The sequence below is a fragment of the Papio anubis genome, chromosome 2, assembly GCF_008728515.1.
Source record: "Papio anubis isolate 15944 chromosome 2, Panubis1.0, whole genome shotgun sequence".
Lineage (NCBI taxonomy): Eukaryota > Metazoa > Chordata > Mammalia > Primates > Cercopithecidae > Papio > Papio anubis.
In genome coordinates, this window is record NC_044977.1 from 109,963,426 (window position 1) to 110,107,604 (window position 144,179).

Below are 144,179 nucleotides of genomic sequence, written 5' to 3' on the forward strand. Positions count from 1 at the left end.
TATTAACGGATGGGTAAGGTATGGATACACAGGACAGAAGGATGAATCACTCCAGGGTGGGACAGAACAGAACAGCTTGGTAGTTCATGCATACAAAATGGCGTGCAATTTAAAACATATTATTTCTGGAATTGTCTATTTAATATTTTTGGATGGTGATTAACTGTGGGTAACTGAAACCACAGGAAGTGAAACTGTAGATAAAGAAGGACTACTGTAATTGCTTCATAAATTCCTTAGGTGGTTGTACATATTTAAAACAAATACTTCCAAGTGTCTTGGGTCTACAATCAGTGTCACCTTCCACTAGTACAATTTTTATTATTTCTCACACCCTGGTAAACCAAGTGGCAAATACTATTTTCAAGTCAACACTATGAAAAGTAGGAAAGTGAAGTTGAAACAAATCAGGAGGAAAGCTCATATTAAGATAATGCTTCCCAACCTACAGCGCAAAGCTCCACAGGGGCTGAGATTTTTGTCTTATCCATTGATGTTTTCTGGAAGCCTAGAATGGTGTCTTGCATATAATAAATGCTCAATGAATGCAATATTTAATAAATGATACTATTCTATCTCTAATTAGCAGTTGCATTAATGGTAACCAAGGCCTTGCTAAGGGGTCCATGGTAAGGGCCTCCTGACCTCAGGTGATCTACCACCTCGGCCTCCCAAAGATAGAAGATCTACCTAGCTCTCATAAAAGTAAGAGCTTAGAAGAGTCAGAAATAAATTATATTCTTTCTGGAAAACACCATAAGTGTTTTCCAGAAATGAATAAATATTCATTTTACAAATATCCTTTGAGTACTTTCTATGTTTAGGCACTATAACAGGTGTGGTAAGGAGTAATAAGAAGTATATGTGACCCAGCTGGCAAGATGGCGAATAAGAACAGCTCTGGTCTGCAGCTCCCAGTGAGATCAACACAGAAGGCAGGTGATTTCTGCATTTCCAACTGAGGTACCCAACCCATCTCACTGGGACTAGTTAGACAGTGGGTACAGCTCAAGAAGGGCAAAGTGAAGCAAGGCGGGGCATTGCCTCATCTGGGAAGTGCAAGGGGTCGGGAAACTCCCTCCCCTAGTCAAGGGAAACCATGAGGGACTGGGCCGTGAGGAATGGTTTACTCTGGCCCAGATACTATGCTTTTCCCATGGTCTTCACAACCGCAGATCAGGAGATTCCTTCAGGTGCCTATGCCACTAGGGCCCTGAGTTTCAAGCACAAAACTGAGTGGCCACTGGGGCAGACACCGAGCTAGCTGCAGGAGTTTTTTCATACCCCAGTGGCATCCGGAATGCCAGCAAGACAGAACCATTCACTCCCCTGGAAAGGGGGCTGAAACCAGGGAGCCAAGTGGTCTAGCTCAGTGGATCCCACCCCCAACGGGCTAAGATCCAATGGCTTGAAATTCTCACTGCCAGCACAGCAGTCTGAAGTCAACCTGGGACACTCAAGCTTGGTGGGGGGAGGGGTGTCTGTCATTACTGAGGTTTGAGTAGGCGGTTTTCCCCTCACAGTGAAAACAAAGCTGCCCAGAATTTTGAACAGGGCAGAGCCCACTACAGCTCTGCAAAGCCCCTGTAGCCAGACTGCCTCTCTAGATTCCTCTTCTCTGGGCAGGACATCTCTGAAAGAAAGGCAGCAGTCCCAATCAGGGACTTATAGATAAAACTCCCATCTCCCTGGGACTGAGCACTGGGGGAAGGGGCAGCTGTGGATGCAGGTTCAGCAGACTTAAACATTCCTGCCTGCCAGCTCTGAAGAGAGCAGTGGATCTCCCAGCACAGCAATCAAGCTCTACTAACGGACAGACTGCCTCCTCAAGTGGGTCCCTCACCCCCATGCCTCCTGACAGGAGACACCTCCCAGCAGGGGTCAACAAACACCTCATAGAGGAGAGCTCCAGCTGGCATCTGGCAGGTGCCCCTCTGGGATGAAGCTTCCAGACGAAGGTACAGACAGCAATCTTTACTGTTCTGCAGCCTCTGTTGGTGATACACAGGCAAACAGGGTCTGGAGTGCACCTCCAGCAAACTCCAGCAGACCTGCAGAAGAGGGAGCTTACTGTTAGAAGGAAAACTAACAAACAGAAAGGAAAAGCATGCACATTAACAAAAAGGACATTCACACAGACACCCCATCCAAAGGTCACCAATATCAAAGACCAAAGGTAGATAAATCCATGAAGATGAAGAAAAACCAGTGCAAAAAGGCTGCAAATTGCAAAAACCAGAACTTCCTTCTCCTCCAAAGGATCACAACTCCTTGCCAGCAAGGGAACAAAACTGGACAGAGAATGAGTTTGATGAACTGACAGAAGTAGGCTTCAGAAGGTGGGTAATAACAAACTCCTTCGAGCTAAAGGAGCATGTTCTAACCCAATGCAAGCGAGCTAAGAACCTTGAAAAAAGGCTAGAGGAATTGCTAACTAGAATAACCAGTTTAGAGAAGAAGATAAATGACCTGATGGAGCTGATAAACACAGCACAAGAACTTTGTGAAGCATACACAAATATCAATAACTGAATCGATCAAGTGGAAGAAAGGATATCAGAGATTGAAGATCAACTTAAAGAAATAAACCATGAAGACAAGATTAGATAAAAAAAAAAAAAAGAATGAAAAAGAATGAACAAAACTTCCAAGAAATATGGCACTATGTGAAAAGACCAAACCTATGTTTGATTGGTATACCTGAAAGTGATGGGGAGAATGGAACCAAGTTGGAAAACACTCCTCAGGATATTACCCAGAACTTCCCCAACCTAGCAAGACCAGCCAACATTCAAATTCAGGAAATATAGAGAAGACCACAAAGATACTCCTCAAGAAGAGCAACCCCAAGACTCATAATTGTCAGATTCACCAAGGTTGAAATGAAGGGAAAAATGTTAAGGGCAGCCAGTGAGAAAGGTCAGGTTACCCACAAAGGGAAGCCCATCAGATTAACAGCGAATCTCTCTGCAGAAACCCTACAAGCCAGAAGACAGTGGGGCCTGATATTCAACATTCTTAAAGAAAATAATTTTCAACCCAGAATTTCATATCCAGCCAAACTAAGCTTCATATGCAAAGGAGAAATAAAATCCTTTACAGAGAAGCAAACGCTGAGAGATTGTGTCACCACCAGGCCTGACTTACAAGAGCTCCTGAAGGAAGCACTAAACATGGAATGGAAAAATGTGTACCAGCCACTGGAAAAACATGCCAAATTCAAAAGACCATCAACATTATGAAGAAACTGCATCAACTAATGGCCAAAATAACCAGCTAGCATCATAATCACAGGATCAAACTCACATATAACAATATTAACCTTAAACGTAAACGGGTTAAAGTTCCCAATTAAAAGACACAGACTGGCAAATTGGATGAAGAATCAAGACCCATCGGTGTGCTGTATTCAGAAGACCCATCTCACGTGCAAAGACACATATAGGCTCAAAATAAAGGGATGGAGGAATCTTTACCAAGCAAATGGAAAGCAAAAAAAAAAAAAAAAAAAGAGGGGTTGCAATCCTGCTCTCTGATAAAACATACTTTAAACAAACAAAGATCAAAAAAGAGAAAGAAGGGATTACATAATGGTAAAGGGATCAACACAACAAGAAGAGTTAACTCTGCTAAATACATATGCACCCAATACAGGAGCACACAGATTCATAAAGCAAGTTTTTAGAGACCTACAAAGAGACTTAGACTCCCACACAATAATAGTGGGAGACTTTAACACACACAGTCAATATTAGACAGATCAAAGAGACAGAAAATTAACAACGATACTCAGGACTTGAACTCAGCTCTGGACCACGTTGACCTAATAGACATCTACAGAACTCTCCACCCCAAAAATTCTTCTCAGCACCACATCACATTTATTCTAAAATTGACCACGTAATTGGAAGTAAAACACTCCTCAGTAAATGCAAAAGGACTGAAATCAAAACAAACAGTCTCTCAGACCACAGTGCAATCAAATTAGAACTCAGGATTAAGAAACTCACTCAAAACCACACAACTACATGGAAACTGAGCAACCTGCTCCTGAATGACTACTGGGTAAATAATGAAATTAAGGCAGAAATAAAGAAGTTCTTTGAAACCAATGAGAACAAAGACACAACATACCAGAATCTCTGGGACACAGTTAAAGCAGTGTTTAGAGTGAAATTTATAGCACTAAATGCCTACAGGAGAAAGCAGGAAAGATTTAAATAGACACCCTAACATCACAATGAAAAGAACTAGAGAAGCAAAAGCAAACAAATTCAAAAGCTAGCAGAAGACAAGCAATAACTAAGATCAGAGCAGAACTGAAGGAGATAGAGACATGAAAAACCCTTCCAAAACTCAATGAATCCAGGAGCTGGTTTTTTGAAAAGATCAACATAATAAATAGACTGTTGGCCAGACTAATAAAGAAGAAAAGAGATAAGAATCAAATAGACACAATAAAAAATGATAAAAGGGATATTACCACTGATCCCACAGAAATACAAGCTACCATCAGAGAATACTATAAACACCTCTATACAAATAAACTAGAAAATCTAGAAGAAATTGATTAATTCCTGGACACATACACCTTTCCAAGACTAAACCAGGAAGAAGTCAAATCCCTAAATAGACCAATAACAAGTTCTGAAATTGAAGCAGTAATTAATAGCCTGCCAACCAATAAAGCCCAGGACCAGATGGATTCACAGCCGAATTCTACCAGAGGTACAAAGAAGAGCTGGTACCATTCCTTCTGAAACTATGCCAAACAACAGAAAAAGAGGGACACCTCTCTAACTCATTTTATGAGGCGAGTATCATCCTGATACCAAAACCTGGCAAAGGTAAGACCAAAAAAAAAAAAAATTCAGGCCCATATCCCTGATGAACATTGATGCAAAAATCCTCAATAAAATATTGGCAAACCGAATCCAGCAGCATGTCAAAAAGCTTATCCATCACGATCAAGTCAGCTTCATCCCTGGAATGCAAGGCTGGTTCAACATATGCAAATCAATAAACATAATCCATCAAATAAACATAACCAATGACAAAAAACACATGATTATGTCAATAGATGCAGAAGACCTTTGATAAAATCCAACACCCCTTCATGCTAAAAACTCTCAATAAACTAGGTACTGATAGAACTTATCTCAAAATAGTAAGAGCTATTTATGACAGACCACAGCCAATACCATATTAAATGGGCAAAAACTGGAGGCATTCCCTTTGAAAACCAGCGTAAGACAAGGATGCCCTCTCTCACCTCTCCAATTCAACATAGTATTGGAAGCTCTGCCCAGGGAATCAGGAAAGAGAAATAAATAAAGGGTATTCAAATAGGAGGAGAGGAAGTCATGTTGTGTCTGTTTGCATATGACATGATTGTATATTTAGAAAACCTCATCATCTCAGCCCAAAATCTCCTTAAGCTGATAAGCAACTTTAGCAAAGTCTCAAGATACAAAAATCAATGTGCAAAAATCACAAGCATTCCTATGCACCAATAACAGAAAGAGAGCCAAATCATGAGTGAACTCCCATTCACAATAGCTACAAAGAGAATAAAATACCTAGAAATACAACTTGCAAGGGATGTGAAGGACCTCTTTGAGGAGAACTACAAACCACTGCTCAAGGAAATAAGAGAGGACACAAACAAATGGAAAAATATTCCATGCTAATGGATAGGAAGAATCAATATCGTGAAAATGGCCATACTGCCCAAAGTAATTTATAGATTCAATGCTATTTCAATCAAGCTACCATTGACTTTCTTCACAGAATTAGAAAAAACTACTTTAAATTTCATATGGAACCAAAAAAGAGTCTGTATAGCCATGACAATCCTAAGCAAAAAGAACAAAGCTGGAGGTATCACACTATCTGACTTCAAACTATACTACAAGTCTACAGTAATCGAAACAGCATGGTACTGGTACCAAAACAGAGATATAGACCAATGGAACAGAACAGAAACCTCAGAAATAACACCACACATCTACAACCATCTAATCTTTGACAACCCTGACAAAAACAAGAAATGGGGAAAGGATTCCCTATTTAATAAGTGGTTTTGGGAAAACCCACTAGCCATATGCAGAAAACTGAAACTAGACCCCTTCTTTACACCTTATACAAAAATTAACTCATGATAAATTAGAGACTTAAATGTACAACCTAAAACCATAAAAAACCCTAGAAGAAAACCTAGCCAATACCATTCAAGACATAGACATGGGCAAAGACTTGATGACTAAAACACCAAAAGCAATGACAACAAAAGCCAAAATAGACAAATGGGATCTAATTGAACTAAAGAGCTTCTGCACAGCAAAAGAAACTATCATCAGAGTGAACAGGCAACCTACAGAATGGGAGAAAACTTTTGTAATCTATACATCTGACAAAAGGCTAATATCCAGAATTATTTAAATAATAATTTAATTGTTTATTTAATAATTAAATAATTTAATTTTAATTATTTAAACAACTTTAAATAACTTTAAAGAACTTAAACAAATTTACCAACAAAAGAATTTACAAACAAAAAGAAAAAAACAAACGACCCCATCAAAAAGTGGGCAAAGGATATAAACAGACACTTCTCAAAAGAAGACATTTATGCAACCAACAAACATACGAAAAAAAGCTCATCATCACTGGTCATTAGAGAAATGCAAACCAAAACCACAATGAGATAACATCTCATGCCAGTTAGAATGGCGATCATTAAAAAGTAAGGAAACAACAGATGCTGGAGAGGATGTGGAGAAATAGGAATGATTTTATACCATTGGTGGGAGTGTAAATCAGTTCAACCATTGTGGAAGACAGTGTGATGTTTCCTCAAGGATCTAGAACCAGAAATACCATTTGATCCGGCAATCCCATTACTGGATATATACCCAAAGGATTATAAATCATTCTACTATAAAGACACATGCACACGTATGTTTACTGCAGCACTGTTCACAATAGCAAAGACTTGGAACCAACCCAAATGCCCATCAATGATAGACTGGATAAAGAAAATGTGGCACACATACACTATGGAATACTAAGCAGCCATAAAAAAAGGATGAGTTTGTGTCCTTTGCAGGGACATGGATGAAGCTAGTAACCATCATTCTCTGCAAACTAACATGGGAACAAAAAACCAAACACCGCATATTGTCACTCATAAGTGGGAGCTGAACAATGAGAACACATGAACACAAGGAGGGGAACATCACACACCAGGGCCTGTCAGGGGGTGGGGGTGGAGGGATAGCTAGAGGAGGGATAGCATTAGGAGAAACACCTAATGTAGATGACAGGTTGATGGGTGCAGCAAACCACCATGGCACGTGTATACTTATGTAACAAACCTGCATGTCCTGCACATGTATCCCAGAACTTCAAGTATAAAAATTTTTTTTTAAAAAAAAAGAACTAAAAGCCAGGGACAGTGGCTCACGGCTATAATCCCAGCACTTTGGGAGGCAGAGGCAGGTGGATCACGAGGTCGGGAGATTGAGACCATCCTGGCTAACATGGTGAAATCCCGTCTCTACTAAAAATACAAAAACAAAATTAGCCGGGGGTGGTCGTGGGCGCCTGTAGTCCCAGCTACTCGGGAGGCTAAGGTGAGAGAATGGCGTGAACCCGGGAGGCAGAGCTTGCAGTGAGCCGAGATCGCACCACTGCCTGCACTCCAGTCTGGGAGACAGAGCGAGACTACATCTCAAAAAAAAAAAAAAAAAAAAAAAAGAACTAAAAGAAAAAGTATATGTGACATGCTTTCTTTCAAGGATCTTCAGTCTAATAGAGAAAACACTTCTATATCAATAATTTCTAGACATTATCTAGAAACTGGCAGTATTACACAAACAAAATTGTACAGGAGTTTGGAGAAAGGAGAGATCACTCTAGACCATGGTTTGGTAAACTATGCTCCATGAGCCAAATTCATCCTGTGGTCTGTTTTTGAATGATCTACAAGCTAAGGATCATTTTTATATTTTCATTTAAAAAAATAAAGAATACAGAGATTATATGCTGCCTGCACAGCTTAACATATTTACTATCTGTTCCTTTACATAAAAAGTTTGTAGACACCTGTTCCAGACTTGAGTGAACAAAGAAGGCTTTGCAGAAGGCACATTTGATCTGGACATTTAATTGAGGGACAGAGATGGGATTTGGGAAGGGCACTTGGAAAAGCAGGAGTGACTTGGCTAAAAGCCCAGGGGGCAGTGGATTTAGAGCACACTTGAAGAATAGTGGTGACAAATCCCGTTTGACAAGGCTATGAGGTTTATGAAGGGGAGAAGTGAAAGAGAAGTTTGGAAAGACTGTCTGTGGTGCCAGGCTAAAGAAGTTTGCTACGCAAATAGTAAGTGAGAGCATAATAGGTGCCAGAAAGAATTTTATGGAGTTTTTGCAGTGGCCTCTCTTCAAGCACTCTAATGATGACAGTGAAGATGATTTTTCACAGTAGAATATTATAGAAGCACAATTTTTATGACAATTAGCCAGGGATGTATCCCATGCTTTATTCTGGTCACCAAATAATGTATAATGGTGATGTATATTCTCTTAACTTCAGCCTAAGTCAAATTGAAACTCCTAAATTTGTGCTTAAAGGCATTTTGCTTTATTATCGCTCATCTCCTCAACCATCTAGCTCCCTGCAAATGCGATTTCAAATGGGATTTCAGACAGACCCTCCAGTGTAGCTATGTTTCCCATGACACTGTATTATTAATGCATGACACTATAGTATTAATAATATTCACCAACAAGTCTCAGACCCGCTATTTCATCCTCATTTAGTAGCAATCTCCAGCAATCAAATAATTGTGCTTGTCTGTCTGGCCCGGGCACAAGATGCACTTAGATAGATTGTTCTGTTGGTCAGTTCCATTCGCTGACAGCACAGCAGGGAGAGCTCAATTTATTTAACGCATAAAGCTGCTGCATATAATTGGAACCCTGGCTAAGGAAGGAGAAAAAAAGACTGGAGAAGGCAATGGGCAAAGGCATGCGAAGATGGAATGAAATGGAGGGTCAGTTGAGGAATCTCCATTTTGGAAAGGCACTTAGGCTACCCCAATTTTCAAGTTTTCTCTGAAATCCACAGTGTCTCAATTTTCTTTCCTCACTGCTTGAGAAGAGAGTAAAGCCTTTATCCTCAAATATATGTTTCCTGGATGCTGTTATTCTGATCAAACACAGTGCAGTTCTCTCACTGGTCCACCAGCCACATGCTCTAGACTTACACACACACACACACACACACACACACACACACACACACACGTCCTTGTAATTAGAAAGGAAGGTAGGAAGTCAGTCTAAAACAGATGCAGGCTGGGCATGGTGGCTCATGCCTGTAATACCAACACTTTGGAAGGCCAAGGCCCAAGGATCACTTGAGGCCAGGAGTTCCAGATCAACCTGGTCAACATAGTAAGACACCATCACTACAAAAAAAAAAAAAAAAAAATTAATTAGCTGTGTGTAGGGGCACACACCTATAGTCCCTGCTACGCAGTAGGTTGAGGCAGGAGGATTCCTGAAGCCCAGGAGTTCAAGGCTGCATTGAGCTATGATTGCACCACTGCACTCCAGCCTGGGTGACGCAAGGCTAAGTCTCAAAAAATAATACAATAAAATAAAACAGATGCAGTGAGAGAAAAATGAAGCAAATTGAGAAAAGGGGTGAGAAAATCACAGGAGAAACAGTCATAAATTATTTTATAATAGCCACAGGGCAGAGCAGGGTCACCTGACTTGGATGCAGATGAGGCCAGCTGGAAGAAAAAGTGATTGGACCCTGGGTGTTCCCTTCTGGCTTCCCAGCATCCCCTCTTCTTCCCCAGTGCCTTGGATCCTCACATCGTTCCTACTTGGGCCTGTCCTCAAACCCTCTTGCTCTAAATATCTTCTCCTTGCTTCCTTTCTTTTTTTGCACTCCAATTAAAATCTTCCTTTGACCAGTTATAATACCAAAATGATCTCTTAAAACACTTCATAGAGGAGTCTGTTGATCATATCTCAGACTGATCATTCACCAAGAACTTCACATTCAGACAGGAGACATAAGATGAATTCCCAATGGTAGTATAAACCAAAAGGTATCTGAGACAGGTCTCAATCAATTTAGAAGTTTATTTTGCTAAGGTTAAGGACATGCCTGGAAGAAATAAACACAGAATCACAGAAACAGTCTGTGGTCTACGCCGTCTTTCAAAGATAATTTTGAGGGCTTCAATATTTAAAGGGGAAACATGGGCTGGAGGGGAAAGAAGGAAAGTATGGCAATCCACACGTTGCAAGAGAAAAAGGGCAGGGAAGAGAATAGTCAATAATGCATTTGTCTTATGCTCAGTTAACCAACACTTTGCAGAAGATAAGGTGAACATAGAGGAGCTACCTATGGAGATATTTGTAGCTATCTGAGATAGCTGTAGCTATCTACTTAGCAACAAAAGGAAAGTCAGCTTTTTGCATGAGTCAGTTTTCAGCTCCATTTTTTTTCTTTTGGAGTAGTGAATTGGGATCCCATATTTTCTTTTCTTTTCACAGTAGATTATCAGGAGATGGCAGGATCATTGAAAGAAAGGAGAGAAGGAAGAGACAAAAATGGGTGGAACAAAGAAGGGAAAGGAAGGGAGTATCTACCAAGTGCCTACTGAGTTTTAGACAAAGGGCTTTTCCACATAGCATTATGTGAACAGCTGCCTACACAAGATAGATCCCCTGGGCTTAAATGGTTACTAATGAGGAATTTAGATGTCACTAATCCAGACCTCGAATAATCCCTAGAAAGAGTGGTAAGAAAATACAGGCAAAGACAATTCTAGGACCATCTCATTTTATGACCCTAACATTATACATATCTAGAAAGTGAACAGAAAGGCAAAAATTACTGGACTCTGTCAGGGATTTAGAAAAGTCAGTCAACCTATCTGAGGCCCAGTTTCCTCATAAAATAAAGCTGCTGGGGGAAATATGGTCTCTACATTTTCTTCTCATTCTTAAATTACCTAATTCAATGAATTTTTCCAAATTTTCTCCTCTATAAGATCATTCCTATTCCTATAGTAGCTAAAAATGCTTTTATTTTTAATTTTTTTATTTATTTTTTGAGACGGAGTCACTCCTCACAAGGCTGGAGTGCAATGGTGCAATCTCAGCTCACTGCAACCTCCGCCTCCCTAGTTCAAATAATTCTCCTGCCTCAGTCTCCTGAGTAGCTGGGACTACAGGTACATGCCACCACACCCAGATAATTTTTGTATTTTTAGTAGAGACAGGGTTTCACCATGTTGGCTAGGATGGTCTCGATCTCTTGACCTTGTGATCCGCCCATCTTGGCCTCCCAAAGTGCTGGGATTACATGCATGAGCCACCGTGCCTGATCACTTTTCTTACTTTTATCTTACTCCAAGCTCATTCTTGTTCGTATTTTTCAAAAAAACAAGGCTCTCCTTATATTACTTCCTCCTTTCACGCTGCCCATTTCTATAATTTCCTTTTCAGCAAAATTCCTTAAGAGAGATTTCTGTTTTTTCTTTTTTCTTTTTTCTTTTTTGAGATGGAGTCCCGCTCTGTCGCCCAGGCTGGAGTGCAGTGGCCCGATCTCGGCTCACTGCAAGCTCCGCCTCCCAGTTTCACGCCATTCTCCTTCCTCAGCCTCCCTAGTAGCTGGGACTACAGGCGCCTGCCACCACACTGGGCTAATTTTTTGTATTTTCAGTAGAGTTGGGGTTTCACCGTGTTAGCCAGGATGGTCTCAATCTCCTGACCTCGTGATCTGCCCACATCGGCTTCCCAAAGTGCTGGGATTACAGGTGTGAGCCACTGTGCCTGGCCAAAACAGATTTCTTATAATCCATATCTTCACTCTCTCTCCTCCCATCCTCTTTTGAACCCACTCCAATCAGACTTTCATTGCCATCACACCACAAAAATTCTCATGAATATGATCTCCCATAGTCAATTCTCAATTCTTTATTATTTGACTACTAACAACATTTGTTTGTCTTGCTTTTTTGTTTCCAAAGGCTCTCCCTCAGAAGAATATTAGCAGCATTTGACACAGTTAATCACTCCTTCCTCCACTGAACACTTTCTTCACTTGGCTACCAAGACACCACACTTACCTGGTTTATGCCCACCCTTTTTCAGTCTATTAAATAATTTTCTCTTTTATTCCTCATGTCCCGATTCCAAACACAGATGTATCCCAAAACACAGTTCTTATTCCTCTTCGTTCTGTCTCCACTCATGCAAAGGATGACTTTACGTGTTCCATGGCCTCGAAGCCTATCCATGGGTTGATGACTCCCAAATCTCTCTTTTGACACCAGAGTTGTATGTCCAATTGCCTATTGGACAACACTACTTTGACATCTCATTGGCATTTCAAACTTAACATGGCAAAAGCCTTCCATTTCCTGCTTGCTCTTCCTAAAGTTTTTCTAGTCCCATTCAGTTGCAAATCCATCCTTCCAGCTGCTAAAGCTTCAAGCTTTGGAGTCACTCTTGACTTCTTTCTTTATCTCATACACTATATCTTATCCATCAGCAAATTTTTTCAGCTATACCTTAAATATATAAGCAGAAGTCCAGCCACTTCACTCTACCAACACTGCTACCATCACTTCTCATTTGAATTATTACAATGGCCTCTTATTACCATCATCATCAAACTGGGTTCAGTGGCTCATGCCTATAGTCCCAGTAACTTGGGAAGCTAAGAAGGGAGGATCACTTGATGCCAGGAGTTAGAGGCTGCAGTGAGCTAGGATCATGCCACTGCACTTCAGCCTAGGGAACAGGGTAAGACTTCAACTAAAAAAAAATTAGCATAAAAATAATAGTCACTATTCATGTTGGAAACAGATGGTATACTGCCTTAGTCTGGGCTGCTATAACAAAATACCATAAACTGGCAGCTTATAAACAACAGAAATTTGTTTCTCAGCGTTCTGGAAGGCTGGGAATTTTAAGAGTAAGGTCCTGACTGATTTGGTGTCTGATGAGGGCCCATGTCTTCATAGACAGAAATCTTTTCACTCTTAAGTCCAAGACCAAGGCAGAATGTGTGTCTGGTAAGGGCCCCCTTTCTGTTTCACAGACAGTTCCTTCTCACTGTGTTCTCACAGGGTGGAAGGGACGAGAGTCTCTCTCGTGCCTCTTTTATGAAGGTGCTAATCTGATTCACAAGGAGTCTACCATTATGATCTAATCATTTCCCAAAGGCCCCATCTCCTTATACCATCACGATGGTTATTAGGTTTCAACATATTAATTTGGGGGAAGACAAACATTCAGACCACAGCCAAATGGAAAGTTTAATAAGAGGACTGTTTACAAAGATGTGGACAGGATGAAGGGAAACTGGCATAAAATGTTCAAGTGCCCTGTGCCTAGCAAGCAGGGGCCAGTAGTAAAGGCATGACTACCCTTAAATCTGAAGGAGTGAGAGGCAGGAGTAATGACCAGAACACGTGCACACAACAGGAGCAGTATTCTTCAGCAGACCAATTCAGTCAGCCTACCGCAATCACCAGAAAGTGAGAGGTAGAAATAAAAACCATGAATTCACTTTCCTCCTGCCTTCTGATCTCCTGATCACAGACCTAAATGAATCCTAAGGCAGAAAACAAGAGAGCTGCTCATGGATACAGCTCATTAAGGTCACCCTCCTAACCCTTCTGCTCCTCTGGAGCACAGAGCAGGAAAAAAACGTAGAGAGAGGATCTGGGGAAAAGCAAAATGCATCCAGCAATATAGCAATATAGTGAAGTAAATGTTACTTTCACAGGGTGAAATGAAACAATCTATGTAAAGCATTTAGTACAATGTCTGGCACAGCTTTTAGCTGGTGGGGCAACCCCCTTATTTGCCTGGCATTATAGTTCCAAATGTGGACTTTTGCGGTGGTAATTTCCAAACTTTAGGTGATGACCAATTAGTGGGTTGTGAGTTTAGTAGGTTTTCTAGCACTTATTTTTTTAAGAAACAGAAAAGACCAGTATGCATTTCATGAAGTAAGGATAAGTATTAACTAATATATATCTGTGTGCGCAAGTATGTATTTGCTCCTTGGGTCACAGTGTAATATATATTTCTTACTAAGGATGACAGCCAAAAAATATTTGAAAGCCACAGTGCAAGAACACTCTTAGCTACTGCTCTCAACTCTCACTTATTTTTTCCCAAGGAGAAGTGACTTACCTGATTTAAAAATTTGGGATGAGAAACTAAGAAGATGTGCTTGAGTCCTTTCTCATTCTTTTGTCCCTACCCCCTCTTTTGTCTTTTATTACTTTCTATAGTAAACTAAATAATGTGCCCCAAAGATATCAGGTCCTAATCCTTGGAACCTGTGAATGTTACCTTATATGGCAAAGTCTTGGAAACTATGATCAAATAAAGGATCTTGAGAAGGGGAGATTATCCTGGATTATCTGGGTGGCTGGTAAATGCAATTACATATATCCTTTAAGAGGAAACCAGAAGGAGATTTTACAAACAGAAGAGAAGGACAATGTGAAGATGGAGAAGTCGGAGCAGAGTGAGATTTCAAGATGCTGGCTTACAAGACTGCAGTGATTCAGTCACAAGTCAAGGAATGCTGGTAGTCATCAGAAGCTGGAAGAAATGAGGAATGATTATCTATTCATCAGTCAATGGACATTTAAAAAGATTACTTTTCAAGGCTATTTCTAGGATCTTGGCAGGTAGGTAAGAGGCAACCAGACTTAGATTCATGAATGCGGTGTCACGAGAATGAGGAAGGCTTCTACACTCCAATTTGTACTCTGGTTTCCCTCATAATAATAACAGCCCCACACTGAGTGACAACTATGTGCAGAACACAATATGTGCATAATCTCTACATTCACAAAAACTCAGCAAGGTAGTTATCATTACCTTCATTTTACAAATGAGGAAGAAACTCAATCAGAAATAACTTGTCCAAGTCACAGTATTAGTAAGTGACAGAGCCAGGTTACCTCCAGTTTGATCTGCCACCAAAAACAGAGCTATCTCCAGCTCAACAAAGTGTCTTGCTGTGTTACCACTCCCAATTTCCTGAGTCTGGGCTTTTGTAAAGTCTCAAAGCTAATTAGATTCTATTGCAAATCTGTTCCTCCAGAAAACTGCATTACATAGTTTGTACATACCAAAAATATGCATAATAAATTTTTCCAGATAGCATTCTAGTTTGTTGATGCCAATTTGGTCCCAAGGTCTTATGCCTCACTTGATTATTTATTTTGTAATTGCTGGATAAAAACTAGATAAAAGAGAGGCAAAAGAGGAAGTTATAAACTTAATGCTAGTGTCTTAGTGCTGGATGTCACCTTAAATCATGTATTGACAATAAATTACGTCACAAAAACCTTAGAGCTAGAAGACCTCTTGGATTATCAAATGCAAACTGTTTTTGCAGATGAGGAAAACAAAGCCAAAAATTTTGCATATTTGTTTAATAAGTAACCAAGTCATCAAAGCAGAATTGCATTGCAATGTAAACTGATACTTAATAATCTGTAAATTCTAAGAGGGAAGTAACTCCAAACTTATTTTGATCATGTAAACATTGCATTGTAAAATTCCATTATTGTTTCCATTATTTTTCTCTTCTCAAGCATTTATGTAGGGACGTATGAAACTGATGTCCACGTAAGGGCAAAATCCAGCCCTACTTTTTATTTTGGGTGAGGAGGAAAACTTTTAAGTAGCCCTTTTCAGTTGTAGGATCTTGACATTCCATGTTCAGAATATGAACACTTTAATCCCATTCTACAAAACGAAAACCCAAACATTCACAAAGTCTTGTCAAATCACATCCTTCAATGAAGTTCTTTTAAATTAAAAAATGCTACCGAGCAACCCCTGAAACACAGTGTGGTTGGTTTCATTTGTTGTTCTGGGCATCTCGTTTACTACACTGGGTAACAACGTATTTGTTTGGGTTCGTGGTGGAAATCTGTCACAGCATGTTTAACTATATTCACCACCCTTGACAATTATTAACATAAAATAAAGGCAAAACGAGGTGCTAAGATGGGGGGTGGGGGGGGAATCGTTCTGAGTAAAGCTGCCCATGCCCTTTCCTGCAAGAATTTCCAAATACCCACCGCCCAGGAGCAAAGGACAGAAAACACAGAGAAGCCCCACCTCTACACCTAGAAAGGAAAAGATCCGCCCACCCTTCAACCAACCCGAAGTCGCTTTCTCCGCTCTGTCCACTGCTTGAGCGACTTTCCTTCTCCTCCGCGTCCCCTTTTACGACAGTTTTCCGGCCTAGTTTGCGGCTGCTCCTGCCGTGTTGCGTAGGGCGCCTGTGCTGGAGTGGTTTGTGCTTGAGGTTGGGGGTTGCGTCGCTCTCTGGTAAAGGCGTGCAGGTGTTGGCCGCGCTCTCTGAGCTGGGATGAGCCGTGCTCCCGGTGGAAGCAAGGGAGCGCAGACAGAGCCATGGTGAGTGCGGCCTTCCGGTCTCCTTAGCAACCTCCGGCCCAGGCCTCAGCCTCAGCTCCCGGCCTCGGAGGTGTGGAGTTGAAGTTGTGCTCCTTAGTGCGACTCTGGGCGGGAGGTTTCGGTTTTCGGGGCGTCACACTCACCAGGACACAGCCCTGTTGGCTCGCTCCTCTTGGGTCTTTGTGTTTTTACATCGTCTTGCTGCACGGTTCTCCAGCTTCTTGTCCGCACGGGCTCTGGGCGCTAAGGCGTTGCTTGCCTGGAACTCCTGTAAGGTCAGAAGTCTATCATGGACTCGGAGATTAGTGGAAACGTATTTGATTATAGGTGCCCTTGCCCTAACACATCTTCACAGCACTGGCTCCACTTTGCTATATCCTTCTCTTTGGCTTTTGCCGACAGATGTCGTCTCCATGCGGAAATTCCTGAACATATTTGGGCCTCTGTTGTTAGGAAACAACAGGGCAGTGCCAAAGGTATATTCTCCTAGTTTAGCCCACGTTTAGCCTCGAAAATGCGTTATCAGAATTTTACAGGAGCCGTCTGTGAACAGTTTTTCCTTCTGTAGCAGAAATCTTATTTCCACTAATTTTTTTTTTTTTTTTTTTTTTTTTGAGACAGAGTCTTGCTCTGTTGCCCAGGCTGGAGTGCAGTGGCAAGATCTCGGCTCACTACAAGCTCCGCCTCCCGGGTTCGCCGTTCTCCTGCCTCAGCCTCCCAAGTAACTGGGACTACAGGCGCCAACCACCACGCCTGGCTAATTTTTTTGTGTGTTTTTAGTGAGACGGGGTTTCACAGTGTTAGCCAGTATGGTCTTGATCTCCCGACCTCGTGATCCGCCCGCCTCGACCTCCCAAAGTGCTGGGATTACAGGCGTGAGCCACCCGCCCGGCCTATTTCCACTACTTTTGATTGAACTTTAATGTAACCTAATTTGTCCGGGGATGAAAGAAGTTTTCAAACGGAGGGAATCATCTTTTTCCCTATTGTAGAGGTAAATAAGCAAGTCGAACTTGCCGTCTTTCCCATAGTAATGAATCCGGTAACTTTAATACATTCGGTATAACAGATGCAGTAGTTTAAGGATTGCTGGGCAGAATATTTCTGCCTTAAAAGTTGTTTCTCGGCCAGACATGGTGGCTTATGCCTGTAATCTTACCACTTTGGGAGGCCTAGGTGGGAGGATTGCTTGAGGCCAGGAGTTCAAGACCAGCCTAGGCAACATAGCAAGACTCCGCCTCTTAAAAAAAAAAAAAAGGAAAAAAAAATGTTGTTTTTCCTATTAAAATGCAGTTTGTAATGAGTTGGTGATGGGAGAATGGGCAAAATGAGAAAGGGTGGGAATTAGAGAAGTAAATATTTACTCTTCTCCCCCTTACCAGGCCAGTACAGTGGTAGCAGTTGGACTGACCATTGCTGCTGCAGGATTTGCAGGTTTGTTTATGGTTTGGGGATGGAAGTGAAGTCGGGGAGATTGGAGATTTACTTATTCTATTGCTTTTGGTTTTAGGCCGTTATGTTTTGCAAGCCATGAAGCATATGGAGCCTCAAGTAAAACAAGTTTTTCAAAGCCTACCAAAATCTGTAAGACTTAATGAACACTTTTGCTAATTCTTTGCTGCTTGTATTTGAAACCTAGAGCCACACTTAAGGAAGGGTAAATTTCCAAATATCCATGAAGTTCTAAGTGATTGCTTTGGACCCATTCTCCTGCTTCCCACAAGGAGAGTATAGAAGTTCTGAACTTTGTAATGGTGCTACCCTGAAACATCAGATGTTATATGTGACAGAGTTGGATGGGGTATTGATAATTCTAGTACCCCACTAGACCCAACTTTCTTGTGAAATAATCACTTTTTCACATACCATCACCTTCAGCATCATCTATACATATTCTTGTTTTCCTTTATCTGCTCTGCATCACACACACAGAGGTATATGAGATTCTAAAGTGATCCGATCTTACCATGTGGCCCTGGCACTCCCAAACGTCATACATAGGTAGCACTCTAGTTAATTAGGCTATAGGGTTTGACTTGATGTTATGGTCATACCCTATGTGGTCACAGTTAAGAATAGATTTGATTGTGATCATCTGTTGAATATTTATGTTGTGATTAAGTGTAACAGAATAGAGTGATTGTAGGCTTTACTAATATGATTTCTGACATAGCAAGGCCAGAGGAGCTGATAGTGGTATTTTCTGTATATGTATCTTAAAGTCTTGTTTCAAATACCCTTGAACCTCTTGTCTCAAAAGACTTCCAGATCCTGTTCTTGAGCCACTTCTTAATACCTCAGGAATTGCACTTAAAAGTCCTCTGGAATGTCTTAGTTTTTCTTCTGGCTCTGTGAATATTTCCAGACTTCTTTTTTAAAGCGACTTTGTTTATTGTATTAACCTTTCTTTACAAATGGCATTTCTTCTTCCAGGCCTTCAGTGGTGGCTATTATAGAGGTGGGTTTGAACCCAAAATGACAAAACGGGAAGCAGCATTAATACTAGGTGTAAGGTAAAATAATCTCTAATATTTTTAGCATTTTTCTACCACTCTAGAGCCATGAGGAAATATAAGACCTTCTCTCCTTTAATAGGAGAGGGTCATGGGGATTTTGTCCTAGGAAGATTGATATTACCAATTCTAATCAATGAAACTGTACTGTTCCTTCATGTTATTTTTAAGATGTAAACAGTCCTTCAAATGAGAAGGCACACTAGCACTTAAGCACTTTTTCTTTTTTCCTAGAGTGTTTGCTAAAACACAGGCACTTTTTCATTTATTGAGAGATAGACTCCTCAGCAGATTATCACAGTGTTCAGTGTTCTCTGTAACTGACATTTTTTTTGTGTGGTGAAATTCTGCCTTTGGCCAGGCACAGTAACTCATGTCTGTAATCCCAGCACTTTGGGAGGCCAAGGCCGGTGGATTACTTGAGGTCAGGTGTTCAAGACCAGCCTGGCAAACATGGTGAAACCCTGTCTCTACTGAAAATACAAAAATTAACCAGGCGTAGTGGCACACGCCTGTAATCCCAGCTACTTGGAAGTCTGAGGCAGGAGAATCGCTTGAACCCGCGAGGCAGAGGTTGCAGTGAGCCAAGATCAAGCCACTGCACTCCAGCCTAGGTGACAGAGTGAGACTGTCTCAAAAGAAAAAAAAAAAAATTCTGCCTTCTTCACTTTCAAATCCTTAAACATGCTTTGCTTATCAATAAAAGGACTGTTGTAATGAGTATTACAAGTTCAACACATTTTTGAGAGTGCCTTACTTTTCTAAGGAGCAGTTTAGTTCCCCAATTTAGGATACGCATTGGGTGTGTTGAGGTTTCTAAACAGCTTTTCATATCGTTGTGTTAATTTACTAGTTTCGCAATGTCTTTAATTGGCCTTTATGTACAATTGTTTGATGTGATACAGAAGTAGGTTGAAGTAAATACCTTTTCTTTTTTTTAATTAGCCCTACTGCCAATAAAGGGAAAATAAGAGATGCTCATCGACGAATTATGCTTTTAAATCATCCTGACAAAGGTAAGTAGTCATTAAATTCTTGTTGTAGATGTTGCTCGTGTGACTAGTTGTTATTAATGGGATTTTATCTCAAATTCCTGGCTATTAGAAGGGAAACACTTAAATCTGTGTGTAAGTCCTGTCTCCTAGGCTGGAGCCATATATTTTTGGTATCTTAAATTCTGAGTGAAAACTTTATTTACAGAGTGAGCAGATGTAAGTGCTACTATTACTATGTTTTGTGGGGTTTTTTGGCCTACATTTATTATAAATTAAGATGTTAAATTTCAGTAAAACTAAAACGTAATTTTTCCTTATCCATTTTAGATACCTTGAAACGGAGATTACCTAGATAGAAACTTAATGGGATTTATTTATTCGTTTCTGATACACTTCTATGCAGCCTTGGCTGTGTTGAAGGAAAGCAAGAATTTCTTTGAATACCAAAAATTAGACCACAGAATTCATATTCTAGTGTTTGTATCCTTTTACTTATACAGGAGAGGGCTTTCATTAATAAAGAGGGTTTTTCAGTTTAAACAGCGTTATAATTGTTTGATACCTGGTTTCACAGTGTCTTTTATGAAATTCAGCTTGTATTATATGGAGGGCTTCTGATTCAGTAGGTCGGCATTGGAGCCCCATAAATATGCATTTATACTAAGTTTCCTGTTATTTGTTGCTGGTCTAAGACCATACTTTGAGAATCACTCCTCCAGCAGATTTGTAGGAAAGCAGCTGTAGATTGACATTGTTAAGGGACAGTAGATAATAGAAAAAGAAAAACTGGACAGAAAAAGGATGTAAAGCAAACTGGTATCTTTCCAGTAAACAGCTCAGAAGCCTTTGAGAATATCATGGTATAATTGATGTTCATTTATGACCTGTAATCATGAATAGGCTAACACCAGTTCAAAGGCATATACATATGTATCCAGTATATGTGATAGAAATCCTATTTCTATCAGTTTAAGCTTTCTAAAAAGGTGTCATTTTTGTAGAAATCTCTCCCACGTAAATTCATTTCTCATTGGTCACATATATTACCATGTATCTGGTCATCCAGTTGCAGTGTCAGGGTTAATTTTTAAAAATTAAAAACACTGTTTCTGCTAAATCTCCCTCAGATAAGCATTGGAGTCCTTGAAACAAGAGTAGCTTTTTACCAAGCAGAAATTGAGAATCCATATTGTAACTGTTCTTTTTTCTTTCTTCCTATAGGAGGATCTCCTTATATAGCAGCCAAAATCAATGAAGCTAAAGATTTACTAGAAGGTCAAGCTAAAAAATGAAGTAAATGTATAATGAATTTTAAGTTCATATTAGTTTATGTATATGAGTACTAAGTTTTTATAATAAAATGCCTCAGAGCTACAATTTTAAAAAATGATTTAGCACAAGCTAAATCTCAAAGCCTTGGTATATTTTTCTTGTTTAAATTTGGGGATTTAAAATCAGATTAGTTTAGAATATTTGCATATTAATTATGGGCAAGCACACACCATCTGAATAGAAATAGTTCATTACTCATTTAGCAGATGATTTGGGACCTATGTCTACTTTTCAAAGCAAAGTGAAGATGACAGTCCTTGCTCTGAGGGAGCCCCCACTTTAATGGGAGACTGATAAACTGATAATTAGACTATGTGATAAATAGTATGATGGAAATTAGCTCAGGCTGTTTAAGTAGGGACTCTTACCTTATTCGGTGGAAAGGCTGTTCCAGGTATAGGCAACTGGCCCAGCAACTTGGATACTTGGAACCTTGTATTTAAAAGTGAATTTAACCACAACTTAGACCTAACAAATTGACCTAGGGGTGTGTGTGTAATTCTATGTACATACAATTTTTATTTCATGCATTAAAAATAGTATAAATATTTCAGAGTACAGGTCTGATACAATCACAAGTTCATTGCAGCCTCAACCTCCTGGGTTCAAGCAGTCCTCCCGCGTCAGCATCCCAAAGTGCTAGATTACAGGCATGAGAAGTATTTACATTGTATTCAGCTAGCCCCTCAACAGTACTGACCATTTATAAATTATTCCTTCAGTTGGCTATTTCTTGACATAATCAAACTTCTGCAATTTTTATGATAAACACTGTTAGCAAAACTGAAAACAAATGTTCTCAATATCAACATGTTTAATTTGGACTATTTAGAATTTATATACTAATTTAAATGATGTTTAAAGGCAAATTACTTACTGTTCATCTAACATAAAATATATAAGGATCTTAACCAGAGGACCTGTATAAAACATCTGATATAAATTAGTATGTATTTCCCAACAGGAATATTTCTATGTGTAGCTCTAAGATGATAAATTTTACTACCTACCATCTAAACTTCCTTAAATCATCATAAGGTTCTTAATTATTGAAGGATACAAGGACTTTTGAGGTTAAAAAAAATAGTGGAGGTAATATTTATCTGCCTTATAAAGTAAAGGTGTATCTGCTCTTTGTGTTTTCTATCCTATACCCTTGTTTAAAATCTGATGGAGTCTGTTGTGATTTAGTGTATGATGAAACACTAGCTTCTAAGGCTTTTATGCAGGATAAATTATTTTATTTCCAGGGACAAGGAGACATGAAGGTACAGTTAGTTGGTTCTTGTTTGTGGTAATTCTGTTCTTTAAGGTGGCTGTGAACACTGAATTCGCCTGTAAGGAACAAGTTCCTAAGAGAAATACAGATTCTGTGACCCTTCGGTCACAATATTGTCTGCCAGTCAGTATATAACCTTGATCTACCTGTTTCTGCTTGAAAACATTCTTTAGTATTTCATTAACTTTGAATTAACAGCCCACAGCACTATAACTCATACTTGGCACATCACAGCCTTCTTTGCATTTAAGAACACTAGGTAGCATGCTTCACTACTGCTCTTGGGAACCATCTTAAAACAGCAAAATCACCAACAAAAAGCACAAACATGAAGCTTGGCACTAAATAGACCACAAAAAGGATACTTGTTTATGGTGTGAAAGCTTAAACAAGTAGAGCATTGCCTTGTGCACATAAAGTGGTTTAAACTTTTTGTCACTCTGCAAATACTCACAGATGACCAGAAAAGGATGTTGATTTTGGAGTTACAAATAAATTTTAGTGAGTAGGAAAATTCACAAATAAGGAATTCCACTAATAATGAGGATCAACTGTATTTTGGTTTACTAACCTTTTATTTCAGTCCATTGGACAAATCAAAAAATGTTCCTCTGAACAAGATCTTTATGAAGAAATAGTTAAGACTTAAAAGCACATTTTTCAAAGACAGACAGTGATAATACGCTGACAGGCAATGAAGCATTAACTGTAAAAAGGGAAATTTAACTTAGTAGATATAAATACTTTTGGGTGTTCAGTGCAGACAGCATACCTGTTTTAAGACAGGTGTTAAAACAACAGAAACCACTTAAAAATAATACCAGGGAGCACAGCAGAGCACATTTTTTCTTGCATAGTAATCAGTTTTATTTTCTCAAGGCTTACCTTTTTTAAGTAGAAGAATCCATGTTTCATTGAAGGCTGTTAGGCAAACTGAACATTTAAATGTCATCCATGTGAGGGCTTTAAAGATCATGGTAGGTGATTGATACCAATACGATCCATAAAAAAAACTTTAATCTTTTACTGGTATTTTCTTACAAAATACTTGGTCTGTAACATTTGAGTACTTACAATGTACTAGGACTGTGCTAAGTATTCTTCCTGTATCTCTCAGTAGACTGGTTATTATGATGTACATTTTACATGTGAGGAAATGGAAGTTTAGTAAAGCACCCAAGGCGACATGCTGAGAATGGCTGATCTTTCTTACATCCCAAGTTCCATTCTCCTAACTTTTGTACTATGGCTTTACAATTCTAATAATCTAAGCATGTTTTCCTTGATGGTACTGAGATGTGAGTCTGGTACTTATCTCCACAGATCCAGTTTGGGGCCTTTGTCTTTATTCATTGGTGCTTCCAGATAAATTTTAAAGGCGGCGGCATGATTAAACACACTTAGGGAATGGGAGGTAGGTTGCAAGTTAAACTTCTGCAGAAGCCAGGTAAATCTGAGCTTTGGGGCTTCAGCTTTCTCTGTAAAAGGGAAGGATACATGACCAACTTGAAATTGTGAGGATTCCTCCACGTTTTATGGCTTGGGAAACAAAAGTCCAGAGCAAGTGGTCGTTTTCTCAGGTCCCACAGCTAGTGAAACTAGAATTAGGTCCTGGCTGTCTTCTCCAATTTGCTATGTTCATATTAGTCCTCATTAGAAGTTTGTGGGGAATTCCTATCTATAGCCTTCATATTAGACCTCAAATTCAGAGATTTCTGTGAGTCACTTAGCCTCTTCCCTTTTGGCTTTACTGGCCATCTGGGTTGACATTATTAGAAATGAGTCCTAAGGTGCTGTATACTGCTTTGTTGGTAAGAAGTGAGCTATAATGGGTTGTCCTGGAAGTTAACTCTTTCTCCAACTTTAGTTTTAAGCAAGTTATCCTGCCCTGCCATCAACTATTTTCCAAATGATGAGTACTTATGGAAACATTTAAATAGAATACCAATGAGAACTGAGAAAAATCAGGGAACTAGCTTATTGCCACACTGAAAGCTGTGTAAATTCAGTATACTGAATATATATGGGCTCCCATAAAGAAAACTTAGTATCAGAAATGTCTAAAAATAAAATTTCACTCAGGCATAATGCTTCATTTTTAAACGGGTTAGTGGTGTTTTAGGTTGGAATGAGAAGTTCTCTTTCAGTCATGAGAAATTGTATAAGGTTGACAGTGACCTTAAAAAAAAGTTGTTTTGCAGTTCAGAAGCTTGTAGTAGGTTCACATTCTGAGTGCACATGAGCCTCCAAACAGGTTAAATCTGAGGAAAATGTAGAACGTGAATCAACAATGTCAAAGAACAGACTAAGCTAAAAAGAAAAAAAAAAAAACTGTAAATTTTATGTAAACAAAGTAAAAAAAAATTACTATGTAGAATGCTCTCCTAGGTTTTTGGTTATGTAAAGTATCCTGGAATGAGTAACCTTGAGTACCAGTTAACTTGAATGACCTAAGCTCTGGTTTTAGTTTTTGGACTGCTGTACAGTGTGCTGTTTTTCAGCTTAGAGCCAACTACTGCCTTAGTAACAAGATATATATAGGAAGAGCTTCTATCCTGTGTCACCTATTATTCCTGACCCAATAATAGAACAGTCCAATGATATGGGATAATCTGTTGTGGTTAACATTTGCTGCCACCTTACTGCAGTTTCAGTTAATGAAATTTCAAATATATGTTTACATTTTTCTTCACAACCTGAAGACAGCCAAGTTAGCTGAAAAAGGAAGTCTAAAGAGGTTGAAATTTAAGCAACCAGGCAACAATTAAGTAAAAATTGTTTATCTAGAAAAACTATTGGAAAATATTTTTAATGAAAATGTTCTCTAAAACTAATAAATTAGTACGTACATTTTACAGTTAATCCAATTAAGAGGGTACAAACAGGTAAAAACTTTCCAAAAATAAAAAGAACATACCAATCACTGAAATACAAAGAAATTCAAGAAGCTAATAAGTAGCATACTTAATAGTGGGGCTGTAAGACTTGTGAAAAATTACTTTGTCCTTGTTTGGAATATCTTATAGATTGCATTCAGCATAGTTGAAAATGTCTGGGATGGATACATATGTAAAACAAACAACACTTAAGTTTGGCATACTCCTTATGAGAATACTTGGGCATTTGGTTAGGTGTTGCCCAGGGTCTGACATGTGATTAGACTCAAATTACCATTGGAAGGGCCTTAAAGATACCAACTCATCCAGCCCTCTCTGGTTGCATAAAACTGAAACCATAGAGAAAAAGTTTATAGAGCTAAAATAGTGGCTTCTAATTCTGTACTGTCACCTAAAGCATCTCTTTGAATTATCAAAAGAAGAAACAAGCAAATGGACTGGGAAATCATCTTACAAAACTAGAGTATAGTTTTTCCAGGGGAATTGTGTACCTTACCTCAGTACTGGAAATACTAGTACAGAAGATACAGATGAATCTGAAGTGATATACTGATAAACTTTTTTTAAATTTGTAATTAGATTTAAGAAATTGTTAATAGTTGATCATTTTTGACCCTTACAAAAGTGATTTCCTACTGTTCAATGTAATGGGCTTAAATCAGTTTTAAGTTAACACCACTTGCTAACAGTCTGACTTTAAGCAGATTGCAGTTCCTGCTTTATTGCAAAAGCTCCTGAAATAAAACCCCAAATACTATCAAAGATCAACATGGGTTATAAGCAACTGTAGTCCATTCAAGTACACGTTCTAATAAAGAACTGAAATTTTTAAAAAAAGGGGGGGCTAGCAAATTCACTATAGCAAACACATATTCTTATGAAAAAGCATAAGGGATCCAAATCGTGTAGCAAAGACAGGAAGACTGAGACAGTAACAGACATCCTTTTTGTTGGGATTTTTTTCCAAAACAGTAGATTCAGTTCAAATCCAAGTTCCTTGAAACCTTACAGAAGAAAATCCGGGTGTAATTTTCCTTTACTGCCATTCTTAATCACCAATCATCTGTCCCTGGACATAGCCTGTTTTCCATTTTTATCTGTCCTTAGGCAACAGCCTATGAGAACACTAGTTGGTTTGAACCTCAAAAGCATAAATCTGTGTGCAGAGGATACAAATGGTGCTATTTCCCAATCCAAGATTTAGTTAACATACCAACTTTTATAAGACCCTCCTTAGGTTACAAAACACTAGACACAGCTAACAGCAGCTACAAAAATATGTGACTTAACACAACGGCAATGGAACCCAGCAGCATCTGAGGTAAGTTTCTATGAACTCACCAGTTTGATGTGCTGCTTCTAATTCCACATTAAAATACATGATTATTTCAAAACAAAGATTTGTGCATTCCTATTACACTTTTGCCAATTATGTCTGACGTGTTACCAGAGACACCATTTTGCAGAAGTTTTAGCCCCCTTTAAGGCTTAACAAAGATCGTGATGCCTAAACTAGGAATCGTAGGCCTCCCAAAGCTTCAGGAAAAGCAGGTCATTTTTGCTACCATATAATCTCAGCTGTTACTTCGTGATTCCGTTCAGGTATCGTATGAATTCATATATATATATGCTGAAACATTGTTGGAACTGCACAAGACCTTCCAGAATACCTTTTTTCCTTCTCTTTAAAGAGGGTCTCAATGGCGCAGAACTGAGCTCAAATGATGCTCCCACCTCAGGCTCCTGAGTAGCTAGAACCAAAGGCATGAGCTACCGCGCCTGGCTCCAGAATGTATCTTTTGCTTCAGTGTCTGTTTAGTGTATACTGGCAAGTTCTTCCCATAGCAACATCTCATCTAACTAGGATAGCAGCCAAAAAGACGGACCCCTCTCAAATACATTTAGAAGACTATCTGAATTAATGGCTACCATTTGGGGAGTGGGCTCTCTTTAAAAAAACAAATGCATATTTATCACAATTCTGCAGTACCTACATTTTTTAAAGGACAAGACACTGGGTTTAGTCATTTGTAAAATAATGAACTTAATGTGGTTATTGCTAGTATGAAGAACTGGTTCAGCTATACTCTTAAGATTTTGTTTCTTCCATTCCCATTGAAACAATCTTTATGGAAAATGGATTTTAGTGTATCTGACTATTCTACATGGGAGAGAATGAAAAATCATTTTTTTTATTTACCAATTTGCCAATTTGGCATTAAAGTTCCTCTAATACCTTATAATTTTTAACCCAATTATGTAAGAGAACTGAGACTATTTAAACTGTTTCTAACTTTGATCGATTTAAAAAAAGACATTTGTGGGTAATTTTTTTTTAAATCACAACATGAAATTACTTGATACCTTTTATATATAAAGGACAAGAGTTGCACTACTCACACCTTAAAATTCTGTTACCAAGAACCAATCAGAAGGCTTCAGGAAAAAAGCACTTAATACCAGCGCACTTTAACCTTAATTATAATTAATTTGAGGGCTAGGGTTATATATACTGACCTGGCAAATTTTACATTTTAAACTGTATCCTGAATTATCCTTCAGATCATATAAAATCACATTTTTATGCACATAAAAAATTAAACTATGCACACAAAAAACACTTCGTATGCCAAATGATGCAAAGGGCTGTCATTCTTCGTTCAGTGGTCTATATAATATTGTGGAACAAAGCCTTCTAACTATTGACTTGACCTCAAAATTAGCTGTACTAATTGTTGTACCACAGTTAAACTTCATCTTTATCTTCATAAAAAGTAAGCTCTGGCTAAAACATATAAAGTTTAATAACTGATTTTTAGTCACTGGTATGAGAGCCTTCAAAATAAGTTGAGAATCAAGAAGCAAAACATTGGCCTATTATTTAAAAGTTGCTTGTCATACCTTCTATCCCCCATTGTCTTCCAAAGTTGCCTTTGATTAGAATTTTGTTAGGTTTTTTTTTCTAATTATCACATGTATTATTAATTACCTATGCATCTAACAGCCTAAACTTGTGTTAAGATTTCAGAGGATTCATTACAAAATGATTAAATGCCAGCTGACATTTTAATGCTATTTACGAGCAAGTATAACTGCTTTTTAAAAAGCAAAGTATACTATCCTAAGCCTACAAATAGCTCCAACTACTTTGCAACAATTGGTGTAAAAAGTAGAAAGTTAAAAAAATTCAGCAAATGGAAGATCAAAGTTTATTTACTACCTGCATACAAAAACATATTGCACATCAAACAACCGAAATAAAAAAAAAAAAAAGGAAAAAAAAAAGATACTCTACTGAAGACTAACATGTAGTTTATACAGAATAAACCTTCTGGAAATTGATCTTTTCAGTAGTTCAGGTTATGTCTGAATGGACATGACTAATTCAGTTTAGTGTTTTAACTAAAGCTATGTTTGATTTTTAAATACTGTACACTTTAATAAATAAACCAAACAAAGCCTCAAGGTAGAACAGTCACTGCCAAGTATCGCCCAGTGTCCCTGCAGATGAGTTTAACAAATGTATTCCAGTGGTCTGCAGATTTTCCTCTACATACAGCATTTAAAAAACACATTAAAACAGACCAGTTTCCAGACTAAACTAATGAAGAAATTACAATTCAGTGCAAAATATTTTAGACTGCATTTCATTCTAGTTTTCCTCAGGTGAAGAAGTGGTTGCATATTAAAAATGTAACAAAAGCAGCTAATGCTTTCATAAAGAATATTACGTTAGGGATCCCACCCCACCCACCACCCCCCATCTCTGCCATATTTTGAAAACAAAATAACATTTCCTATAGCCAGCAACTTTTTTTTAATGTTACATATACTATTCTCAAGGCACATCTGATGATATATTTTATAACACAGTAGGTGTCAAAGTATGTTTAACATATGATTTCTTCAGGATCCCTCCCCTTTTTGAATTCCAAATGGAGGAACTGAAAGTGCGATGTAAAGACTGGCGATCCATATTCTATCTTTGGCAAGCTTGTACAAGCACTATTGTAAATGTAATGTAAAAGAACTGTAAACTAGGAACTTCTTCAGTTTATGAAACACCATTCAGGACTGCTGCTTCTTGAGTGTTTTCTTCTTTTAAGGTATTAATCTTTTCTTCTCCTGGAGTACGCTGTAGCTTAGAAATGTCATCGCCAGAAGCACTAGTTGGGCCGTTTATTGCCTTTTCTGAAGGACCATGCTCTTCAATCACATCTTTTGCCTGCCAAAGGGAGACAACTTTTTCAACTTCTTTATCAATGAAATCTATAGCTGAGGAGGAAAACAGCTACATAAACATTAATTAGCTAATGAAAATTTTCAGTTTCATATGCCACAATGGATCAAAGTATTAAAACGTCTCTAAAATTCAAAACAAATACCAAAGTATTCCACTCTATGGGTCTTTCCAACTTTGTATCTCTAGTACCTAGCAGTGCCCAAACCACAGAAAACATATGAACTAACGAAAACTGTACCTAATTTTAAAACACTGGAAAGCTCACCATGAAAATGACATAAACAGTTAATATTAAACATTTAAATAATCACCTACTTTACTCACCTTTTGAAAAATCACATTTACATATCAAATACCGTAAAGCATTTAAAAGAACTAAAATTTAAAAGGTCTATATCCATCAATGAGAAGAGGTATATAGCCTATTGCTCCTGAATTAGGCAACAGTCTCTATGCCCAATATCTTTGGGCAGATTGAATTTTATAAATGCTATTTGGAGCTCTAACTAAAAAGCATTTCAGGCTCAAGCATGCATATCTTCAGTTATCTGGGGCCAAGAACATATTCAAGAGTCTAAGTAAAATAGTATTGTCTATTTGTGGAAACAAGTGATCACACAGTAAAAGTAGTAAAAAATAAAGCTAAACCATACCAAAAATTAAAAAAAACAACAAAAACCTACAGGTTAAATTCTCCTTACCATTTCTTTCTTGTTTTTAGCCAAAGTTTCCCTTGGGAGGTTTCTTTGTCTGCTCTGAGACTCAGCTCTAGAAATATAATCTGCAACTGTGACTGTTAAAGATGAGAAAAAAATTACAGGTGTTGAAAAAATATTTCTAAAGTTTATTTATGGATAAAGGGTAATTTCACTATTAAACTAGTGGTGGGTCACCCAGTGTCAAAATTTTCTTAAGCTGGGTATCACCTCCAACCAAAAACAAAGCTTTAAAAATCTGCCTGGGTTTTTGGTGCTGAAGAAAATTTCAAGCTTGAGATTGAGGAAATCTAGATTAAATTCCTCTTTCCCAAGAATCCAGCTATTTGCTTCTGGTTGACCCTAAGGTTGTGGAACAAAGTTGGTAGAGAAACCCACAACCAGTAAAAGGAAATACAAACGCAGTGTTCTAAGCCCAGTGTTTGCAATTGTCAGTGGGGGTAAATGGGGCAAATTTGATCCAAATCATAGTATAATATACTTAAATTTGAAAATTTCATCAGATACAAAAATATTTACTCAATTTTTTTTTTTTTTAAAGCACAATTAAGATATCCAAGTGTGGTTTATCCTATGGCTTTGTTTCAACGTTTCACACTAGAAACTATTCTGAGTGATTAAAATAAGAAACTACAAGCAAACTAAAGATGACAGACCACCACCCTAAAAATGTGGACATTGATCAGACTGGGAAAAGGTCCACAGTGTATTCAGTGACACCCCTCCCACGCCCCCTTTGTCAGTCTTGGTAGGGACTATCTTAAATGTGTATTTGCAAAGTAGCAGCAGTAGTGAATTAGGAAAAAGACTAAACGAAACTAACACCCTACCGTCAACCCAACTTCAACAAATTACCTATGTTCTACAGTATGTGGACTGACTCACTTTATACATCAACACTCAAGAACTGAAACTTAGGGCCGGGCATGGTGGCTCACAAATGTAAACCCAGCACTTTGGGAGGCAAAGTGGGCGGGTCACCTGAGGTCAGGAGTTCAACCAACATGGTGAAAACCCATCTACTAAAAATGAAAAATTAGCCAGGCGTGGTGGCACAGCCTGTAATTCCAGCTACCTAGGAGGCTGAGGCAAGAGCATTGCTTGAACCTGGGAGGTGGAGGGTGCAATGAGCTGAGATTGTGCCACTGCACTCCAGCCTGGGAAACAAGAGTGAAACTCTGTTTCAAAAAAAAAAAAAAAGAATTGAAACTTAGAATTCACTGATTTTAAGAAATATCAAAAGAACCACCCTTTTTTCTTTCAAGTAATTATTTTCTATCACAAACTGTTTTAGAAAATCCCTGATATGTAAAAGCACAATATATATTTTAAATTATGGGAGCAAGTTAATTATGTGAAGAATGAAAACTCCGGTAAATTTTAAATTATTTATTTAAAGTCACTAGATATGGGGAGAATTGGTCCATAAAGTATAAATTCTATGAAAACAACTAAATCATTCAGGTATGATAAAAAGCTGGATAGTATTTACAATTCATGTTTCTTAATTATGAATTAACATGCTAACACTGTCATAAGATCCAAGAACTTCCTAGAACTATCATGTGTATCTTTTAAAACTACAAGGGAACAACCTATTTAAGAACTTACATATATCATTTACTAGAAAACCACTAAGGATGTTTCAAATCTGAAACTACCTCTTTCCTTCCAAACTGTAAGAAACTCAGTACGCTCATCTTGAGGCTTTTTTAAATTAAATTCATTGCTAATATATTTATAACTACATTAAAAAGAGTTTACAATATTGGGAAAAGGGCTATTGTAATAATCCACTTTATTATGTCTATATACATGGCAGCAAACCTATTACAAGAACAATTCTAGCCAGTGTGGGGAACAGCATAGCCAATGCACTGTTTCCAAGTTCGGCCCTCAGTGACACCTAAACATCTAACTGGAAACCCTGCTGCTAAATTAAGTTGGTGCAAAAGTAATTGTGGTTTTCACCATTTTGGGATGGGTGCAAAAACTACACCAACCTAACACATGTTGAAACAATTCCTAGAACCTTTCATCCACTGTGTACAGAGATAGAATAATATATTTTGATACAGTTTTCAACTAAATCAGCAAGCACTTAGCTGGGGTATCCCCTACCTAAATAAAAGGAAGCCAAAAGAAACCTCTGTTAATTCAAATAAAAACCTGTTCATAGCCAGTCCTTATAATACAAAGCCCCTTAAAAATCCAATACAGATTAATAAATAACAATATCTAGAAAAAATACAGGCAATTTGTGTAATGACATGGACTCTAGAATTTCCTCTAAGGGATCCAAGTTAATCAACTGGACACCAGTGTGTCTTGTCACATTCTAAGAATGGTAAAGAATATTCACTGCTTAATTTACACGAAGAGCAGCAAGAAATTTTGAGCAGATGAGATCAAATTAAATGAGCGTTTTAAAGAGAATGTTGATGTTAACTTTAGATGGAGGCTGCCTCCTAGAACTGCTACCAGGATCAAGGGTAACAATTTTGTGCTTGTTTCACCCACCCTATCTTTTGGGAGAAGGGGCAAGCTAGGAAATGCAAGAAGTTTTAAAAGAGGGAAGTAGTAATCCCAAAGTAGTAGTAAAACAGGAACAGATGCAGTATGGAACAGAAATCATTGTCAAACTGTTGAAGCCTCCAAACTACTCAAGTTGCAATTAATACCATACAGAAATTTTTGCCTCTTCTCCAACAAACCCCACTGTTACTCCGTTTATGCCTGCTGACTTGGTAATAAACCAGCATGTATCTAGTTAATAAATGCTGTAATATATTGTTACATTCATACTGATAGCCTGAATTTTCTTGTTTACAGTAGGGCCAGAAAATGTATCACTGCTGTACCACCTTCAAAAAATGAAATAATCTCTTCATCTAAAACACTTCTTTTTTTTTTTGAGACAGGGTCACACTCTGTCACCCAGGCTAGAGTGCAGTGGCACGATCACCCTTCACTGCGGCCTCGACCTCCCAGGCTAAAGTGATTCTCCCGCCTCAGCCTCCAGAGTAGCTGGGACTACAGGTGCACACTAGCACATCCAGCTAATTTTTGTATTTTCTCTAGACGGGATCCCACTGCCCAAGCTGGTCTCAAACTCTTGGGCTCGAGCAATCCTGCCACTTGGCCTCCCAAAGTGCTGGGATTACAGGTATGAGCCACTGCGCTCAGCCCTAAAATATATTTCCAACATTAAAGGAGGGGAGGAAAGAAGGAGAAGGAAAACAAATATTTTCTGGACACTTCCAATTTTTTGACAATATTTAATTGCTCTAAAATTTTCCAACTATCTTTAAAACATGAACTTTTAGGGATGGAAACTAATTCTCTTAATCAGTTTTCCCAAATGTCTCTACAACCACTAAATTCAAAATAGTAAAGATGCCAGAATTTACATTCTTTATTTGGGGAAAACATAAAAGAACTGGTTTTGGAAAGAATGCAAAAATTGGTTAGTTTGAAAGGGGTTTATTTCTGGTGCACACAATTGCTTCATTGTGAATATACATGTGATTCTCTGTACATAGGAAATGGAATTATGTTCAAAATAATAGACACAGCAAACAACTTTCTTTGAAGTTACTAAGAATTAATGACTACATAAAATAAACATTCTAAAAGTAAGTACTATTAATTTGAATAGTTAGTGGGTGTAAGGGAAAAGGCATCACACTACAATAAACAAACAAAAACATAACATGCATTCCTCATATTAGGTTAAAGACACCTTCAAATATTTTTCTCTTTTATACTTTTTTAAATTGTGGGTATTACAACTCCCACAAAAATGAGGTGCTGAATTCAGATACAGTAAGCAGGCACCATGCAAAAGCTGCCCAGTTTTGCCAATCAACCTCAATCACAATCTACAACATAGTCCCTGGGATGGCAGGCCCCATCTCAAGTGTGAAGAAACCGGCAAGTGAACAAAATGGTCTTCTCAACAGTATTTCCATGTAAACAATTAGGACACAACATTAGTTCAATTAGACAAGTTACTAACACACTGTGAAGGAAGAATGCATTTTCTTAATAGTAGTAGTCTTATTAGTTGAATAAACAATTTATGCAATGCAAATATTGAATGTATATGCACACATGTGTACATGTAAGTATAATATATTTAGAAAGCAGACATATGACATTTTTTTCATGCTTGTAACCTGATGTTGTCAACAGGTCCACTCAAGTTACCTGGCTGTCTATCTTCTGCCTGACCCCTGAAGCGACGCCTGCGGCTACGATTGCGTCGCTGGGGTTTTTTTTCACTATCATCTGTAATTGCAAAGTTTACCATGAACTATTCTGACAAAAACAAACAAACAAACAAAAAAAAAACCTTTCCTTCAAAGATTTAAAGATTAAAAATAAACTTTTAACTAAACACCAAAAATAAAACAACAAATGTTTACTGACAGGAAATACATTTTTGTAGCTTTCAGCATTCCAAATGGATTAAAAATGGAATTATCATCTGGAAATTCAGAGGGTTTTAACTCACAGTAAAACTCTCAGACTTAAACTGCCATCATTCAGGGACACAGTTTTCCTCTCTAGTACAGTTTGGTTTATACCGAAGTTAATGACATTTTAGCCCTTGAAAATTAATGCCTACTCTTGATATATATACCTTCACCAGTGTCATTTATAATTATTTTAAAAGAGGTAAGATGAAAGCCTGATTTTAGCTTGGGGACAATAAAAGCACTAAGTACCTTGCCGTACTGATTTAATGGCATCAAAGGGCACTTTAACCCTCCAAGTTTCAAATAATTTGGCTATAAGAAATCTGAGAACTAAACATTTAAGACAGACAAAAAGCTATCTACCTTGTTCCAAGTAAACACTAAGAAAAAGTCAATTTGTGAATTGCATACTTTCTTTGAAAAAAGCTTCATATACTAACAATAGTATACAATTTATATATATATATATATATGTATTTCTTTTCCCTAAGTGCTTACATACCTAGCCCATTTTCATTAACTGAAGCTGTATCAGATTCAGTCATTCCATCCATAAGAACAGCATCTTCATCAGTCCTTCGTCTACGAGACCGCCTACGACGGTTAGTACTGTGATGAGATTCGCTGGCATCAGTGTCTGCAGTCTGATCTGATTCTGTATTATCAAGTAAGCTGTATGGATTGCTGTCTGGATCTTTGAGCACTATATTCATGTCAGAGGCAAGAAATATTCGTTTAAGAGGACTGCAATTATGAATGTTTGATCTATATTGAACTATATCAATTAATTATAAACTTCAATCTCCCCCAATAAAAATGCACTGTCTTCACATAAAATGTTTTCAATATTATTTACCTGGAAAATAACAAAGATAATTAAATATGATAAAACTTTAAGTGGTGATGAAAAATTAAAGCAGAAAGTGACCAGACATCTTGGCTTCCTAACATTTCCTGTGCCTTGTTTTTAAAATATACATTAGAAAATAGTGTATTACATGCTAATTCTGGCATTCACATTTCAAGGTTATCCTGCCCAGAGGCTAGAAAAACAAAAGTGAAAAGAAATAAATATTCGGCTGTTAAGAAATAATTATACGAAAGAGCTTTCATCCCCGTAACTGAGTTCAAAATGACTGCAGCTTTCTTGTGTTGATGTTGATAGACTATTTCCCAAATAATACTCAATACCTACATTCCATGACATAATAGAAATCTGTAACTATGAACTGAAGCAATCAAAACAAGATGAAACAAAGCAGCCAATTAAATAAGGTTGAACTTCTAACTGGTTATGAAAGGAAAATGTTGAAACGAATGCTGACTAGTACTCCATCTTTAGAAACAACGTGTGAAGGTTAGGTGAAGGTAGAAAAGGAAAAACTGTTAAGGTATAATTCATAAGAAAAATACCCGTCTTACCTATGTGCATTTATTACCTCCAACAATCAAATTTATAGCAGAAATTCACCTAATTCCGATTATTCCTAAGATTCCTTTGGTAACAGCTAGCAAGCTAACCATCTTTGCAAAAGACACTAAGCGTATCCATTAATCATAAAACACTAGGTCAAGTACATTTATTTTTCAGTTCAGTATACTGTAATTTTAATCACCTTGGTAACTGTACACAGTGTACTAAAATATAAAAGCTATTTTCCTGAAAGCCTGTAAGTTTATTAGGGCTCAAAGAATATTACTGTGGAAAGTGAGAAAATCTAAACAAACAAAGAACAAGTTCCTAATTTTTGCCCTGATTTGTTCCAGTTTTTGTAATTTGTAAGCACAGCTGGCATCTTATTTAATGTATCTACACACACTTTCTATAATATTAAAATACTACATAAGTTTTCATGGGTATAACATTAAGGAAAGTGTGGGTTTCTTAAAGTGGTATACCATAATGATATGTTAAAGTTATATCCTTAATAGTCTATGTATCCCTGGCAATTATCCCCCTAGCCTGTTATGCTAACCAAGAATATTCTGGAAACTCCTACAACTTAATGTAAAGCATAAAAAAATTTTAGAAGACAAAATTAAGTAAAATGTTTCTTACACCCTCAAATCTTTAGTCATCCAAACACTCCTTTACAGCACAATTCCTCAAACGATTAAAAAACTTAGTTAATTCCACAATTTTTCCCTGTTCCCAAAGTACTATATAGTATAGCTAAGAACGCTCTTCACTTAGTTTTCAATACTAAATATAGAAAAGTACTGACATCTCTCCGTGCATTAGAAATCTCTGGGTCTGTCTGGCAAACAAAAATACATAACCCAAAAATTCTAGGGAAAACAAAAAATTTCTAATAAGCCTCCCAAACCTGAAGAGATAAACATCTGACCCTCATAATATAAAGAAAAGCTGTCAACTAAAGTTGTGACCAGAATATTCTAAGTAAACCTTCACTGAGAAACACTCTACAAGGGCTTTTCCTGATACTCTATATGATCCACTACCTTCTCTAAGACGCGTAGAAAGAGAAACTTCCAAAAATGGATGGCCCTGGGAGATGAACTAACTTGTGTAAAATTATACTGTTTACAAAGAATGGATGCTGACAGAGTATAGAAAAGACTACCAGAACTGATGGAGGATTTGCCACCTCGTGGTCCACCACGACCTCGACCCCCTGAAACACTTCTGCCTCTCCCTCCTGGGCGTCTCCTGCTGTCACGCTGATGTCGGCTGTCTCGATCATCTTCTCCTGCCAATGACCAATCACTCAGCTCGTCTTTACGCTCAGATTCCGTTTCAGAGGGGTTAGACAGCTCAGAATTTGTACCTTGGAGAAGAAAAGAACATAAACCAATTAGATTTCTATAAAAAGAGGCTTTTAAAATGTTCAAAATTATTTCCGACAAATTGTTTAAATAAGCAATACCGTTTGGCTGCTTCAAAGAAAGATCCATGAAAGTTAAAATCAATCTGAAATGTACTAAGGAATAATCAAATATTATTATACTATTAATATAGTATAGTATCTATTACTTAATACAGATTAAAAAATAAACTGATGTGCAGAAGGCTGCTCACTTCTTCAAAACCAGCAGAAGAATCCCTCACTACAGTCTAAGATGGGCTATGTCATGTTATAGTCAAAGGTGTGACCATTCCATCAGCAAAAAAGGACAATATCCAGGAAATATAAAGTCATGGAAGTTAAAAAAAACTAATGTGCAGAAATGCAGTTAACAGAAAAATTACAGAAAATACACGTAACATTAATTCCTGGGTGTTGGCACACACACGAAAAAAAGAACAAACAGAGCATCCATCATGTATCAATATTAAAATGTACTTAATATGGATAGTCAAATGTTTCTGCTCATTTGGGTTTTAATAACCTAAATTATTCATACAATAAAAATAACTTCTATCCAATATTTGAGTAAATTAATCATATTTACAAAAATGAATAGTTTAACTGTATAGTGTATTTCACCATCATTTCACTGATTCTAGGGTATACTTTTCACATGTTAACATCTCTGAAATCAAGATATTTCTTATAATTGATGGCATCTTTATTATAAGCTTCCAGCTTATCATAGTAATTTTTCCAGTAGGTTGTATATAAAATGATAGCATGCTTTACTAGCATCTTAAATTGTGGTTTCTGCCATTAAAATTACTTTTACTTTCTGCTTTTTTTACTTTTACTTTTAATGGCAAAAACCGCAATTACTTTTGCACCAACCTAATATGTGCAACAACTAAACAGAATTTAAGGTTTCTCTGAAACAGAAGGTCTCTCTCCTGACAACAGAACTAAAGCCATGACCAGTGAGACAAATGCTCAGCATGCCTTTAAAAGTTTACAGACCATTTCTAACACTGCAACTATTGTAATGGTGACCTTTCAAAAATTTATTTAAACACTACACAGATATCATCAGAAGCCTACAGTATCATTATTTAATAATTACTGTAACTAAAGTGTCAGATATGTATGACTCAATCACTATCATATTCATTTCTACTTGTTAGTTCTGGGATGCCACTTCCTCTTTCCCTCTTATATGACCAAATATATCTCCTTCAGAGCCTAGTTCAATTTCTAACTCCAGACCACTGCAACTAAAACAGGCATCTCCCCATTTTTTGTTATCCTAAAATCGCCCCATATTTATCATAGACTATGCCGTGTTATTTTTCCTCCTTTGGAATTACTTCAAAATTGGTCTATGATAAAGGGTGGAACTCCATCTTACATGTCCTCAAATGCCTAGCAGAGTGTATAACAATTTCTCAACCAAATAATTTGCTACATTATTTTGAAGTTCATTTGCTAAATTCTCAGATAAGAGTGACGTCATGAAATACCTTGAAGTTCCCTATATTTAAACTCTGCAATCATATGAGGAAAAATGAGCTCTTCAGACATAAAAAGTTTTAAGTATTAAGGTGCAGGGAATAAAATGTAAAGTTTTATACATGAAGGTATATGTATATATGTATATGAAGTTTTATACATGAAGGTGCCTACTCACTTCCTTTCTCCTTTAAAGGTAACTCTAGGATGCCTACCTTTTCTCCACATGTTGTTAACAATAGATTTAACTAGTCAATTATAAAAACAATTTGGTAATTAGTTGGATATGTGTTTTTTCAAAGAATACATCAAATTTCTATTATTCACTTTCAATTCTTTGTTGGGATTAGAATCTCGGGGAAGGGAATTAATCTCCCCTAACATTTATTTCACCAAATGACAAAGAGCACTTTATTAAACATGATGTCATAAAAGTTGCAATGAAGGCAATTTATCTCTCCTTGAATAGTGAAAAAAAAAACCTTTCAGAACGTTTAAGAACTTCTGAATTTATTTACACACATATACCCTATCTGAAACCATTGCCAAAATTCAGGGCAAATAGAGAATACTTCATTTTGAAGACTCTCTCAAAAGTTCCTATTGAAGTATCCTTAGAAATCCAGACTAGTATTTATCTAACCCCGTGTCACAGCAAGTAAAGTCTTCCTTAAATTTAACCTACATATAGTATTCAAGATACTTAGAGGGAATGTCTAAATCATAGATTTCAGTAGGTAAAACAGATATTGAGGCCATAACCCCCAAAATTTTAATGAATTGGCTAGTGCTCAACATTATTCATATTAAATAATTCTTAATAACCCATATGAAATGTTTCTGTGATAGCAAAAAGGACCCTGCAAATGTGACTAAGGCTAAGGACCCTGAGATAGAGAGACTATCCTGGATAATCCAGGTGGGTCCAAACTAATCTCACTGGGTCTTTAAAAGTAGAGAAACTTTCTCAACTACCGAAAGGGGAATCCCACCAGACCTTCCAGAAAGAAACGTAGCCCAGCTGACAAGATTTTAGCCCAGTGAGACCCATGTCAGCCTTCTGACCAACAGAACTATAAGGTAGTAACTTTCTGTGGTTCAAGCCTCTAAGTTTGTGATAATTTATTACTGCAATTGAAAACAAATACTCTAATGAATAATCAGGGAAACCATTTATTCCAACCCCTTAATTTTGTAAAATACAAGTTGGGGATTCAAAGTCTTTTTAAACAAGCTTTAAAAGTAACGACACCAGGCTAGGCATGGTGGCTCACACCTGTAATCCCAGCACTTTGGGAGGCACGGTGGGCGGATCACCTGAGGTCGGGAGATTGAGACCAGCCTGACCAACATGGAGAAACCCTGTCTCTACTAAAAATACAAAATTAGCCGGGCGTGGTGGTGCATGCCTGTAATCCCAGCTACGCAGGAGAATCACTTGAACCCAGGAGGCAGAGGTCGCGGTGAGCCAAGATCACACCACTGCACTCCAGCCTGGGCAACAAGAGTGAAACGCTGTCTCAAAAAAAAAAAAAAAAAAAAAGTAACGAAACATAATGACATCGTGTTTTTAACCAATTTTAAAATCATATTTTCCCCCTCAAACTTCTAAAATCACCTTAGGAAGATGGTTTATATCATTTTCAATGGTTGTGCTAAGCTTAATAGCTAAAACTAATCACGTTTTATCAACTCCAAGAGGCCATCAATTTTAAGATATTATTTTATGTGTCATTAAAAAAGAAAATGTTGTTAAAGTTGTAAGATGTCCAATTTAACGCACATACCAACTTCGGAGATGTTACACTGGGAAATGTTTCTTATAGTTCCTATTAAACTGATAAAACTCATACTTTATATATATATATAAAAAATCAACTAAAAGTCCCGCTCATATAAAGTATACATGAACATCTACAACCAAATTCAAATGGTTTTTCGTGCTTTTCCAAGCCCACTCAGATTTGATAACTATTTCAAGAAATAAAATATTAATTCCGCTAAGATTCAGAGCTAAGAGTGCCATCTACTGAACAATTTGCATAGCTTTCTTGAATCCAGATGATGTTTCTCTACCTCTCACATAAATTATCTATTCTCAACAAAAGCATTTTGCCAGAGTAAGCTGTCAATAAGCAGACTTCCCACAAAAGCTAATAAAATTATTCAATGAATTCATCATACTCTTCATCCAATAAGTCTGATTATCTATGCTAATAATGTATGGTTCAAAAATCAATGAGAATATATTTAATTTCTATGTGATTACTGGTTAACTGTCTTTTGCATTAAACATTTTCAGAAATATAATAACAGTTTGCAATTTTCATCCATTTATATGCTGAATACTTCTTTATTAGAATTTTGCTATTTAGGTTTCAATACTGCATTAAATAAAAATATATATGTAAGAAAATGAGAACATAAAGATATGATATTAAAGGGAAGGGACACAAACTTACAACTCTACAACAAATTGAAGGTAGTTCAGGTTTAATATAACTTTGTCAGCATTACATGATCCTTCAATTAAGCAGGAAATTTGCATTTATTTCTATATTCCTTAAATGCCTTACATTTTGGAAAATGTTTTGTATTTCCTCAAAAGAGAGTAAGTATAGGAGTGAAGAAAAGAACAGGAAAAGAGAAAGAAAACGGGCGAAGGAAAAAAACAAATCAGGTCACTGCTAAGATCCAAGTCCAAATGTAGAAAAATGGAACAACTCCAAAGCTGAAGAAGAATAAGGGAGAATTTAGGATTAGAGAATTGTTGACTATCATCACTCCACTGTCCCCTTCCTACCTGGGTTATACCCAATCCTCACAGTGAAATATATTTTAGAAAATGTTCATTTATGAAGTGTTAAATTAGATTCTGGCTTTCAGAGCCTTCATTTTAGTGAAATGTTGTTAAACAAAGTAATTCCAGATGTGAGATGTTAATATATTCAAATATGCCAAATGAGTAAATAAAATATTTTTTAAAAGCTAGTAAAGACTTGCTATATGCAATCTTGGCAGTGATTCGCATACTTTTCATTTTTTACTTGAAGAGGGTAGACAAAAGATGATTCCTAAAAGTATCACCACCATTACTAGGTATTTACTGGGAAATGTATAAAACTGTACTAGCAAAGTATTTGAAAAACAAGTTACATATGTATTCTTTGTAAATATAATGAACATGACAATGAACTACCAACTTAAAAACATGCTTTGCTTCGTTACATAACTGCTTGGAAATTTTATGTATTTTACTGTCATTTTAACGTATACCATCACTACTATTAAGACATGTACCAAACCTTCAAAACTACCTTGTACCCTCAAAGCCAAGATAATGAACTAATTATAAGAAAATGTGTTAGAGCACCTAAACTACTATTATTACTACTACAAAAAAAAAAAAGTTTTTTTACCATAACCGGAGGTGTAATTAGGGCCCCGACGACCTCTGCCTCTTCCACTATAAGACCTAGAACCTTGTACAGAAGAGACGGTACTTTCATCAGTGGCATATCCTTTCTCTTTTTCAGGCCCTCTGGTGGAAGAAGGTCTGAAACCCATACCAATCTGTCGTAGCTGTTCATCAATCTGTAGGCGTTCCATTCTTAGCTGTTCTACTTCCTACAATCAAAACAAAAACGAGTAAGTCTTCTTATATATAACTTTTTGTCTTCCTAAAGCCTAGAGCTAGAGCTGTACTCCTTACCAAAACTGTGACCTTAGGGAAGTAGATGGTAAAGAGCATTGTGTTCCTAGTCAACAGAATTGATGAGGTCATTTGCTGTTTCAGTTCAACATTTACTGAACGGCCTAGAGTGTACCGAACATGCTGCTATAGGCATACAATATAAAAGAGGACATGGACTCTCCCCGATCAAGGGGATGTTTAACAGCTTTAAAATAAGTTATTTATTAAATAGCTAACAATTATACAATATTACCAGATTTTGCCCTCAAGGAGTTAGAACTGCTGAATGAGATACAGGCAGCATCTATGAAAGGTACTATTAACAAGCTACTTTCCTATCAAAGTAGACACACATGAGTTGTGACCTAGAAGGGCTGCTAGACTTGGTCATTCAGAAATTGAGGTCATTACAAGATGCAAAGGTTAGATGTCTAGAGAAAACTCTTGGTTAAAAGATGAGTACTGAAAGATAAAGCACTGGCTTCAAAATGCCAGTTTTAATTGTGACTTTTCATATAAAGATGAATTTCAAAAGAAAAGAAATGACATTATCGGAGTGATCTCAAAATAGTAACAACAGCAATGATACAATAGACTGGGAGGAAAACATACTAGAGGCAGAGAACAGGTGAGGATATTATTATACTTTAAAAAGAGAAACAGCAGGAATAAAAGGGAAAGAGCAGAAAATAAAATTAAAATGTTTAATAATTTATGGGTCATATTTTTCTAAAAACCCTTGCTCTTTATGTATCAACTCATATAGACTATTTTGTTAACAATGGTTACAAATTATCAAATAATGTCTATGGAGATGATGCAGATGATTTGCATAATGCCAAAGTTACCAAGGAATCCCAATGTCACTCCTGGTTCTGTACCCTATTTGTATGTAAAGTACAAAAGTAAAAACTAAATGGCTGCAGTATGAACATGCAGATAGATAAGTGATCTGAGAGTCAAACTGCATGAAGACAAAGGAAAGTAATCATTTCTTAAACAAGAAAGAAATATAAAAACTCAGAGAGAAGAGAAACTACGCACACAACGCCAATCACTTTAAGATGACAAAAGACTTTTTAAATTCTTATGTAGAAAAATGGCAAACCTGAAGCTGAATTAACAAAAATATTTAAAGATTTGAAGTTTACTTCAAATATAAAATGTTTAATGTGAGGACATTTAAAATTTGTAGCAAATGTACAACATTTATGTAGTACATGCAGCAACGATATCAGAATATAGTATGAACCATATACAAACCTTTAGATAAGCAATATGATACTCTAGAAGAACTTGCACATTTCCAATGCTTTCTTTAGTGCCAACAAATACAAATGGAACCATACCCTGTTTAAAAAAAAAAAAAAAAGTCTTCAGTGTTTAATATTTTAACAAAGTTCTAGTCTGAAAGTGACATGAAATTGACAGGCAGGCAGGCAGGCAGACACACACACACAAACACACACACACACACCCACACACCCACACACACACCCCCTACCTTATTTTTTTTGAGATGACATCTTGCTCTGTTGCCCAGGCTACAGTGCAGTGGTGCAATCACAGCTCACTGCAGCATCAAACTCCTGGGCTCAAGTGATTCTCCTGTCTCAGCCTCCAGAGCAGCTGAGACTACAGATGCGTGTCACCACAACCAGTCATTATTTTTTATTTTTTGTAGAGACAGGATCTTGCTCTGCTGTCCAACTCCTTGTCTCAGGTGATCCTCCTGCCTTGGCTTCCCAAAGTGCTGGGATTACTAACTTCCCAAAGGGGTTACAGGCGTGAGCCACTGTACCCAGCCCCAATATACAATTAGGAAAACTCTTCTGAAACACGCAGCAATTTACATGTACTAAACTTCAAGATTTAAGGGGGAAAAAATGCTAAAATCCGTAAGTTGAAATACTCAGATTTTCGACCACTTGTCAGATTTGCACCCCAATTTACTGTTGTAAATTGTGTTCTGTGTGCTAAACACTTTAAAAATCATTTTTAAAAATCAGTTTATACCAAATTTTCTGATTTATAACCAATTTAATTTTCAAAGTATATAAATCAACTTTTAAAGTTAAAATGATTTTCTGGCAGGTCATGGTGACTCACTTGGGAGGCTGAGGCAGGTGGATCACTTGAGCTCATGAGTTCGAGACCAGCCTGGACAACATGGACAAACCACATCTCCACAAAATATACAAAAATCAGCTGGCACGGCAGCACATGCCTGTAGTCCCAGCTACTTGGGAGGCTGAGGTAGGAAGATAGCTTGAGCCTGGGAGACAGAGATTGTCGTGAGCCAAGACTGTGCCACTGCCCTCCAGCCTGGACAACAGAGCAAGACTCTGTCTCCAAAAACAAAAATAAACAATTTTCCTTCAAACTGGCTATAAACTTACAGGCTAGATATATCATCTCAGTAGGTATAGCTTTAAAGCATAATAAAGCACATTAGCCCACTTATCCCTACAGTATGTGCTCAGGTAACAAAATCTTAAGTGTCTGTGTACTACAAGAGGTACTTCCTGACCACTAAAAGAAATATCACCTCCAGAGCATAAATATTTACACAATGTAAAATTAAAGGAATTATTAAGATATGTAGAGGTAAATCAAAGTATTAGGTCAGACTTGGTTTACTTTGCTGAATTTCTGAATAAGAAGGTTTTTAAAAAGTGGCAGAAAAGAGAAATAAGATGGCACACTGTGAATTTTTCTTCTTTAAAGAAACATACTTCCAGCTTCTTAATGGCTGAGAAAAATGAGAGTAAAGCTTAACTCTCCCAATCAGTTTCCATGTCTCTCATTTTCTTCATTTTACAGAATAGTTTCTAACAGTTACTTAAACAGAATGGCTTAGGGATTTTTGGTTCTAAATATGAAACTAGGCATGGCTTAAGACATTTTAGTTCTATATATGACTCAATTATTTTCAAAAGTAATGATTTTTAGATACAGTTGATTTAAAACTTAGGCAACAGGGCAAGTGCTAGGGATACAGCACAGAGGTTCCCAGTGGCTGTGAAGAAGTCATTTCAACTATGAAAGTGTGAAACAAGGGAAACTAATTTAAGATTAGGGAGTAGGGAAGTCTTAACACTGAACTCAGGAGTTCACAAGCAGATAAAAGGGCATTCAAAGTGAATAAAAAAGGAGGTGGGATGGCAAGGACCTAAAAAAAATCTTAAACATATAGCCTGTTTTCAGGTCTGTATTATGCATTTCATGTATTTTATTTCATGCTTTTAAAAATTAACTAAGAAATAGTATCCCAGTTTTACGGTTAACAAAATAACTTGCTCAAGTCATAAAATTAGCAATTGAGCCAGTCAATTTCATCTAGTTACCTAATTCCAAATAACATCTATTTGTTAACTGCCAGGATCTTCTGCTAAGGTGTAAGAATAAAGTTTCTGTTCTAAAGATAATCAAAAATCTCAGGAAAAAAAAAATTCGAATAAAAAACTCATTGTACAGCATTAATGATATGACCAAAAAACAGGAATTTTAAGGAGAAAGTGAATTATGCCACTCCAGGTGTGAAAAGTTAAGGGAATAAGAAAGAATACTGTTATGTAAAACAAATGTTAAAAATAAATAAAATTTTGCCAAATACATAAAAGTCATTCCAGACAGATGACCTTCAGGGAGTAAGAGAAAACACAATGCCTTGACCTTGAATGGGAAATGTTATCACCTTTAGTTACCACCAAAGAAAAGGAATGGTAAACTTTAAAGAGTAAATGATTACTAATGAATATTAGTTCATTTTTCTAAGTTATTTTGGAGAAACTTAAAAGTTTTTTTTTTTAATACTAAAAACTGATTATTTATATGTAATAGGTGACACTGAGATAATCACTTAGCACTAAGAAAAATCTGAATCCCTGTTCCTGACACCTTACAACAAACTGGAGCAAAAAGTTTATGCACTAAAAACCATCAACAACAAAAACAAGTGGAGATTAAGATCTCTGATCTAGGAACAGGAAAGACCTTGCCAAGCATGACAGAAAATCCAGTCATAAAGCAAAAGCCTAAAAAATCCAACAATATAAAAATTTTAAAATGCCTGCTCAGGATAAAAAGAAATCAAGTCAAAAGAAACAAGCAATGGTCTTATCACCCACTGATACTAAAGACAAAAAATACATAAAGGACAAAAAGGTGGTTACAGAAAAATAAAAAAATGTCTTTTAAACATATAGAAAGATAAAGTGTACGCTTACTGTAACGGTATTAACTAAAATTTAATAAAACCTAGTATTGGCAAATATGTGGAAAACAGACCTATTTCCTACACTGGTGGTGGTGATGTGTGAGAAAGTAATTATCAAGCTCTAAAAATTTAAATACTATAAAACCTTTGATCTATCACATCCACTTTGAGGAATTTCCTCTCCAGTTATAGTTGGCAAAGAGTCACAGGGGATGTTGACTGCAGCATTGTTTTTAATGCAAAATAAAAGCATACAAAGGTAGTTTAAACAGGTTAAAGCCTAGTAGGCATGGAGAGGAAAGGAGAGACATGTACAAGGCACAGATACACATTTATTTCTGATATTATACTCATTTGTATTATTCTAACCTTTACGTAAACTTTAATAATTAAAAACTGAAACTTAATTTTTTTAAGTTTAAATGTCTTAAAATATTTATCAAGTGCCCATTCTATTCAATTCATAGTCATAGGGGAGATTGGAGAATACGGAAGTTCAGGTTTGATTTCCTGATTTCAAGGAGTTCATAACTGGTTTGGAGACATATACCAGAAAACAAAACATAAGTAAGACTGAAAGACTATCATTAAAAACCCAATCATAAAGACAATAATTGCTATAGTATACATGCAGGAAAGGTCATCTCAGGCTAGGGAGAGATCACCAAAGTCTTTAGAGTAAACAAGTTATAGACTGAGTCTCCAACTTAAATTGTGACATGGTGGCTCCCAATAAGCCAATACCAACCTTCAGATTTATTTTAGCATGCAGTATTTTGAAAACTGAAAAATTCTGTATATTATAGGTTTCCTGCTTCTCAAAAAATACCATTGTAGCAACAAATAAGGCATGCATTCCCCATTAAGAAAGGCACTGTCCTTTCCATCCCTATCTTATACATTCCAACTTGTCTAATCACATAACTGCTTGGCCTCTGTAAGCATTTACGTCTCTTAACCCTGGCATAGAAATGACAGTAACAATGGCTAAAACTACAAACACAAGAAAGTACAGTAAATTCTTACTTATGAAGGAAACCAAGAAGAGTACACTTACTACAAAACAGTAAATACCGAAAAGCAACTGGGAATAAAACAAGCTAAGAGAAGACATTAATATCCAGCTTAGAAATTCATAGTTGACCAATTTAATGGCCCTGGCCAATAAATACTATGATTTTTCAGACCAATTGTTAGGCACTGGTTGTATGCCAAATGGTTCACCATTCATCTTACCGTTAGTTATACTAAGCATTAACTAAAATGATGACAATAATAATGGCATAAGACCATCAGTTTTAATCCTTATCTAAGCCATCTTAAAGTAATGCAAAATGGGACAGGAGTACTTATGAAGAATAAGTTATGCAAGATTTGCACTTTTTAAAGCAGTGTAGAATGAAATCACTGAAAATAGCATTCCAAGAGACAAGTATTCATCTGTATGATACCTAAATATTTGTTTTCCTCATTCATTCTTAGTATATTCACCTCCACATTCTAATTAAAAGGAATAAAGGAAGTGGCTATCTTTGACATCTTTACAACACTAAATACTTGGCTAGGCTAAATATATAGTTTTCTCTCTTTTTTAAAAGACTGATCCTCTATCCAACAGGTTAACAAACTCCCCATACAATACTCTATTGTGCAAAGCTCAAGAAGTTGTGAGTGTACTGCTTTCTGAGAGATGATTTTGTAAAAATCCTTGTCTTACATTCAGGAACACAAAGCTTAAGTATATAGAGTTGATCACTAAAGCCATCAATGTGAGATCCTTAAAATGATGTAAAAGGAGCAAAGAACAAAATTAGGGACAAAATATCAACATGTGGGAAGAAAGAAGACAAAAAATTTTAGAAAGCTACAACCAAAATAGCAACATAAAAGCATAAGGGGATTTCAATTAAGACATAGTCAATACTTTCAGATTCTATAGCAACGTAAAAGCATAATGGGATTTCAATTAAGAAATGGTCAAGGCCGGGCACGGTGGCTCATGCCCGTAATCCCAGCACTTTGGGAGGCGGAGGCAGGCGGATCACAAGGTCAAAAGATTGAGATCATCCTGGCCAACCTGGTGAAACCCCATCTCTACTAAAAGTGCAAAAATTAACTGGGGGTGGTGGTGCACACCTGTAGTCTCAGCTACTCAGGAAGCTGGAGCAGGAGAATCGATTGAACCAGAGAGGCAGAGGTTGCAGTGAGCCAAGAATGTGCCACTGCACTCCAGCCTCGTGACAGAGTGAGACTCTGTTTCCACAAAAGAAAAAAAAAAAAAAGAAAAAGAAAAAAGAAATGATGAATACTTTCAGATTCTACAGCAATGTAAAAGCATAAAATGATTTCAATTAAGAAATAGTCAATACTTTCAGATTGTATAAAATAGTTAAGGAGAGTACAATCAACAATTCCTTTGTCAGCACAGTTTACAATGGCAAAAATATGGAACCAGCCTAAGTGCCCATCAACCAATGAGTGGATACAAAAAAACTGTGGTATATATACACCATGGAATATTATTCAGCCATAAAAAGGAATGAAATAACGTCTTTTGCAGCAACTTGGATGGAGGCCATTATTCTAAGTGAAGTAACGCAGGAATGGAAAACCAAATATCGTATGTTCTCAATTCTAAGTGGGAGCTTAGCTATGAGGATGCAAAGGCAAAAGAGTGCTATAATGGACTCTGGGGACTCAGCGGGGAGGAAGTTTGTGAGGGGCATGAGGGATAAAAGACTACATATTGGATACAGTGTACACTGCTCAGGTGATAGGTGCACTAAAATCTCAGAAATCGCCACTGAAGAACCTTCACCATGTAACCAAAAACCACCTGTACCCCAAAAACTATTGAAATTTAAAAAAAAAAAACTCTTTGGGAGTATCAAGTTCTACAGCTTTACACTCTACGTATGAAAAATAACTGTTAAGATTATCAAATAGAAATCTTTATATCAAAACTGACTTTTTTTACTGAAGTACTATCAAAACAACTAAGAACAAGGCCCACACAGTAGAAAATGACTTTTTTAAGTGTATGAAATATTGTTATAAAAACATAATTTTTAAAAAGGAAAGAAAAACCCTCTGTATCAGATAAAACAGACAAAATGTTTACAACTATTAAGTTGGCCAAAAAAAGGACATTTTAAAGAGGGAAAAAATTACATTTTAAATACTTACGTCTTCTCTGGGTAATTTATTTTCATTATCCCCTTCAATTCTTACTCGAACCACACCAGATTTGTCCACTATTTCTTGAATAACTTTGCCATTTTTTCCAATTACTTTTCCTTTAGTAAGAGAAAACAAATATAATGGTAAGCTAAAAATCAATTCTGCTATTCTTTCAGTGTCAGCCCCAAATTATTTGTAACTTGCTACTAAATTACAACCATCAAGTGACGCTCCCATCTTTTTACTTTCAATTAACTCACCCTATAGACTACCAAAAAAGTTTACCCTTGGTCTGAAACTTACTCCTCTTTCAGCATGCCTAAGGTTACTAACTGGGACTGACAAACAGTGCTCGCATGTAAGAAATTTTCAAAATCTAGACTTTAAAATATGCTTATATCATTTTCATATTTTTTAAACATCCAACCCATTTCAAAACCTTGGATATATACATAAAGGCAAAGAGAAAACTATTTTAATTTGGCATTAATCATTATCACTTTATTAATTCACATAAGTAACAAATTCATCAATCTTGCTTTTATTTTCAAGTTTCTATCTGTAAAAGAGATTTCTATGACTTGAACATAACTTTAGAATGAGTATTTACATGTATTACATTTTATACCAAGAAGTTTTTCAAGTACTTCACAGCTATATAAAAAAATAACATAAAGCATGCACATGATACGCTGTCTTGCTAAGTATAAAATACTGTAAAATGACATAAAATTCAAATATTTAACTTTTCTACACTTACAAGTCTGTCAAACAGCAGTTATTGAGTATATTAACAAAGGGATCAAAAGGCTCTCTTTCCCTAAAGGACTATCTAAAGATCAGCATATACTCACATAAATAACAAAGCAACACTGAGTTGTGTACCTATTAACAAGTACTATTCAAGTAACTTTCACCATATGGAACAGATGTACCCCTTAATGAACAGCAACAGCATATTTGTTATCAAGTCCACATCCTCAATTTTTTAAATAAATCACTTTTCACAAAAACTTAAACCTTGGTTGAAGGGGTTAAAATGGCAGATTTTCCTGTTGCATGCCTGAACAGTTTCCATTAAAGAATGAATAAGAACAATGACAACAGTAGACTGGTCAATACAATAAAAGGACTATAATGGGTTTTTCTCTCTTGTATTCCTACTCTCAAGCCTCCTTCCCCATTAATAACCCTAAATTTAAAAGCAGTAGCAATTGAACAGGTTAAAAAAAAAAAAACGAGGGCAGGGAATTCAAATGACGTGTATCTTCTCTGAGCAGCCCTAGCAGCAGCACATAAAAGCAACTTTCATTGTTAACACAGTGAAGCTCAAGCAGCAACTCCATCCTTGACCCTGCTAAAAACAAGCAAATGTCTTTCGAAAAACAAAGATTAGGTTGATATACCATATTCCTCCCCCAGAACTTCTGCCACTTCCTTCTTGTGAACTATACCAGTTTTGAGTGATCATCCATCACCCTTCTGGGGTCCTTGGCAGGAACCTACCTGCAAGTTTTATTTAGTCCCACCAGAGACCGTCAATATTTTATATGATCATTTCCATAGTTTAAATTCCAGACCATATTGACAAACTGAAGCAGACCTGCAGTATAAATTGAGCACTGAATATAAATGCTGAAGGGACAGAGAGAAGTGATTAAGGAAGGCTTCTGGAGGTGAAAGGTTTTGAACCATTTTCAAACCAATGTTCAGATATTTTTCCCTTTGATTTGGGAGGGGTGGGAATGGTCGTCTTAGAACTCTCAGAACATGAATGTATAAGGTAATCCTCTTTGGAACTTACCTACCAAGTGTTCTCATTCCCTTTTATTCCTCAGTTCTCTTTTTCTTTCATTTGGACTAAAAACGTACTATTTTTCAAAAGACTGCTTCATCCATAAAACATTATGGAGGGAAACATTGTACTTTTACACATGACAACCAACAGAAATTCTTGTACTAAGTTCCTGAGTATCTCACCAATGTGTAATAGTTACTGCTATTGTGTATTTCCTAAACAGCACACAACCCGCATCACCAAAGCCAACATAGACAGGATACAGGAAAAGAGACAACAGGTACTCACCACTTCACTGAATAAAGAGAACAGAGAACTACAAATATACCCAATTTTCTTATTTTTGAAATATCAGAAACTTTTACTCACAATACCTACTACAACTCTCTAAGACCAAGGCTATCTTTTATAACGGATAGACTTGGATTGAAAAGAAACCTGGTTCCCTTTCACAAACCCATTGCCAAATCATTTTTACAAGTGAGGAAACCTTAGTTAAGTTCAAGTTACATTCTGTACAGCAGCTACCACAATGTTAGTACTGACAGATGTCAATAATTACGATTTTTTAAAAGGGCATCCTTTTCAAAAGCAGCTTATCAAAGGTGATTTCATTTGATACTGATAAACATTTGATAACATTGTGCACCTTACCTATGTATAATTATACAACATTCTTCAAGTTTATATTGAATTTTAACATCTCCTCTTTCCAGCAGTTCAGTCTATAGTGAACAACGGTATACCAAGAACTAATAAAGTAGAGCTTACACAATTGGCAGTAATGTCATACCTATCCAAATGTTTGAGCAGAACTGAAAGGCTTTTTACACCCGGGCGCGGTGGATCATGCCTGTAATCCCAGCACTTTGGGAGGCTGAGGTGGGCGGATCACAAGATCAGGAGCAGGAGTTCAAGACCAGCCTGGCCAATATGGTGAAACCACATCTCTACTAAAAATACAAAAATTAGCCACACGTGGTGGCAGGCACCTACAGTCCCAGCTACTCGGGAGGCTGAGGCAGGAGAATCGCTTGAACCCAGGAGGCAGAGATTGCAGTGAGCCAAGAGTGCATCACTGCAACTGCACTCCAGCCTGGGTGACAAAGCAAGACTCCATCTCAGGGGGGAAAAAAAAAAAAAGGCTTTTTTCATAAATACTAACAGTTAAATTCCAAGACACAAATTTCTGTGTTTTAAACTACTTTTCCTGAATATACTACTTATTAATGGCCAAAAAAAAAAATATTTTTAGAATGGAAGTTTTTTTAAAAATTTTTCTATTAATGTTTGTTTTACACAATTTAACAAATAGAACGCCTGTGGCTAAACATTTCCTAAAGGCAGAATAAGCCACATTCTATAAATGGAACCCAAGAAGCTGAAAGTATTTCCTTAGCGTCAAAAAAAAAAAAAATGAGAGATAATAGGCAACAAAAACTCATCCCCCTTCTAGTAAACTTCACTACATTATCTTGATGCTGCTTTTTATATTAAATGTTTAGAGAGTCAATTTTTAGTATAGTCACTGTGTACTTAACACATAACGAAAGCCTTCCCAATTGCCTCAAATAGCAAAAAGACAGACAGCATAGATATAGGGCATATTAATAACAGAGTTATAAATGAACTCACTCCAACCTATAATGCTCATTTAACCCTAACTTCAAATGCAAATTCTTGTCACTTAACTATAATCCATGGGTACAACAGTTTCAACAATGGTGTCAAATAATTAACAGTGAAATCACCCCTCATATTATCATCCTTCTCTCCTGCCCACAAGTTCTTACCTTATTATTCTATGCCTTGTGACAACCTACTATTCAGGACCTACTGTGTAGAAGTTTATTACCCTATTGTTAGTTCACTGTTACTTTTCTTCCACACTAAACAAAACAAATACCACAAATACCTTCTCAAAAAGTACTATCATAATTTTGATGAATATATATCAATGATAAAAAGAGAGTAAAGGAGTGAGAATAGGAAAGATCCCAAGGGATGAGAAGGCTGATGAAAAACTGTAATGACAAACTGTTATAAAAACTCTGGGCCTTATTAGTGGGTCATCTTGTACAGAAGAAACATCTTTACTTTTTAACATATGACAATAACAAGTTACACAAAATGTTATCACCAAAAAAAGAATTATTGCCATCTAAATAAATCTACACAAAACTGGAATAAGGTTATCAGACTACAAGACCAGTTTTCAATTAAGTCGCTATATGTAACTAATGTTTAACTTATTTAACATTTAGTAAAAGTACCTACCAACGAGATTCCTAGGAACCTGAATAAAATCCTCCACAAATTCCAAGAAACCTCTAGCCTTTTTTACAGCATCAGCACTCTGTAGATGAGGGGAAAAGTAAAAATGAAATCCTGTTTCAATCTTGAAGCAACCCATAATCCAAAACAAAAAGATGAGAAAAGAGAAAATTCTGAATGATTATATTCTACTAAAAGATTATGCTCATTCCACTGGTGAGAGATTTCAGGTGAAGTGATTCACAAAGTACTTAAGAAAAAAATCATTTTTAAAAATCCCAAATCAGTCAGTACTATTAAAACCAAAAATAAAATAACATCTCTAAAATCTTTAAGCTGCTGAGAATTTTAGTGTCAGAGTTTAAATTACACAGCTGATGAACAGCCAAAACTTTAACCCAATCCTAAATATACTAGTCTATACTCCCAGGTTGAAATTCTCATGTTAAGTGTTAACAATACAAATTGTTCAAATTGTCTGAATTATTTTATTTATTCTCAAAATCAGGTATATGACTTAAAAAGCTATTTTTGCAGATATGCATTTTTTAAAAGCACCCACTGGTAAGATCATCAAAATTCCTAATTTCTAATGAGTACAATTTTAAACGACTAGAGGTTTGGGAGTGAGTCTCTACATGGACTTTCTACTTCTCAATTAAGTCATTTTCATTTTTAACGTTTGTTCTTTAATAACCACAGATAAGGCCAGATGCAGTGGGCTCACACCTATAACCCCAGCACTTTGTTTGGGAGGCCAATGTAGGAGGATCATTTAAGGCCAAGAGTTTAAGACTACTCTGGGCAACATAGGAAAGCTCTCTCTCTACAAAATATATAGATACATATTTAAATTAGCCCAGCATGGCAGTACATGCCTATAGTCCTAGCTACTTAAGAGGCTGAGGCTAGAGGATGGCGTGAGCCCAGGAGTCTGAGGCTGCAGTGAGCTATGATCACACCACTGCACTCCAGCCTGAGCAAGGAGCCTGTCTCTAAAAAAATTAAAAAAGCAAATAATTTTTTTAATTTTAAAACCATAGCTCAAATTATTGTGTGCACACTATGTGATATACCATATGCAATCAACATTTTGTATAATGTATCCAATCTTTAAGAACTATATTAAGGTAAGCACTATTATTATTTTATAATGAGAACACTTATACAAGGAAGCAAAGTAACAAACTCCAAGCCTACTCAAAGTGGCCTACTTAAAGTGAATTCCAACCCAGGCAGTATAGCTCCAAAGCCCTTTTTTTTTTTCTCCTCCTTCTTCTCAACAAGACAGAACTTTGCTCTGTCACTCAGGCTAGAGAACAATGACGATCATAGCTCACTGCAGCCTCTCAGTCCTCGGCTCAAGTGATCTTCCTGCTTCAGCCTCCAAAATTGCTGGGGTTACAGACATGAGCCACAGTGCTTGGCTGCCTTAATTACTATGTTATACTGTCTACTTTTAAAGGTTTCAAAATTAAAAGTAAAGCCTCTAGTCAGCTTTACCATGTGAAAAAAGCTGTTCATAAGAGCTATGTATGAAAAGTCAAGACACAAAATTGTCATTCAAAAAAAACTCCAGGCCAGGCACAGTGGCTCATGCCTACAGTCCCAGCACTTTGGGAGGCTGAGGCAGGGGGAGTGCTTGAGCTCAGGAGTTCCAGACCAGCCTGTGCAACATGGCAAAACCTTGTTTCTTTTAAAAAAAAAAAAAAAAAAAAAAAAAAAATCCAGTTACTCAAATTTGAAGGATGGTCTTAATTTACATACATAAAAATACAGATAAGGTGCGTGTATATGTATATATATAAATTTATATATATATTTTTAAACTCTACGTTGCTCTGGCTGGATTCAAACTCATGGGCTCAAGCAATCCTCCTGCCTCAGATTCCCAAGTAGCTGGGAATGCAAACGTGTGCCACTGCACCTGGCTGAATAACTTTTTAAAAATAACTTACTAATTTTCTACCCCTGCAAACGTCATGATTAACCAGTGACGAAGCATTATACAAATTCAAGTTCTAGAAAAGCTATTCTAATATATGCCATTTACTCCTGCCAGTGCCTGGCACACAGTAAACATTCCAAAAAAAAAAAAAACACTTGGAGAGATTATTTGTTATGGGTATAAAACTGAAGTAAATTCCGAAGCAGTTAAGAAACTTCAATTTTGGCCGGGCGCGGTGGCTCAAGCCTGTAATCCTAGCACTTTGGGAGGCCGAGACGGGCGGATCACAAGGTCAGGAGATCGAGACCATCCTGGCTAACACGGTGAAACCCCGTCTCTACTAAAAAGTACAAAAAACTAGCCGGGCGAGGTGGCGAGCGCCTGTAGTCCCAGCTACTCAGGAGGCTGAGCCAGGAGAATGGCGTAAACCCGGGAGGCGGAGCTTGCAGTGAGCAGAGATCCGGCCACTGCACTCCAGCCTGGGTGACAGAGCGAGACTCCGTCTCAAAAAAAAAAAAAAAAAAAAAGAAACTTCAATTTTAAAAACTACATATTTAATTACTTAGTAAATCTTTCACTCCCCTCAATACAAAGTTAACTTCAATTCAGCTGCATAAGTAATGACTACTAGGCTGACTGATGCTAACTGAATAAATTCTACCTCAAAAATGTTTCACTGGGAAACTGGAATTTCAGATAAAAATATAATCAAACAATAGATGGTTAATACATTATAGTAAAGGCCAAGGCAGGAGAAAGAGAACTTACCTCTCCGTAGATTCTAAATGTTCCAGTATCTTCATCTAGCTCAATGGCGGTAACTCCAGGAACTTTCCTAGCTTGCTGAATGTTACTACCATGTGTTCCTATTGCCAGGCCCATTAAATCTTCTCTCACAACAAATTCCTCATGAAAAGCTGCTGCAAGCTGTTTTGTGCACTAATAAAAAAGGAAAATTAGTATTATAAAAGATCAAAATGCAAAATGGCTTTTTTGTATGGTTTTTTTTCAGACAGGGTCTCACTCTGTCACCAAGGCTAGCGTGCAGTGGCATGATCATGGCTCACTGCCACCTCCATCTCCTGGGCTCAAGCAATCGTCCCACTTCAGCCTCCTGAATAGTTGGAAATACAGGCACGTACCATTGAGCCCAGCTAATTTTTTATTTTTTTATTTTTTAAAGAGACGAGCTCTCACTACGTTACCCAGGCTGGTCTCGAACTCTTGGGCTAAAGCAATCCTCCCACTTCAGCCTCCCAAAGTGATGGGATTATAGGCATGAGCCACCACACGTGGCCACAAAATGTTTTATTGCACATCCATGTTCATAGCATTATTTACGATAGTCAAGAGGTGAAAGCAACCCAAATCCACAGATCAATGAATGAATGAACACAATGTGGTATATACATTCTGCCTTAAAAAGGAAATTCTGACACATGCTACACAGATGAACCTTGATGCTAAGTAAAATACGCCAGACACAAAAAAGACTAAAATGATTTTACTTACATGAGGTATCTAAAATAGTCAAATTTATAGCAACAGAAAACAGAATGATGGTTGCCAGGGGCTGGGGAAAGGGGAAAATGAGCAGCTGTCTAAAGGGTACAGATTTTCAGTTTTACAATATGAGAAGCCCTGAAGATTGATCAATAATGTAAACATACTTAATACTAAGTGTACACTTAAAAATGGTTAAGATGCTAAGTTTCATATGCACTTTACCACAGTGTAAAGAAAAACACGAGAAGAAAAAAGCACTGAAAACCCACATAACAGGAAAAAAAAAAAAAAAAAAAAAAAAAAAAAACGCAGTCTCTTAATAAAGGAAACTCATCTAATGTCATAAAATGAATGGGGAAAAGAAATTGTTTTATTCGTCTATTAGGCTAAAACACTTTTCCAGATACAGACAGATTTGTTCACATATCCTTTGTTCAGAACTTTTAAATTAATGAGAACACTTCCAAATTTGTCCTAAGGATAATAAACACATCTCAATTTCTCTAAGACAACACAATGTGTGCATGCATGTGTATTCATCCAGATCTAGAAAGTATGAGTGAGTGGAAGAACAAGTATCCTAACAGTGTAGCAAAGAACAGGACACAACTGAGTACCTTAGGATAAGACAGAGATATAATGATAAGCTTCATATTTTAATACTACATGTCACATGATACACCACTCCTAGTCCTCCTCTCCTCTCACACAACAGTTGTTACAGTGAACTAGTTACTGATGAAAGGTATCATGACTGACAGACGACAAGGCAGTTAAAAAAAATAAAAAGGTTAAATACAAAGTAAAGAACTAGCAATACAGTCTACTGAGTATCTCTAATTTCTTCGCTCTTTGGCACCTGTCATCTAAGTCCTATCAACAAGTCAACAGGCATTTAGCAAAGGAAAGGCTATGTTTGATACAAGGTAAAATGGAAAAGCAATTCTTCTACAGACACGACAACTCCAAATAGTTACGGAACAGAGGTCCTAGGTTGCCTTCATTTGAAGCGAAGAACTTGAAAAATATAAAATATAAAACTAAATGGGGGCCAGGCTCGGTGGCTCATGCCCGTAATCCCAGCACTTTGAAAAGCTGAGGTGGGCAACCACTTGAGGCCAGGAGTTCGAGACCAGCCTGGCCAACATGGCAAAACCCTATCTCTACTAAAACACAAAACTTAGCTGGATTTGGTGGGGCACACTTGCAATCCCAGCTACATGGCGGCTGAGTCAGCAGAACCGCTTGAACCTGGGAGGTGGAGGTTGCAGTAAGCCAAGATTGCACCACTACACTCTAGCCTGGGCAGCAGAGCCAGAATCTGTCTCCAAAAACAGACAAAAACTAAAAGGGACACAGAAAACTCTTTTGTAAGTAAACCCACTTACTTCTAAATGCTTAGTGGCCTCTTCGTTTCTGGACATAAGCATCAACTTCGTACGAATACTTCGCAAATGCATGTCACTTAAGATGTTTACTCTCTTCACAGTTGCTTCACTGGCAGACTATAAACAAACAAGCTAATTACTCAAAACTTTAATCATTCTTCCAAATAGCACAAACACCATCTTCTATACAAAGCCTTCCTTGCTTCTCATCTACTATACTTCTTTCATCTAACACTACTCTGAGTAATCACACTTTCCTTTCTGAATTCCTGTATTATTTAGATCTGCTATTCAGAATATGCTTGATTTGGGAAAAATCCAGGATCTCACACATAAGAATTTTATGATGTTAAGAATGTAATTAACATTTTATAGCTGCAAAATTTTTCTCCCACACTATATTAATAAATTCACTATACACTAAGTTGACCTTAGCTTTTCTCTTTTGAAATATCTAATTATAAAATCTGTGCAATACCCATCAATAAGCTACCTTATAATATGGTATTATCTTACCAGTATCATCAGCTGTGTTGTTTCTGGATGATAAAAAATTCTGCATGCTCCTACTGCTTTCTTAAAATCTTTATGTGCATTTTCATTAGCACACCTAGAGAGAAATTAATTCATGTGTAAGACCTCAAGAGATTAAATTCAGAGGAGTTATAATACAAAGTCAGTGTTTCATTTTGACATCCCCCACTAAAACCTTTGTTCATTAAGATGATTTTCCATCACAAGGTTTTGATTGGGCATTAGAGAAAATGTTTTGTAGGACTGAAAAATCTTCTTAATTCACAGAACAATTCAATAGTAAATAAAATTACTCACGCCTCTCTCAAATCCTCAGGAACATCCACTGTGCATTTAAAGAAGGTATTTTTTTTGACAGTTTTATTTTGATTGACAGGCCGAAGTCGTTCGAATGTGACAATTTCATTGTAAGTAGCATCACAAGCAGCATATTCAATGACATAAAACTAAAAGACATCAAAATACTTTAAAAATCCCATCTGAACAAAAATAATGAAGTTTAAATGAAGTTCTAATTACCTTGCTCAGCTTAACCAATGGACCCTCCCCCATGTGGCATAAACACTAAGCACAGCTTAGTTACATAAATCTGATTTGCCTAAACTAGATTATAGGTTCTTACAAGCATGAACCTTGGTGGTCCTTACATGCTTGAGGTGTACCTCTGGAGAGCAGCTTTGGTGTTTGCCAATACAGAACACAAACAGAAATAAATGCTAATGGAAATGTGTGATCAACTATTTCTCAGGTAGGCTTTCAGAAATAAAACTAACAGTTGAAATAACATTTACAAAAACCAAACACTGAGGTAATTCCTTAGAAACTAGTCACAAAGCGGCCGGGCGCGGTGGCTCAAGCCTGTAATCCCAGCACTTTGGGAGGCCAAGACGGGTGGATCACGAGGTCAGGAGATCGAGACCATCCTGGCTAACACGGTGAAACCCCGTCTCTATTAAGAAATACAAAAAAAAACTAGCCGGGCGTGGTGGCAGGCGCCTGTAGTCCCAGCTACTCGGGAGGCTGAGCCAGGAGAATGGCGGGAACCCGGGAGGCGGAGCTTGCAGTGAGCTGAGATCCGGCCACTGCACTCCAGCCTGGACGACAGAGCGAGACTCCGTCTCAAAAAAAAAAAAAAAAAAAGAAACTAGTCACAAAGCAAGTGTGAAGATTACTTACTTCTCCTTTCATCATCCGAACTTTAGCCAACCACCATCCACATGGCTCTTGGTCATTTGCTCTTGAATATACCTGAGAAGAAAAAAAAAAAATGCCTATATCCATTCATCCCAAAAGATTTCAATGCTGTAAATAATGACTTTTTCTTAATGCCCAATCCCATTAAACTTAAGAATCAAAAATGCTATTTTATTTAAACTGGTATATTAAATGCAATTTAATGAAAGTGATATGTACATTTAAATTTACTACTTAAAAATAAAACTACACTTTTTTGGGCAATTTAGCTTCTTGGAAATTAATTCCACATTCATGAGGTTTACTAAACATAAGTATTATTTTAAAGAAATACTCTTACAAAGGAGTTTTAAATAATGTAAAACACAGGTCTTCCTGTTTCTGTCCACATTGTTAATATTAAAACTTGTTCTCAGAAAGTGATTAACCTAATTTTTAAATTCCATCGAGGATATGACATTTAGATCCCTTGCTGAAGAACCTAAATCAAATGAACTAAAAAAAATTGTTTAACTGAAAAAAAAAATTACACACATTCAGTCCATCTAGCAGAATACATTAAGTATCTTACAAAACTCCTATCCAGGCTGGGCACAGTGGCTTACGCCTGAAATCCCAGCACTTTGGGAGGCCAAGGTGGGTGGATAACTTGAGGTCAGGAGTTCGAGACCAGGCTGACCAACATGGTAAACCCTGTCTCTACTAAAATACAAAAATTAGCTGGGCATGGTGGCAGGTGCCCGTAATCTCATCTACTCGGGAGGCTGAGGCAGGAGATTCACTTGAGGCAGGATAATCACATCCAGGGGGCAGAGGATGCAGTGAGCAGAGATCATGCCATCGCACTCCAGCCTAGGCAACTAGAGCGAAATTCCATCTCCAAAACAAAACAAAAACTATCCACAAAAAAACAAGTCTTATATTCTTTATGTCTATAAATATCAGTTTTATTAACGCAATAGGTCACAGAAGCTTTTACTTGGGATTAGAGTTATTTCTTATGATACAGCAGAGCTTCTTTAATGCATTATATTTTCAATATAGAGAAAGGTAGAAAAGTTGTTTCTGAGAAGAAACAACTAAGAACCAATAAAAACCAAGATTGAATGACTTTGCAGAGATGACCAAGGAAACCTATCAGTGGATATTAACAGCCTTCTGGGAGATAAATGCAAACAACTAAAAACAAAGACTTTTTTAGCCTGAAGCTTCTATCAGGATGATTTGAGAGTAATCTTGGAAGTGGTAGGAATACTGGAACTGGAAATGAATAAACCAAAACCTACTAATGAACTTTACTGTACACCATGATTAGAAAAAAAGCTATGAGAAAAACCAGTAAGTCCAATTTACCAATCAGGGTCCATTAAACTCAATTTTAGTTTTTCCATTTCTTTTATAAACAGATCTAACTATTCAAAGGGATCAATATCTCATGACTTATATTCTTCCTTAGACATATTCCAAAAATAAGAAAGTTTAACACTAGAATAAAACTCACCCTTATACTGTAATTATTGTATGTATTCACTGGGCCCTTTTATAAATGTAAGGAGAATCTAGTGATCTTATTTTTCCTATGTCTTGAAACACTTTACTATTTCATCAACATTCATCAGTTATTCTCAGCTATGCTTTAAATAAAGACTAACATGGAACAGAGGAATGATGGCATCACCTAGAGGATGCAACAGTGAAATAAATTGTTAATGTTCATACAGTTTCCTTACTGCATAGCCCAAGGTATCACATCTCTTTCAAAACAGTTCAAAAGATCAAAAACACCATCCTTGTAGTCTGTTTTTAGCTACCGTTGACCAGTTGATAATTATGAATTTTTCACTCATAATTGCGAAGAGAAGAAAAATTTACAGAGGAAGGCCTTTCTAATTAGTAGAGGTATCAGACAACAGATGCAAAGAGACAGCAGCACACTAGGTTCTACTGATAAATGTGAAATCATCTTACAAAGCAAAGTCTCAGACTATGAAGTCTTCAGATGGTGACATCTTAGATGAATATTCTCAAACAATGTATTTCTAAGAAGAGGGAAAGACGATGTGCATTCTCATCCAGTTAATGACTCAACTGAGACTGCAAAATCCTCCAACCAGAACCCAGATCATCCTGGTTTGCTAAAAGGGTATCAGACAGTATTCTTTCATCTTTTAAGACGTTTGTGGTCAGGCGCAGTGGCTTACACCTGTAATCCCAGGACTTTGAAGGGCCAAGTGGGTGGACTGCTTGAGCTCAGGAATTCAAGATCAGCCTGGACAACATGATGAAACCCCGTCTCTACCAAAATACAAAATAAATTAGCCAGGTGTGGTAGAGCACACCTGTGGTCCCACCTACATGGAAGGTTAAGGTGGGAGGATTGCTGGAGCCTGGGAAGTTGAGACTGCAGTGAGGAAAGATCGTGCCACTACACTCAAGCCTGGGTGACAGAACGAGACTCTGTTCCAAAAAAAAACAAGGTAAAATAAAAATTGAAGATAAAATTTTAAGAAACGTTTGTATGCCGAAATGTACTTCATAAGTGGAAATGTCAAAAGCAGATGTGCATACAAAGGTTAACTAGAAAAAAAAAAAGACAATGAAATGCAAAAATATTCAATAGATTAGTCAATTCAATTGACTAAAAATACTAAAATTACAGCAGAGATGGCTATCCCTTCCTCAATAGAATGAGATGCCACTAAAAGTTCCAAAGTATTCAAGGACTGCATTCTGATGATCTAACTGTAAGAATAACCAGAATAAGCTAGAATTTATTAGACATATATTTTAAATCTGCTAGCAGTATTTGTAAGATTGGTATGTCCTAGGTTCATGTGTAACAGTGAGCAGTTAGTTACATTTAGACAACTGCATTTATTGTAGATACATATATCATCAAAATCTGGAAAATATGAAAAAGTTGGATTTGCTATGTTTAAACTCTTTTTTTTTTTTTTTTTTTTGAGAGGGAGTCTCGCTCTGTTGCCCAGGCTGGAGTGCTGTGGCCGGATCTCAGCTCACTGCAAGCTCCGCCTCCCGGGTTCCCGCCATTCTCCTGCCTCAGCCTCCCGAGTAGCTGGGACTACAGGCGCCCGCCACCTCGCCCGGCTAGTTTTTTGTATTTTTTAGTAGAGACGGGGTTTCACCGTGTTAGCCAGGGTGGTCTCGATCTCCTGACCTCGTGATCCGCCCATCTCGGCCTCCCAAAGTGCTGGGATTACAGGCTTGAGCCACCGCGCCCGGCCTGCTATGTTTAAACTCTTATTAAACTGTCTAATAAGGCCATGCGTGGTGGCTCACGCCCGTAATCCCAGTACTCTGGGAGGCTGAGGTGGGCAGATCACTTTGGCTCCAGAGTTCGAGCCCAGCCTGGACGACATGGAGAAACACCATCACTATGCAAAGTACAAAAATTAGCCAGGCATAGTGGCATGTGCCTGTAATCTCAGCTATTTGGGGGCCTGGGGTGGGGTGGAAGGATCGCTTGAGCCCAGGAGATCAAGGATGCAGTGAGTTGTGTTTGCTCCATTATACTCCAGCATGGAGTCAATAATGGCCTTAAAAAAAGTCTAATAATGGCCGGGCACAGTGACTCATGCCTGTAATCCCAGCACTTTTGGAGGCTGAGGCAGGAGGATTGCTTGAGCCCAGAAGTTTGAGACCAGCCTGGGCAACACAGGAAGATCCCATCTCTATAAAAAAAAATTTTTTTTAATTAGCCAGGTGTGGTTGGTGCATGCCTCTAGTCCCAGCTACTTCGGAGGCTGAGGAAGGAGGATCACTTGAGACTGGCAGGTTAAGGCTGCAGTGAGCCATGATCATGCCACTATGCTATAAATTGGGTGACAGAGCGAGACCCTGTCTCAAAAGAAAGAATAAGGTCTAATAATGACCTTACTACCCTTTAATTATTTCTGCTACAAAATTATGTGGTAAATGATCAGTGATGACTATTTTCCCAAGTATACTGAGGGTTACAAAAAGAATATCCTAACAACTAAAAGAAGGTGCCCATTCAAATAACTATCTCAGAGAGGCAGCTCGAATATCTCGTTAATCTGTGGGTACATCAAGTCTGATTTGCTGAAAATGTTATGTCTTAAAACTACCTAACCCCCTTATTCTATTTTCACCAAAGCATAACCATCCATGAATCTAGCTTCCTAAATAAACCATTTTCAACTGCCTGGAGGCTTTTCTCACTGAACAGTGAAATATTTTAAACTTAATATTCATTTCTATAAAGCTTCATTAATAACTTCACTCCTGAAAGACCAAGTTACTCTCATAAAGTGACTAAACATAAATTCCTGAGCCTGAATCAAAACACTACAAATTTGGCCGCACAGCCCACAACTGTAATCCCAGCACTCTGGGAGGCTGAGACTGGTGGATCACCTGAGGTGAGGAGTTTGAGACCAACCTGGCCAACATGGCAAAACCCCGTCTCTACTAAAAGTACAAAAATTAGCTGGGCATGGTGGTGGGCGGGTGTCCGTAATCCCAGCTACTCGGGAGGCTGAGGCAGGAGAATCTCCTGAACTTGGGAGGTGAGCCAAGATCAAACCACTGCCCTTCAGCCTGGGTGACAGAGCAAGACTCCTTCTAAAACAAACAAAAAAAAGAGCCAGGCACAGGCACAGTGGCTCACACCTGTAATCCCAGCACTTTGGGAGGCCAAGGCAGGTGAATCACCTAAGGTCAGGAGTTCGAGACCAGCCTGACCAGTATGGTGAAACTCCATCTCTACTAGCAGGGCATGGTGGCGGGTGCCTGTAATCCCAGCTACTCAGGAGCCTGAGGCAGGAGAATCACTTTAACCTAGGAGGCAGAGGTTGCAGTGAGCCGAGATCATGCCACTGCACTCCAGCCTGGTCAACAGAGCAAGACTCCGTCTCAAAACAAAACAAAAGAAAACAAACAAAAAAAAACCATTATTAATTTGGATCCACTTTAGTGCTATGGATCAAATCATACCCTATACAAAATGAAGAGTATATCTCCCACAATATCACTTTAATAAGCCAGCATTAAAACTGTGCTCTAGTGTATTACATCCTAAACATTAATTACTGAATTGATTTACAAATATGTCATTGAATAAGAGCACCCCACAAAAATTCCCTTTCTTCAGATTTTACTTAACTCTGCAAACTATTTCACAGGAACAATTCACACTCTGAGAAAATGGCCCACACACTGCTCTAACATACTAAAATCCAGGAGACTGTGGAGTGACCATGATGAGAAGCCTAAAAACACATTAGCACTCATTTTAATCACTATCATTTTAAGGAGTGCAGGACTAAATAAATAAGAAGAATCAAATTCCAAAAGCCTATTTCAGAATTCTTTCCACCAAATGATCCCAAGTCACACTCTGTTTAAAAAAAAAAAAAAAAAATCTAAACTCAAGTAAACAACTGTAAGTGAATTAAATGTAATTACAATCTGGATCCTAAAGTCATCAATTTTTCACTGAAGTTCATAATGTTCAACCTATGTCTTTCAAGTAGCCAAATTAAAAGTATCAAAGACAGAGAATTTTTACCAGTCTTCAATAAATTAACTATATTTCCATTTTTCCAAAGAAATTTTCCAAATATTATTTACTATTAAACTAAATAATCAACCATAAGGCCCCATTTTCAACATGTGAAATACATTTACTGAGTACTGCTATTATGTATCTGCCATTTTGTATTATTACATTTTAAGAAAACGCACATTAGAAAAGTTTAACATCTGGAATGAACATGTGATTTCTCTACCTAAATAATAGTATTATCTCATTCACCTTTAAGGCTGATACTTTAACAAATCAGTTTTCTACCAACTTTCTTTACTGAATCAAGTCCTAGAAACCCACTCCGCAAGACAAAACCAAGTAACAAAGACTATGTTCTTCTCTCCTTTATGTGTGAGCATGTCCTAAGCAGTAAGACTAACAATGGTCTTGGTATCTTGGTATGATGAGAAAAACTACGTCCAAATACAGACAGCTAAAAACTTCAGACTGGCCAAAAGAATCAAACTTAAAACTTTTTAAAAAGTAGAATAAATAATCCATGTATATCTTTTACATAAATAAAATACTAAATTAGGCTGGGCATGGTAGCACATGCCTGTAATCCTACCACTTTGGGAGGCTGAGGTGGGCGACTGCTTGAGCCCAAGAGTTCAAGACCCTCTTGGGCACCATGGCAAAACCTCATCTCTCAAAAAAATACAAAAATTAGCCCAGCATGGTGGCACATGCCTATGATCCCAGCTACTTGAGAAGCTGAGGCAAGGAAGATCCCTTGAGCCCAGGAGGTCAAGGCTATAGTGAGCCATGATGGCACCACTGTACTCCAGCCTGGGTGACAGAGTAAGATGCTGTCTCAAAAAAATAAAATTTGGAAAAAAAAAAAAAAAACAACAACCTAAAAAGTTGTAAATGAGTGTCTTACCTCAGATAATTTTTATTCTCTTTTTTAATCCAATTTCTCTCAAGGCGCCTATCCCAACATTTTAATATAATATATAGATACATAACCATAATGCCTGACAATCCACCGTATGACTAGAAAAGGAAAGGCATATGCCACAAGAACAAAAACTTGCCAATTCCTATTTTAACAATGAATACTAAACCAGAAAACCTCACAGTTCAAAAACAGGTTTTTAAAATTTCAAATATGCTAAATGCAAAGAAGAAACCTTATAAAAAAACGTTATCAGGGCTGGGCATGGTGGCTCGAGCCTGTAATCCCAGCACTTTGGGAGGCTGAGGCAGGTGGATCACCTGAGGTCAGGAGTTAGAGACCAGCCTGACCAACATGGAGAATACCTGTCTCTACTAAAAATACAAAATTAGCCAGGTGTGGTGGCACATGCCTGTAATCCCAGCTACTTAGGAGGCTGAAGCAGGAAAACCACTTGAACCCAGGAGGCGGAGGTTGCGCTGAGCCGAGATGGTGCCATTGCACTACAGCCTGGACAACAATAGTGAAACTCCATCTCACCCCGACAAAAAAAAAAAAAAAACAACAGGTTATCAGCTTAGATGTCAGGCTTACCTCTGCTATTTTGCACAATCCCAGAAAAAGTTTAAGAAAAAGTGTTTATTGACCAAAAAATTACATTTCATAACTAAGGCGATCAGATATGAAGCAATCTAAAAGGATTCCCCATCCTCACGCCCCCATATAAGGGAAAAATAATGCAGGGAAGCAGATGTAAAAAAACATAATTCAAAAATGTAAAAGTAAGCCTGCGCAGTGTCTCACGCCTATTATGTCAGCACTTTGGGAGGCCAAAGCAGGTGTTCACTTGAGGCCAGAAGTTCGAGACCAGCCTGGCCAACATCACAAAACTCCATCTCTACTAAAAATTGAAAAAATTAGCTGGGTATGGTGGCGTGCGCCTGTTAATTCCAGCTACTCAGGGACCGAGGCATGAGAATCACTTAAACTCGGGAGGTAGAGGTTGCAGTGAACTGAGATTGTGCCACTGCACAATCTGAGCAACTTAGTGAGACTCCGTCTCAAAAAATAAAAAATAAAATTGCCTGAGGAAAAAAAACATAAAAAGATCAAAACTCAGATCCAGGCACGGTGGCTCACACCTGTAATCCCAGCACTTTGGGAGGCCAAGGCGGGAGGATCACCTGAGGTACAGAGTTCGAGATCAGCCTGACCAACATGGAGAAATCCTGTCGCTACCGAAAATACAAAATCAGCCAAGTGTGATGGCGCATGCCTGTAATCCTAGCTACTAGGGAGGCTGAGGCAGGAGAATCGCTTGAACCCAGCAGGCAGAGGTTGTGGTGAGCCGAGATCGTGCCATTGCACTCCAGCCTGGACAAGAAAAGCAAAACTGTCTCAAAAATAAAAATAAAGATAAAACTCAGCCACAAAATGCAAGGATTTCCTACCCCAAAAACTACACAAACAAACAAATAGACAATTCACAGAACAAGGGGTTAAGAGCCAATAAACTAATTTAAGTGATGTTCCCATATTATGATTAAGGAAATGAGAATTCAGGAGACATCAGCTTCCATCCACCAAGTTTACAAAACTGTACATATGAACAATATAATACAGTCACTCAACGTATGAAAAAGATACCTCCAGGGTTAATAAAATTATAAAGTGGTAATTCCAAAGACATTTTTGGATGATGAAATGGTACATTTTAATACTTTTAAAAATGTATATATCATGCCTTTTGATTCTGCAATTTAACCTCACAGGAACTATAATACTACCAGATTCACGTAAGAATATTAACTTCAATTCTCGCATTGTTTTCTTTAGCTAACAGCAAAACATTTGGTAATTTCAATGTTTTTTAATTTGATATATCCACACCAAATAATTTTGAGGTGGTTACAAAAAATGAGGTAAATTTAAATGAGAAGACAAGAAAATGTTTGCAGTCCTAATTAAGTGAATACAAAAGTCAAAAATATATAACTTAATCCCAATTTTTTTCAACTTAAATATGTCCTTTATACATGCAAACAAAAAAACTCACAAGAGAATCAACTCTGGTAAATGAGATTTAAGTTAGGGTGGGTGGACAAGTACACCTACATTAAGATGGAAGGTTCACTTGGTACTTTATATAATTTTTTATCATTTCATTTTTTACATTAAGTTTTATTACTTTAAATTTAAAGGAGGGGAGGAGGCTTTCAAAACATTACCTGGGAAAGCACTAACTCAGAGTTTCTAAACACTCTAGGTAATATGGATAAATCCTTAATAAACGGTGACAAAAAAACAAAATCCTATGGGTGGCAAGATTTTTTCCTTATATGAATTTTCCTTTTTCCTTATATGAATTTTCAAATTTTTCAAAAGTGAAAAAAAAAAAATCACATCTTAATTTCAGATGACTTACAAAATTTTAGAGAGCAAATATGACCAGAGCTGAATCATAAAACATAATGTGAAATTTAAAAAGAAAAAAAACTAGATTCAATTTCTAAATCACTCAATCTCTACATCAATGTCTTCTTCACAGAGGCGGAGGCAGACCACAGGGGTGAGCCAGACACTGTTCAGGAACAGGGCAGGACCCTCCTGGACAGGAATGGAAAAAGTACACTGTAACAACACCCTCAGCACCCCACCAAGAATAGTTTTCCCTTTAATCTGAGACTCCACGCTACCAATTTTAAGTGTCTAAACAACAAAAAAGTATAAGAAGCATTACTCTCAAAACTGACTGCCACACATTTCTAATTCTAGAACATGTCCAAACCTACATCATTCCTTTCTTGACCTAACTTTTGCTTACTCAAAATCCAAAAAACACTATACCAGAAATTTCAAAAAATGAAAACGAATCAGGCCTCTTTATTCTCACAGAAAACTATTAGAAAAAGATACAACATTGAGAAAACCTTTTTCAATAAAATCTAATGTCCAAATGAACATAGTAATCTGCAGTATCACCGCCATATATAGCACCCACCAAGGACCCCACTTTACACTTCTTGATTTGCAGCAGCCATTTCACCACTTTGTTTCCTCGTGTCTCCCCCAGATTCCACCAGTAACATTTTCCTCAAGAACTCTAATACACACAGATAGTTACAGGTATCCTTACAAAAAGTTATTTCTTAACTTATTGCCATTCTGCCTAGATTTTAATTATTTGCACTAAGTTCACTGTGTACTATTTTGCTTTTACTAAAGCAAAGTATAAATTATGTCAGGGTGCCATGAGCCAAGTCCCTCATGAATAAGTAAAGCACTCACTTTACTCACTCTTTTATCTCTGACTTCCACCAAAGTGGGTACGCTAAATTAAGGTTGTCAGGGATTGAAGTGCTGAAATTTTTGACTTCATAGCTTATTACCTATATTAATGAGAGCTCAAAGAAAATTTATCATTAAAAAATCAGGCCATGTGTGGTGGCTCACACCTGTAATCCCAGAATTCTGGGAGGCTGAGGTGGGTGATCACCTGAGGTCAGGAGTTCAAGACCAGCCTAGCCAACAAGGTGAAACTCTGTCTCTACTACAAGTAAAAAAAATTAGCTGGGCATGGTGGTGGGTACCTGTAATCCCAGATACTCAGAAGACTGAGGCAGAAGAATCGCTTGAACGTGGGAAGCGGAGGTTGGAGTGAGCTGAGATCGCTCCATTGAACTCCGGCTTGGAAGACAGAGCAAGACTCCATCTCAAACAATAAAATAAAACTGGCAGACAACTAAATCACTTGCAAAGTGCTTAGTACAGAATATGTACATTTAAAATGTTTGTAAATGGCTAGGCACGGTACCTCACGCCTATAATCTCAGCACTTTTGGGGGACAAAGCGGGCAGATCACCTGAGGTCAGGAGTTCGAGAACCAATCTGGCCAACATTGTGAAGCCCCGTCTCTACTAACAATACAAAACTTAGCCAGGCATGGTGATGCACGCCTGTAGTTCCAGCTATTCAGGAGGCTGAGGCAGATGAATCGCTTGAACCTGGCAGGCAGAGGTTGCAGTGAGCCAAGATAGCGACATTGCGCTGCAGCCTGGAAGACAATAGGGAAACTCTATCTCAAAAAAATAAATAAAATAAAATGTTTGCAGGGCTGGGGGCGGTGGCTCACACCTGTAATCTCATCATTTTGGGATGCTGAGACAAGCCTGAAAGAACATGCACAACATGAACAGTGTTTTATTAATCTGTGAGCTGTGATTTTTCTTTCCCTCCATTTTTTTTTTTTTTTTTTTCTTTTCTGTACTTTTAAATTTTTCCTCAGACATTTCTAGAATATTCTAGAAGGCAGAAAGCTAGTTACAATATTTTACAGTTATATATTAACTCCGTTAATGATCACTACAGTAAAAGAATAACTATCAACACCTCATAAAGACACCCAGGCAAGTCGTAAGACAAATTATTCAAAGTAATAAGCAAAAAGAAGGAAAAAGGTAACACCATAGTGCACAGAGTTCTATGCTAGGTTCTATTAAAAATGCAAATACCCTATCATCCATGACTTCCAAATTATAATGATAAATTTAAAGTCTACACAGCTAAAAATGGGACAGGTGAGACCCATTCTAGCTCCAAAACTCAAGCACTGCTATATTACACGGCCATTACCACCAATAGAAAGAATAGAGAAAAGGAATCAGATTTATCCTCCATCAACTAAGCTAATTTTCCTAAAAGAATATTTATTTAAATCAAAAAGTAGACACCACAAGAAAATAAACTTAAAAAAACATACCTCTACTTCATCTCCTTCACTAATTTCTTTTTTTATATCAGGTGGTGGTGGTAATCTGACTTCATTAAATGGAACCTGGCGTTCTGGTTGCCAACTGAAGGATTAGAAAAGGTGTATTAACAATTTAAAAATATACAGTCTACACCTGGTGTTGCATATTTTTTCAAGTTAGTTTATCATTTAGGCTTTCCCTAAAGAGAAGAAAAACAACATTCATACTATTAATAATTTCCCAAGTAATTAGTTACTGAAGTAGAACAGATTTTGTATGACTCTTAATGAAGTTCATAATTAACAAAATTGTTAACAATTGTACATTACCTCCCAAATTACTTATCCTAAGAGCAGTACACACGTTCTCCCAAATTACTCATCATAAGAGCAGTACGTACATTACTCTGCAAATGAAATAAGCTAAGTTCACACTGATGACTAACTTTGATTCAAAATGTTGAATCGACACAGCTGCCCAATAAATAGTAGTGATACCAACTTATTTCAAATAGTTTCACAACTACATGACCTATCAATAAAGGAAACACAATTTCATAGATTAGAAAACAATATAAACTGTTTAACTCTTTTTAGTATACATATTCACAGAAATACAGAAAATTATCAGCAATTATTTTGAACAGCTGAATTACAAAAGATTTCGTTTTCCCATTCCATTTATCTTTCCTACACTGGATACATACATTATAATTAGAACCTAGAAAAAGCTTATTTTTAACTCTGTAGCAAATATTAATGTATTAAACCAATTTAGTAGTTAACTGACATTTTTTATGTTGTATTTGAAAAGCTGAAATTATAAAGTAAAAAATTATTCCCTACTCTAATTTCTCATAGGTCATTTATATGTCTGGGAAGTATACTATGACATAAAATGTCCCTCAAGTTTCCATCTGCCTAGGCTGGGCAAAGTAGCAGCTGACAAGTAAAAGATTTGGGGATGCTTTCTTTTAACCATTACTGTCCAAATGGCAGCTGCTCAAAGATAGAAATCATCTCAACACTTGTTTCTACATGAAGCAGCTGTTAGGCAATGATCTTTTCAGGCAATTCCAGAAACAGCTTAAAAGTGGAAGCTGAACAGTTTTTTTCTGACCATCAATTAAACAGTGCTCTTGGAGACAGAGTTTCCCTCTTGTCACCCAGGCTGGAGTGCAACGGCGCAGTCTCGGCTCACTCACTGCAACCTCCACCTCCCGGGTTCAAGCAATTCTACTGCCTCAGCCTCCTAAGTAGCTGGAATTACAAGCACCCGCCACCACGCCCAGCTAATTTTTTTGTATTTTTTAGTAGAGACGAGGTTTCACCATGCTAGCCAGGCTGTCTCAAACTCCCGACCTCAGGTGATCTGCCCACCTTAGCCTCCCAAAGTGCTGGGATTACAGGCATGAGCCACCACACCCAGCCCAGTGCTCTTTTATAGCCCTTCCTAACCAAGCCCAGTATGCTGTCTTTCCCATTTTTAGATTACATACCCCTCAGGCAATTAAAGATGGCTTAATACTTATTCTGATGACCAGCAGTCAACTGGAAGACCTTCTACAACATCATTTAAAAATTCTGGGCTTTTTAAGTATTAAGCATATTATCATCTAATTTGTGCCATCTATTTCTGCAAAACTGATTCATATCTAAACATGTTTTGGCAAAGAAGAGCGTTATGAAAAAAGTGACAATTATGGACAGAAAAACAGATAAACAGTTATCAAAGATAGACTTACGATCAACCAACCAAACCTCCCCACCCCCTAGAAGCAAACAGTTTGGCACTGCCACCTCTAATATGAAGGCCTTCGTCAACAAAAATAACTTACTTATTTTCAAAAACAACTGTAAGGGAGTCTTCATGAACATCTTTGATAAATCCCTGCAAGACACAAAAACATTATAAAAGCATATCAATATTAAAGCACTTCATAACTCTAAAAGGCTGTATTAGAGATACAAAGATAATAGGGAGTACTGAAAGAACACAGGTTTGGAATTAGGCAGATGTGAGTTTGATTTCCATCTCTACCATTTACGAGATACATGATCTTTTAAGTTACTTAATCTCTCTGAACCTCATTTTTCACCTGGTGTCATCTACCTGGGAATTAGCAAAAGTAAATGTACACCCCTGGAACATCTCAGGTATTAGTTCAGCAAGGCAGTTATTTAGTATTGTGACTAAGGGTTCAGTATTTACTACTGTGACAAAGAGTTCAAGCTCTAGAGTACTGGTTGCCAGGATTCATACCCAAACTCTATCACTTGTATATTCTTGAATACAGTTTTGAACTAATGAAATTAATCACAGTATCATCCACCTAATGAAAAATTATGAGAACTAAATGAAGTAATGTTTAGCACAGTACCTGGCACAAAGTAAGAACTCAATTTTGTTATAAATGTTATCAATATTATAGTCCACCTTCAGTAAAATGCATGACTACATTTTGAATACTATCTTTGCCATTAACTTAATCTTATTTTTTCTACATACTTCTCTTTCCCTTCCCTTAAAATTGGGCTATAGTGAGTACATTGTTCACAACTATGTTGGAATGAATACAGATTCTCAATAACAACTGGTGGTCATTTTTCAGGCTTAAAATTGATATTTAAATTAGCCTTCTTTATCTTCCTTTGATTAATACAGTTGGAAGAAACCATAAGATCTGACATACTCAAGAAAGAGCAAAGGACTTGGGTGTAGAATTACTGTTGCTGAAATCCTGATTCCACCACTCTGTAACCACAGGCAAGCAGTCCTTGGCACTTATATAATTACAATGAACATTAAATGACTTTATATTACTATGAATCAGAACCGCAAATTACTGAATGTTAGTGAAATGTTTAAACATACTTTCAACCATGGGGTACGTAGGAAATACTTTTCTAAAACATCTTTATCACACGACTCCATAATGTCCACAGCAAACTAGCTATATAAACACATGTATAATACCTCGTCAAAGCAAGGCAAAAACAAACACATCTGTTTATCTCACTCCTTCCCAAAAGTCCATTAAGTAACACTAAAGAGATTTGAAGGAATAAACCCAAAACAAAGAGAATAAAGAGAAAAGGCAAACTTACAACAACAACAAAAAATGTTTTGTTCTTTTTTGTTTTTGTTTTTGAAACTTACAACGTAGACGGAAGAGGGGTAACAGTAATAAAAAACAAAGCAAGCCCGGGAGCCCAGCACTTTGGAAGACCAAGAAAGGCAGACAGCTTGAGCTCAGGAGTTTGAGACCATCCTAGGCAAGAGTGAAATCCCATCTCTACCAAAAATACAAAAAACTTAGGCGGGCCTGGTGGCGTGTGTGGTCCCAGCTACTTGGAAGGCTGAGGTGGGAGGATCACTTGAGCCTGGGAGGCAGAGGTTGCAGTGAGCCATGATCATGCTGCTGTGCCATGACCAGGCTGCTGCACTCCAGCCTGGGTGACAGATTACGGGCTTATCTCAAAACAAAAAAACAAAAAAAAAGAAAAACAAAAAAAAAATATTTAAGGGCGTACTCTATGTCAGACATTTTTCTAAGCAAAATTTTCAAAATATTAACTGGCACTGGGAATGGTTCACTCCTCTTCTCCAGCTCCAACTGCCTGTTGTTTCATTTATGTGTGTGCTATTGGACATTTCTATGCAAACATCCTCACTGAGGCCTAAAACCAAGGATACCCTTCTCTTGAAGATTGCTATGGTAGGCCAAGTGTAATGACTCACGCCTGTAATGCCAGCACTTTGGGAGGCCGGAGCAGGCAGATCACCTGAGGTCAGGAGTTCGAGACCAGCCTGGCCGACATGGTGAAACCCATCTCTTCTAAAAATACAAAAATTAGCCAGATGTGATAGCAGACACCTTTAATCCCAGCTACTCAGGAGGCCGAGGCAGGAGAATCACTTGAACCCAGGAGGCAGAGGTTGCAGTGAGCCGAGGCTACACCACTGCACTCCAGCCTGGGCGACAAGAACAAAACTCCATCTCAAAGAAGGGGAAGAAAAAAAAAAAAAAAAAAAAGACTGCTATAGTACCTCCTGCCTTGCAATTCTGGAGATATTTATTAATTAATCCTCCCTAAATTTAAATATTAAGAGTTGCCACTCTAGTTCAGGCTTTGATTATCTGACCATGCTAATGATGACTTTCTGGACAGTTTCTAGTAGGGCACATTCACTTTTTGTTTTTTTGGTTTTTTTGATGCAGAGTCTCACTCTGTTGCCCAAGCTGGAGTGCAGTGGTGCAATCTTGGCTCAAGGCAACCTCCACCTCCCTGGCTCAGGCGATCCTCCTGCCTCAGCCTCCCCAGTAGCTGGGACTACCCCACCACCTGGCTAATTTTTTTGTATTTTTAGTAGAGACAGTTTTGCCATGTGGGCCAGGTTGGTCTCGAACTCCTGACCTCAGGTGATCCACTCACCTCGGCCTCCCAAAGTGCTGGGATTATAGGCATGAGTCACCACACCTGGCCCACATTCACTTTCAACAATCACTTTGGTCCGCACATTCACAGTTATATTACCAGCAAATATAACTGTATTATACCCTTGCCATTTTTTAACAAATTTCAGAAACCGAGAATTTCCATGTTTATGAATATTAGTAAAGCAACTCTCCCATCAGAAGAAAGCCATATTTTCAACTTCCACTAACATGTTCTAGTCCTTCAACAAACTCTCACTAACTTTGAAAAGTCTCACAAATTAATCTTTCTAGTTTCTGTATAATTCATAGTGGATTAGTTCAAATCAGAAGTCTAAATCACTAGAAAATTTCACTCTCCTTTCTCACCTTTATAATAATCTTTCTCACTCTGCTTTGTAATAAGAACTTTATTTTCTATCTAAAAATCACTTCTACCTTTCCCACAAACACTTCCACCATAAACATCAGTATCAACTTTGAGTGCACATTTTTCACAAACTGTAAAACACAGCTCTGCACAACTTTTTTTTTTTTTTTTTTTGAGATGGAGTCTCACTCTGTCACCAGGCTGGAGTGCAGTAGCACAATTTCTGGTCACTGCAACCTCCAACTCCCTGGTTCAAGTGATTATCGTGCCTCAGCCTCCCGAGTAGCTGGGATTACAGGCACACGCCACCACACCCAGCTAATTTTTGTATTTTTAGCAGAGACTGGGTTTCACCATGTTGGCCAAGATGGTCACCATCTCCTGACCTCATGATCCGTCCACCTTGGCTTCCCAAAGTGCTGGGATTACAGGCGTAAGCCACCACACCCCGGCCCTTGAGCATCTACTCATTGCTAGTATCATTCTGCCATAAGATTTACTACATTAAGGCCTGACGCCTAGTCCTTAAAATTTATTTGGACTGCAGCGAACAATTTCTAACATCCTACTCCATAAAATCTAATCCCCAAGTCCTAAATTCTAGACAAACGTGTTTCTAATGGCCAGATTTCTCTAAAATTTAGTCCACCTGATAGGACACAGTCAATACTTTTAAACGTATTTTTGTACTCCCCAGGCCACCAGAATGATGCTAGGTCTCCCCGCCTGCTCAAGAGACCCAAATTGACAGGGCTGGGTCTTTGCCAAAATCTGATAGGAGACACCAGTAACAGCCACATGTGTCTGCACATGGCAGGGGGCTTTATGCCTTTAAGTCTCCATAATTTCTGTCCTCAATCCCCAATCCTTGGGGTGTTTGACTGTCTCTCTTCCTATTCACACCCACCTGGCTCAGGCCCCGTATTTCTCAGAAGAAAGCCTTTGACATTTCTTTTTCTTCTTTCCATACATATGCAGACACGGAAGATTTCAAAGCATCCTTATTAAAAGGTCACCTGTCTTGTTCACTCACACAGTCCAACAACGTTTACATTTGAAACTCTTAACTATAATTTAAGATAATCATGAATAACTAGGCAATATAACACATCTGAAGTGTATTCAAAATCTTAAAACGTTCACAGCTTGCTATGGATAAGCGGGAAAAAAATCTTAAAATGCCCACATAACTCTGACAAAACAACAAACAGGCAACATGTAGTAAAAAACCAGAAATGCCATAAATTGGGCCAGGCGCGGTGGCTCACACCTGTAATCCCAGCACTCTGGGAGGCCGAAGCGGGCGGATCACCTGAGGTCAGGAGTTAGAGACCAGCCTGACCAACATGGAGACACTTCGTCTCTACTAAAAATACAAAATTAGCCGGGTGTGGTGGCGCATGACTGTAATCCCAGCTACTTGGGAGGCTGAGGCAGGAGAATCGCTTGAACCCGGGAGGCAGAGGTTGCAGTGAGTCGAGATGGTGTCACTGCACTCCAGCCTGGGCAACAAGAACGAAACTCCATTTCAAAAACAAACAAACAAAAAAATGCCATAAATTAAGTGTAAAATGAAGGTAGGGATGGAAGGAGTAGAAGGAATCCTTGAGCAGTGAAAAAGCACTATCCGAAGAACTAATTTCGAAAGCAATCTAGTATAAAACAATTTTTTTAAAAAAGGTTCTAGTCAAAGATCCACTTAAGCAGCAAGTTAACTAACAATCCATTAGCTTTCTACATGTAAACAACAGGCAGCTGTAAAATAAAAATTTTATACAAAAAAATTCTACTTACAGCAACAACCAAAAAATAAATCCTACAAGTGTCCTCAACAACAAAAATATGCACAGAAGCTATTTACAAAAATGTCTGAAGCTCTAATAAATATAAATACAAAATTTAGGAAAATGTAAAACACCATCATGTTCTTAGGGACCTTGATATTATAAAAATTTCAATATGCCCCTAAAATAAACCTACAATTTCAATGGGATCCCACTGAAATATTAAGAGTGCGTATGTGGTTTGGCTGGGGGGTGGGGGGCGGGGAGGGATAACCTAACAAAATAAGCTTATCTCAAAAAATTTTAAAAAAGAAAGCATTCAAAAAGGAAACTTCTAAAATGGGGTGGGGGTGGGGGGCTGGGATGGGAGGGAACAATAACACTCTATACTTACCAAACCTTAGAGATTTTAAAACTACAATAATGAAGATGGAAAAGATATTTTAAAGGAACAGAACACAGATTCCAAAAGTAGGCCTAAAGTCATTTAGGAATTTACAAATGGGGAAGGAATGTACTCTTTTTAAAATGGTACTGGAACATTTAAATAATTCTTGGGGAAAACAGAAATGGATGTCTTCACCAGGAAAAAAAAAAAAATTCAATAGATAAAACATTCAAACTTCAAAATAAATCAGTAACGATTCCAGGAGAAAGCAGGAATCAATTATCTATAACCTTGCAGTAAGGAAGGCCTTTCTAATCAAAAAAACAAAACCCAAAAGCCATGAAGTTTGATAAAAGTATACTACCAAGAAGCTAAAATATAAAAGCATCACATACAAAGGAGAAAAGGGTGGTGAAACAGCATACAACAGGGTTAAATCCCCAATCCAAATATTCTTAGGTGACTAAGTAAGAACAAGCTGATACAAAACGTATCGATGGACATGAACTAGATGAACAAGTAATTCACAGGGAAAAATGTAATTTTAATAATACACAAATCTCCTTTAAAGTGTTAAACATTTGCTACAATTTGTTCTGAACTTTGCTTTTCTCTTCAGTTTGTCTTGTAGATCCTACCTTACTATAAATGTCTACTCATTGTTTTTTAGATGGGTGCTTAAATGGCCTGTGGAAAGAAAAACGTACAAAGGATATCTGCTTACCTAATGAATATATTTTTGAAATTACAGAATATAGCTGAAAAACAAAAAGTTTCTCAACTTGACAGGAGCTGTTGTGGAAAAAAAAAATCCTATAGGCTAAACAGAAAGAAACATTGTATGAATATATTTCAGGAGTTAAAAGATTAATATTACAAATATAGCAAAAAATCTAAACAGATGTATTATGGACCCCTGACTGTGGAAAAGTCACCTACTGACGCTGTATGAGGACAGACAAAATATCATTTATAAACCACTCATTTTATAGAGCACTCATTTTAAAGAAAGGAAAGTTGAAACAATACCCATCTCATATAGCCCCAAAGTTTCACTCCCTAGGTTAAAAATACAAATTTAAAACCTCATCTGTCTTGAGCTCTTTTCACTAAATCACTATGAACCAAACGATGAAATCCTTTTGCCAGTTCATATAGTTTTAAACTCTACAAGATTGAGTCTGGTAGTAATGTTAAGCACGGGAAATAAGGCACCTATCATAAAAAGATATTTAAGGCAAGGTTCCCAAAGTATCAAAAACTAACTCACAACTGGTAAGGCGATTATCGTGTCCAAACCCTAGATTCGAGCTGAAAGAAAATTTTAACGTTTAAAATACCGATCAATAGATCAGGTACCTTGATTGAACTGTGGCTTAGAAATCTGTAGAGATGTCCCTTCAGGAACTTTCCTAATAAACCCATTAAGAATATACCGTCCTACTCTAGAAAAATCCCTTTGACTGGAAAATAACTATGATTACAAATTCATCTATTACTTTAGATTTAAGACCCACTAATGCCTTCCTACCCCTGCAATTCATTACAACACTAAATTTACATTCCTTATAAAGGAGTAAACAGAAACCTTATAAAGGAGTAAATGGAAATGTTAAAACCTCAAAATTTGGCAGACTACCAAATGTAATCAGAAACAGCACAGCCTGAATCCGAAGTTTTAAAATGGAAGTCCAGAACCAAAAAATCCAAGATTTACACCCTAAAAGTGTAACTCTCGTATTTCAAAATTCTTCTTAGAAGAGTTTTCTGATTGCAAAACAAACTCCTTTTTTTTCTTTTTTAATGACAATAAAAGAACAGCCAGCCAAAAAAAAACAAACGAAAAAAAAAACATACAGTACAATCCCCCTAAAGAGAGATTAGGAACTATCCTTGGCTTAACCCAACTTTTTAATGACTCCAATCTCAAGATTTCAGCCTATTAAAATTTTCATGGAAAATTCCTGTCAGGAAGGAATTACACCTCTAGTTCACATTTATTCTCTTAAGTAAGCAAAAGAAAGTATCAGACTCACATTACTGCTTCCCTCAAACTTGATCAAGTATTCTTACATAGTCTGTCACTCCAGCTTTAAGACTACTGTTTTTCTTTTTAATTCTCTTCTCAGGAATCGCTGGCATGAAATTTAAACATTTTATTTTTCTCTCTAGATTTGGCACAACAGTCAGAAATAACTTTACATTTTTTATGCCTTCTCAAATGTGTTAAAAAAAGAAAAAAGTGCAGTTCATGGCTTAATTCCTGATGCAAACTTGTGATAAAGTACTTACTGTATTTCTAAAGATAAACTGATTAAAATAAGTCCTTCTTTATTAGAGACACTGAGCTGTTCGTTAGATGGTGAAGGGTCTTTCCTCTGACTAGGTTAACTCTCCACTTGTCCCAACTACATCAGTTAAATATTACTGCTGTGGCTAAATTTGATTACAAAATATATAGCCCATGAGAAAAAGTTACTAATGTAATTCAAGCAAAATTCAGCACCTCGGGCTTTTTTTTTTTTTTTCCCCAAGAACTGCCACAATTGATTTTATCATCACTTGTTATCCCTTGATCAATTATCAGTTTATTTATTGATTCATACTCTGGCCCCAGTCTACCTTTCCAGCCCATCAATTTGACTGATTTAACATCTCTGAAATCAGGATGCTTCTTACAATGGATGGCATCTTGGAATAGCTGATAGACACCTGTCAATTGACACATGTCAGTCAGGATATAAATATCACTCTTTAGTACTCAAACTTGGTTTGCCTGCGATTTTCTGTGGCACCTGATGGTAACCCCTTAGCATTTCAGTCAGCAAACCAACAAAGAACCACTGTAGGAATGATTGTGGTTTCCTATCAGAATGTTTGTCTGTTGACACCTTCTGATAAAATCTAGAAAGCACCAGGATCAAAGCTCACAAAATGAGTAAAAATTATTGGAAGAAAATCCTGGAGACAACAGAGAAGAGCACTTTTTTTTTTTGAGATGGAGTCTCGCTCTGTCACCCAGACTGCAGTGCAGTGGCCTGATCTCGGTTCACTGCAACCTCCACCTCCCAGTTCAAGCGATTCTTCTGCCTCAGCCTCCCGAGTAGCTGGGACTACAGGCACGTGCCACCACGCCCAGCTAATTTTTTAATTTTTAGTAGAGACAGGGTTTCACCACATTAGCCAGGCTGGTCTCGAACTCGTGACCTCGTGATCCACCCACCTCGGCCCCCATAGTGCTGGGATTACAGGTGTGAGCCACCATGCCCAGCCAGCAGAGCACTTTTAAAGTTCGCTGACATCAATACTCTCCATGGCACTGAGGAAGATATTTTGAGAAGAAACGCAGGTACCTGAATACAAATATGTTTTAATGAATTTCTTTTGCTTTAACTTCCCATTTTATGTATGGGACTGTTTGAAGGATATCTTTCAATAACTATGTAAGAATACTAAAAAATAAAGATAACCATTGTTCAGATGAATTGGCACATTTCTTCCTTCTTCATGGTACAGTGCCTCTGACAACTGATGCTGTTTTATGTATAATGAAATTGCATTGAGGCCAGGCAGGTGGCTCATGCCTGTAATCCCAGCACTTTGGGAGGCCGAGGCAGGTAGACCACCTGAGGTCAGGAGTTTGAGACCAACCTCGCCAACATGGTGAAAGCCCATCTCTACTAAAAGTACAAAAATTAGTTGATCTTCCACTGATTTCCCAAATCTACATATGGAAAAACAATCTATTCTGTTGATTCGAAACCCAACTTCCAACTATTCAGACATCTCTACCCATAGTTTACTGACCCCTAAAATCAACACGTCCAGTCCTGTTCTGCACCCTACACTGCATGATCCATTTAACAAGATTTTCAAAATGAAAGAGAAAACTGAACATAGCAATCTTTTTTAACCAGGATTCTACGAGAATACAGCCCAATGCAGTAAGGCATCCACTGTGTGTAATGAATTAACTTCTCTCACATACATCTAGAATGGTACTACTACCTATGTGCCATCACCGGTAGAACTGAGAAACTGTGTTTCTGTGCTTTATAGTTCAGATAAGAAACTCAGGCTGAAGGTTGGGCATGACAGCTCACACCTGTAATCCCAGCACTTTGGGAGGTCGAGGGAGGCAGATCACCTGACGTCAGGAGTTCGAGGCCAACATGGCAAAACCCTATCTCTACTAAAAATACGAAAATTAGCTGAGCATGGTGGTACACACCTGTAGTCCCAGCTACCTGGGAGCCTGAGGCAGGAGAATCGCTTGAACCCGACAGGGAGAGGTTTCAGTGAGCCAAGACCCCGCCACTGTACTCCAGCCTGGCGGACAGAGCAAGACTCTGTCTGGAAAAAAAGAAACTCAAGCTGCAAAAGGCTGACTTCTTGTCTCCCAGATCTGGGTGATCATCATTATCTAGGCAACTTTAAAGTTCTCAAGGATGCCCAAGGGTCTGTAATCCCAACTCACTCAGGAGACTGAGGCAGGAAGATCACTTGAGCCTAGTAGTTCGAGGCCAGCATGGGCAACATAGGGAGACAGATCGACAGACCGGGTATCCTAAAACAACAACAATTTCTCCATTTGCAAAACAAAAGAGGTGAAGATTCTTAAAATGGGGTACTCCCTGACACTCAAAGATGTGCTAGGAGTACTTAAAGCTACTCCCTCCCCACAACTACCATGGTAAATCTTCCTGGAGCTTTTATGACAAGTAATTTAAAGGATTCATAATAAAGTTCTGGACTGTCTACACAGTTAACAGATTATATAAAGGGCTCCTTATCAGGCAAGGTTAAAAAAAAAAAAAAAAAAAAGCCTCACTAAATGAAGGCACTACAATACAGTGGTTTCCCTGTAAGGTCTCAGATCCCACTACTTACTGTGTCCTAGGTATAAAAAGAGAGGATCCAAGACAGTAATGTAAGGAAAATAAGATCCCTAACTGGCCTTATTTGCCAAAAATCAAATCCCAATGTTCCCTTCTCGAGATCTCTGTATGGTATTCCCAGAACACTCCAGACTCTTTGGAGTAATTCTTAGGAGGGTCTATCAATCTGGAATGGGATCCAGCACTCCAGGATACTGAGCAGCATCCTCTCATCCCAATCCTAGAAGTGAGGCAGATTCGGCTAAGGAGAGCAAGTACCTAACTCCCACACAAGCAAGAAAAACAACTTTCAAACAGAGATGATTAATACATGGCACTAGCATAACTGCCTATTCATATAAACATGCAAAAATATTAATGTACTATTTAAACGTAAAAATAAAACTCCAAAATAACCTAAGAAATTATATGTATAATCTGGGCACAGACTGTCTTAACCAGGACTGGAAACCCAGTCCTTGATGGAAAAAAAAAAATTATGTTAAAAACTACAATTTCACTATGACCAGCAATACAAGAAAAGAAGTCAAAAGGATGGGGAGGCAGGAACAGTGTGGCTCACGCCTGTAATCCCAGAACTTTGGGAGGCCAAGGCAGGAAGATCACTTGAGTCCAGGAGTTGGAGGCCAGCCTGGGCAACATAACAAGACCCATCTCTACAGAAAACTTTTTTAAAAAATTAGCTGGGCATAGTGGCACATGTCTGTAGTCTCAGATACTCCGGAGGCTGAGGTAGAAGGCTCGCTTGAACCTGGGACGTCAAGACTGCAACGAGCCATGATCCCATCACTGCACTGCAACCTGGGTGACACAGTATTATTTATTTTGAGATCCTATCTCAAAATTAATAATCTAAATAGGTGAGAGAGGGGATACTCTTACATTAGATCAGTCTTAATATCCATAATACAAAAAGATTTCCAAAACTGACAAAAGACATCCCAATGGAAAAATGGGCAAGACAGGCAATTCTTAGAAAAACAAAATCAAACGGCAAACAAAGGCAAGTCTTAAAAGAACAAGTTCAAATGGCAAACAAACATCAAAATTCACAACTGGGATCCAGTTCCAATGAGATATCCCTTTGCATCCAACAGACTGGCAAAAATTAAAGATCATTAAACCAATTTCTGGCAGAGATCAAAGAAAAAGAGTTGCCATTTATTATTGATGGAGAAAACAGGAAGCATCAGAAGCCTTTTTGGAAAGCAACCTTTTAACATTTATTAGTTTTTTGTTTTTTTTAAAGGTTCCCTTTCACCAAGCTATCCCATTCTTTGATATTTATCCAATGGAAATAGTTATGTGGAGTGACAAAAAACTGAAAACAAAGTATGTGTCTATTAACTGGGGAATGGCTGAATTTAAGATATTCTTATGATTATATAACCTTAAAAAATAAATCATACTCCGCATGAAAATAGTTGAGATGTGGATGATCCTACTTTTATACAGTAATACTGGAAAAACCCTACATTTTAATACAGTAAAACTGAAAAACCCTACATTTGTAATTGAATGTGTACCTATACACAATTCTATGAGCATGGTGAAATATATGGAACCATGTATACTTGCTACAAACAAGGGTTACCTAATATGGAGGCAGAGGTGAAAGGCCCAAGTGGTGAAGAGCAACCAAGGGAAAAAAAAAATAAGAACACAATAGACTAAGTTTTTACATCATACTTATGTGTGTATAAAATTATACACATGTATATGCAAACGTATACTTTTAAGAGTTAGACTATACCTTATTGTCAGCCAACACATTTTCAATACAGCACATATGTGCATCACCACTCCCCACTTCTTTCTAATTTTTCCTTCTCTAGGGATTTCAAATCTGCATTTTGTATAATAAACTTGTAAGATGCTTACAACACCTAAAAGATCTAAGTTGTAATTTGATTCCAACAAGTACCAGTCAAGTCTGCTACTATAATCAAAAAAGTCTTAACTTCAAATAATATATTTTTTAAAAAGATCTACGCAACTCAATCTACAAAATAAAATTATTTTAAATCACTAGATACTTGTTCCTCAAATTTAAAGTCTGCAAATTTACCAATTACATTATACATTAATTATTGCATCACTATGGAGCAAGTTTGGTTTGGTTTTTTTTTCTCTTTTTGAGATGGAGTTTCACTCTGTTGCCCAGGCTGGAGTGCAGCTGCAACCTCTGCACACACCCCCACGCTGGGTTCAAGGGATTATCCTGCCTCAGCCTCCAGAGTAGCTGAGATTACAGGCACCAGCCACCATGCCCCACTAATTTTTGTGTTTTTAGTGGAGATGGTTTCACCATGTTGGCCAGGCTGGTCTCGAACTCCTGACCTCAAGTGATCCACCCGCCTCAGCCTCCCAAAGTGCTGGGATTACAGGCAAGAGCCATCACACCCAGCCAATTATGGAGTAAGCTCTAATAAGAAAAAAAAAGTTATTCAAGGCAAGCATTCAGCGTTCATTAGTATTGAGCACGTAACTGTTCTGAATTTGGGGGAAAAAAAAAAAAAGGACAACTGAGGATGTGAAGATTTCTTTAAGAATACACAAGTGTCTACTACTACTGCTTACCTACCAGTAATGTTCTCGGCTTGTTAGGTTCACCCATTTGTATGTAATATCTAACAGTTCTCTTTGAAATGGAATGAGTTAATGGTTCCAAATGGCCACCCAAAACTATTCTGGGCCGGGTATGGTGGGGCTCACACCTGTAATCCTAGCACTTTGGGGGGCTGAGGCAGGCAGGCAGATCACCTGAGATCAGGAGCTCAAGGTCAGCCTAATCAACATGGCAAATCCCTGTCTCTACTAAAAACACAAAATTAGCCAGGCTTGGTGGTACATGGCTGTAATCTCAGCTACGATAATTACTGAGGCACGAGAATCGCTTAAACCTAAGAGGCAGAGCGCCACTGCACTCCAACCTGAGCGACAGAGCTAGACTCAAAAAAAAAAAAAATCCTGACTTTTTTGTTGCAGAGTTTAAGTTCTATACTGTTCCCTCTATGTATGCATAAAGTTTTGTGACAGTATCTGAACTTGACCAAGATCAAAACATAACTTCTTTAAAAAAATCATTTAAGTTCAGTTTGAACCAAAATCAGAAATGATGAAGTTAGCAGTTACTAAGATTACACATCATTCAACAAATATATACCGAGGACTTACTATGAACTAAGTACATGTATCAACAAAATTTAAGATTTGAAAATAACCTGAAAAACTGTAAAAAAAAAAAAAAAAAAAAAAAAAAAGGTTATATGAAAAGGGAACCAAAAACAGTCATCTATGATTAATTATGTAGATTAAGAAAGGAATTCAGGAGCCTCTGAGGCTCCTGATCCTGAAGAAATCTCCAACAATAATAAACTTCATCAGCTGTTTTACTAATGGAGACCTCTGTTCATCCTCCCAAAACAGACAGCTAGAAAAACAGTGAAGATAGAGAATAGCAGGCAAGTTAAATACACTAATAGCATAAACTATCTTGATTAAAGGAAGGAGGTAGTGGTTCATGCCTGTAATCCCAGCACTTTGGAAGGCTGAGGCAGGAGGATCACAAGGTCAGGAGTTTGGGACCAGCCTGGCCAATATGGTGAAACCCCATCTCTACTAAAAATACAAAAATCAGCCGGGTGTGGTGGCGGCCACCTTTAGTCCCAGCTATTCAAAGAGGCTGAGGCGGGAGAATTGCTTGAACCTGGGAGGCAGAGGCTGCAGTGAGCTGAGATCGTGCCACTGCACTCCAGTCTGGGCAACAGAGCAAGACTCCATCTCAAAATAAAACAAAATGCATGAAAAGAAATAGGTAATATTAATTTCAATATTATTTAACCTAATATACCTAAAATATTACCCAACATGTAATCAATATAAACAATTATTGGCCCGGCACAGTGGCTCACGCCTGTAATCCCAGCACTTTGGGAGGCTGAGGCAGGTGGATCATTTGAGGTCAGGAGTTCGAAACCAGCCTGGCCAACATGGTGAAAACCTGTCTCTACTAAAAATACAAAAATTGCCTTGGCGTGGTGGCACACAGCTGTAATCGCAGCTACTCAGGAGGCGGAGGCATGAGAATCACTTGAACCTGGGAGGCGGAAGTTGCAATGACCTGAGATAGCGCAACTGCACTCCAGCCTGGGCAACAGAGCGAGACTCTGGCTCAAAAAAACAACTCCTGAGGTGTTTCACATTCTTAATATTAAGGCTTTGAAACCCAATTTGTACTTTACATTTAAAGCATATCTCAATTCAGACTAGTACATTTCAGCTCCGTGGCCGGTGGCTACCATATTAGAAAGAGCAGATTTGTCTGAAGCAAAGGCATCGTTCAAATCATTTCTCTGGGAACCTCCCAATTTATTCCTCACAATTCTCCTCAATTAGTAATAATTCAAAATTAGTAATAATGTGGTGAAACATATTTGTACTTTAAAAAATACTGTATCATAACGGTTAAAGAAATTGGTTCTATGGAGTCAAACTTCATAGTCTGAATCTTGAATCAGCATCTAATTTTACAGACCTGGATTCACTTAGCCTCAGTATTCTCAAATGTTGGCGTTATCTACTTCACTGTGGTTGACAAGATTAAATGGGAAATTCGGGTAAGGTACCTAGGAAGTCTGGTAAGTAGTCCGGGTACTCAATGAAAATTAGTTACAGTTGCTAAAGGGAGACGGAACTGCCATTAACAGAAACTAGCAAAGATTTCACAACTTATAAATAGGTTAAAGTAAATACAACTGCTTCACACTGCGTATGAGAAAACCAAGGTGTCTACCTGGATGATCCTGCCAGTTAAAAGCTATGACAAGAATTAGGGGTCAATCATAGAGTGAATGCATATTGCTCTTCCCACTACAAAAAAGTTAATTTGACAACCTTAACACTGTGATAGAGAACTTACTCAGAGTTATAATCCAGCAAAGTGTCTGCCCTTTTCCTCCTAATGAAAATGTAAGCTCACTATCCTAAAACTTACTTTGAAAATTCCCTAATGCTGGCCAGACTTGGTGGTTCATGCCTGTAATCCCAGCACTCTGGGAGGCCCAGACGGGAGTATTGCTTGAGACCAGGAGTTTGAGACCAGCCTGATCAAAACAGCGAGACACCATCTCTACTAAAAAATAAAAATTAAAAATAAAACCAACCTCATAGAGTCCTTGGGAGAAGAAAACCAGGAAATACATATAGAAGCTTAATACATAATCTAGTAAAGAACAGGCTCTCATCTTAAACTATTATCTTACAGAAGGCACACAAATACCTGACATAGAAAATACACAGGTACATAAAAGTAAAAATATGGAAAATTTCTGGAAGTATTTAAAGCCAGGGCCTTGACAATATATCTCGAGATAGATAAGATGTGCTTTTCTGCTTTCATATTTTTCGTAATTATATGTTGCTCTTTTAATACAAAATACAAAACTTTACAAGAAAAATATGCATTTAAATTGACTTTTTTTTTTTTTTTTTGGAGACAGGGTCTCACTCTTGTCACCCAGGCTGGAGTGCAATGGCGTGGCAACCTCTGCCTCCCAGGTTCAAGCGATTCTCCCGCCTCAGTCTCCCAAGTAGCTAGGACTACAGGTGTGTGCCACCACACACGGCTAATTTTTGTATTTTTTAGCAAAAACGGGGTTCCTCTATGTTAGTTAGGCTGGTCTCCAATTCCTGACCTGATCCACCCGCCTTGGTCCCACAAAGTGCTGGGATTACAGGCGTGAGTCACTGGCCTAAGTTGACTTTTTAGTAACTGTGATCACCATCAGCAAGATAGAGTAGAAAATCCTAGCCTTCCTTCCCCTGCATGTTTTGCAACTATCTGTGAATGAAAATAAAAATTGTGATCATTTATTTTGACTTTCAGTTAAATCTTCATTCCTTAGCATTTTAATGAAAATTATCTTCTCAAATATGCAAAACAACCATTTTGAAGTATCTGGAACTATGTATTTTTAAATTAACAGGGTGCCCTAATATTAAGACAATTATAGTTTTTTCAATTACAAATCTCCACAATGAAACCAACTAACAAGATTCTGTACTAACCTTGAAAAGTCAGTATACTCTCTGAACACAACTTCTTTACTATAATTCTGTTGGTCACCACTATTAATATACCTACTGTATAATTTAGATTACACTCGAATTTCACTTAATATTAAATCAAGCTAAATAGGGAATTACAGAAATATTATAGTACTTTGAAATTTGTTTTGTAGTCAGTTACATAGTTAAAGCAGACAGAGCTCTAAAAGTAATTTACTCTGGCCAGGCGCGGTGGCTCACGCCTGTATTGCCAGCACCTTGGGAGGCCAAGGTGGACGGATCATGAGGTCAGGAGATCCAGACCATCCTGGCCAACATGGTGAAACCCTGTCTCTACTAAAAATACAAAAAATTAGCTGGGCGTGGTGGCGCATGCCTGTAATACCAGCTACTTAGGAGGCTGAGGCAGGAGAATCACTTGAACCAGTGAGTCAGAGGTTGCAGCAAGCCTAGATTGCGCCACTGCACTCCAACCTGGTGACAGAGCAAGACTCTGTCTCAAGAAAAAAGAAAAAAAAAGAACTCTACCTTCTGTAGAAAGTGATTGAAATCTTAAGAAATTACAGGTTCCCTTGGAACACCATGGAAATTTTCCTATGAGCCAGAAACTGAGTGACTTACTTTCAACTTCTATTTAAAATTATACTCAGGGTCGAGCGTGGTGGCTCACACCTGTAATCCCAGCACTTCGGGAGGCCAAGGAGGGCGGATCACTTGAGGTCAGGAGTTTGAGGCCAGCCTGGCCAACATAGAAAAACCCCGTCTCTACTAAAATTACAAAAATTAGCCATCCGTGGTAGCGCATGCCGGTAGTCTCAGCTACTCGGGAGGCTGAGGCAGGAGAATCACTTGAACCTGGGAGGTGGAGGTTGCAGTGAGCCGAGATCGTACCACTCCACTCCCACCTGGGCAAAAGAGCAAGATTCTGTCTCAAAAAATAAAAATAAAATTATACTCAGCCCAAGGCCATACAAATTGCAATGCTATTACAAAGATTAATATATATTTATACAACAGTTAAGAAGCACTTCAATGATGCAAATGAGTCGGAGGTTTCTTTGGGGTAATGGAATGTTCTGAAGGAAGACTGTGGTGGTGGTTACACAACTCTGTAAATACACTGTCATTCAATTGTACACTTAAAAAAAGGTTAGTTTTATAGAATATACATTCTACCTCAATAAAACTTTATTTTTCAAGACACCTTAAATGCCCGGTAGTATAAAACCTAAGATGCTACTCTAGGTATGAGAAGTACAAAAGCTATAATGTTATTTTATATAACAGCATAGCCCACCATCAAATGCTTAATTAACATCTTCCCATTCCCTCTCATCCCCACAGATTTTTAGGGCTGCGAACATGCACAAATCAAGTTTTTAATCTCTTTAACTATAGAGCCACTGTTAAATGCAGAACAATGTATTTAGCATGCCATCATTTGTGTACATACTATTTTTTAAAGGCTACCCTAATTTTAGGTAAAATATTCAGATCTTCAGCGTTTCATTGGTTCCAATTAATTTGAGAAATGAAGTTTCAGTTCTATTAGAAAAACTTTAATCAAAGTCTACAGAGCACTGCCTCAAGGTATAACTGACTTTGAAACTAATCAATGGCAATTCATGCTTATAGCCAAATGTGTGTCTTCTGCCTATATGGGGTTAAGAGAAGAGGAAAAGAGGGAAATTCAAATCACCTGTACATTGAAAAACACCGTAAAAAAACAAATACACAAAATGTTAACAGCTCTCATCTCAAGGCAACTTCTAGTTTTTGCTGAGTTCCAAAATTCCCTCAGTGACCATGCATTATCATCTAAATTGGAAAAAAACTAATTAAAATTAAATTGCTTCTATGCTAAATGGAAGCCGGACTCAAAACACTACACAATATATTGTATAATTCTACATACGTAGTGTTCTGAATAAGAAAAACTATGGGGACAGAAAACACTCTAGAAGCTGGGGTTGAGGAATGGTTGACTGAAAAGGGCATGATGGAAATTTGGGGGCTATGAATCTTGATAAATGCTGACACCACCACAGTTAAGGTGACAGTTAATCTTGATAACTGTCAGCATTTATCAAGAGTCATAACCGTACACCAAAAAAGGTTTATTTTACTGTATGTAAATTAACCTCAACTTTTACATTCTAATGATTAAAAAGCAATAAATTTCTGTGCAATAAACCAATGTTCTTCAAGTCAGCAGTTTAATAGGATGAAAAAATACTGGGGATCACCGAACTACTTCATGCCCCTCATGTTAGACAGATTTGTTCAGGGGTCCATTGTTAGATTATGGTAAGGTGAAGTACAGACCTAGAACTCTCATCTGTTTACTTCAAATCCAGGACTCTTTTCCACTTCTCCATTCTCTTTCTTCCAGAGTTCTGAAGACCAGAGTTTCCACAAAGTGCATGTGCAAGTGGATTATGGCTGGACATAAAATTCCAAACGTTCAAGCGTACATGGTTTCAGTGCACACACATGTGGCTAGTGTCCTTTCCAACCTTTGCCAAAGTACCAACTCACTTTGTGAGGCAAAATGAGTAATGGAGTCAAAGTCTAAGTAGAAACAAGCAGTAGACTGTAGAGTATGTATAGAGATCAATAATAAATACTTCAGAGTTCCAAAATGGGGACATTTGATTCATTGTGAATTGACTGGAAAAAAAAAATACCGTGAGAAACCAAAGACTGCAAACAATCTTTACTAAAACAAATTATCTTCACCTTATTAAAAAAAGGAAAAAAATCTCGTATAGCACGCTATTGACAAATATACTTTGCTAAAGATAGTTGTCTACCACATGCATGATGCAGAACCATGAATTAAAGCAAAATAATCACTTTATTTTTTCCAATGTGCAAGAAAACATGCATACCTCCCTTACACCAGAACTATATAGCCAAATAGTGAGAATCTAAAACTTTTAGGGAAAGGGGTGGGGGGTGATGCAAAACGACTTATTTACACTTGACAGGAAAAACATGGATAAGTCTTGTCTTTGCGCCGTCTTACCCAGAGAACTGTATCTTCAGTCGTCCAGGGAAAGCAACCACCAGGTTTCAGTAACAACAAAAGTCAATTAAATATGTACTCAAATTTCACCTAGGTCATTGGTCTGACATCAAGTCTTAAACCAAGAACGTTAATGTAACTACTCACGCATTAACATAACGTCTCATTTCCAACAGGCACTGTTCCTACTTTAAGTTTACCACCTAAGGAGATTTAAACTTGCAAAAAGCTTAGGGGGATCCTTTATACGCTGTGATTCCCCATTATGCTAGTACCACGTGACAGTTAAACCAAATCCACAGAGCTAATCAGTAAACTAAGAAAGGAAAAACAAAACCCTGAAAATAGAAAATCATGGCCAAATAAAATAAAAACCCAAGGGATAAAAGGTACCCTGAAATGAAAACCTGTGAGAATTCATTTTGCATACGCACAATACTCATGTATTAGAAGGCGGCCCTTCATAAAAATAGCCAAGACTCTCAAACATTTGAGATGCTGGCTTAGTGAGATTGACTGACAGACAACAGCTGGGGAGGTTCTGTATTGATCTTGTAACGGCCTGGCATATTTCGGGAAAATAAGGAGAAAAGAATGCTATAGCAGCAAAAAATAAACTATTAGGATTTCATTTTCAGATATGTGAACGCTGAACGCCCCACCAAATTCCTCTACTCTATTCCTCTTACGTTTTTCAGCCCCGATTCCATAGTAATGCATGCCCTTCCTCCCCAAGCAAACAAACAAAAAAACCTCGTGGGGGAAAAACAAAACAAAACAATACCTCCCTCCAAAAACAGGGGCAGTGATATAAAGAAATTAGTCACCTCTCCACCTATCTCCCTGATCCATTTCGCATTTTAAATCTTACTTTAAAGCACACAACTCTCCTTTTCTTCCGTAATAGAGGGGCTAAGGCGCCGCCCAATTTCCCAGGCCGCAAAAATATTCCAACCCGCCACAATTCAAGGTTTTCTGCTTTTCTGTCTTCGATCCTAACCCTCAATCCGGTACCCTCATTCTCCTCAGGCAATAAAGATTTGTTGGCCCAAAACTCAAATACAAGGGTGAATTCCAAAGATTCCGCGATACACCCGCCCCAGGGGGTGGGGAGGGGTCGGAGGAGCGGGTTGAGGAGCTCCCGCCCGGCCCAGTTCGAGGGGCGGGGGAGCGGGTGTGACCACACAATCCCACCGCCTCCTTTCACGACTCCCCCACCTCCCAGAGCTCCGGCCTGCTCCGAGGGAGCTCACGCCGCCCAGCAGCCACTGAGCTGCTTCCCACCGGCCCGCCAAGAACCGTACTAGCAACCAAGAAGGTTCATAACTAGGAAAATGCAAGAGGCGTCCGACGTGTTGTTTCAAAACATAACGGAGCCCCGGCCCCTGAGACCGTTAAACCGCGGGTGGAGGGGGGAGAAGCAAGGAAACCAGCGGCCTCGAGCTTTGGCCTGGCCTCCTTTCCAACCCAAACCTCACTTTCTGGGACCACCAACCCTCCCTCAAACGCGCTCCAGCCCCCAGAATACTAGACAAAGTGGCAAAACCGTCAGTACCTTGTAGAAAGCCCCGTTGGAGCCGCGAACCTCCACCGTCAGCTCCGCCATGTTGGAACCGCAAAGGCCGCTGGGAAGAGATTCTAGAAACTTTCCAACCAGAGGGGAGGAGGGGGGAGGGGCGAGAAGGAGGCGGGGAAAGGGGAGGGGAAAACAGGGCGGGGATTTGGATCCCCCGCCCCTCACCCCTGGGGTCTCAACGTGCCTCCCCGACTCTCCAGGTGGGATCGCTGCGCACCCTGCATCACTGGCCTTGAGCTCCGCCCGCCGCCGTCTACGTCGGATTTGCTTCCCGACACAATCGCCCGACCTTTGTTGACCCGCCCCTAAGTCCCCGCCCCACAGTGCCCGCTGTTCGCACCGCGGCGGCCGAGTAGTGCCTCCAGCTGCCACTGCCCAGGCACAGCCTGTCCGGCACATCGGCATTCCCCAGCCCTCCGGCATCCTGACCTTAAATTTCTGGAAGTGCTGGCTGCCCTGGAATGGCTTTATCATACACTTTTTGGGCTCCAGTTGCCCTGGGGAAGAGGGACGCCTACAAAATAGACATACTATTGTGCCCCAAGTTATTTAGCCCCGCTCTTTCTTTAAAAAATGTTGGGCCTTCTCTTGACTCAAATTCCACAGTTCCACATCCACTCAAACAATTTGGTCTAGCCCTCTCCCCACCTGTTACCACTTTAGCTATTTAAAAGTCAAACTGAGTATTTTCAGTGCAAGTCAACTGTGTTCCCACCCTAGAATAGAGTTTAGGTGAATTCGCCTTATTAAAAGTAGTCAGACAAACAATAGAGCAGGAGACCACGTTTTCCTCTGCTAAATGTATGCAAAGTTCCACAAATAGGATCGAAGCAGAACCATCTCCAGTTTTGTAAGCATAACAAATACTTTGGGTATGGATTTTAACAACTTAATACTGAAGCTTCTTCCCTAAGCAAGGGCTTTGGAAATAATACTATAAGTGCTTCTCGTTATACTTACATTATTACCATTTTCGCAAAAAAAGTTAGGAAAGGATACTTTACTAACATTCTGTAATTCCCATGAAATGCCCACTGACCCAGTTTTTCAGATTCTAAAAAAAAAATGTACATAAATTTTATGAGCACGTCTGCATCTCTGAAGATTCTGGGGGAAAATGAGGGCTGTGAAAGTGCTCGCTGTTGTCATGTACAGGATATTCTCTTTATTTATTTATTTAGAGACAGGTTCTCGCTCTGTTACCAAGATGCAATGCAGTGGCGTGATAAACGTTGCAGCCTGGACTTCCCAGGCTCAGGTGATTCTCCCACGTCGGCCTCCCAAGTGGCTGGGACTACAATATTTATTTATTTGATTTGATTTGATTTATTATGTTTTTTTTAGACAGAGTCTCGCTCTATCGCCCAGGCTGGAGTGCAGTGGTGTGATCTCGGCTCATTGCAACCTCTGCCTCCTGGGTTCAAGTGATTCTCCTGCCTCAACCTCCTAAATAGTTGGGATTACAGGCACACACCACCACGCCCAGCTAATTTTTGTGTGTTTTTAGTAAAAACGGGATTTCACCATGCTGGCCAGGCTGGTCTCAAACTCCTGACCTCGTGATCTACCCGCCTCTGGATTACAGGCATGAGCTGCCGTGCCCAACCTATTTATTCACTCCCAGCCTTTTTTTTTTTTTTCCTTTTTTTTTAAGATGAGATCTCTATCACCGAGGCCGAAGTGCAGTGACACAATCATAGCTCACTGTAAACCTGAACTCTTGGCCATCCCACAGTGGGCTGGGATGTTCTTTTAAAGTGTTGATCACAATGAGAAAAATGTAAACAAACTAAATGCCCATCAATGAATAGCCACCATTTATTAAGGGTGTCTTATGCTAACACTTTATATCGTATCTCATTATGATCCTTCAGAATTATAATGTCCTATTTACTTTTTTAAAACATTTTCTTTAGATATAATTCTCTCATTTGTAGTGTACAATTCAGTAGTTTTTAGTATATTCACAGATTTGTGCAACCATCACCACAGTCAATTTTAGAACATTTTCATCACTGCAAAAATAACCCCATACCTGTTAGCAATCGCTCTAGATGTAACCCCAACTCCCCAGGCCCTAGGAAATCACTAACCTGTTTTCTACCTGTATAGATTTGCCTAGTCTAGATATTTAATATAAATGAAATTGCAGAATATGTGGTGTTTTATGACGGGCTTTTTTTTTTTTTTTTTGGAGACAGAGTCTTGCTCTGTTGCCCAAGCTGGAGTGCAGTGGCTTGATCTCCGCTCACCACAACCTCCACCTCCTGAACTGAAGCGATCCTCCCACCTCAGCCCCCAAGTAGGTGGGAGTACAGACATGACCTAATCTTTGTATTTTTTATAGAGACGTGGTTTTACCATGTTGCCCAGGCTAGTCTCCAACTCCGAAGCTCAAGCCATCCACTGCCTCCACATCAGCCTCCCAGAGTGCTAGGATTACAAACGTAAGCCACTGCACCTGGCCTATGTAATTGGCTTCTTTCATTTAGTATAATGTTTTATAGTTTCATCCATGTTGTAGAATGTATTACGACTCATTCTTTTTTGTCAAATATACTGTTGTATGGATATGCCACATCATTTTATTTATCAATTAATCAATTGGTAGACATTTGCATTGTTTCTACTTTTTAGCTGTTAGGAATAATGCTGCTATGAAAATTTCTGTATATGTTTTGGTATAGACAGATGTATGTTTTGTTTCTCTTGGGTATATAGCTAGAAATGGAATTGCTGACTCGTGATAACTCCATGTTTAAACCTTTTGAGGAATTGCCAGATTTTTCCAAAGTGGCTGCATTATTTGCATTCCCACCAGCAGTGTATGAGGGTCTGAGTTTGCTTTTCTTTATGGGTTCCCCTCCCCTCCCCTCCCTTTCCCTTCCCTCCCCTTCCCTCTCCTTCCCTCTCCTCCTTTTCTCTTCTCTTTTCTCTTCTCTCTTCTCTCTCTCTCTGTTTTGGCTTTTAGTGTATTTTTGGTTTGTTCTCAATGTGATTTTGAGTATAGATGCAAAAGTTCCACTTGGGCATAAGCCAAAGCATCTCATACTGCCTGAACTCTAAAGAATAAATATTGTCGCCGGGCGCGGTGGCTCAAGCCTGTAATCCCAGCACTTTGGGAGGCCGAGACGGGCGGATCACGAAGTCAGGAGATCGAGACCATCCTGGCTAACCCCGTGAAACCCCGTCTCTACTAAAAAATACAAAAAACTAGCCGGGCGAGGTGGCGGGCGCCTGCAGTCCCAGCTACTGGGGAGGCTGAGGCAGGAGAATGGCGTGAACCCGGGAGGCGGAGCTTGCAGTGAGCTGAGATCCGGCCACTGCACTCCAGCCTGGGTGACAGAGCGAGACTCCGTCTCAAAAAAAAAAAAAAAAAAAAAAAAAAGAATAAATATTGTCCCTCTTCAGGCCTTATGTAGAGAAAACATTTGAATATGGAACCCAGCCAACACTTCACTACTTCTTCTAGGTAGACTTCGTGATTTCAGTTAAGCAACTGAGCTCTATAGCAACCAGTAACATGTGTAAGATCAGACAAGCTCTAAGTGTCAGAACTATGATTTGAGCCCTCTTACTTTCCATTTCCAAAGCCACATCAATGACTGTTTGCAGCCTCCATGTAATATTCAAAATGGGACATTACACAAACTTTAAAATTTTGATGTAGATCTCTTTTCATCATCATTAAAAGATGTTCACTTTAAAGAAGAATGTCACAAAACACCATACATAATCATATTAAAATATATATGTTGTATGTATATACGTATATAAAGTCTGAAAGTTAATATTTCCATATATTAATAAAGGATATTTCCAGAAGATGGCTTAATGATTTACATAAACTATATAATGTCTATATTTTTTGCCCCATCTGAATTTTTCGCAATGAGCATCTTACCTGATCATCAAAAAAAAAGATCTTTTTGGCTGGGCACAGTGGCTCACACCTTTAATTCTAGCACTTTGGAAGGCCGAGGCAAGGGGATCACCTGAGGCCAGGAGTTTAAAGCTAGGCTGGGCAACATAATGAGAGCTCGTCTCTACAAAAAAGACAAAACTTAGCAGGGTGTGGTGGTGTGCACCTGTAGTCCAGGCTACTCAGGAGGCTGAGGCAGGAGGATTGCTTGAGCCTGGAGGTCGAGGCTACAGTGAGCTGTGTTTGCACCACTGCATTCCAGACAGGGCAACAGAGCAATACACTTTCTCAAAAAAAAAAAAGATATTTTCATTTTTTAAATAATATACCATGGAATATTCTACAACAACTAGCAACGAAATTATAGAATACTATCTACTGATAAGAGAAGATGTCTATAACTGTAAAAAGCAGCTTATATGTGCAACGAATTTTGTACAGGATACATATATGTATATTGCATGAAAATGTATTACAAAGACTTTACCAAAATGCTAACAGTGGTTCTCTTAGGGTAGTGGCATTATGAATGTTTATTTCTCTCTGTGTGTGTGTGTGTGTGTGTGTGTGTGTGTGTGTGTTTAAATAGGGATTGAGGTCTCCCTGTGTTAACCAGGGTGATCTTGGACTCCTGGGCTCCAGCAATCCTCCTGCCTGGGCCTCCTAAAGTCCTGGGATTAGAGGCATGAGCTACCATGCCCTGCCTTCTTTGTGAGTTTCTATATTTTCCAAGTTTTCTGTATTGAAAAGCAGTACTATTTATTTCTTTTTTTTTGAAACGGAGTCTCACTTTGTTGCTCAGGCTGGAGTGCAGTGGCCTGATCTTGGCTCACTACAGCCTTTGCCTCCTGAGTTACATTATGTATTCCTAGCACTTTGGGAGGCCTAGGTGGGCAGATCACTTGCTGTCAGGAGTTCCAGACCAGCCTGGCCAACATGGTGAAACCCCTTCTCTACTAAAAATACAAAAAAATTAGCCAGACGTGGTGGTGGGCACCTGTAATCCCAGCTACTCAGGAGGCTGAGGCAGGAGAATCGCTTGAACCGGGAAGCGGAGGCTGCAGTGAGCCGAGATTGTGCCACTGCACTCCAAAAAGGAAAATACTTTTTTAAAATAAAAGTAAATGCAGAGTGAAACCTTGTATACCCAGTTACTAACACTCATGAAGATTAAGGTTTTGATAAATTTTGTGGCACTATTTTTAGCTTGAGTTGCCTTAATGTGATACTGAAACGTGCTATCATTTTAAATCTTAAAGTATTTCACTTGAAATTAATTTTTTTTCTTTTAATCTAAGACAGAGTTTCACTCTTGTTGCCCAGGCTGGAGTGCAATGGAGCAATCTTGGCTCACCGCAAACTCTGTCTCCCAGGTTTAATTGATTTTCCTGCCTTAGCCTCCCGAGTAGCTGGGATTACAGGCATGCACCACCACGCCTGGCTAATTTTGTATTTTTAGTAGAGACAGAATTTCTCCATGTTGGTCAGCCTGGTCTCAAACTCCTGACCTCAGGTGATCTGCCCACCTTGGCCTCTCAAAGTGCTGGGATTACACTTGAGCCACTATGCCCAGCCTTGAAATTAATTTTAACTTTTATTTTATTATTATTATTTTTTGAGATGGAGTCTTGCTCTGTTGCCAGGCTGGAGTGCAGTGGCACAATCTGGGCCCACTGCAATCTCTGACTTCCAGGTTCAAGCCATTCTCCTGCCTCGCCTCCTGAGTAGCTGGTATTACAGGCGCAAGCCACCACACCCAGCTAATTTTTGTACTTTTAGTAGAGACAAGGTTTAACCATGTTGGCCAGGATGGTCTTGATCTCCTGACCTCATGATCTGCCTGCCTCGGCCTCCCAAAGTGCTGGGATTACAGGCGTGAGCCACCGCGCCTGACCAATTTTAACTTTTGTAAATTGAGACTGTAGTTCTCCTTCCTCAAGAAACAAAAAATTAGGAAATATAAAATAACTTTTAACTTATCAACCAACAGTTTCTAGAACGAATTGTGCCTGATTTTATAAATATTAAAAATATTGGCCAGGCGCAGCGGCTCACACCTGTAATCCCAGTACTTTGGGGGGCCAAGGCAGGCAAATCACTTGAGGTCGGGAGTTTGAGACCAGCCTGACCAACATGGAGAAACCCCGTCTCTACTAATAATACAAAAATTAGCCAGGCTTGGTGGTACATGCCTGTAATCCCAGCTACTCAGGAGGCTGAGGCGTGAGAATCACTTGAACCCAGGAGGCGGAGGTGGTCGTGAGCCGAGATCACGCCATTACACTCCAGCCTAGGCAATGAGAGCAAAATTCTGTCTCAAGGAAAAAAAAAAAAAAATTCAGGCTTGGCATGGTGGCTTACCTCTGTAATCCCAGCACTTTGGGAGGATCACTTGAGTTGAGGCCAGGAGTTTGAGACCAGCTTGGGCAACAGAGTGAGACCCCCTGATCTCTACACACAAAAAATTTTTAATTTGCTAGATGTGGTGGTGGTGATGGTTGGGTATGTGTGTGTGTGTGTGCGGGTGTGTATAGAATTATACATATGTATATATTTACATATAACATATGTAATACATATGACATATAATCTATGACTATATATACTATTGTGCACACATTATATATTTATTTATTTTAGAAAATTAAAAGGAGCTTCTGGAAATTAACAGTATGCCAGCAAAAGCAAAAAAACTCAATAAAGGAGTTGAAAGATAAAGTTGAGAATATATTCTAGAAAATAGAGCAAAGAGATTAAGATACGGACACTAGAAAAGATAAGAAAACAAGAATATCAGTCTAGGTGATACAATTTCCAAATAGTAAGCATTCTAAAAAGAGAGAACAGAGAAAAAGGAGGAGGAAAAATTGTACATGAAATAATTCAGGAAATTTCCCAGAGAAGAAGGACATGTAGTGACACATTGAAAGACCCCATCTAGTGCCCCACACATAAATAGACCCACACGAAAGCACATCAAGAAATTCAAGGATGCCTGAGAAGAAAATAAGATATTACAAGCTTCTAGACGTGAAAGAATGGTCCCATACAAAAGATGGAGGATTGAAATCATTTTAAACTTTTAAATAGCAAAAATGGAAATAAGATACTTGAGCAATGCCTTCCAAAATTCTGAAGGAATATTATTTTAAAATTAGAATTTTATAGCCAGCTAAACTATCATCAGCTGTAACAGTAAAATGAAAATACTTTAAGGCTGGGCACCATGGCTCACACCTGTAATCCCAGCAGTTTGGGAGGCCAAGGCAGGCAGATCACTAGAGCTCAGGAATTCGAGACCAGACTGGCCAACACGGCAAAAACCCTTCTCTATTAAAAAACAAAGGCTGGACGCAGCAGCTCATGCCTATAATCCCAGCACTTCTGGAGGCTGAGGTGGGCAGATCACAAGGTCAAGAGATGGAGACCATCCTGGCCAACATGGTGAAACCCCATCTTTAATAAAAATACAAAAATTACTGGGTGTGTCGTTGTGTGCCTGTAGCCCCCACTACTCAGGAGTCTGAGGCAGGAGAATCGCTTGAACCCAGGAGGTGGAGGTTGCGGTGAGCCGAGATCATGCCACTGCACACCAGCCTGGTGACACAGCGAGAGTCCGTCTCAAAAAAAAAAATAAAAGGCTGGGTGTGGTGGCTCACGCCTGTAATCCCAGCACTTTGGGAGGCCGAGGTGGGTGGATCATGAGATCAGGAGTTTGAGACCAGCCTGGCCAACATGGTGAAACCCTGTCTCTACTAAAGATACAAAAATTAGCCGGACACGGTGGCACACACCTGTAATCCCAGCTACTTGGGAGCCTGAAGCGGGAGAATCACTTGAACCTGGGAAGTGGAGGTTGCAGTAAGCCGAGACTGTGCCACTGCACTCCAGCCTGGGCGACAGAATGAGACTCTGTCTCAAAAAAAAAAAAAAAATTAGCTGGGCATGGTGGCACGTGCCTGTAACTCCAGCTACTCAGGAGGCTGAGGCACAAGAATCACTTGAACCCAGGAGGTGGAGGTTGAAGTGAGCTGAGATCACGCTACTGCACTCCAGTATGATCAACACAGCAAGACTCTGTCTCAAAAGAAAGAAAATAAGACATTAAAAAATGTTAAAAATTTACTTACTCACCTTTTTTTCTGAGGAAGCAGCTAAAGATTATGGTTATTCCAAAGGAAAAAAAGAAATTGAGGGGTCAAAAAAGGATTCTAACACAGAGGAGAGGTGGAGTGGATCCCCAGATGTTGGTGAAGACAATGTCAGTATGACAGTTGTATTAGGAGTGTAACCATCTAGTCAATGGTGTCCGACAGTAAAAAAAGAAAAAAAAAATAGTTTAACCAGCCCTTGAACCCAGAAATGGCTATCTGAAAAACTAAAATAAATAAATAAATAATTTTTAAAAGAGTGTAACCAGCCCATTTTGTTGTTGTTGTTGTTCTTTTGTGGTTTTTTTTTGTTTTGTTTTGTTTTAAAAATAACCTAGGCTGGAGTCCAGTGGAGCAATCTCCACTCACTTCAACCTCGGCCTCCCAATTCAAGGGATTCTCCTGCCTCAGCTCTAGACCTTAGGTGATCCGCCTGCTTGCCGCGACCTTCCAAAAAGTGCTGAGATTATAGGCAGGAACCACCACACCCAGCGTCCAGCCCAGTTTTTAGGAAGTAAAAACATCTCTGAGAGAGACTTTTTCAGGATTAATCTGATAGAATGCTTCCTGTGAATGAACTTCTTGAGTGGATATTTAGATGGTTAATGGACTGTTGGGATTGAGTTATGAATAGGTAGTTAGAATATTAAGCAAGTTTTAAAAAGATAATTAACAACATTGGGAAGAAATAAAGTCATTTCAGAAAAGTAGTCCTCATTTATCTCATGGCTCAGCTCTGAATATATAAATATTATGAAAAGACATAAAATTGATCCAACTGAATTCCAACATGAGTAAGTTGAAGAAAGAGCAGTGGTACTTGTGCATGTGTAATGTGGGAAATAAAGGGAAGAGAGCTGAGGTCTTATTTTCCACAATGCCCATAATATATGGGCAATAGATAAATGACCATATATTTTTTAGAGATGTGGAAGACACCAAATAATAAGCCAAAAAGTTAAACGCAGTTGTCTCTGGGAAAAGGAAAATAATTATGGAGAGTAGTGAGACATTAAAGTTTTCTAAAATTTTCTGAAAACTAATTGATTCTACCTCCATTCCTTCCTTTCCTCCTTCCTTCCTTCCTTTCTCTCTCTTCTCTCTTTCTTTTTTTCTTTCTTTCTTGACAGAGTCTCACTGTGTCACCCAGGCTGGAGTGCAGTGGTATGATCTCAGCTCACTACAACCTCCACCTCTTAGGTTCAAGTGATTCTCCTGCCTCAGCCTCCCAAGTAGCTAGGATTACAGGTTCCCACCACCATGTCCAGCTAATTTTTGTATTTTTAGTAGAGATGAGGGTTCACCATGTTGGCCAGGCTGGTCTTGAACTCCTGACTTCAAGTGATCTTCCCGTCTTGGTCTCCCAAAGTGCTGACATTACAGGCTTAAGCCACTGCGCCAGGCCTTTTTTTTTTTTTTTTTTTTTTTTTTCTTGAGATGGAGTCTCACTCTTGTGGTCCAGGCTGAAGTGCAGTGGCGTGATCTCAGCTCAAGTTCAAGCGATTCTCCTGCCTCAGCCTCCTGGGTAGCTGGGATTACAGGCGCCCACCACCATACCTGGCTAGTTTTGTACTTTTAGTAGAGATGGGGTTTCACCACATTGGTCAGGCTGGTCTCGAACTCCTGACTTCAGGTGATCTGCCCACCTCGGCCTCCCAAAGTGCTAGGATTACAGGCATGAGCCACTGCGCCTGGCCCCTTTCTTTCTTTTTAACTGCTCCTTTTGGAGCTGGGCTACCCCACAGGCAGTGTGCCCAAAGCAGCCTGATTCTTTAAATAGGTAGAATTTTTGACAAAGATCAAAACTAAAAAGAAGAAATACAATTTTATTCAGAAGAAAGAGTATCCTTTCTGTTCTGTAGACAATCCAGGACTGAGATGCATTAATGCAGAACTGAGGGTCTGAGGTCTGGTAGCACCAGTGTTGACCGAGAAAAATAGAATGTTCTGAAAGTCAATAGACACGGTTCTCAATTTTAGGATCATATTTCAGGCCTATGCTATCATGCCGTTTTTCAACTCCTAAGCTGCTTTCCTTTACCATCCCTTTTAGGCAACCCTTATAATGTAACTCTTATGCTCATTCCACCTTAATTAAATTGCTAATAGTGCTGAGATGTTGTGATGTTGCAGTTAAGGGCACGAACTTTAGAATTAGAATCCTTTATATGGTCTTTAGTGAGTTACTTAACATCTCTGAGCTTTAGTTCTCTCTTTTTAAAATGTAGAATGTTTACCTCAATGGGCTGATAAGATCAAGTAAAGAAATATATGTGACCGGGCACGGTGGCTCATGCCTGTAATCCCAGCACTTTGGGAGGCCGAGGCAGGCAGATCACAAGGTCAGGAAATCAAGACCATCTGGGCTAACAGTGAAACGCCGTCTCTACTAAAAATACAAAAAAAAATTAGCCAGGCATGGTGGCAGGCGCCTGTAGTCCCAGCTACTCAGGAGGCTGAGGCAGGAGAATGGCGTGAGCCCGGGAGGCGGAGCTTGCAGTGAGCCAAGATAGCACCACCGCACTCCAGCCTGGGTGACAGAGCGAGACTCCATCTCAAAAAAAAAAAAAGAAATATATGTAAAGGTGCTGACTACACAGTGTCTGGCATGTAATAAGCACTTAAATTATTATTATTAAGCTCCAGAAGTCTATTACTACTAGATTCAGTATTTTAAGTAAAAGACTCATTTATTTGAAATCATTGTAAATACTTAGTGTTTTTTTGTTTTGTTTTGTTTTGTTTTTGAGACAGAGTTTCACTCTCATTGCCCAAGCTGGAGTGCAATGGCGCGATCTCGGCTCACCGCAATCTCTGCCTACCAGGTTGAAGCGATTCTCCTGCCTCAGCTTCCTGAGTACCTGGGATTACAGGTATGCACCACCACACCTGGCTAATTTTTTGTATTTTTAGTAGAAATGGGGTTTCACCATGTTAGCCAGGCTGGTCTCAAACTCCTGACCTCAGATGATCTGCCCGCCTTGGCCTCCCAAATTGCTAGGATTACAGGTGTGAGCCAACGTGCCCAGCCTTACTTAGTGTTATTATTATTATTATTATCATTTTGAGACGAGTCTCGTTCTGTCGCCCAGGCTGGAGTGCAGTGGCGCAATCTCAGCTCACTGCAAGCTCCATCTCCCAGGCTCATGCCATTCTCCCGCCTCAGCCTCCCAAGTAGCTGGGACTACAGGCACATGCCACCACACCTGGCTACTTTTTTTGTATTTTTAGTAGAGACGTCTAATCCTGATTCATTATTGGATCATGAAATCAATTCAGTGGATGTTACCAACATTTTAAAAATTGGAATGAAATACTAGTGAATAGACCAGAGAACTTTCCACTAATAAAGGCTTATTTAAATGTTTCAGAAATATTGGGCTAGTGCTATTTGAAGCTAATGGTGGTCCCCTCCTTTTAAATAAGAGCACAGTAACATTGATTTAAAGAAAAAAATAACTTAAAAATAAATACATGCACTTAAGATAACAGTTATGGAAGATTAAAAATAATAAAATGCACAATTATGGAAAGAGAAAATAAAATGAACAGTTACAGAAGGATAAAGATGATTAAAAATGATTGTGTATGTTTTTCTTTTTTTGTTTGTTTTTTTATTTTTTGTGATGGAGTCTCGCTCTGTTGCCCAGGCTGGAAAGCAATGGCGCAGTCTCGGTTTACTGTAACCTCCCGGGTTCAAGCGATTCTCCTGCCTCAGTCTCCCAAGTAGCTGGGATTACAGGCGCCTGCCACCACGCCCAGCTAATTTTTTGTATTCTTAGTAGCGATGGGGTTTCACCATGTTGGCCAGGCTGGTCTTGAACTCCTGAGCCCGGGATCCGCCTGCCTTGGCCTCCCAAAGTGCTCGGATTACAGGCATGAGCCACTGCACCTGGTCTTGTGTATTTTTTACAATGTCTTCACTACAGTAATAAATTATGATATTCATAAAAGTCTAAGGTCAAGTCTATGTTTACAATCAAATAACTCCTAGTTTTCAATGCTTTCAAGACCACCAAAATCAAAAAAAGTACTTTTTGAAGTCCATGGCATCCTAGCTCATATTTTATGCCTATGAATAAAATTCTAAAGTCATATCTTTTTAGTTCATTAAAAATCCTAAAGTCTTATCTTTTTAGTTCATTAAGAATGTCTTTGATAAAACATTTTATATTTTTAAAGAAGCAGATGTATACCCATCATTCAGACTTTAGTTTCTAAACGCAGTTCCCCAATAATAGGAACCAAGGCTTCCAGGAGAAATGGCTGATTCCATGTCCGGGGAAGGAGAGTATGAGATGAACCTAGTACATGCTGCTGTGCCACAATGTACATATAGTTCAAATACTGATGGACCATGTTAAAAGAACCCACTAGTCAGTGTGGAGACATTCCCACTGGCTAAATCTGGTATAAACTGGGTTTGTTGTTTGTTTTTGAGACAAAGTCTGGCTAAGTCACCTGGGCTAGAGTGTAGTCACTGCAACCTCCGCCTCCCAGGTTCAAGTGATTCTCCTGCCTTAGCCTCCTGAGAGCCAGGATTACAGGCCCGTGCCACACGCCTGGCTGATTTTTGTATTTTTAGTGGAGACTGGGTTTCACCATGTTGTCCAGGGTAGTTTTGAACTCCTGAGCTCAGGTGATCCACCCGCTTTGGCCTCCCAAAATGCTGGTGTTGTAGAATTTTTCCTTAGTTCAGCTAAAGATGGGGTCCTTGTCTGTCCCACAGCTGCAAAAATTTAGGCTCGCAGATGGTTTGAAGGGTGAGTAAAGCAGGGTTTTATTGGATGAAGAGGAAGGAAAGGGGGAAACAGGGACTCTCGCTAGGTCAGAGTCCTTGTTAGAGCACTTCCCACACACTGTTTCGAATCCCAGTTTCCACACAGGAAGAGGAGGGGCCAGTCTCCTCCCTGCTGCAAAGTGAACTTCCCAAGGCTCCACGTCAGTGGGCAGACTGACTGGAGTTTCTCTGAGGACCCCCTCCCACCTGGCTATCTCACTTCCCCCTCTAAAGAAGTACATCTGGCCAGAAGTGGTGGCTGACATCTGTAATCCCAGCACTTTGGGAGGCTGAGGCGGGCAAATCACCTGAGGTCGGGAGTTCAAGACCAGCCTGATCAACATGGAGAAAACCTGTCTCTACTAAAGATACAAAATTAGCTGGGCGTGGTGACGCATGCCTGTAATCCCAGCTGCTCAGGTGGCTGAAGCAGGAGAATCACTTGAACCTGGAAAGCACAGGTTGCAGTGAGCCGAGATCATGCCATTGCACTCCAATCTGGGCAACAAGAGCGAAACTATCTCAAAAAAAAAAAAAAAAGTACATCAGTTACTGTCCTTAGATTAAGGATACAGATGAAGACCAATCTTAACTGCTTCCTGCTGACAGGGGGCACTGTTTTCCGGCAAACAGAAGTCAGAGCTACCTCAGAGGCCTATGTAAGGGTTCCCAGCAGAAGGCGCCATTGTCAGAAGCTCCAATTGCATGACTGGAGTTTGATGGCCTGAAGGCAAGAAACAAGAGTAGGGGTAAGGACAGCTCAATAATCCCTAGGCCTTTTACCAGTTTGCACAGGGAGAGGAAAGCCAAAAGCTCAACTGCAAAAAAAAAAAAGTACCCTTTTGCTGGCATGTTGGGCTTCTGGGTTCCCTTCCCCTAAGTCCAATCCTAAGACAACCAGTTTAAGCTTGGCAAATTAACTCTTTCAGGTTGGAGGATGCGTCTCAGAGGAGCATAGTATGAAAACACAATTACCTATTAGTGAAGAGAGAACAGAGGAGGAGAAAGGAAAACAAGGAGTTTTTAAAGGAGTCCCAGAGGTTCAGTATGCATTCGAATGAGGTATAGACTGAAGATGAATGGCTACCCATCTAGAAAGAGGGAAGCAGGTTTCCCTGGTTCCCTTCTCTTCTTAGCAGATACCCAGGGTACATGAGGGAGAGAGGGAAGAGCATCCTATTTCCATCTTCCATCCTTGCATCTCCAAGTCCCTGCAACCTTGGCAGGTGCCGCCATGGGTGTCAAAGTGACTTGCACCCATGAAGCAGGGGGCTCTAGGGGGCGAGAATCATCTGCTCTTACCCACATATACCCTGTCTCCCCTGTTGTCAGTAGCCTTTGAGTTGCCTAGACCTAATTTACATCGTGGATGCTAACACGGCCTTTATCCATGAAATAGGAAGCTTGGACTTGGCCTAATCAACTGGAATCAGCCACGCTCACCTGCACTGTGCCTTTTAACCTCTGTTGTCATCTGCCTCTGGATCCCTTAGATCCAGCTTTCTTTCCCAGGACTTTGACTTGAAGCTTGAAATTGAGTATGGGACAAAAATGTGTCACGAGGGGGCGGTGCATAGACTCCTTATCATAAGCCGAATGCTAGGGTGAAACTGTGGAATTGAGTCCTCCTCCAACAAGGCAGAGAAAAGGATGTCTTGTGACACACCCAGGTAACTGGTAGCTATAGTTATGTTTGTTAGAATTTGGGTGCATGGTGCCTGGCTTTCGTTAGCTCCCTTGGTTTTACTTTCCCAAAAAGGAAACCTCCAAGTGATGGCATCCTATTTATCCCCATCACCTGGCAGGATTTGTAGGATAATTGCCTAGAACCAGAATATTGATCTGGATTTCTACATTACCATCCCTCTTGTCTTTTCTGAGTTGCAGCTGGAGACTGCTGGTTGGTTCACAGGAACAAGCAGGGCTAGTCTAACATGTAGGCGAAAACTTAAAAACTACTGAGTTTAGAATTTAGTGACAAATGTATGATAAGTTTGGGAACATAATTTCTTTCTCTCCAGTCCTCATTTTTGTTAAAAAAAATTATGATAGGACTGAGTGGTTTGCAAAATAGATTTTAATCTTATACTTGGCCTGATTATTTGCATAAAGTGCTGCAAGAATAATTACTTCTACATAGGCCTTTTGGATTGGCTTTGATGGAACTCTGTTCCCCAAGGGATCTCAGATAAGACCTTTAAAGCTGAGCCCAACCATGGGTTTGTATCCTCAAACACCTCTGAGTTGGGTGATTCTGTCCTCTTAAGGTCTCAAGATAAACTTGGAGTTCCTAGACCTGTTAGAAAGTGACATTCTTTACTGACCACAGGTCAGGAATCCTGTACAGGGACTGCATAGGCAAGGGTATGAGGCCAGTTTCCCCACTGGGCTTATATTGGCTCTGCAAGTTGAGATTGACTCCTTAAAGGAAAGCATACCCATCGAGTGATAAAATGACCAGTTTCTCCAATTGAGTCCTTTTGCAAAAGAAAATGGATTCTTACTGCACTGATGCAAACAACTATATTGCCGTATGAATACTCACAGATAGTTTCCAAATTTTAGAGGAACCAGGCAGAGGAAAACAAACATACTCCAAATTTTGTTCATAGGAGCATACCTTACTCAATTATTAAAGGCCTTAAATAGTTCAAAATGGCTGGGTGTGGGGGTTCACTCCTGTAATCCCAGCACTTTGGGAGGCCAAGGCAGGTGGATCACCTGAGGTCAGGAGTTCAAGACCAGCCTGACCAACATGGTGAAACCTCATCTTTACTAAAAATACAAAAAATCAGTCAGGCGTGGTGGTGGGTGCCTGTAATCCCAGCTATTTAGGAGGCTGAGGCAGGAGAATCGTTTGAACCCAGGAGGTGGAGGTTGCAGTGAGCCAAGATAGCGCCATTGCACTCCAGCCTGGGTGACAAGAGCAAAACTCCATTTCAAAAAGAAAAAAAAAGAAAAGAAAAAAGTTTCCTTGACTCTGAAAAACAAAACAAGGATCAGCAATATTTCAAGCAAATTTCAAAAAGGTTGCTTCAGCTGAGTTCTGTCCATTTAGTTAACTCTTGTTTTGCTTGATATTTGTGAGCATTTCAGCTTTATGAGTCCTATACATTTTCCTTTATTCCAATGTTATAATCTCCCTAAAGTTATGGGAAGCCTATATTTGACAGCACCTGTTAAAGTTCTATAGCTCATCATGGCTGGGTGTGGTGGCTCATTCCTGTAATCCCAGCACTTTGGGAGGCCAAGGCAGGCAGATTACCTGAGGTCAGGAGTTCAAGACCAGCCTGGCCAACATGGTGAAACCCCGTCTCTACTAAAAAAAAAATAAAAGAAAAAAAAGAGTTCTATCATTCATTATAAACCATCTTTGAAAAGGATTAAAACAAGACAACAATTATCTGTGAATAGCAAAGTGTCCAGGGTAGTTAGTTAGAAATACAATTGACAAAGAAGTTTGGTTATCTCTATGGTTTACAATAACTTAAGATAAAAACCTTAATTATGATTGATAGTATATACTCAGATATTAGAATTTTAGAAATTCCATACAATTTGGAACATGTATTAGCATTATTCACCAAGATATAACGTAAAGAAGATTAAGCATATTTTGGCAATTCCATGTACCTAAACTTGTCACACAATCCTGTTTACCTCTCTTTTCTGGACACTTCAGGGGCCCTCTGAAGTATTTGAAAAGCCAGGTGCCAGGAAAGACAATTGTGAAGCTGAAGTTTGATTTTGGGAAGGCTGCTAAATGTTTGAGGTTTAAAACACTTGATATTATGGAATAGGATTCCACATTTCCGGGGTGGGCATGGTCACTCACACCTGTAATTCCAGCACTTGGGGAGGCCAAGGTGGGTGGATCATCTGAGGTCAGGAGTTTGAGACCTGCCTGGCCAGCATGGTGAAACAATATCTCTACTAAAAATACAAAAATTAGCCAGGTGTGGAGGTATGTGACTGTAGTCTCAGCTACAAAGGAGGCTGAGGCAGGACAATCACTTGAGCCAGGGAGGTGGAGGTTGCAGTGAGCCGAGATTGCACCACTGCACTCCAGCCTGGGCAACAGAGCAAGACTCTGTCTCAAAGAAAAAAAAAAAAAAGAATTCCAGATTACCATAAGTTATTTATTTTGCCAAAATCATGACTTAGAAATCTTAAAGAAGCAAAAATCTTTTATCACCCTTTACAAATTTTGCCAAAGAGCAGATTAGCACCTTAGGAAAACCTTGTTATTTTATTTTATTTTATTTTATTTTATTTTATTTTTTGAGATGGAATCTCGCTCAGTCACCCAGGCTGGAGTGCAGTGGCAGTTTGTAACCTTAAAACACTTAGCAAACTTTGCATCTGACCTACATTTTACCAAATCTTTAGGATTGTTTTTATTTCTCAAAGATTAAAGTCATGTGAACTAAAAGGTACTACAGCGTTTATCTTCCCTTTAAAATGTATTTGATCCAAGCCCTTGTATTCCTTTAGGCCAAATTAATTAGAGCTCTTTTTACAGACATTATGCACAACACACACACACTGAGAGGCAGAATACCCAGTCATTGGGAGTCTCTCTTTAAGAGACAGGGCTAGGAAAACATGCAGATATCAAACCAGAAAGAAACTTGTTCCCTAAGGCAGGATTGCTAAACAAAGCCTTGCCACTGGAGTTACAAGCCTTGCCCTCAGGATGTAAAATAAGATGGAGGCTTGATTTCACAACCAAAACTTTGCAAAGAATACAATGAGAGTTGGGGCCTGGCCTAGTAAAACCGTCTTCTCAAATGGGGGAGAAATTTTAAAGGTTAACTGCTGATGGGTGGAGAACAGGAAAGAGGAAAGGTTTAAACATGCCTGGGAAATAACCTCTTATTCTTATACAACTTGTTCCTCCAACAGGAGAAAAGCTTAATTACTGTCCGATGGAGAAGAGCCCCTTGGCTGGGGAAAGGGAAGGCTCCAGTGGCACATGGTGGAAAATGCCAGCCACCTGGCTGTGCTGGAACCTTGGGCCATGCATCCCAGCCCCAGCAATGAGGGGAGAGTCGTGGGGACCTGCTACTCACTGGTCAGTCCTGAAAAAGGAAGGAAAAGGCCATGAAAAGGTTCAGGAGTGATGGGGGGCTGGGGACATGGTTTCTCCCACCCTCAGAAGTCTAAGGATGAAAGGCTTAGAAACAACAGTGAGAGGTTTGGAGTCCCCATTTCACTCATTGCTTTTTGAGGCCCCACATTGGGCGCCAAAAAATGTTGCAGGACTTTTCCTTCATTCAGCTAAAGATGGGGTCCTTGTTCGTCCCACGGCCACAAAAAATTAGGCTCGCAGACAGTTTGAAGGGTGAGTAAAGCAGGGTTTTATTGGGTGAAAATGAAGAAAAGGGGGAAACAGGGACTCTTGCTAGGACAGAGTCCCTGCTAGAGTGCTTCCCACCTGCAGCTTGAGTCTCAGCTTCCATACAGGAAGAGGAGGAGCCAGGCTCCTCCCTGCTACAAACATCATGAACTTCCCAAGGCTCCACCTCAGTGGGCAGCCTGGTTGGAGTTTCTCCAGGGACCCTCCTCCACCTGGCTGTCTCATTGGGATTATAGGCATGAGCCACCGTACCTAGCTGGGACAAATTGTTAATGAAAAAGAATATATGGAGAAATAAATTATTCTAGGGCTGGGCCAGAGAAAATATTAAATGAGCCATAAGCATCTTCCAGATGCTTACAGAGGCTTATAGAAAGCAAGGAAGTACTCAGAAAATTAAAGGATGGGAGTACATCAAAGAACACAGGACCCAACCTGAAAGAGCTCTCAATGGCCAAAGCTGGGTAATCTGAGCAAAAAAATAAAGTAGAGCAGGCTCAGTGGCTCATACATGTAATCCCAGCACTTTGGGAGGCTGAGGCAGGCAAATCGATGGAGCCTGCAAATTCCAGACCAGCCTGGGCAGCACAGTGAAATGCTGTCTCTACAAAAAATACAAAAATTAGCTGGGTATGGAGGTTGAGGTGGGAGGATTGCTTGAGCTGAGGAGGCATAAGTTGTAGTGAGCCAAGATTGCACCACTGCACTCCAGCCTGGGCAACAGACCAAGACCCTGTGACAAAAATAAAATAAGGCTGAGTACAGCAGCTCATACCTATAATCCCAGCACTTTGGGAGGCCGAGGCAGGCAGATCACCTGAGGTCAGGAGTTTGAGATCAGCCTGGCCAACATGGTGAAACCCTGTCTCTACTAAAACTACAAAAAATTAGCCAGACATGGTGGTAGTTGCCTGTAATCCCAGCTACTTGGGAGGCTGAGGCAGGAGAATTGCTTGAACCCGGGAGGCGGAGATTGCAGTGAGCCGAGGTCACGCCATTGCATTCCAGCCTGGGTGACGAGCAAAACTGCATCTCAAAAATAAATAAATAAAGTAATTAAATTAAAAAAAAGTAGTATTGGATTATACTCAACATACATAGTGAATAACAAGGCATCTAGACTGATATATATGAGTAAATAACCATATAAATGGGAGTAAAGGGACAAATTTTTCTTACTGAAGTGTTCCAAATAATATATGCAGATAACCCCTACTCCTGAAGATGGAACTTATTCACTCTTTCCCCTCTTTACTCCTTCTCACCTGGAGTGTGGGTTGAACTTAGTGATGTTGAAAGAATAAAGTATGTATAAGAAACAATTGGGCCAGGTGCGGTGGCTTACGCCTGTAATCCCAACACTTTGGGATGCTGAGGCAGGCAGATCACTTGAGGTCAGGAGTTAAATACCAGCCTCGCCAACATGGTGAAAACCCATCTCTACTGAAAATACAAAAAAATTAGCTGGGCGTGGTGGCAGGTGCCTCTAGTCCCAGCTACTTGGGAGGCTGAGGCCCAAGATTTATTTGACCCCAGGAAGTGGAGGTGGAGGTGGCAGTAAGCCGAGATTGCACCACTGCACTCCAGCCTGGGCAACAGAGTGAGATTCTGTCTCAAAAAAAGAAAAGAAAAAAAAGGAACAATTGCAGTGCAGAAATCTGAAGAACAGATTTCTCAACTAAGTGATCAAAGCTAATATCACCAGTGGCAAATCATGTTGATGGCATCCCGTTTGTGATAGGATATGGTGAGAAGAGCACTTCCCCTCTGTGGTATTCTTCCCCAAAATCTTTAACTCCAGTCTAATCACAAGAGAACTATCAGACAAAAACACACTGAGGGACATTCTACAAAATAACTGACTTGAAACTGACAAAATGTCATGAAAAACAAGCGAAAACTGTCATAGACCAGAGGAGATGAAAGAGACATGATAATACATGCCATTTGCTATCCAGGATTGGATCCTGGAACCAAATATTAGTAACAAAAATTAGTGGAAAAAAAAAAAAACTAGTGAAATTTTAGTAAAGTCTGGAATTTAGTTAATAGCAATATACCAATACTAGTTTTTTGGTTTTGACAAATGTACTACAGCAATATAAGATGCCAACATTAGGGGAAACTAGTTGGAGTGTATATAGGAACTCTGTACTACACTTGAATCTTTTCTGTAAATTTAAAATTATTCCAGAATAAAAATTTTATGTTAAAAGGCAAGTATTGTTTAATAACAATAACATTAACAAAGAACTGAAAGCAAAAATTCTAAAATAAGGAGGCCCATAATTTTCCATGCAAATTCTGGAAAATATTCAGGATAATGTGGAGGTGAGCAAGTTTTTAGGAGGCTAATCACAGTCCCCAGGTTATGAGTTTGTGATAATGTATTTTCAGTCCTCATTCCTGAAGAAGTTGAGAAGTTTCCTAAGGTTACCTGCGCAGGCAAGTCAGGTGAACAGCTATCTTGTGACAGTCTCTAAGTGTTTTTGTTTTTGCTTTTTTTAAAAAACAATTTGAGATAGGGTCTCTGTCATCCAGGTTGGAGTGCAGTGGCTCGATCAAGGCTTCCTGCAGCCAAGACCTCCTGGGCTCAAACCATCCTCCCACCTCAGCCTCTTAAGTAAACTCTAAGTTTTGATAAAACCTTATGCTTCCTCACATGAGCTTCTGGTCTTCTAAGAGCCACAGCTTGCTTTATTCTACCTATAATGGATTCTCATTGTCCTTAGAATAACATTTTTTTTCCTTTTTCTTTTTTTTAGAAAGGGTCTTACTCCGTTGTTTAGGCTAAATACAAACTCCTGGGCTCAAGTGAGTCTCCAATCTCAGCCACCCAAATAGCTGAAACGACAGAGGATAAAACATAAATCCCTTGGTTGTTTGCCAGGAATCTCTAGGCCAAGCTCTACTCTTGCCATAGCTCCCTTATACTCTATGCTCCAGTCATCTTGATCCTTAGGAGCCTTCATATTCTTACTAGAATACTGTCCCCTTTATTACTGTCTCCATTCCACCTGGTTATATCTGACATCATCTTTTTCATGTTTTGGCATAATGGCACTACCTCAAAGAGGTGAATTGGCTAGCCTAAGGTAACCACAATAGACTCAAGCTTGCTGTGGAGGTCAGTGATCTTGCCTTCTGGTCAAAAATGTTTCATTACCAACTTGGGCAACATGGCAAGACAGCATCTCTACCAAAAATCTCTTTAAAACTTAGTCAGGTGTGGTGGCATGTGCTTGTTATCCCAGCTACTCAGGAGGCTGAGGCAGGAGGATCACTTGAGCCCAGGAGTTCAAGGTTGCAGTGAGCTATGATCATGCCACTGTGCTTCAGCCCAGGCAACAGAGCAAGACCCTGTCTCTAAAGTAAATAAATAAAATTTAAAAGTATGTTTTAACAGTTCTTTTTCTTATTAAATTACATTATGAATGGAATTCCAAATAAATGGTTGGGGTTCAGGGGGAGCAGTATTTTTTTTGAAATAGAGTCTTGCTCTGTCACCCAGGCCAGAATGCAGTGGTGTGATCTCAGCTCATTGCAAGCTCTGCCTCCCAGATTCATGCCATTCTCCTACCTCAGCCTGCCAAGTAGCTGGGACTACAAGCATCCGCCACCATGCCCAGCTAATTTTTTGTATTTTTAGTAGAGATGGGATTTCACCATGTTAGCCAGGATGCTCTCGATCTCCTGACCTTGTGATCTGCCCACCTTGGCCTCCCAAAGTTCGGGGAACAGTATTTTAATCACCCTAACAAACTATTTTCATTTAAGTCTCGACTTCTTATCTTTTTGCACATATAAATTTTACAAAATTATAATCATAGTGCTGATCAACTTTTTTTTTCAAACTCCAGTACACACCAGAGGATCAATTTATATTCTGCTTTATTTTTTGTACACATATTGCTAAGCATTTTCCATGTTGTTACATAGATTAGGTATCTATTCATGGTTTTTTTATTTTTAATTTTTTCTGGAGAATGGGGGTATCACCATATTGCCCAGGCAAGTCTCAAACTCCTAGGCTCAAGCTATCCTCCCACTTTTGCCTCCCTAAGTGCTGGTGTTACAGGCGTGAGCCACTGCATCCGTTCTATTTATTTTTATCATTCATATCTCATGTATTCATCTATATTTACTTTGAACTTATAATGAATGAAGTACTGGGCAAGATACTGTCATGCCAAAACAGAAATCTTTGTATCTTTGGTCTAGGGGAGTTTATATCTAGTCTTCATTAATCAGTTAATTTGCCTTGCATCTTTTTTTCTTTTTCTTTTTTTTTTTTTTGGAGTGCAGTGGCACACTCTCCACTCACTGCAACCTCCACCTCCCAAGTTCAAGCGATTCTTCTGCCTCAGCCTCTAGAGTAGCTGGGAGTACAAGGCACCTGCCACCACACCCACTAATTTTTGTATTTTTAGTAGAGGTGGGGTTTCTCCATGTTGGCCAGGCTGGTCTTGAACTCTTGACCTCAAGTGATCTGCCCACCTCAGCCTCCCAAAGTGCTGGGATTACAGGCATGAGCCACCATGCCTGGTGCCTTCCATCTTTTATTAATATTACTCTTCAATATGATAGTCTATATTAATACAATAATATAGTCTCCTTTGCTCTGTAAATTACACCATGTAGCCTCTTTTTTTCAAAATAGTCCTACCTATAAATTGCATTTACTCTTTTATAGTTTCTTCTCATTTAAACTTTCCCTAAAAAATCTCATGTTTTCCTGATCTTGCAGGATACAGTAAAGTTTCTCTTCAAAGGTTTAGCCTGCTAACTTCCTGGTTCTTTGTTCCCAAACTTAACTTTCTTGTTCTACATGCCTCCTCGCCCCTAGTTACTGTAAACAGCCTACACCCTTCCCGTCAGCTCTAATCAATAACTCACATCTGTTTCCTTGGTTACCTGCACCCATTTTTTGCCTGATACTGCATGTCTCACATGCTTCACCACTGTACCTCATGTCCCCCTTCCCTTCCATATTTACAAAGATATTTGAAAGTAGCCAATTGGGTCAGCTCAGATTGTGTGGTCTGACCCCAGCCCATTGCAGAGTGACACAAAGGTAAGGACTATGTGCCAGAGATAAAAACACCTTGCTCTCCTTTGTTCTGTGTGCTCTTGCAATCTTGATTGATGCAAGTGGCACCCTTCTGCAGAAGTAAGTTGCCTTGCTGAGAAAACTTTTGCCTGAATGCTGGTTCCACTTTGTGGCACTGAGCATTTATTTCTAGAGCATTTTTATATCCAACCATCTTAAATGCTGAACATTCACTAGAGACTCCCAAAACTTAATCTTCTCTAAAATAATTGCAAGTTTTGAAGACACCTCAAATGTAATTTTTTCCAAAAAGAACTTATCTCCCTCCACAAATAAAGGGATCTTCTTCTATATTCTATGTTAACTAATGGCATCATTATGTACCCAATTGTTCATAATGTTTTGTTTAAGTAAAAACTTAAATTTACCCATGAATCTCTCCTCATTTCTTACCACATCTCTACCTAGTAGGCCTCATTACTTCAACATTTTAAATATCTCAATTTTATCTCTTTATCTACATTCTCATTGTATTCCTTCAGTTTCTACTCATCTCTTCTGTATGCTTGCAGTAGCCCTTTAACTGTTTTTTGCCTTCTCCATTGTGATTTTTCAGTCTTTATCCTAACTGGTTTTTGCCTTCTCCATTGTGATTTTTCAGTCTTTATCCCTCTCTACTGATAAGAATTCTTTTTTTAAAAGTCAACCTTAGGCCAGGTGTGGTGATTCATACATGTAACCATAGCACTTTGGAAGGCCAAGGTGGGTGGATCATTTGAGGCCAGGAGTTCGAGACCAGCCTGGGCAACACGGTGAAAACCAGTCTCTACAAAAGTACAAAAGTTAGAAAATCTCAGCCGGTCACGGTGGCTCATGCCTGTAATTCTAGTGCTGTGGGAGGCTGAGGCCGGCGGATCACTTGAGGTCCGGAGTTCAAAACCAGCCTGGCCAACATAGTGAAACCCCATCTCTACTAAAAATACAAAAAAAATTAGCTGGGCATACTGGTGGGCACCTGTAATCCCAGCTATTCGGGAGGCTGAGACAGGAGAATTGCTTGAACCCAGGAGGCCGAGGTTGCAGTGAGCCGAGGTTGTGCCACTGGACCCCAGCCTGGCATTCCCGAGCAAGGCTCCATCTCAAAAAAAAAAAAAAAAAAAAAAATATATATATATATATATATATATATATAGAGAGAGAGAGAGAGAGAGAGAGAGAGTCTTATAACCTTGTCTCAAAATAAATAAGTTAATTTTTAAAAACCCCAACCTGGGTGCTGCTTACGGAAGTGGCAGTTATCTCCTCCTCAGAATCGTGTTTGCCCTCAGATCCCTTGTGAAGCCCAAGATTGTCGAAAAGAGAACGAAGAAGTTCATCTGGCACCAGTCTGACCGATACATCAAAATGAAGCCTAACTGGCGGAAACCCAGAGGTACTGACAACGGGGTTCATAGAAGGTTCAAGGGCCAGATCTTGATGCCCAACGTTGGTTATGGGAGCAACAAAAACTACAAAGCACATGCTGCCCAGTGGCTTCTGGAAGTTCCTGTTTCACGACATCAAGGAGCTGAAAGTGCTGCTGATATGCAACAAATCTTACTGTGCTGAGATCGCTCACAGTGTTTCCTCCAAGAACCACAAAGCCATGGTGGAAAGAGCTGCCCAGCTGGCCATCACAGTCACCAACCCCAATGCCAGACTGCGCAGCAAAGAAAATGAGTAGACAGCTCATATGCACGTTTTGTATTTAAATAAAAATGTAAAAACTGCAAAAACAAACAAACAAAAAACAAAAAACCTTAGTCAAATGGTCTTCTTACTTCTAAACACACGATTTCTTGTTTGTTATCTGACACTATCAATTCATCATATTATCACCATTTTAAACATGTATTGAACACGTAATATATGCCAGATATTCTTCTAAGTACTTTATATTATTTAATCTTTGCATCGGCCCTTTTGAAACAGCATTTTTCATTCCAGTTTTACAAATGCAAAAACCAGGGCATAGAGAGGTTAAATAATTTGCCCAAGATCAGTAATTTGGCAGAGCCAGGTAGTTTGACTCTAGAGTCTTTGTTCTTAACATTACCTCACAGCTACCTTTCACAAATATATTAATTCCAGACCTCTTAGTGTGGCTTATAGTATTATTCCCAATTCAATCTGAAATCTATCTCCCCATTCATTAATTACTTATTAAGTACCAAGTATAGTTGATATGTATATTTTTAAAACTTCCTTCAAAGAGCATGTGAGTTGGTGAAAAATAGTGAGTACAAAATGTTGCAAACAGTTATGTGGTATAATACAATGCAGTATAAATATTTTCAAATTCTATATGAACAGAGGGAAAAACTTAAACTGGGCTGAATTTTGCTTTTTCACACTGTTGTCATTTTTCATGTTGTTCATAGGTTTGAAATGTCCCCTTCCTTGACTATCAGCCAAACTACAGTATCTTCAAGATGCCACTAAATTGTCTTCTGCTCTGTGGAGGCACCACTGACACAGTGCAAAATTGGCATTCCTTCTTTGCACACCCATCTTACATGGTGCAGAGTTGTAATACTGCATAGTCTATCGAATTGTTATCGCTTGTTTATGTGGGTGTCCTCCACCTTCACTCCCAGAATTTAAACAGAGGTCAGTCTTATTTTTCTTTGTATTCCCTTCTACTACCTAGCGTTGAGCATAGACAATCTTCAATTATTGCTTAAAACACACAAAAAATAAAAATGATGGTAGTCAACACTTATGATCAGTTTATTATGTGCCTGGCTCTAAGTGCTTCACATAAGTCAGATGAATGAATGGATAGATGAATGAATGAATGAATGAATGAATGAATGAATGAAACAGTCTAGAGAGAGTTGGTTGGTTAAAGCTGTGTTTCACAGATTTTCAGTCATCAGTAGGTTCTACACTCTGTACATTGTGGTAGGCAGAATTCTAAGGTAGCTCTCCTGATTCTGCTTCCTGGTATGCATGTTTTTGTGTGGGTAGAACCTGGAACTTGCTTGTAACCAACAGAATGTGGCAAAGGTGAAGGGGTTTTACATATGTAATTAAGATCCCTAACAAAACATACTACTACCAGTGTTTCCTGTTTGATTTTTGTTTTTTTCACATCAATCACTGAAAACCCTATGCGTGCAAGCTTATGACATCATGGAATAGAATGTAGGATAGTCTAATGTATGAGCTGTCAAATACCTTGACAGTAGTTTGCACAATGCCTAACAGATGTCAAGTGTCACAATGTTTATTTTAAAAACGTAAAATGGCTGGGCCCTGTGGCTCACACTTGTAATCCCAGCATTCTGGGAGGCCGAGGTGGGCGGATTACTTGATATCAGGAGTTCGAGACTAGCCTGACCAATATAGTGAAACCCTGTCTCTACTAAAAATGCAAAAATTAGTCGGGCGTGGTGGTGCGCTTCTGTAATCCCAGCTACTCAGGAGGCTGAGGCAGGAGAATCGCTTGAACCCGGGAGGTGGAGGTTGTAGTAAGCCAAGATCGTGCCACTGCAGTCCAGCCTGGGTGACAGACTGAGACTCTGTCTCAAAAAAAAAGGATCCCATAGCACTCATGTAAATTCACTGCCATGTCCTGGTGCCTGTGGCACAAAATTTGGGAACTGTGGTCCTATTCCATTCCTCTTAATGGTGCATATTGTTCAATTGTATGGATAAGATTGTTTTAATTACTACTGCTCCATTACGTGTTAGTTTAGGCTGAGGCTGTATCTGTTTTTTATTTCCTTTCTTCTTTTTTTTTTTTTTTTTTTGAGACAGAGTTTCACTAGTCACCCAGACTGCAGTGCAATGGTGCAATTTGGGCTCACTGCAACTTCTGCCTCCTGGGCTCAAGCGATTCTCCTGCCTCAGCCTCCCGAGTAACTGGGATTACAGGTACCCACCACCACGCCTGGCTAATTTTTGTATTTTTAGCAAAGACAGGACCATTTTGTATTTTTAGCAGACCATGTTGGCCAGGCTGGTCTCTAACTCGTGACTTCAGGTGATCTCTGCACCCCACCCCAGCTTCCCAAAGGGCTGGGATTACAGTTGTGAGCCACCATGCCCATCAGACATTTAAATTTTTAAAGATGACTTACAAACTAAAAAAAAAATCGGCATTTTTCAGTTTTACCATAGAATTATTTTCTGTTTGGATATGAATTGCCTTTGCTAATTTTGATGACGCATTTTGAAAGATAACTACAGATGATACGTATTTTGTAGTACTTGTTTAATATATTTGGGATAAGAAGTAAAACTACTTAGAAACACAAGTGAAATTTAATAGTGTTTTGTTCAATTTCCAATATAAAGGAAATTTCAAAGCCAAAACGATGGGCAATAAATAACTTTCAAAAATTTTACTGTTCAGTACTTCTAAGAGTTAATAAGACATGGGAGGGAATTGGTTTTATAAAACATATTTTTAAACAGGCCATATCATTTCATAATTATATGAAATGTGCATCAAAGAAAATTATTCTAAAACTCTATAAAGCATGGCAGTACCACCGTTCTGGTCGATTATGATAAGAAGAATTGGCTGGAGCCCATATAATCTGCATGTGAATTTGATTAAAATTGTTTTGCTTTAAATATATACATGGATATGTTGAGAGGAAGATACTTCTATTTAAACAACATTAAATCAAGTAGGTGCAGTTGGGTGAAAATGGGAAAGAAGACATCTCATCCAATGGAAGGTACAAAGAGAATGCTGTTTTGTTTTTTGGGGATTTAATGAGTCATCTGACCTTGATTAAGTGTTTTGTTTGTTTTTCTCTTGTGAGTTTTTCATTCTGTTTTCTGTGAATAAACTAATGACTAAAAAGAGTTGTAGTAATGATAATGACACACTGCTCTAAAGAAACCATGGGAGCAGGGGAAGTGGGAGGTGTATTGGATCCAGTCCACTGTATCAAGTGACACTCTTACCTACAGAAAAGTTTTTTCACTTATCCCAAACATTATTAACTATATTGGTTAACCTAAGAAATGTAATCAAATACACATTTGTATGCAGACTAAGTAAAGACTTTTAATAATTTTTTTTTAGATTTTTAAAAATTTCAATTATGATCTACATTCAAGAAAAATTATTACTATGATTATTATTATTATTATTTTGAGATGGAGTCTTGCTCTGTCACCCAGGCTGGAGTGCAGTGGCGTGATCTTGGCTCACTGCAGCCTCCCAAAGTGCTGGGATTACAGGCATGAGCCATGGCCCCTGCCGAAAAATTCTTATAAAAGCAGTTTTTTATTCATTCATCAACTAAACATGTTTGGAATACATAAACATGTTAAGTGTTGACTAGGTGCTAAGTATACAAAAAGCAAGAAAGGACATGGTCAATTTGTTTTCAATCTCATATTCTCTCTCTCTTTTTTTTTCTTTTGAAACAGAGCCTTGCTCTGTCATCCAGGCTGGAGTGCAATGGCTCAATCTCAGCTCACTGCAACCTCTGCCTCCTGAGTTCAAGCGATTCTCCTGCCTCAGCCTCACAAGTAGCTGGGATTACAGGCGACTGCCACCACGCCCAGCTAATGTTTTTTGTAATTGTAGTAGAGACGGGGTTTTACCATGTTGGTCAGGCTGCTCTGGAACTCCTGACCTCAAGTGATCCACCCGACTCGACCTCCCCAGGTGCTCAGATTACAGGAATGAGGCACCGCGCCGGGCCTGAATCTCATATTCTTTTGATGGGTACAGGTTAGAGTAAAATTTTTAGAACTATGTGGATTCATTGTCCCCTTCCTAGGGAGTAAAGAGCAGAATAAACGATGGGGAAGATGAAATAATACTTGAGTGTTTCATTTTCCTTTGAATTCTCCAGTTCACTAATTAAATAGTGTGTAAGCTTTCTATTAAGACAGTAACCATAATACTCTTATTTATAGGTCATACTGTTTGTTTAAATGAGGATTGACTTAGCACATCTCATGAGAAAGTCCAAATTAATATGTGACCACCTCAGATATGGTTTGAGAACTTAAAAAAATTGTTAATGCATCCAAGTATTCTTGATTTTTTTTAATAATTTTGTTTTCTGGTGTCACTTATACATGTATTTTATTTCTTTTTCTGATCTTGCATTGTGAAATCTTTTTTTGCCATGGCTAGAAAATAGAAAGTTTCCCTTCTATATTAAGAGTTATAGTTTTAGGGAAAAGAATGTTACTGGTAAGATGACGTTTTTGGAGAATAATACGTAATTTACACTGACGCAAGTGATAACTCTGAATTTCATCTTTTTGATGATCTCTCAAAGACACCAGTTTTATTTTTTCTTTGTTCTTTTTGGCATTGGATTTTTAACCTATAATTTTATAACCAGCCAATCTATCAGTAAAGTATGAAGGTAAAGCAGGTATTTTCAGACTACAGTATCTTGAAATGTATACTTCTGTTAAAGAATAACTCAGAAAAGGTAAAATCATGACTCTCATACATACAGATATAAAATTAACATGTGCTAAATATCTTACTTAACTCATTGTTAATGAGGGAACCAGTAAGATTTTACAGCCAGTTTAAAGGAGAATTCAAAGAAGCACAAATTTATATGGAATAAAGGAATTTTGAAAAAAATTTCTGAATAGATATTAAGCTGTTTTTATTTTTTATTTTTTGTAGAGGTGGGTAGAGGGATGTGAATTGTTTATTGTATGTCTATAAATAAGAATTATTTTGCATTGCTATCAGTTATCCACAATTTACAGAGTTGTAAAACAGCTCAAAGGTAGCGAAAGGCATTGAGCTTCTGTAATCAGAATCAGGTAACTTGGAAAGGTATGCTCTAAACAATGCATAATTTTTCACTGAAGAACAAAATGCTCCAAGTACGCTCCCAAGTAACTTTTATTAGGACACGGCTAGAGAAATTCTTCATCAAAATGAAGGAGTAAATTTTTAAAAACAGAAGACAAAGAAAAAGAAGAAGAGACAGGAGATCACCCAAACAGGGTATAGGGTATACAACACCCGGGAGTGGTGAGGCTCGGGACTACAGCAGAGCAACAGACCAGAGCCCAGCCAGCCCAGGGTCCAGAAGGAAGGAGACCTCCTAAGAGGGTTCTAGGAAAATAGAAATGGAATTGATGTGCTTGAGCATATGGAAAATATAATTAAAAGGTCTTCAGTAGAGATGTCAAATCTTTTAGAGCACACTAATGATAAATAGTAAAAAAATAAGGTTAATTTAGGCCAGGCGTGGTGGCTCACGCCTATAATCCCAGCACTTTGGGAGGCCGAGGCTGCCGGATCACCTGAGGTCGGGAGTTCGAGACCAGCCTGACCAACATGGGGAAACCCCGTCTCTACTAAAAATACAAAATTAACCGGGAGTAGTGGCACATGCCTGTAATCCCAGCTACCCGGGAGGCTGAGGCAGGAGACTTGCTTGAACCCAGGAGGCGGAGGTTGCCGTGAAGCAAGATTGCGTCATTGCACTCCGGCCTGGGCAACAAGAGCGAAACTCTGCGTCAAAACAAAACAAAACAAAACAAAAAGTTGAAGTTAAAAATAAAGCCAGCATTAATTTTAGGAATTCTGGCTGCACAAGAATGGATATGTAATGCTACAGATGGCTCAGGTGTGAACAATACGTGCATAGTCATGTGAAACGGCTACGTTGTCTGGGATATATACCTTGGGGTTTGATGTCTCACATGGAGAAAGAATTCAGGACATGGACACATGTGGGTGGGTTAAGGAGTGGAAAGTTTAATAGACAGAAGAAAGGAGAGAGGAGAGCAGCTCTTTGAGATAGAGAGACAGGAGAGAGGAGAAAGGAGAGAGGCAAGAGAAACAGATCTGGGAAAAAAAAGACTTGGTGGAACGCAGCAGATTTTATAGTTCGGTTTGAGGAGGCAGTGTCTGATGTACTTGGGGCTATGACGCTTACATAGCTCAAGGGGAAGGCTGGTCCCCCGCCCTAATCTTATTATGCAAATGAGCTTTTCAGTTCATGGGGGCCATCTTGTCTGCTCTTTACTGTACACGTGGCTGACAAAGACAAAGGAAGACGGAGCCACCGTCTTGAACATGTCTGGTCCCTAGTTCCTGCTGGCATTCACTTGTGCAAGCTCCCAGCTTGCTTGTGTATGTCTGCAGCTAGACTTTACAGACTGCTCTTTTTTTTTTTTTTTTTTTTTGAGACAGAGTCTCTCTCTCTCTGTCATCTAGGCTGGAGTGCAGTGGCTGGAACTCAGCTCACTGCAACCTCTTCTCCCAGGTTCAAGCTATTCTCCCGCCTCAGCCTCCCAAGCAGCTGGGATTACAGGCACCCGCCATCACGCCCAGCTAATTTTTCTGTTTTTGTGGAGACGGGGTTTCACCATGTTGGCCAGGCTGGTCTTGAACTGACCTCAGGTGATCCGCCTGCCTCGGCCTCCCAAAGTGCTGGGATTACAGGTGTGAGCCACTGCGCCCAGCTAACAGGCTGCTCTTTGTTAGAAAATGATTTGGGGCTGCCTCTCATTAAAAAGAAAAGTCTGACTGAGGACTTCTGTATACTCACTATCTGCCTAAGTGATTTCTTCTTAACTCCTATATCAATTATAATGTAAATATTGACTATTCCTCCAAAAAGTGTGATAAAGCTATGTTGGGATGATGAGGGAGGGGAAATGATAGCTATACATGTGGAAAGGTTAGTCATCCATCAAAGTCACTAAGCAATATCTAAAAATGATAAGGCTAGGGCACGGAGCGGTGGCTCACGCCTATAAGCCCAGTACTTTGGGAGGCCGAGATGGGCGGATCACCTGAGGTTGGGAGTTAGAGACCAGCCTGACCAACATGGAGAAACCCCGTCTCTACTAAAAATACAAAAATTAGCTGGGCGTGGTGCCCCCTGACTGTAATCCCAGCTACTCGGGAGGCTGAGGAGGCAAGAGAATCATTTAAAAACCTGGGAGGTGGAGGTTGCGGTGAGCCGAGATCGCACCAGTGCACTCCAGCCTGGGCAACAAGAGCGAAACTCCGTCTTAAAAAAAAAAAAGCCGGTGGCAGTGGCTAACACCTATAATAATCCCAGCACTTTGGGAATCCGAAGTGGGAGGATCACTAGAGACCAGGAATTGGAGACCTGTCTCAAAATCATGTCTCTACAAGCATTTTTTTTTTTTTTTTTTTGAGACGGGGGAGTCTCGCTCAGTCGCCCAGGCTGGAGTGCAGTGGCACGATCTCGGCTCACTGCAAGCTCTGACTCCCGGATTCACAACATTCTCCTGCCTCAGCCTCCCGAGTAGCTGGGACTACAGGTGCCCGCCACCACGCCCGGCTAATTTTTTTGTATTTCTGGTAGAGATGGGGTTTCACTGTGTTAGCCAGGATGGTCTCGATCTCCTGACCTCATGATCTGCCCCCCTCGGCCTCCCAAAGTGCTGGGATTACAGGCGTGAGCCACCCCGCCCGGCTGTCTCTACAAACTTTTAAAAAAAATTAGCCAGGCATACGCTGGGCACGGTGGCTCACGCCTGTAATCCCAGCACTTTGGGAGGTCGAGGGGGGCGGATCACTTGAGGTCAGGAGTTTGAGACCAGCTTGGCCAACATGGTGAAACCTCGTCTCTACTAAAAATACAAAAATTAGCCGGGCATGGTGGTCCACGCCTGTAATCCCAGCTACTTGGGAGGCTGAATCAGGTGCATTGCTTGAACCTGGGAGGCAGAGGCTGCAGTGAGCGGAAATGGTGCCACTGCACTGCAGCCTGGGTAACAGAGTGAGATTCTGTCTCAAAAATAAATAAATAAATAAATAAATAAATAAATAAATAAATAAATAATTAGCCAGGCGTGGTGATGTGTGCCTGTAGCACTAGCTACTCAGGAGACTGAAGTCGGAGGATCACTTGAGCCCAGCAGCTAAGGCTGTAGTGAGCCACGATCATGCCACTGCACTCCAGCCTGGATGACACAGCCACAACCTATTTCAAAAAGAAAAGAGAAAAAATTTGAAAAATGATAAATTAACAAATAGCCATAGAAGCACAGTACTCACAAATGTGGAGATAAATACCAGAGAAAATAGCTAGCAGAGCTGCCAATGACTGCCTGTGGGAAACAGATACCAGTTGTGAGAAAGCTTAGGGCAGAGAATGGCTGTTTTCATTTAAAACTTATATACATAAATTCACACATACATACCTGTATAATTATACATCTATCTATTAAAAATAAATTTGAAAAAAGGATTATACCTTAAAAATGAGTATATATTACTAAATGCCAGTGGGATATGGGCAATCTCAAACATTTACCAGCGTTTATAAATTGGCATAGCCATTGCTGAAGGTCTAACCTAATGAAATTTTATATTTATTTATTTATTTATTTGACATGGAGTCTTGCTCTGTCGCCCAGGCTGGAGTGCAGTGGGGCAATCTTGGTTCACTGCAACCTCTGTCTCCAGGGTTCAAGCAATTCTCCTGTCTCAGCCTCCCGAGTAGCTAGGATGACAGGCATGCACCACCGCATCCGGTTAATTTTTGTATTTTTAGTAGAGACGAGGTTTTGCCATGTTGGTCAGACTGGTCTTGAACTCCTGACCTCAGGTGACCCACCTGTCTTGGTCTCCCAAAGTGTTGGGATTACAGGCATGAACCACCGTGCCCAGCCTTATATATGTATGTATTTATTTATTTAGAGACAGGGTCTCACTCTGAGACTGGACAATCCCAGCTCACTTGAACTGCCCCCCAGGTTCAAGTGATTCTCCCGCCTCAGCCTCCCAAATAGCTGGGACCACAGGCGTGTGCCATCATGCCAGGCTAATTTTTGTATTATTAGTAGAGACGGGGTTTCCCCATGTTGGCCAGGCTGATCTCGAAGTCCTGACCTCAAGCAATCCACCCGCTTGGCCTCCCAAAGTGCTGAGATTACAGGAGTGAGCCACCATATCTGGTCCCTAATGAAATTTTAAATGTATATATTGAGGACCTAACTGATTTTTTTTTCCATCTTGCCCAAATTCCTATCTAAGGGGTCTGGGGAGTAATGCCCTACAAATAGTACATTCTTATCAGATAGATTTTATTTAACGCTATATAGCGTGACTTACTTTCCAACCTGATGGCATAACATTACAAGACAAGGAAGAAAATCAAAGTATTTTATCCCAAAACATGTTTCTTTGCCATATTTTGAAATGGCCCTGCAAAGCTGTTCTTTGTGGGGGAAAATTTACATCTGTAAAGATACTCCATTAACATAGCTAAATCTTTTTCTTCTAGACCCTCCCAATCCTAAAGAGATTAACTGAGATCAGAATAGGTAATATTTGTCATCCATCGTCTCTAAGGGCAGCCGCTATAAGACTTCAAAAGAACTTTGGTCTCCACAATCTTTATCTTAACCTGAAACTTATCTTTCTATCACTCCCAGGTCTTTAGACAAACTCAACCAGTTGTCAACCAGAAAATGTTTAAATTCACCTGGAGCCTGGAAGCCCCTGCTTTGAGTTGTCCCGCCTTTCTGGACCAAACCAATGTAGTTCTTAAATGTATTTGATTGATGTCTCATGCCTCTCTAAAATGTATAAAACCGACTGGGCACGGTGACTCATGCCTGTAATCCCAGCACTTTGGGAGGCTGAGGCAAGTGGATTACCTGAGGTCAGGAGTTTGAGACCAGCCTGGCCTACATGGTGAAACCTTGTCTCTACTAAAAATACAGAAATTAGCTGGGTGTGGTGGCAGGTGCCTGTAATCCCAGCTACTTGGGAGGTTGAGGCAGGAGAATCGCTTGAACCTGGGAGGCGGAGGTTGCAGTGATCTGAGATCGTGCCACTGCACTCCAGCCTGGGCGACAGAGCAAGACTCAGTTTCAAAAAAAAAAGTATAAAACGAAGCTGGGTTCCAACCACCTTGGAAACATGTTCTCGAGGGCTCCTGAAGGCTGTGTCGTGGGCCACATCACTCATATTTGGCTCAGAATAAATCTCTTCAAATATTTTACAGAGTGTGACTCTTTTAGTCGACAATACCCTTTGACCCAACAGCCTTTCTTCTTGGCATTTTTCCTCAGAGAATCACTTAGAGGTTTGCTCAAAGAGGCATTCCTAGTGATGTTCCTGGAGTGTTGTTTACAAGGAAAAGAATGATAATGCTCTCCAATGAAGGGAGAATGGCAGTACAACAATAGCAAAACAAAAGTCTGTGTTTTTTTTTTTTTTTTTTTTTGGAGACGCAGTCTCACTCTGTCACCCAGGCTGGAGTGCAGTGGCATGATCTCAGCTCACTGCAGCCTCCGCCTCCTGGGTTCAAGAGATTCTTCGGCCTCAGCCTCACAAGTAGCTGGGATTACAGGCTCCTACTACCATATCTAGCTAATGTTTGTATTTTTGGTAGAGTGGGGGGTTTTGCCATGTTGGCCAGGCTCGTCTCGAACTTTTGACCTCAAGTAATCTGCCAGCCTCAGCCTCCCAAGATGCTGGTATTACAGGTGTGAGCCACCATGGCTGTACTCACACTTTTAAGAAGAGGAAACATGTTCAGAGATGTTAAGGTATACTTGGGATTCTAACCCCTTGAGTCAATGTATGTGGAGCTCAGGCTTATTTCAAAAAATATATAAATATATAAAATTTGACATAAAAAAGCTTAAACTTGGCCTAGCGTAGTGGCTCACGCCAGTAATTCCAGCACTTTGAGAGGCCGAGTTGGGCGGATCACCTGAGGTCGGGAGTTCGAGATCAGCTTGGCCAACATGGTGAAACCCCATCTAAAAACACAAAAAAAATTAGCTGGTCATGGTGGCACATACCTGCAGTCCCAGCTACTCAGGAGGCTGAAGCAGGAGAATTGCTTGAACCTGGGAGGAGGAGGTTGCGGTGAGCCAGGATCACACCATTGCACTCCAGCCTGGGCAACAAGAGAGAAACTCCGTCTCAAAAAAAAAAAAAAAAGGAAATAAAAAAGCTTAAGGTTTCTTTACATGTTAATTTAAAAAGAAGAGAACCAAGTATATAAAGTGTTCAATTAATCAGAAAATCTCAAGCATACTGAGTAAGGCCATGACGATGTATAGATTCATTTTACCATCACTAATCAAAATACATATCCTTTATAAATCATGAACTCCTTTAGAGCAGGGACTATAGTCACATATCTCTCTTGAACACCTAACAAAATGCCTAAGATGGCACATAGTATATGATCAATTCTTTTCATTTAATGTAATGGCATTGAACAAATGGTAGTGAGTATTCTATAAATTACAAGATAAATTTTAGTTCATTTACAGACTTACTTTCAAGTAGCACTGCCTTCTTTTTTTTTAGTTGTGCAGATGTCAGGATGGTCAGTATTTTTGTTTGTTTGTTTGTTTTGAGATGGAGTCTCACTCTGTCCCCCAGGCTGGAGTGGAGTGGCACAATCTCAGCTCACTGCAATCTCTGCCTCCTGGGTTCAAGTGATTCTTCCGCCTCAGTCTTCCGAGTAGCTGGGTCTACAGGCACACACCACTACCCCTGACTAATTTTTGTATTTTCATTAGAGACCGGGTTTCACCATATTGGCCAGGCTGGTCTTGAACTCCTGACCTTGTGATCTGCCCACCTCGGCCTCCCAAAGTGCTGGGTTTATAGGTGTGAGCCACCATGCCCAGCCGATGGTCAGTATTCATTGAATTATTATATTTTATGTGTTAAGGCTTTCAGTAATGTCTGTTCAATTGAATTGTGGAACTGTTATGCAAAAGGTAAATGAGAAAGAGTCCTTTCCCTCAAGCAGTATACAATGTAATTGAAAATGTAAAAGTATCATTATGGAGAGGACTAAGAACATTTTCAAAGCAACAAATAAATAAATGTGAGTAGCTCTCAAACTTTAAAAAATCTTAACCCAGAGGAAGAAATACATTTTACATGGCTACTAAGCATCTATATACACATAAAAATTAAAACAGGCTGGGCTTAGTGGCCCACGCCTGTAATCCCAGCACTTTGGGAGGCTGAGGCGGGCAGATAACTTGACGTTAGGAGTTTGAGACCAACCTGGCCAACATGGAGAAACCCTGTCTCTACTAAAAATACAAAAATTAGCTGGGTATGGTGGCGGGCCCCTGTAGTCCCAGCTGCTCGGAGGCTGAGGCAGGAGAATTGCTTGAACCTGGGAAGTGGAGGTTGCGGTGAGCCGAGATCATGCCACTGCACTCCAGCCTGGAAGACAGAGCGAGACTCCTTCAAAAAAGAAAACTAAAACTAAAGTTTTATAGTTTTATGAAACAATGTATACTCTTACTACTATTGTTCTTTTCAAAAGATGGAGTCTCACTATGTTGTCCAGACTAGACTCAAACTCCTGGGTTCAAGTAGTCCTCCTGCTTAGCCTCCTGCATACTCTTATTTTATGGTTACTTTTTTTTTTTTTTTTTTTGAGATGGAGTCTCACTCTGTCACCCAGGCTGGAGTGCAGTGGCGTGATCTCGGCTCATTGCAAACTCCGCCTCCTGGGTTCAAGCGATTCTCCTGCCTCAGCGTCCTGAGTAGCTCGGATTACAAGCATGTACCGCCACACCTGGCTAATTTTTGTATTTTTAGTAGAGATGGGGTTTCACCATGTTGGTCCAGCTGGTCTCAACCTCCTTACCTCGTGATCCACCCACCTCGGCCTCCCAAAGTCCTGGGATCTCAGGTGTGAGCCACTGAACCCGGTTGGTTACATTCCTTTTTTTTTTTTTTTTTTTTTTTTAAATTATTCTAGTCTATTTCATTGTATTTTGTTTAGCTTAAAAAATTCTATCATCTGCCAATGAAACTTAGTTTTTGACCTTTAAGGGTTCGTTATCTGAAGTTTGGAAAACATTGGTCTTGCTAAATGACTAATAAACCTTTTTATTTATCTATAACAACATGCCTACTATACTTTCACTTTTGGATCCATGAAGGTTATAGACAGTATGGAAAATAAATGTTCACAGGCAATTATCTGTATGAGGCATGAATTGGCAAGAATAAAGTTGATAAGGCTAAAGGTATCTAAAAAGAATAAACCAGGGCCTTAAGAATGAACTGGGCAAAGTTGACTAGAGAATTGTAGTAATAAGAATGGTGAAGAAAGCATTGTCCTCAGGAGCAGGTAAAATAGTGGCATTAAATGAAACCAGCAGAGCTGTAGACAGAGGGGGAAAGTGGCTGTTTCAGGACACTTGAGATGTGGAATCCATGAAGAGGTGCCAAGGAGAAAGCAAGTTGACCTAAGCTTTTGGTCACATGGAATGACCCAAAAAATACTTGGCAAAGAATTGTGGAACAAGGGAAATGTAATATTCAACCTACACAGAAAGCAGATTTGATATGAGACCCCGTATTGCAAAGTTGGTTTCTCGACTGTGTTTACTTGCAAATTGCTTACTTGGATGTAGTTTCTGCCCTGATGTTTCTGTAAGTGATCTCAAAATCACTTTGAGTTGCTTTTCTAATACTAATTTATGTGAATAGATCTGTTTTCTTACACACAGTCTCTTTATAATAAGCCAATTTGTGTCACACAAAAAGACATTTATTTTTGAGGTAATAATAAAAGCTAAAATTTGTTCAGTGCTTGCTATGTGTTAGACATTGCTCTAATCACTTTGCATCTGTTAATATATCTAGCCCTTAGGATGACCATTTGAGGTAGATGGTACCATTATTCTCTGTTTTATAAATAGTTAATATAGGCAGAAATAATTTACCTAGTATCATAGAGTTAACAAGTAGCAGAATCTAACTTCAGAGCCCTTTATTTTTTTTTTATTTTTGAGATGGAGTCTCGCTCTTGTCGCCCAGGCTGGAGTGCAGTGGTGCGATCTTGGCTCACTGCAACCTCCATCTCCCAGGTTCAAGAGATTCTCCTGCTGCAGCCTCCCAAGTAGCTGGCGTTACAGGCGTGTGCCACCATGACTGGCTAATTTTTTTTTTTGTATTTTTAGTAGAGACGGGGTTTTCACCATGTTGGTTAGGCTGGTCTCGAACTTCTGACCTCAGGTGATCACCCACCTCAGCCTCCCAAAGTGCTGGGATCACAGGTGTGAGCCATTGCACCTGGCCAGAACCCTTATTTTTAAGCATTGTGAAAAAGAGGCTGCCTGAGGCTAGTAATATAGTCTGGGGACATAGCAACTCTCAACATTGTGTTTCCGAGTACCAGGGCCTAGCCATCTGACGTAGGAGACCATAGGCCTGCCTGTTTCTGTGTTCTAGGAGTGGCATACTCCTATCCACACTACAAAAACTTAGGAACAATTATAGTTGCTAAAAAAGATATATGTGATAAATTAGATGCAAACAAAATAGTTAATGTTGTTGCAATTTGTGCAAGGAAGTTACCTGAATTGTGATGGGATTAATCTGAGAGTTATTTCTAATATTAACAAAAAAAGAAAGCTTTTGGGAGACAAAGAAATATCTGCAGTTGGAGTAGCTACACTGCATCTTTTCACAATTTGGGTCTTATGCTGAATATCTTGTTTACCTCTCCAGGTCTTTGTTCCATTCTTCTGCCTGCTCTGTGTTCTGGGAGGCTGACCTGCATAGACTGCATCAACAGGCTCTTTTGTCTTCTGGCCTTAAGTGGGACCAGCCAATGGGGTGCCGCAGCCAGAGATGCTGGATGGGCAGAGAGCTCTTGAAACAGTTTCCACCACCTCTTACTTGTTTGCATCCCTGGACTGGAGATCAGAGTACCTGTCAGATGGCCCCCTCTAAATACCTTTCCCTGTCTTCAGGTTCTGGAGGCCACAACTTCTCTTGGCCTCTAGAGGTGCTATCAGGCCTGACAGTGGCGACAGAGCCCAACTGGTGCTTCACTCCATCATGTAGTTTCCCTGTGTCCCAATCACATTTTAAAACTTGTACTAGCCGGGCGAGGTGGCGGGCGCCTGTACTCCCAGCTACTCGGGAGGCTGAGGCAGGAGAATGGCGTGAACCCGGGAAGCGGAGCTTGCAGTGAGCTGAGATCCGGCCACTGTACTCCAGCCTGGGCGGCAGAGCCACACTCCGTCTCAAAAAACAAAAACAAAACAAAAAAAACTCTCCTGAAATTATCCAATTTGAGGATTCCTTCTATTTCCTACCACTTCTAACTGATAAGACCTTTACGACTCTACTACTTTTGATCCTTATCCTAAAAAACCTGAAAATAAGTAAGGTAAAATATCTAGTACATCCGTAACGTATTTTTCCCAATACAATGAAACAATATTTGTTGTTTTCTTGTGTTTTTCCTTTTGTATTAGAACAGGAAAGAAAGAAGGGAAAATGAGAGAAAAGAAAAAGGATGAAAGTAGAAAACAGTGGCTGGGCGCGGTGGCTAACGTCTGTAATCCCAACACTTTGGGAGACAGAGGTGGGTGGATGACGAGGTCAGGAGTTCGAGACCTGTCTGGTCAACATAGTGAAACTCCATCCCTACTAAAAATACAAAAATTGGCCGGGCGCGGTGGCTCACGCCTGTAATCCCAGCACTTTGGGAGGCCGAGGCGGGCGGATCACAAGGTCAGGAGATCGAGACCACGGTGAAACCCCGTCTCTACTAAAAATACAAAAAATTAGCCGGGCGCGGTTGTGGGCGCCTGTAGTCCCAGCTACTCGGGAGGCTGAGGCAGGAGAATGGCGTGAACCCGGGAGGCGGAGCTTGCAGTGAGCCGAGATCGCGCCACTGCAATCCAGCCTGGGCGAAAAAGCGAGGCCCTGTCTCAAAAAAAAAAAAAAAAAAATACAAAAATTAGCCGGGCATGGTGGCATGCACCTGTAGTCCCAGCTACTCAGGAGGCTGAGGCAGGAGAATCGCTTGAACCCACGAGGTGAAGGTCGCAGTGAGCCAAGATCATGCCACTGCACTCTATCCAGCCTGGGCAACAGAGCGAGACTCGGTCTCAAAAAAAAAAAAAAAAAAGAAAAAGAAAACAGTGAACCAGGAGACAGAAAGGAATTAAGACAAGGCAGATGGGTAGCAGATTATAGTTGTTTCTATAATCAGGACTGAGTTTCTGAGAACGCAGATTCTAGGCTGAACCTTACTAACTGTGTGACATTGAGAAAGTTACTTTCCCTCATCTGTAAACTGTTGAAAATAACATTTTGGCCTGGTGCAGTGGCTCATGCCTGTAATCCCAGCACTTTGGGAGGCTGAGGCAGGCAGATCACGAGGTCAGGAGTTCAAGACCACCTGGCTAATATGGTGAAAACCTGTCACCACTAAAAATATAAAAATCAGCTGGGCGTGGTGGTGCACACCTGTAGTCCCAGCTACTCAGGAGGCTGAGGCAGGAGAATCACTTGAACCCGGGAGGCGGAGGCTGCAGTGAGCTGAGATTGGGTACGACAGAGCAAGACTCCATCTCAAAAAAAAAAAAAAAAAAAAGAAAAGAAAAATAGTATTTATTACCTCATGGCACTGTTGTATTAATTAAAAAATTTGTATCAATTCTTGGCAAATGTAGGCCTTCATAATTGCTACTTATTTTTTCCTTTCTTCCAGCCTTTATTGAAGATTATTGAAACATGTAATTTTTCTTCATGTATTTACATTAACATTGAATTTAGAATTTGAAAGAGCATACATAAAAACCTCCTAAAGCCACAAAAAAGGAATTATTCAATCTGCTCCAATTAACCTGTGTTTCATAAATTTAGAGTTTTAGTCATGAATTCACTATACAAAAAATAGAAAAATTAGCCGGGTGTGTTGGTGCGTGTCTGTAGTCCCAGCTACTTAGGAGGATCACTTGAGCAGAGGAGTTTGAGGCTGCAGTGAGCTATGATTGTGCCACTGCACTTTAGTCTGGGCAATGGAGTGACATCCTGTCTCAAACACCAAAAAACGTAAAAACAAAAAAACCAAAAACAATATTAAATATACTAGAAATGTTCATTCCTTTCGATTCATTTTTAAGAGATTTTTTTCTCTGCTAGTGTTAGTTCAGTTTTTTTCTTCATTCACTAGTCAAATAAATTGAAAAATATTTTATATATATATATATATGTCACAGAGAACACACGTGGGCCAGGCACTGGCTCATGCCTGTAATCCCAGGGAGAGGTGACAATGTGCTAGCAGCCCTCACTCTCAGCACCTCCTCAGCCTCCGAGTCCACTCTGGTGGCGCTTGAGGAGCCCTTCAGCCCACCACTGCACTGTGGAAGCCCTTCTCTGGGCTGGCCGAGGCCGGAATCGGTTCCCTCTGCTTGTGGGGAGGTGTGGATGGAGAGGCGCCGGCGGGAATTGGGGCTGCGCTCCGCGCTCACAGTCCAGCGCGAGTTCTGGCGGGAGGGGGCTCCGCGGGCCTCGCACTCGGAGCAGCCGGCTGGCGCCCCCGGCCCAGGGCAACGAGGGGCTTAGCACCCGGGCCAGCAGCTGCGGAGGTTGCGTCAGGTCCCCCAGCACTGCCGGGCAACATGCACTGCGCTCGAATTCTCGCTGGGCCTCAGCCGCCTCCCCGTGGGGCAGGGCTCGGGACCTGCAGCCCGCCATGTCTGAGCCCCCACTCCGCGGTGGGCTCCTGCGTGACCCGAGCCTCCCTGACGGATGCCACCCCCTGCCAGGTTCCATCCACCGCGCAAGGGCTGAAGAGTGCAGGTGTGGCTCGGGACTGGCGGGCAGCCCCACCTGCAGCCCAGGTACGGGATCCCCTAGGTGAAGCCAGCTGGGCTGCAGTCTCGTGGGGACTTGGAGAACTTTTATGTCTAGCTAAGGAATTGTAAACACACCAATCAGCACCCTGTGTCTAGCTCAAGGTTTGTGAATACACCAATCAGTACTCTCTATCTAGCTAACCTAGTGGGGACTTGGAGAACTTTTCTGTCTATCATTCTGTGTCTAGCTGAAGGATTGTAAACGCACCAGTCAGCACTCTGTGTCTAGCTTACGGTTTGTAAATACACCAATCAGTACTCTGTATCCAGCTAACCTAGTGGGGACTTGGAGAACTTTTCTGTCTAGCACTCTGCCTAGCTCAGGGATTGTAAATGCACCAATCAGCACTCTGTCAAAACGGACCAATCAGCTGTCTGTAAAATGGACCAATCAGTTCTCTGTAAAATGGACCAATCAGCAGGATGCGGGTGGGGCCGGATAAGGGAATAAAAGCAGGCTGCCTGAGTTTGCCAGTGGCAGCAGGCTGTGGTGCTGGTCCGTATTGTGGAGGGGTTGTTCTTTGACTCTGCCGTGCATTTTGTTGTTGCTTACTCGTTGGGTCCACACCACCTTTATGAGCTGTAACACTCACTACGAAAGTCTGTAGCTTTGCTCTTGAAGCCACCGAGACCACGAAGTCACTGAGACCACGAAGTCACCGAGAAGATGGAACAACTCTGGATGCGCTGTTTTTAAGAGCTGTAACACTCACTGTCAAGGACTGCAGCTTCAGTCTTGAAGTCAGTGAGACCCTGAACTCACCAGAAGAAACTGGGGACACATCTGAACATCTGAAGGAACAAACTCCGGACATACTATCTTTATGAACTGTAACACTCATTGCAAGGGACCGTGGCTTCATTTTTTAAGTCAGCGAGACCAAGAACCCAATTCCGGACACACTAGCACTTTGGGAGACCAAGGTGGGCGGATCACCTGGAGGTCAGGAGTGTGAGACCAGCCTGGCTAACATGGTGAAACCCATCTCTACTAAAAATACAAAATAATTGGCTGAGCGTGGTGGCAGGTGCCTGTAATTCCAGCTACTGGGGAGACTGAGGCAGAAGAATGGTTTGAACCTAGGAGACAGAGGTTGGCAGGAAGTGGAGATTGCGCCATTGCACTCCAGCTTGGGTGACAGAGCGAGATTCTGTGTCAAAAAAAAAAGGTATATATGTATTATATTTTTATATATTTCAGAATGCAAGATCAACAGAGTAAAAGTTAAATATATGATAAAGAATTGATCTTCATATGTGCAATAGCTCTCTGTAGCATAATTAATTTGATGAGAATGTGGTTATGTTATGGGTAAGTGCTTAGGTATTAGTTTTTCTGTCAGTATGACTATAAATGTACAAGGTGTGATACAGCATTTTCGAAACTTTGTTGCAGCATTCAAAATCATATTCATATAAAATGCATCATGCAGCAGAGAAAAATTTTAAGTATAAATTTAAAATCAATTGTAAAATTAAATTAGAAACCACATAATAAATGGTATAGCGTACATGTAAATGTCAGAAAGACATTTGAAAAATATGTATGGACCCATAAATGAAAACAAGTATTTTAAGAGTGAACAATGTAAGCCACCGTTTTCATAATGGGAAACGTTTAATTAGAAATATGAGACTGTAGTAACAAAGGAATACTTTTTTTTTTTTTTTTAAGACAAAGTCTGACTCTCGCCTGGAGTGTAGCGGTGTGATCTCCACTCACTGCAACTTCCACCTCCCAGGTTCAACCGATTCTCCTGCCTCAGCCTCCTGAGTAGCTGGGATTACAGGTGCCCACCACTATGACTAGCTAATTTTCATATTTTTAGTAGAGATGGTGTTTCACCATGTTGGCTAGGCTGGTCTTGAACTCCTGACCCCGTGATTCGCCTGCCTTTGCCTGACAAAGTGCTGGGATTACAGGCGTGAACCGTGGTGCCTAGCCAATACGTTTTTAATTAATGGGAGATTTTGAAGCAATCACTTGGACCCTTGGTTCATTCAGTTGCAATGCAGTAAATGCCCCTGCTCTGGAATACTTTACCTCTTTCATCAAATTATCTGAACCAGTTGCGTTAAGATTTAAAGGCTTAGTTAAGACTGTTTTGCTATTCTTTCATTTCCTTCATGGGTTTCTTCTCCTTCTGTCATCCTTCTCTTTCTGCTCTAGTTACAAAAATATAAAATCTCTCTCAAATGCACTACAGAAACCATATTCTACTATACACGCAAACAAAATATAAAATCTCTCTCAAATGCACTGCAGAAACCATATTCTACTATACATACAAACCATAGGGTGGGCACGGTGGCTCATGCCTGTAATCCCAGCACTTTGGGAGGCCCAGATGGGCGGATCACCGGAGGTCAGGAATTTGAGACCAGCGTGGCCAAAATGGTGAAACGCTGTCTCTACTGAAAACACAAAAATTAGTTGGGTGTGGTGGCACACACCTGTAATCCCAGCTATCTGGGAAGCTGAAGCAGGAAAATTGTTGGAACTTGGGAGACGGAGGTTGCAGTGAGCCGAGATCATGCTGCTGTACTTCAGCTGGGGTGACAGAGTGAGACTACATCTCAAAAATAAATAAAAATAAATGAATGAATAAATATGAACCATGACCTGTATTCTTGGTTTATTTTAAATTTTATGATTCATGTTATAATTTTGTGAAATTATAAAACATGGCTACTATCAGAGACAAAAGCAGTTTATATGTTGCTAGATTATTGATGAAATCTGTTTTTGTTTTGCCTGTTTTTCTATCTTTACCTGGGATTTTTGTTCTCCCAATCATTTTAAACAAAGAAACGAAACCACCTTATTGTAACTTGTATTGAGAGAACAGTTCCCTCTGCTGATTTTTTCTGCTGCAGTTGTTTGAATTAAGCTTACATTACATTTTCCTCAGCCATTTAAAAAAATCCAGTATAACGAAAGCTGAATGTAATCTTTGTGGCAACAAGAACTTTTGTTTTGTTCACTGATGTATTCTAAAAACAGGGCTGGCACACTGTAGAAGTAAACGACAGACATTTCTTGACTATTATACTTTTTGACTGTAACAAATACAAACAATATAAAAATGTTTAAATTAAAAATGAACCAGGTAGGGTGGTTCATGCCTGTAATCCCAGCACTTTGGGAGGTCAAGGCTGGTAGATTGCTTGGGTCCAGGAGTTTGAGACCAGCCTAGGTAACATAGTAAAATCCGATTTCTACAAAAGATGTAAAAATTAGCCAAGAGTGGTGGTGTTTGCGTGTGGTCCCACCTACCTGGGAGGCTGAGGTGGGAGGATCATTTGAACCTGGGAAGTTAAGGCTGCAGCGAGCCCGGATCATGCCACTGCACTCCAGCCTGGGTGATAGAGCGAGATCCTGTCCCCAAAAATAAAATAAAATAAAAATAAATAAATAAAAATATTTTCTGCCACAATCCTAATTCCCCAAAGCAACTATTATGAAGTAGTGTGTATCGTTGCACATTTTTTTTCTATGTGTATCTACTTTTTATTAGTTCTTAAGGTGTACATATTTTTTATGTTAATTTGCCATTTATATTTCTTGTTTTGTTTCCTCTTTTTTCCTCTTAGGAAAAATGATAAATATAGCAAGCATCAACACTTCTTTTTTTAAAAAAACTTAATTTTAATAGATTTTTGGGGACAGGTGGTGTTTGGTTACATGAATAAGTTCTTTAGTGGTGATTTCTGAGATTTTGGTGCACACATCACCTGAACAGTGTACACTGCACTCACTGTGTAGTTTTTTATCCCTTACCCCTTCCCACCCTTTCCCGCAAGCCCCCAAAGTCCATTATATCATTCTTGTGCCTCTGCATCTTCATAGCTTAGCTCCCACTTATGAGTGAGAACATACGATATTTGGTTTTCCATTCCTGAGTTACTTCACTTAGAATAATGGTCTCCAATTCCATCCAAGTTACTGCAAAAGCCATTTTTCTTTCCTTTTTATGACTGAGCAGTATTCCATGGTACATAAACCACAGCTTCTTTATCCACTTGTTGATTGATGGGCTGGTTCCATATTTGTGCTGCTACAAACACGCGTGTGCAAGTATCTTTTTTTGTATAATGTCTTTTTCTCTGGGTAGATACCCAGTAGTGGGATTGCTGGATCAAATGGTAGTTACACTTTTAGTTCTTTAAGAAATCTTCACACTGTTTTCCATAGTGATTACTAGTTTACATTCCCGCCAGCAGAGTAACAGTGCTCCCTTTTCACCAAATCCACGCTAACATCTATTTTTTTTTAAAAATTTTTTTATTATGGCCATTAGCAAGCATCAACATTTCTGCACTATGGCCTCAACTATAATTCATTCCTATCTTCAGCCACTATATTGGTATTTTAAGATCATTTGGTAGGTTAAGTCACATCCTGAAATTTCCAGAAGACAGATTCTAATTTGTTACTAAAGTGCTCTGTGAGCTTGGGCAAATTATTCAACATCTGTATGCCTTAGATTAGATTTCTGCTCTACAAAATAGAAATAGCCAAGGGGTTGGTGTAAATACTTAGCAAATGTTGGTCACAGAAAATGAGTAATGGATGGATCTTCCACCTGTCAGGATCTGATTTCATATAACCACCGAGCAGGAATCAGATAAAATGCATTTGCTGCAACATTAAGAGCCAATAATAGTCTTTTTAAAAAACCTATTTGAAGGCCGGGCGCGGTGGCTCACGCCTGTAATCCCAGCTCTCAGGGAGGCAGAGGCGGGAGGATAGCTTGAGCCCAGGAGTTCGAGACCTGCCTGGGTAATATAGCGAGACCCCGTTCTCCAAAAAAAAAAAAAAAAAAAAAAAAAAAAAAAAAAAAAAAAAAAAAAAACCTATTTGATTGGTTAGTAAAAACATTTAAAATACTTCAAAAATCTGAATATTGGAACACTACTTCATGATACAATCAACATATCAGAAAGCACTCATGATTTATAAATTACAAACAGTACAAAATACTTGCAACAGTTACCTAGATTACTTAGAATGAGTCAGAATTAGAATGAAAATCCCTTCTGGATTTACTAGTGCATTGAAGAAAAAAATTCTCCCTAATTTTGTAAGTGTATTTACCAATACAAGTTCAAACTTGATTCTAATTCGTTACATTTTAAAAATATCTTCAAAGTATAAAGAGGTTGCTCTGAGTGTTAGTATGAAAATGCTGAGAGTATAATTTAAGATTTTTTTTTTTAAAAGACTGAACTGAAAAATTTAAGCCACTTTTAAATCCTTCTAAGAAATCTATTTACAAAGTCCCTGAAAATTTTCTTTATTCAGTATGGTTAAATTATATTTAACCTGCCAGGAAATTCTGTTTCACAAGTTTCTTAGACACATACAAGAAATGTTATCCATTGCCTCACTTGACTGATACCTAACCTGCTAATGGATAATGAATAACTTAGTGCTCATTCCTTTGTGGGCTCTTTACTGCCAAATCAAAGAAGCCTTTTACAACTGGCTGCCTAAGAATACCAGGGCACAACAGGAAACATGCTGGAATACTATTGAAAACAATATTGGAATTAAAATTAAAAGGTATCCTTTGTTATAATTTGGGACCCATAGCAGTTTTTCATTATGCTTACTGCCTTACTGGCTTTATGAAGTTTGGAAAACTAGTTACTGAATTTTAATATGTGAAATCCACACCTAAAAAGAGCAGACTATGACCCCATAGAAGTCTAAAAATACCCTCTGATGCCTTCAGACCTTGATTCTGTTACAATATTCTTAGGTTGCCAAATTAAGAATTCCTGCTAATGCAGACTATAATATGTGAGGGAGATTTGGTTTCATTGTTCGGTTTGTCCAACCATGAACCACAGGAATATTTCATGCCTTATGTAAAACTTACCACATTTCTGCTTCCTTTCTGCTGAATGAGAACATCTATTTATAGGCTACATAACATGAAAAGCATGGGAGGGTTTTCCTTCAGGCAGTAAAAATGTAATCTGAGTCTTCCCTTGTAATGAAAAACAAACAGTTTGACAAGTGTAATTCTGTAACTGCTTAAAAGAGAATCACTTATCAAAACAGATCTTGTAGTCTTCTAACAGAGTGTGTAAATTTGAAACACCTCTTTGTTGTCCATACATAATAATTTTATTTTATTTATTTAGAGATGGAGTCTTGCTCTTGTCACCCAGACTGGAGTGCAATGGCAGATCTTGGCTCACTGCAACCTTTGCCTCCCAGGTTTAAATAATTCTCCTGCTTCAGCCTCCCTAGTAGCCGGGATTACAGGAGCCTGCCACCACATCCAGCTAATTTTTTGTATTTTTAGTAGAGACGGTGTTTTGCCATGTTGGCCAGGCTGGTCTTGAACTCCTGACCTCAGGTGATCCACCTGCCTCAGCCTCCCAAAGTTCTGGGATTACAGACTTGAGCCACTGTGCCCAGTCCATACATAATAATTACACACTTATGTCTCAATGGGTAATGAGGCACCAAGACTTGAAAGGTGTA

At 39.1% G+C, this 144,179-nt stretch overlaps 2 protein-coding genes and 1 pseudogene across 11 annotated transcripts; 2 read left to right on the plus strand and 1 right to left on the minus strand.

Annotated features, from left to right (window-relative positions):
* The first annotated feature begins 16,306 nt into the window (after positions 1 to 16,306).
* On the plus strand, positions 16,307 to 22,194 carry DNAJC19 (DnaJ heat shock protein family (Hsp40) member C19). 2 transcript variants are annotated; one of them, XM_003894784.4, is made up of 6 exons: positions 16,307 to 16,491; positions 17,874 to 17,925; positions 18,002 to 18,075; positions 18,925 to 19,004; positions 19,950 to 20,020; positions 21,221 to 22,194. In XM_003894784.4, exons 1-6 carry the CDS (start codon positions 16,489 to 16,491, stop codon positions 21,289 to 21,291), a joined length of 351 nt encoding a protein of 116 aa, XP_003894833.1. In that variant the 5' UTR covers positions 16,307 to 16,488; the 3' UTR covers positions 21,292 to 22,194. The 2 variants fall into 2 exon arrangements, with proteins under 2 accessions (XP_003894833.1, XP_009199568.1); XM_009201304.3 differs by lacking the exon at positions 17,874 to 17,925.
* Positions 22,195 to 28,699: 6,505 nt separating this feature from the next.
* On the minus strand, positions 28,700 to 95,171 carry FXR1 (FMR1 autosomal homolog 1). Of its 9 annotated transcripts, none has more exons than XM_031662849.1 (18): positions 94,751 to 95,171; positions 74,058 to 74,110; positions 72,229 to 72,322; positions 60,984 to 61,055; positions 60,105 to 60,253; positions 59,790 to 59,883; positions 59,274 to 59,390; positions 57,148 to 57,318; positions 54,435 to 54,513; positions 50,366 to 50,475; positions 44,224 to 44,310; positions 42,836 to 42,893; positions 42,686 to 42,748; positions 37,533 to 37,736; positions 35,450 to 35,650; positions 34,676 to 34,756; positions 30,452 to 30,543; positions 28,700 to 29,732 (listed from the first exon to the last, which is right to left on the minus strand). In XM_031662849.1, exons 1-18 carry the CDS (start codon positions 95,168 to 95,170, stop codon positions 29,562 to 29,564), a joined length of 2,316 nt encoding a protein of 771 aa, XP_031518709.1. In that variant the 5' UTR covers position 95,171; the 3' UTR covers positions 28,700 to 29,561. The 9 variants fall into 9 exon arrangements, with proteins under 9 accessions (XP_031518709.1, XP_031518707.1, XP_031518713.1 ...); XM_031662853.1 differs by lacking the exon at positions 34,676 to 34,756 and adding an exon at positions 92,493 to 92,837 and having other exon boundaries at positions 28,703 to 29,732; positions 94,751 to 94,817; XM_031662847.1 differs by having other exon boundaries at positions 42,686 to 42,893.
* Positions 95,172 to 115,368: 20,197 nt separating this feature from the next.
* On the plus strand, positions 115,369 to 121,382 carry LOC100997997 (annotated as a pseudogene).
* Positions 121,383 to 144,179: the final 22,797 nt, after the last annotated feature.

Coding starts and splice junctions, on each gene's coding strand:
- FXR1 (XM_031662847.1), bottom strand. CDS start 95,170: ATGTGCCGGACAGGCTGTGCCTGGGCAGTGGCAGCTGGAGGCACTACT. Junction 59,884..60,104: donor CCTGAGGATTTGAGAGAGGC/GTGAGTAATTTT, acceptor ATTTCTCTCTAG/GTGTGCTAATGAAAATGCAC. Junction 34,757..35,449: donor AGTTAATGAAAATGGGCTAG/GTATGTAAGCAC, acceptor TTGCAATTACAG/ATGATAGTGAAAAAAAACCC.
- DNAJC19 (XM_003894784.4), top strand. Junction 17,926..18,001: donor TGCTGCTGCAGGATTTGCAG/GTTTGTTTATGG, acceptor TTTTGGTTTTAG/GCCGTTATGTTTTGCAAGCC. Junction 18,076..18,924: donor TTCAAAGCCTACCAAAATCT/GTAAGACTTAAT, acceptor TTCTTCTTCCAG/GCCTTCAGTGGTGGCTATTA.